Source organism: Bufo gargarizans, chromosome 5 (assembly GCF_014858855.1).
Source record: "Bufo gargarizans isolate SCDJY-AF-19 chromosome 5, ASM1485885v1, whole genome shotgun sequence".
Lineage (NCBI taxonomy): Eukaryota > Metazoa > Chordata > Amphibia > Anura > Bufonidae > Bufo > Bufo gargarizans.
Window position 1 is genome coordinate 376,903,436 of NC_058084.1, and position 144,179 is coordinate 377,047,614.

The 144,179-nt window shown below is 45.8% G+C and overlaps 1 protein-coding gene across 2 annotated transcripts; it reads right to left on the minus strand.

Annotated features, from left to right (window-relative positions):
• Positions 1 to 54,571: 54,571 nt before the first annotated feature.
• On the minus strand, positions 54,572 to 115,708 carry TCAIM (T cell activation inhibitor, mitochondrial). Of its 2 annotated transcripts, XM_044295312.1 has the most exons (13): positions 115,519 to 115,708; positions 113,880 to 113,949; positions 111,710 to 111,845; positions 105,581 to 105,734; positions 97,646 to 97,703; positions 97,152 to 97,168; positions 96,758 to 97,004; positions 94,328 to 94,450; positions 93,007 to 93,104; positions 91,959 to 92,050; positions 90,369 to 90,601; positions 74,357 to 74,488; positions 54,572 to 54,937 (listed from the first exon to the last, which is right to left on the minus strand). In XM_044295312.1, exons 2-13 carry the CDS (start codon positions 113,906 to 113,908, stop codon positions 54,712 to 54,714), a joined length of 1,545 nt encoding a protein of 514 aa, XP_044151247.1. In that variant the 5' UTR covers positions 113,909 to 113,949; positions 115,519 to 115,708; the 3' UTR covers positions 54,572 to 54,711. The 2 variants fall into 2 exon arrangements, with proteins under 2 accessions (XP_044151247.1, XP_044151248.1); XM_044295313.1 differs by lacking the exons at positions 97,152 to 97,168; positions 97,646 to 97,703.
• Positions 115,709 to 144,179: the final 28,471 nt, after the last annotated feature.

Genomic DNA, 144,179 nt, shown 5'->3' on the forward strand with positions numbered 1-144,179 from the left:
ATGGGGATCTGCACTTCCGGGTCCGCAATTCCGTTCTCGAAAAAAATAGAACATGTCCTATTCTTGTCCGCAAAATGCGTGAACACACATTGCCGGTGTCCGTGTTTTGCCTCCCCGTTGACCAGAGTGTTGGCAAAGTGGCACACGGATATTCCAAGATTAGAAAGGCATGAGAAGGAGGTTATACATAACTGGAGGAATACTGTCATATGTGCTAGAGATCAGCTGATACAAGTGAAGTGGATACACAGAGTTTATTTAACCCCAATCAGACTAGAACGGATGCGTAGACTTAAAGGGAACCTGTCACCTCACAAAACCATCCCAAGTCGCCAGCAGTACCTGCATGTAGCCAGCAGTGTGTCTGATGATGCCTTTCTTCCTGAAGGCAGATGCAGCAAAAGTACTGAAAACGTTTTATCCCCTGCCCGGCGTGCTTCTCCACACATGCTTGAAGTCACAGAGGCAGCGGCCCCCTTGCTTCAAGTCACGGTAACCACGCCCCCTTCTCTGCCCCTTCGCTGTGACTGACAGATGGCAGTTCGGCAAAGGCAGCTGAACTCTCGTGCATAAGCGCTGTCAGTCACAGCGAAGGGGCAGAGAAGGGGGCGTGGTTACCGTGACTTGAAGCAAGGGGGCCGCTGCCTCCACGACTTCAAGCATGTGCGGAGAAGCGCGCCAGGCAGGGGATAAACATTTTTTTTAGGTTCCCTTTAATAGCTCACTATGCACTAGATGTAATGGAGAAGTTGCCCGAAAATTGCGGGTTGCTGGCGGTATGCTCCTCTTAACCCCTTAAGGACATAGGACGTACCGGTACGCCCTATTTCCCGAGTCCTTAAGGACACAGGACGTACCGGTACGTCCTGACTTAAAATCGGCATTCCGGCCCGCAGGGGTTAATTTGAACAGGATGCCGGCTGAAATCATTCAGCCGGCATCCTGTTAAAACGCCAGGGGGGTCATGTGACCCCCCCGTGTCGGCGATCGCGGCAAACCGCAGGTCAATTCAGACCTGCGGTTTGCTGCGCTTTTTGCAGTTTCTGATCCCTGCGGTCCCTGACCGCAGGGATCAGAAACTTTAGAGTGCCTAAAATCAATATAGTACACCCCCCCCTGCACCCCTGCATGATTTGATGGCGGCGGGTGGTGCAGGGGGGGTGTCGCAGGCGGTGGGGGCGTTGCGGGAGGCGGGCGGTGCGGCAGGCGGGATCGCGATCCCCCGCCCGCCTCCCATTGCGTAATCATTGGTGTACAGTGGGTATACCAGGGTGCCAGCACATTGCTGGCACCCTGGTATAAACGGCTGACATCGTTGATGCGATGTCAGCCGTTTAACCCTTTCCATACAGCGGTCCGTACGGACCGCTGTATGGAAAAGGTTAACAGTAAGAGGGAGCTCCCTCCCTCTCCGATCGGGGGACTGCTGTGCCTTTGCAGCCCCCCGATGGGAGAGGGAGAGAGCCCCCAGACAGCCCCCCTGAAGCCCCGTCCTCACCCTTCCCCGTCTGCGAAGTTGTGGCAGACGGGGAAGGTCCCCATGGCAACAGGACGCCTGCTCAGGCGTCCTGCTGTCCATGGTGCTGAACAGATCTGTGCTGAAAGCATTGATCTGTTCAGTGTAAGTAAAATACAGTACAGAACCCTATATAGGGTTCTGTACTGTATTTTACAGACATCAGACCCACTGGATCTTCAAGAACCAAGTGGGTCTGGGTCAAAAAATAAAAAAAATAAGTGAAAAAAGTTAAGATAAAAAAAAACATTTATCACTGAATAAAAATAAAATAAACTACACATATTAGGTATCGCCACGTCCGTAACGACCTGATCTATAAAACGGTCATGTTACTTTCCCCGCACAGTGAACGCCATAAAAATAAAAAAATAAAAACTATGAGAAAATTGAAATTTTGCCCACCTTACTTCCCAAAAAAGGTAATAAAAGTGATCAAAAAAGTCGCATGTACGCCAAAATAGTACCAATCAAACCGTCATCTCATCCCGCAAAAAATGAGACCCTACTCAAGATAATCGCCCAAAAACTGAAAAAACTATGGCTCTTAGACTATGGAAACACTAAAACATCATTTTTTTTGTTTCAAAAATAAAATCATTGTGTAAAACCTACATAAATAGAAATAAAGTATACATATTAGGTATTGCCGCGTCCGTATCGACCGGCTCTATATAAATATCACATGACCTAACCCCTCAGCTGACCACCGTAAAAAAAAAACAAAAAAAAAACGGTGTAAAAAAAGCAATTTTTTGCCATCTTACGTCACAAAAAGTGTAATAGCAAGCGATCAAAAAGTCATATGCACCCCAAAATAGTGCCAATCAAACTGTCATCTCATCCCGCAAAAAATTAGACCCTACTCAAGATAATCGCCCAAAAACTGAAAAAACTATGGCTCTCAGACTATGGAGACACTAAACAATTTTTGGGTTTTAAAAATGAAGTTATTGTATAAAACTTACATAAATAAAAAAATTGTATACATATTAGGTATCGCTGCGTCCGTGACAACCTGCTCTATAAAGTTACCACATGATCTAACCTGTCAGATGAATGTTGTAAATAACAAAAAAAGTGCCAAAAAAGCTATTTCTTGTTACCTTGCCGCACAAAAAGTGTAATATAGAGCAACCAAAAATCATATCTACCCTGAACTAGTACCAACAATACTGCCACCCTATTCCGTACTTTCTAAAATGGGGTCACTTTTTTGGAGTTTCTACTCTAGGGGTGCATCAGGGGGGCTTCAAATGGGACATGGTGTCAAAAAACCAGTCCAGCAAAATCTGCCTTCCAAAAACCGTGTGGCATTCCTTTCCTTCTGCGCCCTGCCGTTTGCCCGTACAGCGGTCTACAACCACATATGAGGTGTTTCTGTAAACTACAGAATCAGGGCCATAAATAATGAGTTTTGTTTGGCTGTTAACCCTTGCTTTGTAACTGGAAAAAAAATATTAAAATGGAAAATCTGCCAAAAAAGTGAAATTTTGAAATTGTATCTCTATTTTCCATTAAATCTTGTGCAACACCTAAAGGGTTAACAAAGTTTGTAAAATCAGTTTTGAATACCTTGAGGGGTGTAGTTTCTTAGATGGGGTCACTTTTATGGAATTTCTACTCTAGGGGTGCATCAGGGGGCTTCAAATGGGACATGGTGTCAAAAAAACTGTCCAGCAAAATCTGGCTTCCAAAAACCATACGGCGTACCTTTCACTCTACGCCCCGCTGTGTGGCCGTACAGTAGTTTACGGCCACATATGGGGTGTTTCTGTAAACGGCAGAGTCAGGTCAATAAAGATACAGTCTTGTTTGGCTGTTAACCCTTGCTTTGTTAGTGGAAAAAATGGGTTAAAATGGAAAATTAGGCAAAAAAATGAAATTCTCAAATTTCATCCCCATTTGCCAATAACTCTTGTGCAACACCTAAAGGGTTAACGAAGTTTGTAAAATCAGTTTTGAATACCTTGAGGGGTGTAGTTTCTTAGATGGGGTCACTTTTATGGAGTTTCTACTCTAGGGGTGCATCAGGGGGCTTCAAATGGGACATGGTGTCAAAAAAACTGTCCAGCAAAATCTGGCTTCCAAAAACCATACGGCGCACCTTTCACTCTACGCCCCGCTGTGTGGCCGTACAGTAGTTTACGGCCACATATGGGGTGTTTCTGTAAACGGCAGAGTCAGTGCAATAAAGATACAGTCTTGTTTGGCTGTTAACCCTTGCTTTGTTAGTGGAAAAAATGGGTTAAAATGGAAAATTTGGCAAAAAAATGAAATTCTCAAATTTCATCCCCATTTGCCAATAACTCTTGTGCAACACCTAAAGGGTTAACGGAGTTTGTAAAATCAGTTTTGAATACCTTGAGGGGTGTAGTTTATAGAATGGGGTCATTTTTGGGCGGTTTCTATTATGTAAGCCTCGCAAAGTGACTTCAGAGCTGTAGTGGTACCTAAAAATTGGGTTTTTGTAAATTTCTGAAAAATTTCAAGATTTGCTTCTAAATTTCTAAGCCTTGTAACATCCCCAAAAAATAAAATATCATTCCCAAAATAATTCAAACATGAAGTAGACATATGGGGAATGTTAAGTCATCACAATTTTTGGGGGTATTACTATGTATTACAGAAGTAGAGAAACTGAAACTTTGAAATTTGCTAATTTTTCAAAATTTTTGGTAAATTAGGTATTTTATTATGCAAAATAATTAATTTTTTTGACTTTATTTTACCAGTGTCATGAAGTACAATATGTGACGAAAAAACAATCTCAGAATGGCCTGTATAAGTAAAAGCGTTTTAAAGTTATCAGCACTTAAAGTGACACTGGTCAGATTTGCAAAAAATGGCCTGGTCCTTAAGGTGAAAATGAGCCTGGTCCTTAAGGGGTTAAAATAGTTTGTTAGGTCTTGTAGAGAATCTGTTGCAAACCAAATACTCTAAGACGTTGTATGGACTCCTAATGTTCTATGCCACGAAGTCTATTCTGTTGAATTGGAAGCCCCCTAAAGTCCCCTTAGTCCAACATTGGGTGCAACTTATAGAAGAAGCGTTGGCAATGTATAAAAATACATATCTTGCTAGAGGTAATCCGGAGAAATTTGGGGACTGTCGCTGGCTGCCAAAACATCAGTAGCCTAAAGTAAGGTGGGGACCTTGCGGCGCTGCGGTGGAGTGTATGAGTGAGTGAATGATATCAAACTTCACAATACAATTACTAAGAGGCAACGGCGAGAACTCAGGCTTGAAAGAATCACACTGATCGTTGAATCTATTTAATGTACCAAATCTCTGTTGACATGTCTCACTAATTTGTGAGTATATGGTTCAGTGAACTGTTTAAATGTTTAGCTTGCAAAATGATAAATACAAACTTTTTTTTTTAAAGGGCTTTAGAACATATAACTGCACCGCTGAACGTCCCAATAATATATATATATTTTCCACTGATACACTCCACAAAAGGCTATAGAACATATAACTGCCCAGCAGAACGGCAAATAATAACTACAGGTGAAACGTGTAAATCTAGAATATTGCGCAAAATATCATTTATTTCAGTAATGCAACTTAAAGACTTTGTGACTTTGGGGTTTTCATAAGCTGTAAGCCATAATCATGCAAATTATAACAAATAAAGGCTTAAAATTTCTTGCTTTGCATGTAATGAGTCTCTCATTAATTAGTTTCACCTTTTAAGTTGCATTACTGAAATTTTTTGAGTTTCACCTGTATTGTTTTTCCACTAAAACATAAGGGCTTTAGAACATATAACTGCACCACTGAACGGCAAATATATATATTTTTTGCCACTAACACACGGCAAAAAGGGCTGTCATTTTCTCACTTCACCACACAACGGCTAATAAGCCCTCTTTTCCCACTAATACAAGCCAAAAAATGCTTTAGAACAGATAACTGCACCGCACAAGGGCAAATAAACCTTGGTAATGGCTGTATCAAACAGCACTTACACCTCAATAACAAGAACGGTTTGCTGGAATTACAGAGCTGTATAATAGCAATTTGGAGTGAGTGCAGCAAGGTGTAATAGGATTGCTACTATTACCCAGGCTATAAACTCCCCTACTGAACCCTGTTCTGCTTTAATACTGTGGAATGATTCCTCCTTATCCTTTCCCTAAACCTCTATACAGCAAAATAAAAGTTTTAAAGTATTTTCTACCACTGTCCCTAGCGCCTGCTAACATCTCTCCCTGCACTAAGTACACTGGAAAATGGCTGAATCCAAGATGGCTGAGGATATTTTAGGGCTGTGACATCACAGGGCTGGTTGGCTGATGATTGGCTGAATGCATGGCATTGTGGGTAATCCCTCGTTCCCAGAGTTCCTTGCATCATGTCCTAACACGTGCAGCAGCCATTTTAGGAAAAAATGTGATTCGTTACCATGAAGCGTGAGGAAATTTAGACTCGTTGCAAATCAAATTTTTCCTGAAATTCTGATCGAATTCCACTTCGTCGACTTTGAGTCACTCATCTCTACTAGCAACATAGCCAAGAGAATTTAGACATGAATAGAGAAAATCCAGGAAACTTCTATTCTCGAATTATTACGGGTGATGAAATATGGATCTACTGCCATGATCCTGAGACCAAACAAGAGTCTATGTAATGGAAGCGCAAGGGATCACCAACTCCAAAGAAATTTTGTGTGCCACAGTGAGCTGGAAAGATCATTTCAACAGTTTTTAGGGATACAGAAGATGTTTCATTACTAGAATTCATGCCACACAAGACAATTACTGGAGATACCTATGCTTCAACAATGAAGGCATTACACGAGTCAAAGAGAAACATTGTGGAAAGTAGTCGGCAGGGGTGTTGCTGTTTCACAACAATGCACCAGTGTCACGACCATGGTCATGGTCGTGACTCCTTGGGACCCGCATGCATTTGCCCGTGGTCTGGTATTGTTGTCAACCACAGGTGAGGGCTAGTATCTTGCGTCACGTATGGTTTCCGCTGGCAACTGTGTCCTTTTATGTTTGTGTGTGGACAGCCAGCACTTGTGTCCAGGGATCCAGTCAGTGTGTCTGTGGCAGGTAGAGGTGGAAGTCTTTCACTCTCCTGCCATAGCCATAGTCTGTTTATGGTTACATCCCATTGCAGCTCGGACAGTTTTAGACTCCTGTTTCTCCGCATCCAGGAGGAACAGGTGGTCTACCCAGCTTCTAGTTCAGGGATCGGGGGAGGGTGAGTAGGGATCCGAGGTTCCTGAGCATGGGCCCTCCTACCTTCAAGGTCGGCTCATGCAGCTAGGAGTTAGGGTCGGATTAGGGATGCTTTAGGAGGTGACCTGCTCCCTATTTCTGTCGTCCTGGCCGAGCAGCCACTAACATCTTCCGTCATCGCACGGCTGAGGGTTTTCCCCATCCTCAGCCGTGACAACCAGCTCACAAGTCTTGCAAATCACAAGCTGCTATCAGGGAATGTGGCTTCATGGAGCTTAACCATCCACCCTACAATCCAGACCTAGCTCTCAGTTATTACTTTCTCTTTCGGAACCTGAAGAAATTTCTGTGTGGGCAACGATTTCCTGATGATAATGCAGTCAAAGAGGCAGTACAGGGTTCCTGCAGCAGCAAGAGCTATTCTGAGGACATCCGATCACTAAAAAGGAAGTTGAGTAAGGCTAGGACTATACGACATTTGTCGCGGTACATTATGTCGCACCAATGTCACGTAACAATTTTTATAATGATAGTCTATGGTGTCGCACTGCGACATGCAACATGCTGCGACTGCGACACAACAGTCGCAAAAAAACTATCCAAAATGGATTTTTCTGCGACTGTCGCGTCACAGTCGCAGCATGTCGCAGTGTGAGACACCATAGACTATTATACAAATTGTTGGGCGACATTAGTGCGACATCAATGTCATGCAACACATGTTGCAGTGTAGTTGTGCCCTATGTGTCGCGATACTTATTGTCGCGTGACACATGTCGTCATGTAGCCCTAGCCTAAGTATCTGACAGATAACAATTGGTCTGATTGGACAGAAATTGGTCAGATAATCTGTTGGTGTAAATGCACCCTAACACAAATACATTTAATCCATAGTTCAAATACAGCATAGTCCAAATGTCTGCAAGATGCTCCCTAAAGTGCTGATAATGAACTTTCCCCCCCCCCCTTTGCTCCTTTTTCAGCTACACAATGGCTAGGTGAACATGCCTGACGTCACACACTGAACAGGAAGTTCAGGAGAGGGACGAGGCTTAACCCTTACGCCTCTTTCACACGAGCATTGCGGGTGCGTTGCGCGAAAAAATGCGGGAGCGTTGTGGGAAAAGGCACAATTTTTCAGAGCGAGTACAAAGCGTTTTAATGCGTTTTGTATGCGCGAGAGAAAAATCGCCATGTTTGGTACCCAGACCCAAACCGGACCTCTTCACAGAAGTTCGGGTTTGGGATCGGTGTTGTGTAGATTTTATTATTTTCTTGGTTATAAGGGAAAATAATAGCATTCTTAATACAGAAAGTAAATTAGGGCTGGAGGGGTTAAAAAAAAAATATTATTATTAAACTCACCTCATCCACTTGTTCGCGCAGCCCGACTTATCTTATTTCTTCTTCTTTGAGGACCTGGGAGGAAAAGGACCTTTGGTGACATCACTGCGCTCATCACATGGTCCTCTTAAGTGGATTCAAGCCAAAGAGAGGAATGCTCAGGTCACCAGGTGGTTTTTGTCTCTACAGAACTTCAAGTTTTCCGTGGAACATAGGGCAGACAGGTTACAGGGAAATGCAGATACCCTGTCCCGGTTACACTGTCTGGCGGGTGTTCACCCCCTCAGGGTTGAACAAAGGGGGAGGTATATAGGAAAGCGCAAATGGTCCGTCATTGACGGAAGATATGTGTCACAGAGGTTCCTGGCCTCGGTGAGGTAAGAGTCAGTAATTTTAAGCGTCAGCGGCAGCTAGTGCTGACTGACACTATTGGTTATTTAGTGTGGCTGTAAAGCCGATCTGGGCCGGCTCTTACTGGGAGCAGCCAAAGTGCAGGGTGGGTGGCTGTTCCCCACGTTCCAGGCCAGGTTTTGGTTAGGGATATAAAACCCAGCCAGCAGTCTCAGTTGGGTTTGGATTATCCTCCATTTCACAGTGAATATCTGTGGAATCTCTGTGGTTTGAGATCTACATGATGTGTGCCGTACTAAAGGGCTGAGAGCCGCGTTGCTGGGAAGCAGGCTCTACTAAAGCCTGTTGGGGACTTCTACTGCCAAAATTGCTGACAAGGTGAATGTTTTTTGTTCTGTGGACTTGCCATAGTGTGAATGAACATCTAGACGACAAACTGTCATTTTTGTTTGTGTGAATAAACACTGCACCGTTTAAGTCAAAGACTTTGTTTTTACCTCTGTACTGCGTCCGCTAATCTGCCTACCAGAGCGAATCCCCACAATATATATATATATATATATATATATATATATTGCTCCCCCCCATAGTTCTAGTATATAATGCTCCTTCATCCCCCCTCTTGTTTCAGTATATATAATCCTTCTCCCCATTTGCCAGTATATAATGCTGCCCCCCCTCAGTACCAGTATATCATGCTGCCCCCCTAGTGCCAGTATATAATGCTCCCCCCCCTTGGCGCCAGTATACAGTGCTGCCCCTTCTGCAGTGCCAGTATATAAAGCTGCTCCCCCCTTGCCTTGGTGCCAGTATTTAATGCTGCCCCCCCCCCCTTGGTGTCAGTATAATGCTCCCCCCTTGGTGTCAGTATAATGCTCCCCCCTAGTGCCAGTATATAAGCTGCCCCCAGTGCCTGTATATAATGCTGCCCACCCATAGTGCCAGTATATAATGCTGCCCACCCATAGTGCCAGTATATAATGCTGCCCACCCATAGTGCCAGTATATAACGCTGCCAGCCCTTAGTGCCAGTATATAATGCTGCACCCTTCCCCAGTGCTTAGTTAAAAAAAATATTATAATCCTCACTCCTGTTTCGTCTGCGCAGCAGGCCACAGACCTCTTCCAATCTGTGGGCTGTGTTGCCACGTCCTAGTGTAGGTGGTCAACATGACATCCCCACTCCTGCGCTTGATGACATCATCACACAAAACCCGGTGCAGGAGGTTGCCGTGCTGGAGCTGTGGCAGAGAAAGGAGAAGTGCATCATGGGTTTGGTTGGATACAGCAACAGGAAGTTCTACGTACAGCATGAAAGCAAACCAGAGCGATTGTCTACGTGGTGAAAAAGGGTCAGGAAAGTCCAAAATGAGAAAGAATCATGGGGATGATGTACATGTACAAGTAAGAAACTATATAACATTTCCATGATGTTTCCCCTTGTGCAGAGGTATCCCTTCATTGTGACATCATGCTGTGCATTTTTCCCTGTACTATGACATCTCTTGGAAGCATTCATGGTGGTCCTCATCCCGGCTTTTGGCCATACAGTAAATGTATTTGGGGGCAACTTACTGGACACTCACTGATAAGAAGCAATTGATAATTTTGGAGTTGCATTCTAAAAATGATTTTCTTCTATACAAACCTGAAAGCCTGTGTGTGCTTTTCTGTATTGCTAGAGCGTTACAGTTTCTTCTAATCCTGATCTAAGCATCTCATTTTACACCTCAAGAGGATGTCCTAAGTGGCCTACTGAGTCATAGACATTATACATGGGAAAACACTTCACGCCATATGGCAGCTGGCTATGAATACAAAGCATGCTATATCGTATTGATTAATATCATTACTTCATCATGCTCACTTGCAACACTGAAGGTGGGTGATAGCACTCACCTGTGAACTGAAGCTTGTCCCCATTTACAGATTTTGTCTTGACAGCCCTCCCTTAAACCAAGAGGACTGACTGAATCATTGATATTAAAGTCTCTCATACATGTGAGTGCTACAAAAAGAAATTCTAAAGACACTGTCATCTATCGCTGTCAGAGATCATGGTTTCAAGTGACTTCTGCTGATGAGTGCCACCTAGTGGCCTTTTATCCAAGACATTGATGCTTGGTTAGCAACAAGACAAGTTAGGCAGAGTTCACATCAGCGTTCAGCCTTTCCGTTCTTCAGCTCTGTTATAAGGATGGATTCGGCACATAACTGACCCAAATGGAGCATACGGGCCCCATAGACTATAATGGGGTCTATTAGGTTTCCACTCAGAAGAAGATTTTTGAAGCGGAGACAAAAGTCCTGCATGCACAACTTTTGTCTCTGCTTCAAAAGTCTTCATCTGAGCGGAAACCTAATGGACCCTATTATAGTCTGTAGGTCCCGAAGGTTCCGTTCAGCTCAGTTCTGTGCTAAGTCCGCCCTTTCCGTTCTCCTGCTCCTATAACTGAGTAGGAGAACAGAAAGGCTGAACACTGATATGAACTCAGCCTTAGGCCACTTGCATATGAACGTGTCGTGTTTTGTGGTCCGCAATTTGCGGTTCCACAAAACACAGATGCCGCCCGTGTGCCTTTAACACTAGCAGCACGGACCTCCGGCAGGATGTTCCGTCGGGTAACCAGCCTGTCGGATCAGTCCTGCGGCTAGTGACCGTGTGCCCCTGGAGTGCCACTCTGTCCCCATTGACTTTAATGGGGGCGGTGCGGAGTTCCGGCGGAATAAATGTTGGACATGTCATAGTTTTATTCCGGCAGCCTCTCGCCGTGCGCTGCCGTGCCTCTGCCAGAACTCCGCACCGCCCCTATTATAGTCACTGGGGACGGAGCGGCAGTCCGGGGGCACACGTTCACTAGTGGCAGGATGGATCCGACAGGCTGTTCACCCGACGGAACAGCCTGCCAGAGGTCCGTGCCGCTAATGTAAAAGCCTTAGGCTCCATTCATATTACATTATGCTGTATAGGCCCCAAAGTTACAAAATGTATAATATGTGTATTTTCACTGTGGCTCGTTGTATAGGGAGCAAATTGTCCTGTCTTATACAGTATAAAAAAGGTATAGTGCCACCTACCAGACTAATGGAGGCAAAAAATACACTTTCTTTTAAACGGTTTGATAAATCTTGACCAATATATGGAAAAATCAGCAGTCTGAAGAATGTCATAGGTGAAAACTGGTTTCACATTCATGTATCACATTAGACACTGTAATCAGCATCCGTGGTGGAGGCAAAGCGCTCATGTCTAAACCTAACACCAGTAGTATAAATTTAATTAAGCTTGTCTCTGTGTAGTCAGAAGAATTCATGACCCCATCTAAGAAACTACACCCCTCAAGGTATTCAAAACTGATTTTACATATGTTGTTAACCCTTTAGGTGTTGCACAAGAGTTATTGGCAAATGGGGATGAAATTTGCGAATTTTTTTTTTTTTGTCAAATTTCAATTTTAACCAATTTTTTCCACTAACAAAGCAAGGGTTAACAGTCAAAAAAGACTGTATCTTTATTGCCCTGACTCTGCCGTTTACAGAAACACCCAATATGTGGCCGTAAATTACTGTACGGCCACACAGCGGGGAGTAGAGTGAAAGGTGCGCCGTTTGGTTTTTGGAAGGCAGATTTTGCAGGACTGGTTTATTTACACCATGTCCCATTTAAAGCACCCCTGATGCACCCCTAGATTAGAAACTCCAAAAAAGTGACCCCATCTAAGAAACTACACCCCTCAAGGTATTCAAAACTGATTTTACATACGTTAACCCTTTAGGTGTTGCATAAGAGTTATTGGCAAATGTGGATGAAATTTGTGAATTATAATATTTTGCCTAATTTTCCATTTTAACCCATTTTTTCCACTAACAAAGCAAGGGTTAACAGCCAAACAAGACTGTGTCTTTATTGCCCCGACTCTGCCGTTTACAGAAACACCCAATATGTCGCCGTAAACTACTGTACGGCCACACAGCGGGGCGTAGAGGGAAAGGTGCGCCGTTTGGTTTTTGGAGGGCTGATTTTTATGGACCGGTTTATTTACACCGTGTCCTGTTTCAACCCCCCTGATGCACCCCTAGAGTAGAAACTCCCTAAAAGTGACCCCATTTTGGAAACGACGGGATAAGGTGACATTTTTTTGGGGACTATTTTTAGGGTACATATGATTTTTGGTTGTTCTATATTACATTTTTGTGAGGCAAGGTTACCAAAAAATGAAATTCTGAAATTTAATCTCCATTTGCCATTAACTGTTGAGGAACACCTAAAGGGTTAATAACGTTTGTATAATCAGTTTTGAATACCTTGAGGGGTGTAGTTTCTTAGATGGGGTCACTTTTAGGGAGTTTTTACTCTAGGGGGCATCAGGGGGGCTTCAAAAGGGACATGGTGTCAATAAAAAAGGACATCAAAATCGGCCTTCCAGAAACCACGTCGGTCCTTTCCTTTTGCGGCCTGCCTTTTACTAATACAGCAGTTTACGACCACAAATGTGGCATTTCTGTAAACTGCAGTATCAGGGTAATAAATATTAACTTTTGTTTGGTTGTTAACCCTTGTTTTGTTACCATAAAAAACGGATTGAAATGGAAAAGTGCCAAAAATAGCGGTTTTGGCACAGTTTTTTTTTACTGTGTTAATCTGGGTCATGGGATATTGTTATAAAGGAGATTCTTACGGACGCGGCGATACCTAATAAGTCTACTTTTGTTTACAATTATTTAGGTTTTTGACTATATTTTCCTTTTTGATACAATTTTTTTGGGTATCTCTAAAGTCTAAGTGTCATTTTTATTTTATTTTTATCTATTTATCTTATGTGGGGGCTCATTTTTTGCGGGATGATCGGACAGTTTTATTGGCACTAGTTTGGGGGCTATATGACTTTTTGATCGCTTGCTATTAAACTTTTTATTATGTAAGGTGACAAAAATATTTCTTTTTTTGCACCTTTTTTTTTTTTCTGGACCGTGTTAATCTGAGGGTTAGGTCATGGGGTATTTTTATAGAGGAGATTATTACCGACGCGGCGATACCTAATATGTCTATTTTTAATAAATTATTTTAGTTTTTTTGGGTGTCTCAAGTCTGAGAACCAGTTTTTTTTATCCAATGTCAGTGCTAAATTGGGATATAAATTTAGTACTCCATGGAAGTGTTATACTCCCTGAAGCAACCGTCAATGTAGAGGCCCGGATGATCGGGGCATATGTCGCACTGAGTAGTGGTGTCCTTCAGTATCCCCCTGTTAGACCAACCTATAAGAAAAAACTCACATATAATGTATAGATTACACTGGGGTCTAGTATAATATACTGAGCCAACCCAAAAACAGAACCAATAACCACAAAGAAAAGTGGGAGACACACATATAAAATCTATGTAATTTATTGAGACATGATCACATAACAAACAATATATGAAACAAAAGGCACAAGTGTACAGGAGGGGGGGGGGGGGGGGGAAGACCTCATGTAAGGAGGTCAGATACAACCTCTCTCCCAAACACCCAACTGGCAGGGAAAAAGATGTCACAGCCCTAGGTATACATCAGCATGAAAATTGTGAGAACTGTAGGTTCACTCAAAGTGACATGTACCATGATCCATTTTTATAAAGTTACAATATTACACAATATATATATATATATATATATATATATATGGTTTTGTGTTATAGCAATATAGAAGGTATTTTTTATGGGGTTGTGCATATATTGTTAATGGTGAAGGCTATAGGGGGCTCTATACTATGCTGCTCTGCCTGTATATATTACTCTGATATGCTGTACGATTGAGCTGACTATTGGCAATTTTGATCTTTGTGCCCCCCATATATTGTCCTTCACATATGGTTATCTTTCCACTGTCCTCTATACATTGTCTCCACCTGGCATATGCGCATCGCTTTGGTGAGCTGTCTGGCTGGCATTGTAGTGACGCTCCTATACCTGGCTGTCTCAGGGCCGGCCGACGTGCGTGTCATGTGATCGGACCCGGGGCGGGGAGGTGTGGCTGCGTGATGTCAGATGCGGCTCCCTCCCTCCTCCTGGTCTGGTCATGTGACACGGTGGGCGTGCCTTGCTCTGTAGGCTGGGTGGCGCGTCTTTATGATGTCATCCCTGCAACACTGGGCGGGTGCGCTAATCAGCTGCCAGCTGTGGACCACACCATTTAAGGACGAACTCAGTTTGTTACTTTACCTCCTGACGAAGCCTCTCCAGGTGAAGCGTATGTCGAGGTGCAGCCCTTGGTCACACGCTCTGGGTCCAGCATATCATGGGTAATACATGTTTTGTTGTTTTGCTCAGTTAGTTGTTACATTTCTTTTTATATCTCTATTGCCACCTGCACTTGGCACACTTGCCTCTGTCTGTATTGTACAGTTCAATGGCTATGTGCATACCTTATGCGGCCATCCCAGGTTTTTGGGTGGGCTAGTTTGCCTTGTGCTATTTGTACATTTTTTCATTTATCTTTCTGTGCATGCAACATACATACCAGTACATGTCACTTTGAGTGAACCTACAGTTCTCAGAATTTTCATGCTGATGTATACCTAGGGCTGTGACATCTTTTTCCCTGCCAGTTGGGTGTTTGGGAGAGAGGTTGTATCTGACCTCCTTACATGAGGTCTCCCCCCCTCCTGTACACTTGTGCCTTTTGTTTCATATATTGTTTGTTATGTGATCATGTCTCAATAAATTACATAGATTTTATATGTGTGTCTCCCACTTTTCTTTGGGGTTATTGGTTCTGTTTTTGGGTTGGTTCAGTCCTTCAGTATCCCCCTCCTGCGACACACTCTGCACTTTTTTTGGGGTTCGTCCCTTCTTTCCAGTATGGGGGACTGTAGTGTCCCACTAGGTAGGGGTGGGCACTACACAAGGGTCAATTGGTGTGCGCGTTCCTCCTACTCACAAGGAACAGAAGTGTTATATTTAATTGTGCATTTAATGTATGTTCTAATGTGTTTTTCTATGCAATGTACCCCTGTATGATGCAATAGCAGGCCTAGTTGGGTGTAGTTAGACATCCCAGACACTAGAGGGAGATAGGGAGCCCCTAGTATAAATGTCCAGGCCCAGACAGGGAGTGTTAGAGTGCAGTACTGTGCAGAGCAGTGTGTGCAGAGTCAGGAGTCTGAGAGGACAGAGGCAAAAAAAGCCTGCTCCTGACATGCAGCTTGATAGCCCTGGCTGCTAGTGATGTCCAGGAGGCTAGTGAGAAGCTCCAGCCTGCCTGAAACCAAGAGAGCCTTAGTTAGCTCTGAAGACACCCCAGTTGCAGGACCCAACCTCCTGGGAGAAACCCACAGTCAATCAACAGTCAAGTGAGGAACCTCCAGGGTAAGCTAAGTAACCCTGATGGGCAGATGCAAATAGAAAGGAAAGCAAGAATCTAATACCTGAGGAAGATAGTAACCAAGGATTTAAGCCACCCTTTAGGCATCCGGGCCTTGGGAGATAAAGCCAGAGCAGGAGTTCTAGAAAGGACAGTGTACATTGATTCTGAGGAAAGGTACAACCTGCTGCTGAGTGCTTGTGAATTTACCCTCTGCGTATCTTGCATAACTCATACCTGCCGTTTTGTAAATAAGCCTACTTGTGGAACTGTGATTGAAAGAATGTGTGACCACCTGCTGTACAAAGTTGAACTGTTCAGTAAAAGTAACGTTTGGTTCACCATTTTACCTGTGTACCTACATCATTCAACTACCAACCGGCGTGCCACCGTCCAAAAGCACTGGCATCACGAATCCAACAGGGACCTTGCCCCAGGCACTCAAAATACCTGTAACATCCAGGGCACCTCATCCACCATCAGGCCTGGTCCCTATATACAGAGTGTGCCCCAGAGGACACCTCTACCTCTCCTTCACTGCCACGCGCCTGCCCAGGTTTCTCCAATACAGTGAGTAACCCTCGATTGCCCATAACCGTGACCTCACTTCGCTATACTCTGCAGGTCTGGCGTGTTGCAGGGACTACACCTGGAACGTGTTGGCCAGGGACGATCCGGGCGCCTACAGTTCCCGAGGTACTCCGGCCTGCTCTTTCCCGGTCCGAAAAGATCAGTGCCTTGAGGACTGCCTCATAGAACTGGAGGAATGTCCCTGTGTTGCCAGCGCTCCGGGACAGCACAAAAGAGTTTTACATGGCAACCTGTACCAAGTAGACCGCAACTTTTTTGTACCATGCCCGAGTTTTGCGCATGGCGTTATATGGCTTGAGGACTTGATCAGAGAGATCAACTTCTCGACGATACAATCGAGCTTGAGGACCGTTGCCGCGGTACCTCGCACAGGGACAGGGGTGATGCCGTTACCATGAATTGTGGACAGCATAAGGACATCCGTCTTGTCATTATACCTGACCAGCAACAGGTTTCCACTGGTAAGGGCACAGGTCTCACCCCTGGGGATAGGTACCTGGAGGGGGTGGGCAGGGAGGCCGCGTTGATTTTTCCGCACGGTCCCACAAGCTGACGTGGATCTGGCGGCAAGGGACTGGTACAAGGGGATACTGGTATAAAAGTTATCCACGTACAGGTGGTAACCCTTATCCAGCAGTGGGTACCACCTGTACGTCCGACACAAGTTTCCCAGTAACACCCAGAGTGGGGGGACATTCTGGGGGTTGAATCCAGGAATCTCGCCCCTCGTATACACTAAATTTCTAAGTGTACCCTGAGGTACTCACAAATTTTGTATAGCTTCATGCCATACTTCGCCCGCTTGGAGGGCACATACTGGCGGAAAATGAGTCTCCCCTTGAACGCAATGAGAGACTCATCAACCGCGACCTCCCTTCCAGGTACATAAGCCTCCATGAATTTGGCCCCAAAGTGATCGATGACCGGCCGTATCTTATACAGGCGGTCATGGGCAGATTCACCTGTAAAGTGGGATCTGGTATAGGACATCCCCGCTCCAGTACAGCCTGACACTGGGTTTCTTGACCAGGCCCATATTTAGCACAAGGCCCCAAAATGTCCTCATTTCAGCGGGCCTGGCCAAAAAGGAGCCCTGGTGTTGAGCGACGAACTGTTGGGCGTACAGGTTCGTCTGCTCCACCATCAGATTTACCAGTGGGTCACTGAAAAAATGACAAAAAAAAGTCATATTCAGTGTAGCCCACTGTGGAAATCTGGATTCCTGATTGGCCTACAAAATCAGGAATTACGGGCTCGTATCGCTCTGGGCTACACCAGACTAGTTCACCGGCAGGGTGCTCCGGTGGATTTAACTGGTGGGCTGGGAAACCAGTACGAGCCCCAGAGCTGCTCGTACTAGGCTGGGCCACAGGGTCCCTAACATGGCGGTCCCCTTGATCCGCCTGGCCGCGTCTCCGCCACCTTGGGGGCTCATCATCATCGCTAGATGTTGCAAAGCTACAACTCCCAGCATGCCCAGACTGCCAACAGCTATCAGCCTACAGCAGGGCATGTAGAATTGTAGTTTTACAACAGCTGGAGAGCCACAGGTTGGCCATGCCTGCTTTAGGGAGAGCAGAGGTGGCAGTCGCTACCAGGCCCAGGAGCCTGAGGGGCTCAAAGACCCTTGTGCCGCATAAAAAGACAATGGTATAGTAGAAAGTGCATGCAGGTCAAGTTACACTTCTGGCTTGAGGGAAGGGGTTAGGTCAAGAATTTAGCATGGGGGTATAGCTGTTTTAATTTTTTTGCCACAGGCAGCATGAAAGCTATGTGCTTCTCTGCCCCTGGCCACTAAGCAAGGGAAGAGGGGCCCTAGCTGAACTCTTACACCAGGGCCAATGAGCCTTTAGCTACACCCCTGAGAACCACATTTTTGTTCTTTCCACAGTGGATAAGTCCCCCCAATTGGTAAAGGGTAATATTCTTCCGAATTTACAAACTGCAAGAAGCCTCCACTGCTATGACCTGAAATGCTATAGTTGTTACTATGAGCATTCAGACATAGATTATATTACTAAACAAATTACAGATTGCTGGTTTGTATTTCCAAACCATAATAGGCATACATTTGCTGAGGGTTCATGTGTCTGTGCTACACATGCTAGCTAATAATAGCAGGTGACGCTGCCGAGTATCTTAGAACAGACTTTACATATAGCAAAGCTTATGTGGGATTTCCTGCCAGAAAGAGCTTGTCCTGAAATGTGTACTGCAGGTTCACAAGGAACAGAAAATAAATCTCATGTATGAGGGTCACATGGCTGCTGCAGTGATGTGTCCCCCATGCGACTCGTGGCCTAATGACGAGACATATGTGGGACACGTCACTACTGCAGTCAGTCATCGGTTTCAGTGGCCACATGATCCCCATCAAACAGGAAATCTACCAGCAGAGGCCAGAGAGTGGCAGTGGGGGACCTTTAGGAGCCGGACGACAGTGGCGGGGAGCAGGTAGGTATGCTTCCCTCCAGAAACGTATAACCAGACGTGTTCATATAGAGAGCCTCCACTCCCCACAACAAGTCTAGAAAATTCACGCAAAACACGGGTCAAGCTTTAAGTCTTCTTTACCTAAGGCGCATTAACAGATATACTTATCGGCTCTGTAGCACCGAGACCGTTCACAGGGGTCAGAGAGGAAGGTCAGTGTAGCCACACGCTTGCAACGTTTCAGGAGTCACACCCCCTTTCTCAAACATGTGTGGTGCTGCTCCCATACATGTTTAAATACCAAAAAGGCCTCCTCTATAATGATATACATCACATTATTATTATTATTTATTATTAAAGCACCATTCACTCCATAGTGCTGTACATATGAGAAGAGGTATACATACATAATACAGACAATTACACTAATCATAAACAAAATGAGTTACAAACTGGTACAGAAGGAGAGAGGGCCCTGCCCGTGAGGGCTTACAATCTACATGGTATGGGAGAAGGACACAGTAGGTGCGGGGGAAGTTGGTCATGGCGGTATGGAGGAAGCAGGGTCACTGGTTGTAGGCTTGTATGAAGAGGTGGGTTTTCAGGTTTCTTTTGAAGGATTCCACCGTAGGTAAGAGTCTGATATGTTGGGGTAGTGAGTTCCAAAGTATGGGGGATGTGCGGGAGAAATCTTGGAGGCGATTGTGGGAAGAGGTGATAAGAGGAGAGGAGAGAAGGAGGTCTTGTGAGGATCAGAGAGTGAGTGTGGGGATGTATCGGGAAAGTAGCTCAGAGATGTAGGGAGGGGACAGGTTATGGACGGCCTTGTATGTATTTGTTAGTACTTTGAAATGTATTCGCTGGGCAAAGGGAAGCCAGTGAAGGGATTGGCAGAGGGGAGAGGCAGAGGAGTAATAGGATGATAGGTGAATTAGTCAGGCAGCAGAGTTGAAGATAGTTTGGAGGGGTGCGAGAGTGCTAGATGGAAGGCCACAGAGGAGCAGTAGTCTAGGCAGAAGATAATGAGGGCATGTCCAAGCATTTTCGCAGATTTAAAGTTGAGAAAGCGCGGATGCAGGAGATGTTTATGAGTTGGAGGCGGCAGGTGGTGGAAAGGGCAGAATCCAAGGTCACTCCAAGGGAGCAGACTTGATTGCCCGGGGATAGAGTGCAGCCATTGATCGTGATAGATAGGTCTGTTGGGGGGGTTGAGCAAGATGGGGGAAAGATGATGAATTCTGTTTTTGGTATACATTTGGCATACATCATAATTACACAACAGTATAATCCATTGCCCATAACTACATATATATATTGTTTACACTTCGACACTGCTAGGTAGAGGCCGGGATGCACTACACTACTAGGCGTAAGCTTCTGCCTAGCTTACCAATGGAGAGCTCGGTATGTTCTTTTTCATCACCGCGTTCCAAGAGCTGAATTTTTTTTTTTTTCTGTCTATATAGCTTTATGAGGGCTTGTTTTTCGTGGGACAAGTTGTAGTTTTTAATAGGGCCATTATGGGGTACACTTAACTTTTATTAAAGGGTTTCTACCACTTGCATATCACATATTTGGTGTTCAGACACTAGCGATCCGCTAGTGTCTGATGTAGCATACAAGCTAATTATTACATTAATCCGTTCGGCCGATACCTCAAAAAAAGCACTTATATCTTTATGCAAATGAGCCTCTAGGTGCTATGCAGGCGTTTTTCCAGCACCTAGAGGCTCCGTCTACGTTGCAGTTTGCCGCCCAGCGCCTCGCTCCAGCACGCCCATCTCTTACTGTATTCGATCCTCCCCCTGCTTCAGCCTTCAGAAATCCCGCGCCTGCACCGTTCGTCGCGGCATTCGGAGGCATTCGGCGCAGGCGCAGTCAATGTCTGACCGCTCCGTGCTCAGACATTTCCACTGCGCCTGCGCCGATGACGTCATCGGCGCAGGCGCAGTGGAAATGTCTGAGCACGGAGCGGTCAGACATTGACTGCGCCTGCGCCGAATGCCTCGACGAACGGCGCAGGCGCGGGATTTCTGAAGGCTGAAGCAGGGGGAGGATCGAATACAGTAAGAGATGGGCGTGCTGGAGCGAGGCGCTGGGCGGCAAACTGCAAGGTAGACGGAGCCTCTAGGTGCTGGAAAAACGCCTGCATAGCACCTAGAGGCTCATTTGCATAAAGATATAAGTGCTTTTTTTGAGGTATCGGCCGAACGGATTAATGTAATAATTAGCTTGTAAGCTACATCAGACACTAGCGGATCGCTAGTGTCTGAACACCAAATATGTGATATGCAAGTGGTAGAAACCCTTTAACTCTTTCTGGCAGGGAGATAGGAAAAACTGCAATACCGCCTTTGGGTTTTTACGTTATAAATTTGACGGCGTTTATTTTTGGGTATAAATAACATAATATCTTTATTCTCTGGGTCAGTACGATTACAGTGATACCAAATACATATAGTTTTATTACGTTTTACTACTTTTTTTGCAATAAAACCCCTTTTTTTTTAAAGAATAAAATGTTTTTGCATTGCCACTTCCTAAGACCCAGAACTTTTTTTATTTTTCTTTCTATGGAGTTGTGTGAGGGCTTTATTTTTGCGGGACGACTTGTATTTTTCATTGCTATCATTTTGGAGTAAATTACACTTTTTTAAATTGCTTGCTATTACGTTTTTGTTTTTTTGTTCACCGTGGGGGATAATTTACATGATATTTATGTAGTCCGGGTCGTTGCAGATGTGACAATACCAAACATATAGGGGAGATTTATTTATTTTTTTCCATTTTTTTCATTGGAAAGCGTATTTTCAGTGGAAAAAAAATGCATAATTTTTTTATGGGATTAGTTTTTTTTTATAAATGTGTTTTTTTTTCTTCATTTTTTACCACTTAACAGTCCCACAAGGGGACTATAACTGACAGCCTTTAGATTTTTTTTTATAGTGCATTGCATCTTAATGTCAGAGCTATTCCGACATTGACCAATTGACCAGCAGGCTGCGCCAGAGTGGAAAATTACTCAAGGCTGGTCTGGGGCCTACATCAGACCCCAGCCAGCCTTCACACACATCGGCACCCCGCGATTGCATTTGCGGGGTGCTGATGGGAGACAGAGGGAGTCCCCGCTCCCTCTGTCAGCACCTTACATGCGGTGGGCTCCATTGCTATCATTTTGGAGTAAATTACACTTTTTTAAATTGCTTGCTATTACGTTTTTGTTTTTTTGTTCACCGTGGGGGATAATTTACATGATATTTATGTAGTCCGGGTCGTTGCAGATGTGACAATACCAAACATATAGGGGAGATTTATTTATTTTTTCCATTTTTTTCATTGGAAAGCGTATTTTCAGTGGAAAAAAAATGCATAATTTTTTTATGGGATTAGTTTTTTTTTATAAATGTGTTTTTTTTTCTTCATTTTTTACCACTTAACAGTCCCACAAGGGGACTATAACTGACAGCCTTTAGATTTTTTTTTATAGTGCATTGCATCTTAATGTCAGAGCTATTCCGACATTGACCAATTGACCAGCAGGCTGCGCCAGAGTGGAAAATTACTCAAGGCTGGTCTGGGGCCTACATCAGACCCCAGCCAGCCTTCACACACATCGGCACCCCGCGATTGCATTTGCGGGGTGCTGATGGGAGACAGAGGGAGTCCCCGCTCCCTCTGTCAGCACCTTACATGCGGTGGGCTCCATTGCCTGTGGCATGTAAAGTGTTAAACAGTCCGGATTGGCACTCCTGCCGGTCCGGGCTGTTAGAGCAGGGCTACAGCTCTCATGTGAGAACCGGGCCCCTGATGCACGTAAAAAAAGCGTCGGCCCAGCCTAAGGCCACTTAGTGACCCATAAAATGGGTGGTCACTAAGGGGTTAAGGGATCATAAATTTGAGGCAATTTAAAGACAGGCATTTTAAATACGCCAGTGTTTTTTTATTCCTGTTAAAGCCTAGCTTAATAAATGTGCTCCAATGTGTACAGGGATGAGCAATGCCTCTAGCAATTACTTGTACTCATACATTGGAGGTGATTGCTGCATGTAAATGTAATGTAATGAGAAGGCAGTTATCAGGAAGAGTTTGTTTCCAATAATTGCATGATTTTCCTATCTTGTGACATAAAGTCATGATTTTATTAAAGACACGGAGGCGAGTATTGCTATCTCTTTCTTTACTAAAATCATATAGCAGCAAAGAACAAACGTATCAATCAAAATGGAAACCATGGCAACCAACTCCTCCCCACTGTGCCAGTATAATAATCCTGGTCTCTGTCAACTCCTCCTCTTTCTTTGATGATGATAGTCCACTGGAAAACTGAGCGTGACGACCAAAACACTCCATACAACCGAAATCAAACACGACTCTTCAACCAAAGAATGCAACTGGAAACTCAAACGCAATCAGCAGTTGGAAAACGGTAAATTCATCCTATGAAAAGAAAACAAGACAAAAGGTAGAAAACGCCCAAATAATGAAGTAAAACAATCTTCAGTAATGCATTGCAGTGTACATATAGTAACATAACAAGTGAATGCAAACATAATATAAATTCACAACAATTACGTCCCAAATCCAGGGGGGGAAAAAATTGGGTGGGGCAATACTCGCCTCCGTGTCTTTAATAAAATCATGACTTTACGTCACAAGATAGGAAAATCATGCAATTTTATTACATGACACGGAGGCTCCTATTGCGAGTTTAAAGCTGACTTACCACAGAGGAAAAAACATGAACCGTAGGCCGGAAATAGAATTCACGAAATGTAGATACTCGTGACCAATCCGCCAGTCTCATAATGTCCTCCAAACGGGCACCTGCCACAGCCATGAAGGTTGCCGAAGCCCCTCTAGTGGAATGGGCAGTGAAAACCGCAGTATCCACACCTGCCAAGGACATAACCCACTTCACCCAGCGGGCTAGAGTGATCGTTGAGACCGGTCGGAAAGGGCGCCGGTACGACAGAAAAAGCTGGGGAAAAGCAGGAGAGCGATGAGGGAGTGTACGCACCTCATATTCCCGGAGGCAGGCCACAGGGCAGAGGGCAGGAGAGTCCGGAAAACACAGATAAGAAACGGACCAGATATTAGTCTTGGTGCGTCGTGTGATGTTAAACACAACCCCATCAGGAGTGAAAGAACGAGCGTCATAATCCAAAGCGCGGACATCAGACACCCTCTTGCAGGAGATTAAGCAAAATAAAGAAACCAACTTAGCTGAAAGCTGGCGAAGAGAAAGGTCCGTATTTGATGGCCACGAGGAAAACAGGGACAGCACAGAGGAGACATCCCACGTAGAGGAGAAACGAGGTCTGGGAGGACGGGAAAGACGGGAACCTCTGAGAAGTCGGCAAACTAGAGGGTGCTGACCCGCCGGGCACCCCCCAAACCAGTGGTGAAAAGCAGAAATGGCAGAACGGTACAAGTTGATGGTACGGTAAGCCTTACCTTCCTCAAAAAGCGAAGTAAGAAACTGGAGCACATCAGTTACAGGAGCTGAAACGGGATCCAGGTGCCCAGCCAGGCACCAATCAGCCCAAGATCTCCAGGCTGACCGATAAGACCGTCTGGTCCCCGGAGCCCATGCCTCGTCCAATAGGCGTCTAGCTGAGTCCGAAATTCCAGCGACGTCCTAGGGTTCCCTGAAATTCTGCACGCCAGATGTTGGAGGGAGCCTTCGAGGACGAGAGGGTGCCCCAGACCCGATGGATCTAACAAGAGGTCCGGGAAGACCGGAAGAAGTAGAGGGCATTGGATCAGACACTCCAGAAGTTGAGGAAACCACGACTGGGTGGTCCAAAACGGGACTATAAGTACGAGATCCGCGACCTGATGGCGGGTTAGAGTTAAGACTCGGGGAATCAGCGCAAATGGAGGGAAAGCGTAAGAAATGTGGCCGGTCCAATCCTGTAGAAATGCATCTACCGCCTCTGCGTCTGGATCCAGGCGCCAGCTGTAAAACCGCGGAAGTTGGGTGTTCAGACGAGACGCGAAGAGGTCTAAACAGAAAGGACCCCAACGAGAGGATATGGACGAGAAGACCGTGCTGTCTAATCTCCAATCGCTGGAGTCCGACAGAAAACGCGAGCTCCAGTCTGCATGGGTATTGTGGAGGCCCGGTATATACTCCGCCAACACCGTGATCTCTCTGGCAAGGCAGAACGTCCAGAAATCCCATGCTAGGTGGGATAAGGTCGTAGAATGCGTGCCTCCCATGGCATTGACATACCTGACCGCAGAGATGTTGTCCATCCGCAGTCTGATGCAAGCCTTGGCCAGGCCGTTCGCAAAACTGCGAACTGCAAAAGACCCCGCCAGCAACTCCAAGGCGTTGATGTGAAGACTGGACTCCTCCACTGACCAGCGACCTCCGGTAGCCACCCCATTGCAGTAAGCTCCCCAGCCTAGAAGGCTGGCATCCGACTCTATTGTGATATCCGGATGGGGGCGAAAAATCGCCTTCCCGTTCCACACGTCCAGGTTGTGGATCCACCACGTCAACTCGTCTCTGGTGTCCTCGTCCAAGGTGATCAAATCTGCATAGGATGCTCCCGACTGGAGGTGGGCAATCTTAAGCCGCTGCATGCCCCGATAATGTAGAGGAGCTGGGAACACTGCCTGGATGGACGAAGAGAGGATGCCTATGATACGGGCCAGGTGACGTAGGGAAACTTGCGGAAGAGAGAGGGTGTGAAGGAACTCCTTGCGGATGGCACACACTTTGGAAGGTAGGAGGCTGAGAGTCTCCGTGGATGAATTGATAGTGAAGCCCAAGAATTCTATGTACTGGGCCGGAGTAAGAGACGACTTCTCCGGATTGAGAAGAAACCCCAATCGCGACAAAAGGTCCATGGAACACTGTAGATGAGTAAGCAGGACGGAAGGGCACTGGGCCATGATGAGGATATCGTCCAGATAAATAATCTGGCGAATCCCTCGACTGCGGAGACAGGAAATGACCGGCCGTAGAAGCTTGGTGAAGCACCAAGGGGCCGAGTCCGAAAGGTAGACATGTGAACCTCCACACCTCCGAACCCCAGAGGAAACGAAGGAGATCCCTGGATGACTCGGCCACCGGTACTGTCAGGTAGGCATCTTTCAGGTCCAGTTTGACCATCCAATCCCCGTGGAGTAGCAAATTCCTGAGGAGGTGTATGCCCTCCATCTTGAAGTGCCGATACTGCACGAAGGCGTTTAGAGCCCAGAGGTTGATTACGGGTCGCATCTGGCCTCCTTTTTTGGCCACTAGGAACATACTGCTTATGATACCCTCCGTGGATGCGGGAGCCCGCTCTATGGCACCCTTCTGACATAGCGCTGTCAACTCCTGGTGTAACAGCCGGCGCGATGAGGACGGGAGAACTACAGGATGTGGTGGAGGAATCTGGACCTGAGAGCAAATCAGTTCTATGTGGAACCCCCGTACAGTAGAAAGAACCCATGGGTCGGCAGTGATGGTTGACCAAACATGGGAAAAAAGACAGAGCCTGCCCCCTACCCAAGGAATCAAAGAAGACACTGGAAGTCGACTTACCGAAAGGGCGTCGGGAAGATGAACCTCTGGCTCCGCGGGAGCGCCATGAAGATCCTCGGGTGGGGAAGAAGGCGGGGGTGGCTGCCAGAACTCCTGGGTGGAGGAACGATAAGGGAAGGAGCCTTGACCCGATCCACGGGTCTGGTAGGATGAACGGCCGGACAGGCGGCCCCTAGAGCTGCCGGCCCTGTTAGAGACCCGTCCCTGGAAGACGCGTTTCATCGACGTCTGAGCCTTGTCAAGGGCAGTGAAGGCTCCTACAAATCGTGACAGGTCCTTTATGAAGGAATCCCCGAATAGTAATCCCTGGGCCTCTTTACCTGCCTCCGTCAGGGCTAAATTAGAGAGCTTGGGCTCAGTCTTGAAAAGAATTGCCTTTCGCCTCTCAATAGAGAGCGAAGTATTCACGTTGCCCGTGATACACACGGCACGCTGAACCCATCCCCGGAGCTCCTCCGGATCTACCAGTGTATTCTGGGTTCTGGCTGACTCAGCCAATTCGAAAATTTTTGTCAGTGGGCCCAATAGGTCCAAAACCTTGTCCTGACAGGACTTCAAGGCCGACTCAAGGACCTTTTTTGGGTTCCAGCCCGATTTAGACAGAAATTGACACATCTTCGGGTCAACTATAGGCGTCTCACAGTGTCATGGAACCATGAACCAGACGTACAACAAGAGATAAGTGGAAATAAGAAGGCTTTATTGAAAATAAAGCTGTAAGGCAAAAGTCCAAACGGATGGCTAAACCGAAGCAGGGTCTTGCGAAGCCAGAAATCAGGAACCAGAAGGGTAGTCAGACGAAGCCTGGATCAGGAACCAGCAGGGTAGTCAGACGAAGCCAGGATCAGGAACCAGAAGCAGCAGCAGTCTTAGAAGCATGTGAACACAGGAGGACCAAGCAAGGAACTGAAGCCACAGACCTCCTATATATATGAGCTAGGCATCCAGCTCCTCCCAGTGGGAAGGAGAAGCCGCAGGGTGGGAGGCTACAAGAAACCCAGAAACCAAGATGGCCGCCAGCACATGTCAAACGAAGGAGAACAGCAAGAAGGTAAGACCATGACAGTACCTCCCCCTCAAGGGCCCCTCCTCCGCGGAGTAAAGAACGGTTTCTGAGGGAAGCGTGCGTGGAAGGCTCGGAGCAAGGCAGGAGCATGGACATCTGCGGAGGGAACCCAGGAACGCTCCTCTGGACCATAACCACGCCAATGGACCAAAAACTGCACCCGGCCGCGGACCAGGCGTGAGTCCAGGATATTGCTCACCTCATACTCCTCACGATTGCCCACTTGGACCGGACGAGGCCGAGGAACCGAGGAAGTGAAACGATTACACACCAGTGGCTTCAGCAGGGAGACATGAAACACGTTGGAGATCCGCATGCCAGGAGGAAGCGCAAGGGCATAGGCTACCGGGTTTACCCTGCGAAGCACTCGGAAGGGACCAACAAAGCGAGGCGCCAGCTTGGGAGTGGGCACTCGAAGGTTGAGGTTGCGGGTGGACAACCATATGCGGTCTCTGACCTGGTAGGAAGGAGCGGGCGCTCGTCTGCGATCAGCCTGGAGTCTCTGGCGCTGCACAGAGACCTCAAGGGACCTCTGGATCTGTACCCAAGAAGCACGTAGGATGGAAAGGTGATCCTCCACAGCCGGAATATCCTGGGGAGAGAATACCTCCGGTAACACGGCAGGTTGGAACCCATAATTGGCCATGAAGGGAGACGTCCCAGAGGAAGAGTTCACCGCCGTGTTCCTGGCAAACTCAGCCCAAGGCAGGAGGTCAACCTAATTGTCTTGGTGATCGGAGACATAGCAACGAAGGAATTGCTCCAAGGCCTGATTGGATCGTTCTGCGGCCCCATTGGACTGAGGGTGGTAGGCCGAGGAGAAAGAGAGATGAATCCCCAACTGGGAGCAAAAGGCGCGCCAGAACCTGGACACAAACTGACTCCCCCGATCCGACACAATCTCCTTGGGCAAACCGTGCAACCGGAAGACCTCCCTGGCAAAAATCGAGGCCAACTCTTGTGCAGAGGGTAACTTCTTGAGAGGAACACAGTGGCACATTTTGGAAAACCGATCCACAATCATGAGAATGACCGTATGGCCTCGGGAAGCAGGGAGGTCCACAATGAAATCCATCCCCAGGTGTGACCATGGACGCTCCCCGGTGGCTATGAGTTGCAAAAGGCCCATCGGAAGGTGCCGAGGGGACTTACTCTGGGCACAAACGGAGCATGCCGCTACATATGCGGCGATGTCGGAACGTAGAGAAGGCCACCAGAACAGACGTGAAACAGCCCAGGACAGCTGATTCTTTCCAAGATGCCCCGCGGCCTTGGAGTTATGGTAGGTTCGCAACAACCGAGTGCGCAACTCTTCAGGCACAAAACATCTGCCGTTGGGTCTCCCAGAGGGAGCACCAGATTGAGCCGCCAAAATCTGCTCACCCAGGGGAGAGGTCAGGCTGGTGCGAATGGCGGCCAGGATCTGATTCGGAGGTATGACCGAAGTCGGAATCGGCTCCTCCCCGGACAGCTCGGAGTACTGCCGTGATAAGGCATCCGCTCTGATGTTCTTGGAACCGGGTAGGTAGGAGACCACGTAATTAAAACGTGACAAGAACAGAGCCCATCTGGCCTGACGTGGTGTCAATCTCTTGGCCTCAGAGAGGTAGGTCAGATTCTTGTGGTCCGTCAGGATGAGAACCGGAACCACCGAGCCCTCGAGCAAGTGCCTCCATTCTTTAAGGGCCTGCACGATGGCCAATAACTCCCTGTCACCAATCTGATAGTTGCACTCCGCGGAAGACAGTTTCCGGGAGTAAAACCCACAAGGAAGCAGAGGACCCTCTGGTGTTCTACGCTGAGACAGAAGGGCGCCTACTCCCGTCTCAGACGCGTCCACCTCAAGGACAAAAGGCAACCCAGGGTTGGGATGCGACAGAATCGGAGCCGACACAAAGGCGGACTTTAGAGCCTCAAAAGCTCGGATGGCCTCGAGCGGCCAGACCTGTAGATTACTGCCCTTCCTGGTCAGATCCGTGAGAGGCTTGGCTAGCATGGAAAAGTCCCTGATGAACTTCCGATAATAATTGGCGAAGCCCAAAAAGCGCTGCAGGGCACGAAGACCACTGGGCTGGGGCCACTGTAAGACAGCCGAAACCTTCTCAGGATCCATGGAGAACCCCTCAGCGGAAATGATGTAACCTAAGAAGGTTACCTGGGATCGGTGAAATTCGCATTTCTCAAGCTTACCGAACAGCTTGTTCTCTCGTAACCGTTGCAACACTCGTCTGACATCCAGAATGTGGGCCTCCATGGATTCAGAATATACCAAGATGTCATCCAAATAGACCACCACACACTGCTGCAACAGGTCACGGAAAACATCGTTGATGAATTCCTGGAAGACTGCGGGCGCATTGCACAACCCAAAGGGCATAACCAAGGATTCATAATGACCGGTCCTGGTGTTAAACGCGGTCTTCCACTCATCGCCCGCCTTGATCCTTACCAGGTTATATGCCGCCCTCAGGTCGAGTTTGGTAAAGACCGTGGCCCCTTTGAGGCGATCGAACAGCTCGGAAATCAAGGGTATCGGGTAAGCGTTCTTGATCGTGATGCGATTGAGACCCCTGTAATCGATGCAAGGCCTCAACTCACCGCCCTTCTTTTTCACAAAGAAAAATCCAGCCCCTGCCGGGGACGAGGATTTGCGAATGTGTCCGCGTGAAAGCGCCTCCCTCACGTACTCCTCCATGGCCTCATTCTCCGCTACCGACAGTGGATAGACTTTGCCACGAGGAGGAACGGCACCAGATTGTAACTCTATGGCACAATCGTATGGGCGGTGCGGAGGTAGGGCAACCGCACGCACCTTATCGAATACATCCCGGTACTCCTCGTATTCAGGAGGCAACAGAGAGTCCGAGGAAGTACACAGCAACTTGACAGGCCCATGGATGCAACTAGCCCCACACTGCGGTGACCACGAGAGGATCTCGGCCGATCTCCAATCGAAAGTCGGATTATGCTTCTGGAGCCAGGGGTACCCCAAGACCACCGAGTAGTGTGGAGACGAAATAACCTGGAGACAGACAGACTCTCTGTGAACGGCACCAATGGCCATCCCCACTGGAAGGGTCTCCTGAGTCACGTGTGGCGGCAGAAGGGGTCTGCCGTCTATCGCCTCAAGAGCCAGTGGGGAACCTCGAGGCTGCAGAGGAATGGAATTGGCGGCAGCGAACACACTATCAATGAACAAACCACCAGCACCAGAGTCCACCAACGCCTGGGTCGTCACCGAGCCCCCGACCCAGGAGAGGACAACAGTAATCAGTGGTTTGTCAACACGGGAAACCGGGGACGAGGAGACTCCACCCAAGATCTGCCCCCGACAGGATCTCAGGTGCGAGCGTTTCCCGGACGGTTCGGGCATGCCAACCGAAAATGCCCACCGAGACCACAGTACATGCATCGGCCCTCGCGTCTCCGGAGTACCCTCTCCCCCTCGGACAGGCGAGCAAACCCCAGCTGCATGGGTTCACCCCCAGACAAGTCATCCCCAGGAGGCGTGGGAGGAGAGGGAGGCACGGGTGGGACAGCAAACGTAGGCGCCAATCTGTTAGAAGACCTCCGCAGGCTCTCCTTAAAGGAAGGTCTCTCCCTGAGTCTGGTGTCAATCAAAATCAGGAAAGAAATAAGAGACTCGAGCTCCACTGGTAGGTCCTTAGCTGCAACCTCATCCTTCAAGGCTTCCGAAAGACCATGAGAGAAAGCAGCGACCAGAGCCTCATTATTCCAGCCCACCTCTGCTGCCAGGGTACGAAACTCAATGGCGTATTCAGCTACGGATCGTGAACCCTGTCTGATGGACATAAGGAGCTTCGCAGCAGAGGCAGCACGAGCCGGCACATCGAATACCTTCCGAAGAGAAGCAACAAAACCGGAAAACTCGGCAACCACCGGATTGTTGTTCTCCCATAAAGGGCTGGCCCAGGCCAAGGCCTTGTCCGAGAGCAGCGAGATCAAGAAGCCCACCTTTGATCTCTCAGTAGGAAAGGCATGTGGCAGCAACTCGAAATAAATGCCCACCTGGTTAAGGAAACCTCGGCACTGAGTTGGCTCTCCCCCAAAGCGCTGTGGAAGGGGGGCAGAACCGGTCATACCCCGAAACACCGCAGGCGCAGCAACAGGTGTCGGGGTAGACTCTGGCGCAACAACCGGAGCGGCAGTAGGAGCGGGCCCAGGAGCGACAACCGACCCATCGGCAACGGAAGCTAAATGAGCCGTGCGTTCAAGCAGGGTTTGCAACGCCACAGCGAACCGACCCAACAGGTGATCCTGCTGATCAAGTCTGGCAACCAGCGTAGGTAGCGAGGATGGCCCTGTACCGTCAGAATTCATGGCTTGGTCCTAATGTCATGGAACCATGAACCAGACGTACAACAAGAGATAAGTGGAAATAAGAAGGCTTTATTGAAAATAAAGCTGTAAGGCAAAAGTCCAAACGGATGGCTAAACCGAAGCAGGGTCTTGCGAAGCCAGAGATCAGGAACCAGAAGGGTAGTCAGACGAAGCCTGGATCAGGAACCAGCAGGGTAGTCAGACGAAGCCTGGATCAGGAACCAGCAGGGTAGTCAGACGAAGCCAGGATCAGGAACCAGAAGCAGCAGCAGTCTTAGAAGCATGTGAACACAGGAGGACCAAGCAAGGAACTGAAGCCACAGACCTCCTATATATATGAGCTAGGCATCCAGCTCCTCCCAGTGGGAAGGAGAAGCCGCAGGGTGGGAGGCTACAAGAAACCCAGAAACCAAGATGGCCGCCAGCACATGTCAAACGAAGGAGAACAGCAAGAAGGTAAGACCATGACACACAGACCTTGTTAGGGATAATAGGTCTGGGGCACTCAGCTTTCATCTTATTACGCGCCTCCTTAGAAAGGGGTTGGCGCACCCGGGCTTCCAGGTATTTTGCCACATGTGAGGACGGGAGCCACTCTGCAGACCTAGGGTGATGTAATGCATCGGGGTCAAATAGGGGCTCACCCGCAGGATCCAAAATCGCAGAGGATTCCAAAGGAACCTCAATGGAAGCAGACCGTGGCGCGACAGATCCTGAGGATGGACCCGGAAGGTCCGAATCCAAAAGATCGTCCTCCTCCAAGTCCTCAAACTCAACAGAGCGATACTGAGCCTCCTCATCTGAGTCGAGTTCAGAACCCGAAACACTATCAGGCTGCGCTCTGGCGCATTTCCATTGCCTCGCCTTTTCTGCCTGGCGGGCATAGGCTCTTTTGCGCGAACGGGGCGCGCCGTCTTGGGTGGCTACAACTCCACCAGTCATAACGGTTCTGGAGGCAGATAATACGTTTTCAGACGTTTGGTACCCTGAAGGTTTGGAGGAGGAAGGGCCAGCCATAAGGGCCCCAGAAATAGAATTAGATATGGCTGAGGACATAGACCCCATAGCAGCCTGGATTGCTGCAGCCACTGAGCGCTGAATCGCTGAAGTCTGTGCATCCACAGACATGGCACCTGACTCCTGGGCATTAGAAGGCACCTCCATAATCTCAGGGGCAGACTCACCCCCACGCATGCTGTCCTTGGACATGGTAATAAATATAGGGCAGTACTAAACTGTGCCTAATGCACCTATTAAATGAATTATACTAATAATAATCGAACCCCCAAGCAATAAATTGGACAATGTGGGACAATACCGCACAAGCGGGACGCAGGAAGACTCCGGCAGCTCTCTAAGGGGAAATGGCCGAAATCTCGCGAAATACCACGAGATCTCGCCGAGCGCAGAGAGGAGAGAGCGGAGAGACGCGCGAACAGCCGGAGACCTGACTGGGGAAAATGGCGGCCGAAATCACGCGAGATCTCGGCCGCCAAGAAGAGGAGACAAACAGAGCAGACCTGAGGGGATAGTGAGTGGCAGAAACCACAGAAGAAGCGGCGAAATGGCCGAACAAGGGGAAGGGAGGCAAAATAAGCAGCGCTAATACAAGGGTAGTAAAAGAAAATACCTAAATAAAACAACCTAAGGAAAAAATACCTGGGGAGAAAGAAATCGAATAAGACCCCCAAGAAAAAAGGGGTGGGTGAGAGAACACCCCACACACCGTAGGCAACCTACAAAGAACCGCAAACAATATAATAACAATCAATATAATAATCTAATGGAACAATACTGTAAAGCTCTGCCCACAGAAATAAGTGAGACAACTGTACTTATCTGTGAGAAGAGCAGCAAAGAAAGAGGTGGAGTTGACAGAGACCAGGACTATTATACTGGCACAGTGGGGAGGAGTTGGTTGCCATGGTTTCCATTTTGATTGATACGTTTGTTCTTTGCTGCTATATGATTTTAGTAAAGAAAGAGATAGCAATAGGAGCCTCCGTGTCATGTAATAAAATTGCCTGCTGTGTATGCCTGTGTAAAGGGCCCTCAGGATAGGGGATTGTGCAAACCTGGACTGCCACCACCACCCGGAGACCCTGAGCACATGTAGGAGGCAGGGCCTGCGTTAGGGGGGGGGCAAACTGGGCAATTGCCCAGGGCCCCTGACGTGGAAGGGGGCCCCCTGATTCAGGCTCTTACGCTGAGCGTCCGTGGAAGCCAGCGGGCGTTCAGCAGAAGAGCGCTCAGTGCAGAGACGCGGCCAGCTAGTCTGTGCAGCTGCCAGCCGCGCTCCTTGTACTCGTCAGCCGCACAGTGATGGAGGAGAGAGCGTCCCTCCCTCTCCCACTGTGATGCGGCCCGCCACTGCCGCCAATGAAATCGCTCGTCTCGGCTGCACAGTGAAGAAAGAGGGAGAGAGCGTCCCTCCCCCACTGTGATGCGGCCGCCACTGCCACCAATGAAATCAAAATGGAGGGGCCTCTGAAGCTGAAGCACCAATTAAAAAAGCTAATAATTAGAAGAGGAGGAGGGAGGAAATACAAACGAACCAGGGTCTCTGCTGGCTGTTTGTGAGGTGAGCCCGCCAGAGAGTGCCCAGTGAAGCAGCAGCATCTCCACAAGACCACCACCACCACAGTCCCAGTCATTAGCTGCCCAGGCCCCTGACCCCACAGGGTGGAGCAGAAGGACTCAATCATCAGCTATCCCAGACTGTCCATACTGTACAGCCTAAGAATAAAGGCAGGCAAAAACATAAGTACCAGATGGGCCAGCAACACTGGGGTTTATGTGACTCATTAACTGCAATCTTGCCACTGCCATGTGTTAAAACGTGATGGGGGTCACTTATTTTGAATATGAGTTTTTTTGAATACATGCTTTACTCAATTTGTCCCCATGTGCCCCACATTAAGGCCTCATGCACACGGCCATGGCATATATTGCAGACCCGCTGTTTGCACACGGATGGTGCCCACATATTGTGGACCTGCTGTTTGCGGGCCGCGGCCAGCAACAGCCGTGTGCGTGAGGCCTTAATGTGAACTACGGATGCGAACATCACACGGTGTGTGGTCCGCATCTGTGTTGTTGGTACATTATTACAAGATTTGGGGCCCCCACTTTTGATTTTGCCCAGGGCCACATATTGTCTAAAACCGGCTCTGGTAGGGGGTGCCTGTCATTATGCATACCATCTAAAGCTACTTTTACTACAGATACATAGATTATTTGTGTAGACAATTACCATATTTTCAGTGCGGTTCGGTTTGGTGTTGTCCTGTAGGCTGGCTGCCTGTGATCTCGCCTATTAGCTGCGGTTGATGTTTCCCCGTGTATGCTGGTTGCTTGTGTTGTGCGTTCTGGCTACAGACCTCTGGGTTCGTGTGAACAGTACCCTGTGACTTGTATGCTCTCTGTGTTCATGTAGGGTTAATGTTTCCTTGATTTGTGTTTCGGAACATTAGGTGGTCAGGTGAGTTTTATGCCTTGGAGGTCCATCTGTCTTCTGTCTCCCGGAAAGCTGTGTGCAGGGCGCATGTTATCCTGGCCACATTATTTGTGACTCGACCCTGGCTCATGTGGTCAGCCTGATTGTTCATCAATGTCTGATATGTCATTGTTATGTCTTTCTGTTCTGCCATGCTTCTGCATGGGTTCTGGTTTATGCCTGACCTCGATTCTGTGTCTTTGATCTGGTTTGCATGTGACCATGATTCGTGTCTGTTTGGTATGCTTGGGTTCCAGCTGTGTGAACAGGTCCGTGGGTGCTTTGACTAGGTCCCTCCACTTAGCCAGCGTAGGGACTATCGGCCAGTTGGGGGCTGTCATTTGGGACAGATCATCCAAGCAGGAAGGGACAGTGGTCGGGTAAGACTAGGTCTGCTCTTTTCCCTAACTTTATGTCCAGTTGGATTCTGATTATGTTTATGTCTTGTACCATTTGTTTAAGCCATTGTTTTTGCAGTTTTTTTTTTTGTCTGTATGTCTTGTCTGTGAACACTTGGGATATGTTTAGTGTTTCTCCTAACCCCTAAACATGACACTCTTTTTATTTATGGCTAGTACAACAGTGTCATTAGTTTTTGAAGCCCTAAACAGGGCTGGATTACATAAAGAGACAAAGTATTATGGACAGATACTACCTCTTTTTTATTTATTTTTAGTCTACTCCTAGTTTTGACTTCAAAAACTGCATAAAAAAAAAACATTTCTACAAACAATAATGGCAATAGATTTAATCTTGTGGGTAGTATTCTGTGGTCTGCATTCTGGACTGCATTAATATCTAATGGGTCAGTGAGAAAACTAATTAAAGCACAGCTCTCATTTAGAGTGATTATCTAATGAGTCCTAGATGTCATTCTCAATAAGCAGCAGGGAGGCCTCTGGTCATTATGTACCGGAGCGGGAAGGAGCCTTAGCAGGGTGTTGAGATTCCAGTAGGTATGATGAGTCACAATGAGTCACTAAGATCATAGGCTGTGAGTCAGACCTGAAGGAAGAGTATCCGCCATCTACCTGGAAATCTCAACAATCATATTGTAAATCTAGACGCTGCTTTTATTGTGTGTCACTTTGTGACTTCCATCTGCTTTGCGTTCACCTCGCTTCTGGTTACATATTGGAAACTGAGGCATCAAGCTGATTGACGGACGTATGGCCAGCCTTTGTGAAATGCTATAAATTAGTACAGGAACAGCTTTTGAGTTTTACTGTAAGTGCTATAAACCTGTGTAATTAAAACCAGCTTAACTGTTCCCTTTAAAGTGGAGTCTGGGGATTTAAAGTGATACACGTTAAAAAAAAAATAGACTGCTGTTTACTCATTGTGTGCCAAAGATGTGTAATCCGAATTTATTCTGATTTTTGGATCATACTCTGTCTTCATATCCATGCCGCGTTTTGTAGTAAACAGACTTTATATAATGCATCCAGAAGAATATGTAAATGTAGGACCTAGTCTAAAATGCAGCCTATACAGTATGCTAAGCAGGTCTATTGATAGGCTAGTCCTCAATAGCTTTCCAGAAGAAAACATCAGACTGTAAATCAAACAAGCACTCGACTGCAGCACAATCACCAGATTTGCATATTCCCAGGTCCTAAACCCTATCTGTATACTAGGCTTCTGAAATGTTACCAATTATCTTTGAGCAAAGATATGTATAGTTTATGGATGTAAAATACTATGATCCTAAAGGGTTAGCTGGGATATCTGATAACCTAAAGTACCTGTAAAGCTGGTAAAACTATCAACAATCTGTTCATTTTTTCCCCTGCACAGCACCACCCTCTACCCAATGCTGTACAGGTCCAATTCACTTGTTTGGGGTTATGCTGCAGTTTCGCTCCTGGTGCTTGGTTGGGATCAGTGATTTTCTTTCAGGTTGAGTGCTTATGCAAATGTACGAGGGGACATCCTCTGTGCCTGGAGGAAAGAAGGTTTGTACACAAACATAGAAGAGGATTCTTTACGGTAAGAGCAGTGAGACTATGGAACTCTCTGCCTGAGGAGGTGGTGATGGTGAGTTCACGAAAAGAGATCAAGAGGGGCCTGGACGTATTTCTGGAGGGTAATAATATTACAGGCTATAGCTACTAGAGATGGGTCGTTTTTGGAACTCCATGCGCCCAAACCTGAAATATCAGCAAAGGTCCAATTCTTGCCTGTATTTGCAGAGAATAGCCCTTTCTATTCAGTCTCTCACTCTACAGGTTGAAGGTTAGCTGCTTACATGTAAACTTCTGTTATTAGTGAACCATGCAGGAGGCGATTTGTGTATTGTGGTTGCATTAAACGAGTTGCACTGTGACTCCATCCATTCCTGAACCCGCCATTTTCAGCATGGTAGACCAACAGTCTAATACAGGGGGTAGGCAACCACCGGCACTCCAGCTGTCGTGAAACTACAACTCCCAGCATGCATACTTACTCTGCTCCTCACCGAACTCCTATCGAAATGAATGGAGCATGCTGGGAATTGTAGTTTCACAGCAGCTGCAGTGCCTAAGGTTGCTGATCCCTGGTCTAATATGTATGAGGATGTGCGTATAGGGGAACCCTGACTCTCCGACAGATGATGGGGGGGGGGAACAATGAACGCATTAGATTCTAGCAGTGGCTTTCTCCTCTCTACCCAATGAAGTCACATAAAGGCCTTGTTCACATTTCCGTGTCAGTGTCACGTTTGTGAAATATAAAGCGTATGTGTTTCATCCGTGAAGATGTCCGTGCAGGATCCTTGGTTGGTCCGTGTGTCCATTTTTACCATCCGTGTTTCCTCCGTAATTCATGGAAGTTGGTCAGCTGAAAATTGATTTCCAAAGAATCTCCTATTATTATTCTTCTTCAGTGAAAAACGGATGCAAGGTTGCCATTCGTATTGTGTCAGTTATTTTCACAGACCCATAGACTTCAATGGGCATGCTTGGTTCGCATCACGGATCAAAGTAGTGCATGTCCCCGTGATTTTTTTAATGACCCACGGTCAGTAAAAAAAAATACTGAAATGTGAACAGACACATTTAAAGGGAACCTGTCACCAGTTTTATGGTGTCCTAACTAAGGGCAACATAAATAAGTGACTGATTTTCTTAGCAAAATGCTGGGTCACTTTCTTTAATTGACCCAGTCAATCTGCCAACATCTTGTATTGAAAAGCTCCAGCCCATAATGATGAGTCCTGAATATTCATGAGCTCCTGACTCTTCCCACCTACCTGCTGCTGATTGACAGTTTTTCCATATGAATCAGCAGCAGGTGGGCAGGGGAGTGGCTATAGCTCTAAATTAAATAAACGCTGGACTCATTGACATCACGCTGGACTCAAATCAGCTCATTAGCATGCGGCATGTGGCATCTTTGTGTGTATATTATGAGGTAACCATCTGTCACACCAGTGAGTAAATACATCTAAGGTACTTTTTAGTCGTTTTTGAATTAAACCAAAATTAGGCCGCACTGCTGCGTGAGGTTCCCCGGATGGGGGCTCTCAGCCAACAGATTCACCCAATCTATAAGCTAAAACAATATAACAAAGAAGGGGCTGGGCACTCTCTATATCTGGAGTGAGTGGTACTTTATTGCATAAAATCTTATATAATTATAGTTAATACTCCTAAAATTGCAATACAATCAATAACAGGTCTGGCCAGACTAAAACGTAACACACAATACCTTAGACAATGCTAATATTGCAACAATCCTAAATTAAGAACAAGGTGCTCCTATAAAACTTATTGGTTAGTTTTTGATCCAATGTCCAGATTCACAAAAATAATCGCATAGTTTAAAAATGACATTAAATACTCAAGATTTTCCTATAGAACTTGTTTGTTAATATTTAATCCAATGTCCAAACTTTTACATAAATAATAATCGTGAAATATTCGAGATTTCTCCGAATTTTCTTATATAGTTTATAGTCTGTTAGTGGACAAATCGAGAAATGTCTTATAGTATATTCGAATAGGACTGTGTGTCAATTATATTCCCATCGCAAATACTTATTCCATCTCTAAATATGTTGTCTACTCACGAAACAGATCTACGTAGGCGGATCCAATGGACGGTCCGCGGCATCCCGCGTGGTGATTCAAGCCCAATCTTCCGCTGCTGCTTATTCACGCGAGTATCGACTTCAACAAGGAATAGTAATATACGACTTTGCTGAAATATCGAGAGTATCTCGACTAAAGGTGTCCTTTGCCGTTCACTTTAACAGATTAGATTTTCACTTACTGGCGCCAGTAACTCCTTTATGTGTTTCCGGTTCCATAGGTATATTCGGCATATTCTCAATAATTTTTCTTCAGAGCATTCAAAGCTGTGAAAGCTGGTAATCTTTGTGTTGAATAAGGGGGTCCAATACCAAACGTGTTTCGAGGCTCTAAGTGGCCCCTTCCTCAGTGGTTGACCTCCCCTCCATAATGCTTGTCCTTATAAAGGGGAGTTAGAGACATGCAAAATGGGAATTGGATCTGGTTTTCCTTAAACACTGTAATGGATTTTGTCTGGATCAAACATTACTCTTTTCTTTAGTATGAATACTGTATTTTTCATCAATTTTCATCACGCATATTCAACAAGTTCTATAGATTATGTTGCACCAAAAAATGCAAAATATCGAAAAAACGCATGTGCGATATTGGTGCGTTTTCATTGCGTTTTCCATAAAAACATAAATTCCAACAATATTAATACATATATACCCTATATACAGGTCCTTCTAAAAAAATTAGCATATTGTGATAAAGTTCATTATTTTCTGTAATGTACTGATAAACATTAGACTTTCATATATTTTAGATTCATTACACACCAACTGAAGTAGTTCAAGCCTTTTATTGTTTTAATATTGATGATTTTGGCATACAGCTCATGAAAACCCAAATTTCCTATCTCAAAAAATTAGCATATTTCATCCGACCAATAAAAGAAAAGTGTTTTTAATACAAAAAAAGTCAACCTTCAAATAATTATGTTCAGTTCTGCACTCAATACTTGGTCGGGAATCCTTTTGCAGAAATGACTGCTTCAATGCGGCGTGGCATGGAGGCAATCAGCCTGTGGCACTGCTGAGGTGTTATGGAGGCCCAGGAGGCTTCGATAGCGGCCTTAAGCTCATCCAGAGTGTTGGGTCTTGCGTCTCTCAACTTTCTCTTCCCAATATCCCACAGATTCTCTATGGGGTTCAGGTCAGGAGAGTTGGCAGGCCAATTGAGCACAGTAATACCATGGTCAGTAAACCATTTACCATTGGTTTTGGCACTGTGAGCAGGTGCCAGGTCGTGCTGAAAAATGAAATCTTCATCTCCATAAAGCTTTTCAGCAGATGGAAGCATGAAGTGCTCCAAAATCTCCTTATAGCTAGCTGCATTGACCCTGCCCTGAAAAAAGTACTTTGGACCACTGAGCAACAGTCCAGTGCTGCTTCTTTGTAGCCCAGGTCAGGCGCTTCTGCCGCTGTTTCTGGGGAATGCGGCAACTGTAGCCCATTTCCTGCACACGCCTGTACACGGCTGGCTCTGGATGTTTCTACTCCAGACTCAGTCCACTGCTTCCGCAGGTCCCCCAAGGTCTGGAATCGGTCCTTCTCCACAATCTTCCTCAGGGTCCGGTCACCTCTTCTCGTTGTGCAGCGTTTTCTGCCACACTTTTTCCTTCCCACAGACTTCCCACTGAGGTGCCTTGATACAGCACTCTGGGAACAGCCTATTCCTTCAGAAATTTCTTTCTGTGTCTTACCCTCTTGTTTGAGGGTGTCAATGATGGCCTTCTGGACAGCAGTCAGGTCGGCAGTCTTACCCATGATTGCGGTTTTGAGTAATGAACCAGGCTGGGAGTTTTTAAAAGCCTCAGGAATCTTTTGCAGGTGTTTAGAGTTAATTAGTTGATTCAGATGATTAGGTTAATAGCTCGTTTAGAGAACCTTTTTATGATATGCTAATTTTTTTAGATAGGAATTTTGGGTTTTCATGAGCTGTATGCCAAAATCATCAATATTAAAACAATAAAAGGCTTGAAACTACTTCAGTTGGTGTGTAATGAATCTAAAATATATGAAAGTCTAATGTTTATCAGTACATTACAGAAAATAATGAACTTTATCACAATATGCTAATTTTTTTAGAAGGACCTGTATATCACTAAAATGCATATAAAAACGTATATAAACATATAAGAATATAAAAATATCAAAGGTAGATAAATATAGAAAATATGGAAACAATCCCCAAGCTTTAAGCTAGCAGGAAGCCATTTTACGTGAATTTTTAACAGTTTTAAATAGTGTTTAACAACTTTTAAAAGAAGACCTTATTCTTAATTAAAGTAGCTTTCAACAGTGATATCTCCTCACCGGTGTACAGGATAAGACTACAGGATCTACAATTTATCGACATGAAGGTATCAATTATAAGTCATTTTTATATATTTTTAAATTCTTATATGTTTATATACGTTTTTATATACATTTTTGTGATATATATAGGGTATATATGTATTAATATTGTTGGAATTTATGTTTTTATGGAAAATGCAATGAAAACGCACCAATATCGCACATGCGTTTTTTGGTGCAACATAATCTATAGAACTTGTTGAATATGCATGATGTAAATTGATGAAAAATACAGTATTCATACTAAAGAAAAGAGTAATGTTTGATCCAGACAAAATCCATTACAATGTTTAAGGAAAACCAGATCCATTTCCCATTTTGCATGTCTCTAACTCCCCTATATAAGGACAGGTATTATGGAGGGGAGGTCAACCACTGAGGAAGGGGCCACTTAGAGCCTCGAAACGCGTTTGGTATTGGACCCCCCTATTCAACACAAAGATTACCAGCTTTCACAGCTTTGAATGCTCTGAAGAGAAATTATCGATAATATACCGCATAAGTCTGTGGAACCGGAAACACATAAAGGAGTTACTGGCGCCAGTAAGTGAAAATCTAATCTGTTAAAGTGAACGGCAAAGGACACCTTTAGTCGAGATACTCTTGATATTTCAGCAAAGTCGTATATTACTATTCCTTGTTGAAGTCGATACTCGCGTGAATAAGCAGCAGCGGAAGATTGGGCTTGAATCACCACGCGGGACGCCGCGGACTGTCCATTGGATCCGCCTACGTAGATCTGTTTCGTGAGTAGACAACATATTTAGAGATGGAATAAGTATTTGCGATGGGAATATATATCGACACACAGTCCTATTCGAATATACTATAAGACATTCCTCGATTTGTCCACTAACAGACTATAAACTATATAAGAACATTCAGAGCAATCTCGAATATTCCACGATTATTTATGTAAAAGTCTGGACATTGGATTAAATATTAACAAACAAGTTCTATAGGAAAATCTCGAGTATTTAATGTCATTTTTAAACTATGCGATTATTTTTGTGAATCTGGACATTGGATCAAAAACTAACCAATAAGTTTTATAGGAGCACCTTGTTCTTAATTTAGGATTGTTGCAATATTAGCATTGTCTAAGGTATTGTGTGTTACGTTTTAGTCTGGCCAGACCTGTTATTGATTGTATTGCAATTTTAGGAGTATTAACTACAAACCGGATTCCCAAAAAGTTGGGACACTATACAAATCGTGAATAAAAACTGAATGCAATGATGTGGAGGTGCCAACTTCTAATATTTTATCCAGAATAGAACATAAATCACGGAACAAAAGTTTAAACTGAGAAAATGTCCCATAATTTAAGGGAAAAATATGTTGAATCAGAATTTCATGGTGTCAACAAATCCCCAAAAAGTTGGGACAAGGCCATTTTCACCACTGTGTGGCATCTCCCCTTCTTCTTACAACACTCAACAGACGTCTGGGGACCGAGGAGACCAGTTTCTCAAGTTTAGAAATAGGAATGCTCTCCCATTCTTGTCTAATACAGGCCTCTAACTGTTCAATCGTCTTGGGCCTTCTTTGTTGCACCTTCCTCTTTATGATGCGCCAAATGTTCTCTATAGGTGAAAGATCTGGACTGCAGACTGGCCATTTCAGTACCCGGATCCTTCTCCTACGCAGCCATGATGTTGTGATTGATGCAGAATGTGGTCTGGCATTATCTTGTTGAAAAATGCAGGGTCTTCCCTGAAAGAGATGACGTCTGGATGGGAGCATATGTTGTTCTAGAACCTGAATATATTTTTCTGCATTGATGGTGCCTTTCCAGACATGCAAGCTGCCCATGCCACACGCACTCATGGAACCCCATACCATCAGAGATGCAGGCTTCTGAACTGAGCGTTGATAACAACTTGGGTTGTCCTTGTCCTCTTTGGTCCGGATGACATGGCGTCCCAGATTTCCAAAATGAACTTCGAATCGTGACTCGTCTGACCACAGAACAGTCTTCCATTTTGCCACACTCCATTTTAAATGATCCCTGGCCCAGTGAAAACGCCTGAGCTTGTGGCTCTTGCTTAGAAATGGCTTCTTCTTTGCACTGTAGAGTTTCAGCTGGCAACGGCGGATGGCATGGTGGATTGTGTTCACTGACAATGGTTTCTGGAAGTATTCCTGAGCCCATTCTGTGATTTCCTTTACAGTAGCATTCCTGTTTGTGGTGCAGTGTCGTTTAAGGGCCCGGAGATCACGGGCATCCAGTATGGTTTTACGGCCTTGACCCTTACGCACAGAGATTGTTCCAGATTCTCTGAATCTTCGGATGATGTTATGCACAGTTGATGATGATAGATGCAAAGTCTTTGCAATTTTTCGCTGGGTAACACCTTTCTGATATTGCTCCACTATCTTTGTGCGCAACATTGTGGGAATTGGTGATCCTCTACCCATCTTGGCTTCTGAGAGACACTGCCACTCTGAGAAGCTCTTTTTATACCCAATCATGTTGCCAATTGACCTAATTAGTGTTAATTGGTCTTCCAGCTCTTTGTTATGCTCAAATTTACTTTTTCCAGCCTCTTATTGCTACTTGTCCCAACTTTTTTGGGATTTGTTGACACCGTGAAAATTTGAATCAACGTATTTTTCCTTTAAAATGATACATTTACTTGGATTAAACGTTTGATCTGTCATCTACGTTCTATTACAAATAAAATATTGACATTTGCCATCTCCACATCATTGCATTCAGTTGTTATTCACAATTTGTTTAGTGTCCCAACTTTATTTGGAATTCGGTTTCTATAATTATAAGATTTTATGCAATAAAGTACCACTCACTCCAGATATAGAGAGTGCCCAGCCCCTTCTTTGTTATACTTTTTAGTAGTTAATGATTGTATATAATTAGTTAGATTATAATCAAATATCCACATGACAGGTTCCCTTTAAATCAATGAGTGCGTGTGCCGTCCTTACATTCTGTCACAGGTGCATGGGGAGTTGAGGAAGATAGCTGTTAGCCAAACAGACAACTGTTTCAAGGGGTATGGGCACCTTAAGAGATCACCATATTGAGGTTGATTTTATAGGGGTGGGGCTGGGATTAGGTTTACGGACACACAATAAAAATCTACTGTGACATGAGCTTCTATGCTTCCATGACTAATGCTCATTAACAGCAGCTAGTCACACTGCTACATTTTCTTTGAATTTTTAATAATTTCCTTTTTAGATCTAGTTAGAGTAATCTATAGATATGCTCTTACTATGTAAAGACGTCTGGGAGACTGTTAACAATTAGTGTCCACATATATTCCCCCACGTTCCTCCTGCTTACAGATCAGAGGGGACAGCAGTTCATCAGAGTTCTGGTGTGTATTGCATGCAATACAGTCATTATATCAAAGCGACCCACGTCATCGCTTACAGTCTGATAATTACATTACTGAATGAAAAAAAAAAGAACATAAGCATGAAGTTCAAGTGACTGCAGCAACCCCACTTTATTCCATTAAAGTAATAACTTTAAAAATACAATATCCTGCTTTATCTATACTGTACATTATGCTCATTGCTATCTGGTTCGTCCAGCACAGGGACAGCTGCTGAGTTTGTATAGTTCAAGTCTTTTCTTGACGGGGAAGTGTTATTATTTTTATTACATGGAGGAAATACTGTGCAGGAAAGTTCTGAATGTTTCAGATGTATTTACCCTCACTGCCCAAATATCTGTGATGGGAGCCGGGATCCATAAACTCTTAAATGTTCCCTGCCTTTTATTCATTGACACTTCGCATACAATATATCTAATCAACCTTATCTGGAGCTAAAACATCCTCCCGTTATGACCCGTGTATGACGTCCTTGCTGTCTCATGATAGAGCTATACTGTGGCTCAGCAGTGCCATCGTCTGGTTATATTACGTAGGTCACGCAAATTCTGATTGTAAATAATTTTTTCAGTATAAGGGCTCATGCAAACGACTGTATGTATTTTATGGTCCACAAAAAATATGCATGACATCTGTGTACATTCCCTATTTTGTGTAACGGAACAGCTGGCCCCTAACAGAACAGTCCTATCCTTGTCCGTATAGCAAACGATAATAGGACATACAGAAACGGAATGCACACTGAGTAACTTCCGTTTTTTTGCGGACCCGTTGAAATGAAAGGTTCTGCATACAGTCCGCCAAAAAAATGGAAGCGACAAGGAAAGAAAATACTTTTGTGTGCATGAGCCTTAATGCTGAGGCTACATTCACGTGACTGTCAAAACGTCGGCTTCAGTTGTATGGGGGCCGTTGGTTTGTGAAGACGGCCTAAATAGAACAAGTCCAATATTTTGTGACCATTTTTGACAGGATGTTAAAAAAACGGCCACGTGAATAGGCCAACAGACCTCAGTGGTTCTAAAAATGGCTGTGTGACATGTGAATGTAGCCAACGTAGGATTCTAACTTTTAGGCTGGGGCTATACAGTGATTACAGTGATCTTGCCTATGCCAAGAATTACACGACCAAAGATTGGTATGCAGCATTACTTGTAACTTGCAAGTTGTTGCAACCCACCTGTATAAACATCAACTTGCTTACTGCAGCCAAAGTTGCTGTAATAATATGTACCCCATGAAAAGTAAGTACCACTAAAGATCCTGCACTTTTTTTTTGCGGAACCATTGAAATGAATGGTTCCGTATACGGAACGCAAAAAAAGGCCCGTATACGGAGCGCAAAAAACGTTTGTGTGAACGAGCCCTTAGGGAGAGGTTCAATCTTTTGACATATGGTCTCACCCGCGATGCTAGGGAGGCTCATCCCCATCCCCGCCTGCCATTGGCTGACTCCCCCCCCCCCCCCCCAACACCGGATGTTTTCATCTATGTGCAGGGAGAAGCAGCATAGGCGGTGCGGGGACCAGGAGCGGCAAGCGGGGTAAGTATATTACTGGCGAGGGGCCCGGAACATATGGGGGGGAGTGTTTGAGTAATTGGATAACCCCTTTAATTTACATGGTGAAGCTGGGAGCCTTCTGCTCACTGCTTCACCATTCCGCTGAGCTGCAGCGCTCCCCAGCAGTCCACACATCGTGATGCTGGGCTGTGTGGGAGGAGCGGTCAAGGCCCAGGAATCAGCCTCCTACACAGCCCAGCAGTGCAATGTGTGTGTGTGACTGCATCGAGCTGCTGCTGGAAACACCGGATGTGACCAATCAGCTGGGAAACAAGTGAATATACAGTGTTTTTTTATTTTATTAATTTACTTATTTTTATTTTATTAGTGGAGCTGTAGAGGGCACTACTAAAAAGGGGCAAAATGTTGGCATTACTGCTGTTAGAGGGCACAAGGTGGGCATAACTACTGTAAGAAGGATACAAGATGAGCATAACTACTGTGAAGGGGGCACAATGTGGGCATTAATACTGGAAGTAATGCCCTAGATTACCCTGTTATACATTGGATTGCCTAGGTCTCGCAGAGCCAGCACAGCACCCCCTGCTAGGGATTTAACAGGTACAGTCACCATCCCTTCCTTTTAAAAAAAATCAAAAACAATAGGGGGCTCTCCCTTGTGAAACACCTTAGGGTTCCCAGATAAGGACTCAAGGTGAGAATACCTTACCGCAGGCATGCTTAATCTGCGGCCCTCCAGCTGTTGCAAAACTACAACTCCCATATTTCCCGGCAGCCTACAGAAGGGCATGGTGGGAGTTGTAGTTTTACAACAGCTGGAGGGCCGCAGGTTCAGAATCCCTGCCTTACCGAATAATGTTCTGCAAATTCAGGCACAACACTAGGAAATGGCGTGGTCTTTCCTGTAAAGCGGGTAGGTCAGGCTGCTGCGCTTGTTCGCCGGGATCCTCTAGACGGGGTCCTTAATACACATAGGAACATGTTTGCTGTCAGGTCAGAAGAAAATACATACATTTAAATAGGGCTAACCACAACAACCACAACAGATGGTAATTAGGCCAATCAAAATACAAAGACATCCAGAATGCATGGAGTGGACACAAATGGATTGAACCAGAAGAAAATACAAAGGCATCCAAAATACATGAAGTGGATTCAAATAAATTGGGGAAAAAATAAAACTTTTTTTTTAGAGAAAAAGCATGATCCAAAATAATCAAAACATAATTTAATATAATTCATGTGGATATCCAAATGATGCTTCATGTGAATGCAGATATATAATTTGTGTGGATCCAAATATCCACGTGCATGAGATGCGCCTGTACATCTGTGCATAAATATATTCTCTTCAATAATAGATCTAGACATAGTGGAACACTATTTATGTGTAAAGAATAGTAATGTGCACCCATAAAATGGATATTATATAAATTATATTATATTAAATTATGATCCGATTATGTTTTGATTATTTTGGATCATGCTTTTTCGCCCCAAATTATTATTTTTAATTTTTTTCCCAATTTATTTGAATCCACTTCATGTATTTTGGATGTCTTTGTAGTTTCTTCTGGTTCAATCCATTTGTGTCCACTCCATGTATTTTGGATGTCTTTGTATTTTGATTGGCCTAATTACCGTCTGTTGTGGTTAGCCCTATTTAAATGTATGTATTTTCTTCTTACCTTACAGCCTGATGAAGGTGGCGGCCCGCCACTGAAACGGGTAGCTAGCCTTTTATTTATAGTGTTTTATGTATGTTTTTTTTTTTTTTATTCAAAGTTTATTTATCATTTTCTTCTTCTCATTAAAACAAAAAAAACATAGATAAGAAAATAGCCATTACAAAAAGCACAGATATACATCCTCATATTTAACAAGAGCATACCCTAACAGCTTTTCCCCTTTCTTATTAATTATACCGTAATCCTAAAAAAAGAAAGAAAGCTTTCCCCCTCCCCTCCCCTCCCTCCTCCCCCCTACCCACTTGGTTGTCTTGGGAGTGTCCTCAAGGTATTTTGTTTCAATGGCCTCTTTTCTAATAACTTATATCTATATTTCCCCCTCCTTACTCCTCATTTAATTACCCATCAGTTTCACCTGCCTGGCTTTCTCATAGCTCGTCACTCTTTCATATAGATTTTTCCATTCTACCACTCTTGGCGGGCGGTCCGCTCCCCATCCTCTGGCCAACACAACACGTGCCAGCATTAGCCCTTTTTCCCATTTCCTTTTGCTTTCTCTATCTCCCCCCATTATTCTAATGTCTCCCAGGACTGCCGTACTGATCCCCAGAGGTACAGGTCTCCCTGTTTCTCTCTCAAGGTCCTCAAAAACTTTAACCCAATACCCCTGTACAGTCGGGCAGGACCAAATCAGATGCACAAAATCAGCCCTTTCCTCTCCACATTTCAAACATTTTGCCTCTCCTGTTCTGTACATCTTACTCAATACCATGGGGGTAATATAGGTCCGGTGAAGGATAAAAAACTGCGTCAGTCGGAAGCCACTGGAGATTGTACTCCTTTTAACATTTTTATATATACTTCTCCAATCTAAAGTTGCGGGTTCGACCTCTCGTGCCCATTTTTTTTCACTATTAAATCTAATCACCCCTCCCAGTCCCTTTTATGTATGTTTTTAATAAATAATTTCATAGATAGCAGAGCAGTATGCTTTTTTCTGTCCTTGTTGAGCGAACATGTTCCATCCCTTCCTTTTGTGATTATTCTTTTTTGCTCTAACACCACAGGGACCTTGTTCTGGTTTCAGCGAACATCATGCTAACATGCCAGCGACTGGAGTAGTTTTTACTTCTCTTTTACACATGTTTTCAGGCGTAAGAGTTAGTAAATTTTTCGGCCCGATTCACACCCTCGCCATTCCTAAATTGTTGCAAAAAGGGGTCTTGCCACTATTTTTACTCCTGAAACAGGCATAAAAATATTTGTAAGGATACTATTAAAAGTTATGTTTTGCCTTCTCGCAGTGGATGCTGAGAAGGCATATGATAGAGTTAATTGGTGTTTTTTGGAAAAATTCATATTGGTCTAGGGGCTAAGATGCTACATAGAATTTTTGCGCTATATTCCTCCCCTTCGGCCTGCGTGCGGGTTAATGGATTGTTATCTACTCCCTTTATGATTCAAAATGGAACACGCCAGGGGTGTCCCTTGTCACCCTTTATATATATTTTTGTGATGGAATCCCTTGCAAACTCTATTAGAGCTAACTCCTCCATACAAGGATTTAAACTAGGTAAGACCGAACATAAACTATCCCTTTTTGCAGATGATTTGCTTATATACTTGACATCCCTGAGAATTGGCCTACCATCTGTTCTCAAAGAATTCAAGCTCTTCGGCCGCCTTAGCAACTTTAAAGTTAATATTCAGAAGTCAGAAATACTGAATATCACACTCCCACAACGGGAGGCCGCTTCTCTTAAGGACTCATTTTCCTTCCAGTGGGCCACTCAGTCTGTCAAACACCTGGGTGTTCGTATTCCAGCAAATCTCTCTCTCCTTTTTAAATTGAATTACCAACCCATGATTAGATCTATAGAAGCAGACCTTCAAAAATGGTCACCACTTTACATATCATGTTTGGTAAAATCAATGCCATCAAGATGGACATTTTGCCTAGTCTTTTATATATATTCAATCCCCTGTGGTGTACCCCTCAATTACTTCAGCCGACTCAAAAGTCTAATATCACGCTTCATCTGGTAAAACTCCAGGGCTAGACTTAACTACAAGTTATTGACACAACCTAAAAATGCAGAGGGAACAGGCCTACCTAATCTCCTCACATACTACAGAGCCACGATCATGACCTGTATCTTAGACCTACATCACCACTGCTCCTCAAAATTATGGGTGGAAATTGAACACAAATTAACCCCTCATCTGGCAAAAGGTATATTTTGGCTGCCGTGGACTGTCATGAACCAGTTGCCTCACTCACAATCAGACTAACTTTTATTTTCGCTAGCTAGAACGTGGAACAGATTTGCCACAAAACTCCACCTTGCAAATTTACCAGGCACCAGGCTCCCTCACTATCCTAACTGATCATCCAGGTTTACCATCAGGCCTTAAATAAATACCAGCCCTCAGACCTAAGTGTGAGCTCTCAATATGTCCCAAGAGAGAGCAATTCCCGCCGGGGGTCGCGTAACTAGTTAGCACGGAGAAGTCTCGTTCGTTATCGGAATTAACCAGACAAATCGCTCCACCAACTAAGAGCGGCCATGCACCACCACCCACAGAATCGAGAAAGAGCCATCAATCTGTCAATCCTTCCCGTGTCCGGGCCGGGTGAGGTTTCCCGTGCTGGAAATGTTCTTCAGATGTGGGTACATTGTCTCACATTTGGTGGGACTGTCCGGGAGTTGCCCCCTACTGGCGTGAAGTCTTTTCTCTCCATAATCACATTTACAGATCTAATGCACAAGCATCTCCTGCTATAGCTCTTTTGTCAATTTTCCCTGGCCAAATCTCCCTAGTTAAAAAGGGCTCATTAAGATTGTTTGTCCTGGCCATGAAACAAATCATTCCCCGCAGATGGAGATCGACCGAGAGTTTACAGAGGGTCCATTGGGTCACGGCGCTTGATTTCCTGGTTCACATGGAGGAACTGGGCGCTACTGAACGTAATATACTTCCGGCCTTTTTGTGGGTTTGGGAACCTTGGTATCAGTTTTGCTCCTCAACAGCATTCTCAGGTTGGTTAACTACAGGCAATGTATCGTCCGGTGCCTTGTAACAATACCTGGTTGAAGCTCTAGCTTCCCCCCCCCCCCTTTTTCCCCTTTGTTCATGTCTATCCACTCTCACCCCCCTCCCCTTTTTCTTTTTTTTCCCTCAAGTATATTCTTGGTCTCTTAGGTTTTCTACAGTGACAATATATCAGGCTTGAGACCACTTATGTAGATTTCAGAAAACTGGTCTAATTATTGTTACATGCTTTGCAATTTGTTTACCATGGAGGATTTTTTCCTCATACATGTCGAAGTTGTCATTCTCATGAAGCATTCTTTCGATTTATGCTACTACGTATCTTATATCTCAATAAAAAGATATTGAACCATAAAAGTTATGGTTTAAGCTATTCACCTATAACCCTAAGGGGACTGGGTGGGATTGGGTAGAGTATACCTATGCATTGAGCGGAGATAGAAGAGTTGTGTAGTAGGGATCGACCGATTATTGGAGTTACCGATATTATCGGCCGATATTCATGATTTTTAAAGTTATCGGTATCGGCATCTAACCTTGCCGATAATGCGTCCAGCGCGCTATCACAGAACATGAGCGCGCTGCTGTCAGCGCACTCATGTTTCCTCAGCAGCACAGGGGAGAAGCAATCACTCTCTCCCTCCCCCAGTGCCGCGCTGCCAATGAGGAGAGACGGGAGGAGGAGGGGCGGGCGCACTGCGCCACCAATGATAATTAACGTCTAATACAAATACAGGAGGCAGTGCCCAGCCTATCTGACAGGAAGCTGTGATCAGCAGCAGTTAACCCCTCAGGTTCCGCACCTGAGGGGTTAACTGCTGCCGCTGATCGCAGCTCCCTGTCAGAGGCAGGGTGCCGGCCATGTGATTCTGCGCCGACACACCCGCCACCTGTATTAAACGTTAATCATCATTGGTGGCGCACTGCACCCCCCTCCACCGCCCAGTATTAAAATCATTGGTGGCGCAGTGTAACCCCCCAGTATTAAAGTCATTGGTGGCAGTGGCAACAGGGTCCCATCCTCTCCTCTTCATTGGTAGTGCAGTGGCAGCTTCTGATCGGAGCCCCAACAGTATAATCCTGGGGCTCCGATCGGTTAACATGACAGCCAGGACGCTACTGAAGCCCTTGCTGCCATGGTAATATGCACAGGGCAGCAGGGAGAGTGTGAAGTCCTATTTGCCCTAATAGAGCTCTATTCTGAATCCTTGCCCTGGGTGGTGCAAAACCTAGCTACACCTCAGCCTGTGAACACCTCAAAAGAGCTCCTTGCATCTATGCATAGTGATGCCACATACTTCAACAACTAAGAGCAGTATTACACATGTGTAGCCAAGCCACACAAACCACACTAAGGTCTGATTCATGTGACCACGCTCGGTCCGTGAAACATGAGCCGTGTCTTAACTACCTCTTCCTAACAAACCGCAGCTCCCTTGAACTGACTGCAACATAGTGATTTATGATACAGCCACTCTCTATCCGATCGCGGGGCTATTGCAGTGTACTCACACCATCATGTCTACACAGTACAATAGACTTGTGATCAGATGGGAACTGACCATATCATAAATCACTATGATGCAGTCAGTTTGGGTCAGGGTAGTTGTGGTCTGCTCGGGAGAGGCAGCCGACACACGGCCAGCGTTTCCGACACTGACTGAGGTTATGTTAGGCTGAGTTCACACGGGCGTGTCCGGATTAGGTCCGGATGCGTCCCGGTGTATTGCGGCAAACCCGCGCGATTGGGTACGCAATTGCAGTCAGTTTTGACTGCGATTGCGTTCCGATGTTCAGTGTTTATCACGCGGGTGCAATGTGTTTTGCACTCGCGTGATAAAAAACCGACTGTGGTACCCAGACCCGAACTTCTTCACAGAAGTTCAGGTTTGGGTTAGTTGTAGTGTAGATTGTATTATTTTCCCTTATAACATGGTTATAAGGGAAAATAATAGCATTCTGAATACAGAATGCTTAGTACAAGGGCAATTGAGGGTTAAAAAAATAAAAAATAAATTAACTCACCTTGTCCTCTTCATCGCGCAGTTCCCGGTCTCTTCTGATGAGCTGTCGGCTAAAGGACCTTTGGTGACGTCAGATCACATGCTCCAATCACATGGTACATCACCGTGGTGATGTACCATGTGATTGGAGCATGTGATCTGACGTCACCAAAGGTCCTTTAGCCGACAGCTCATCAGAAGAGACCGGGAACTGCGCGATGAAGAGGACAAGGTGAGTTAATTTATTTTTTATTTTTTTAACCCTCAATTGCCCTTGTACTAAGCATTCTGTATTCAGAATGCTATTATTTTCCCTTATAACCATGTTATAAGAGAAAATAATACAGTGAATAGACTGTCACCTAGCAACCATGAGTGAAAATCGCACCGCATCCGCACTTGCTTGCGGATGCTTGCGATTTTCACTCAGCCCCATTCATTTCTATGGGGCCTGTCCTGCGTTACAAACGCAGAATATAGAGCATGCTGCGATTTTAAAGCATTGCAGAAGTGATGCGTGAAAAAAATCGCTCATGTGCACAGCCCCATAGAAATGAATGGTGCCGGATTCAGTGCGGGTGCAATACGTTCACCTACCGCATTGCACCCGCGCGGAAATCTCGCCCGTGTGAACTCAGCCTTAATTAGTCCTATTTGCTGGGATACACCTTTACTTGCTTTGATTTCCAGTTGCAGAGTACAATACATCACTGAAAAAGGTCAATGCTACCAGTATAAGGTGAAAACACTAGTTCACTCCAGAATGCAAACAGCCCAAATGATACATGATGGAGGCTGCACAGGTTCACTCACACACCTGTCATTCATGGGGGGGGGGGGGGGGGGGGGATGCTTATCCCTTTGTAAAAGAGTAGGAAAAAGGTATTTCATGTGTGATTATTAAAATGGGATTTCCATTAACAGCATTAATTACTTACCCACAGGATAGGTGATAACTGTATGATCACTTGGGGTTCACATTCTAGGGACTGGTGGGGCCCCCAGCAATGATATATTTATAACCTATCCTGAGGATAGGTGATAAATGTTCTTAAGAAGGAAAAGCCCTTTAATGCTCGATTTGTAACTGTTATATGACAGCTAGCCTGAAATCATCTCAAAACTTACAGAATTATACTTCAGTTTGCGGAAAAGTTTCCTAGAAGGATAAACCAAATTTGCTATCAAAAATAGTCACCGGGCCACCACTGCACAGAACCAACTGTTCGACCAACATTTAGTGCTCCAAATGCTGTAGTATAAAGCGTGAGAGCAACTGCAGGAATTGAGACAAAGTGTGACCACCATTAAAATAAAAATAAATATATTTTAATTAACGTATCTGCCCAGACTTGAATCCAGGGTACCTGTTCTCATATATTTTAACTTTGTAGAAATATATAGAAACAGTCATATTGCTGTTGCCAAGCACATAATGTGCTATGTTTCAGCTCTTCCAGTTCCAGGGAATACATAAGTCTCCATCTTGCAACACAGAGTAGTAATGAGAGACACACAGATGCATCCCCATCAAGTTGGGCAATGGTTCCTCAATCAGCCGTTGACAACAGTTAATCATCTGCTCACAGGATATGCTGGGCTCCTTATACAGTCTACTTAGTGATGCACTGGCTTTGCATGCTTTGGTTAACTCTTGTTCTTCAATTTTCAACCTGATTAAATTTGAGAAAAAATAAATAAATAAAAAACATTTAGTGAGAATTGAAACAGCCAGCTCATTGTACAAAAGACAAAAAAACAACGATGCAGAATTCACAAAGCCATTTGGAGGGATTGTTCAGGAGTATAATAAAAATGAGAAATGTTGTACTATGATGAAAGATTGCTATTTCTGGTGCCATTTCTCTTTGTGGAGAGTGTTTAGCAGGTGTAAGGGTCTTAAAGGCCATGCAGTGCTTCCGGTATGCAAATTTGCTCTCTTTGCAAAAAAAAGAAAAGAAAAAGAAATAAAAGACAGCAGTTCCTTTGTGCAACCTGTTGGAAGGTGGCTATCCTATAAGTCAATGTTCAATCTTTTAAACAGCCCTTGAGACATTTACGATGAAAGGGGTTGTGTCGCTTCAGTAAGTGGCATTTATCATGTAGAGAAAGTTAATACAAGACACTTACTAATGTATTGTGATTGTCCATATTGTGTCCTTTGCTGGCTGGATTAATTTCTCCATCAAATTATACACTGCTTGTTTCCATGGTTACAACCACCCTGCAATGCAGCAGCAGTGGCCGTACTTGCACACTATAGGAAAAAGTGTCGGCCTATCTGGTGGCCGAGACCGTGTGAGTGCACATAGGCAGGTGCTTTTTCCTATGGTGTATAAGCACGGCCACCGATGCTAGATTAGAGGGTAGTCGTAACCATGGAAACAAGCAGTGTATAATAGGATGGGAAAATGAATCCAGCCAGCAAAGGAAGCAATATGAATAATGACGAACCACTCCTCCTGAGGAAGCGAGACGGCGAAACGTGCGTCGAGGAGCCAACGACCACCCACCCAGCCATTACCCTGGTATGATATGCTTCACAACTAGATTAGAAGTTCTTTTATTTCTGTCAAATAGCGGTCACTAAATCTGGGAATGTATTTAGACTAATGCAGGTTCATATTTATTAGGGAGAAAACTGGCTTTAGCTGGGTGAGAGGTCTTTGTCACAGATCCAGGGGATACTATTTCTCCTTGTGTAGAGTGCGTAGTAGGCGTAAGGAGTTTTATAGCCCATGCAATGCTCCTCTGGGAAAAAATGTATGTGTTCCTAATGTTTATAATGTGGGCGTTTGAAACTGGATTGACCGCAGTGTGATTGACAGCTCTTCTTACTAGGGATCGACCGATATAGATTTTTTAGTTTCAAAGTGTTTTATTTATTCACAATGATAGAAATCATGAATACGTTACTGCATACATAAATGATACAAAATCAGTAAGCGTCATACAAATCAGTTTGCGCATTTGAAGTGAATATCATTATATCCATAAGAATTAGGATAGAACATAAACAGTGAACAGAAAAGAATAAAATAAAATTAACATAGGGAGATCATGTCGAGAAACTATGGTTAGCGGATTTAGTGCCTACAAATCTTAATACACACACATTGTCCCTTAATTAAGTACTTTCAAGGAACGTACCCCAAGATCCGTAACATCTATAACGTCAAACCACGTTGTACATTCAGCGAAAATGAGGAGGACATCCAGGGCTCCCAAAGCTTCTCAAAGGACTCATAAGTGTCCTGGCGGATAGCTGTAAGTCTCTCATAAAGCAATATTTTGTTATTTCTGTCTACTACCGCTTGAAAGCTAAGTTCCGCCGTTCTCCATTTATAAGCAATATGGATCCTGGCAGCTAATAGCATGTGCTGAGACAATTTAAATTTAGAATATGATAGCCCTGAAGATTTGTCGCCAAGAAGGCATAAGGTAGGTGACACCGGGAAGGCACAGTCCAGCACAGAGGAAATCAAGTCACAAATCCTACTCCAAAATCTCTGTACTACTGGACAGGACCACCAAATGTGATAGACCGTGCCATCCACCCCACATGCCCTAAAACATAAAGGAGAGACTTCTGGATATATGCGGTGGAGTATATATGGTACTAAATATGCCCTGTGAAGAACCTTGATTGAGGTTTCTGCTAGAGTAATTTGCCAAGAGGTCTTAGTCAAGGTCTGAGAACATTGATGCCATTTAGCTATAGAGAGGTCTTCCTGGATGTCCCCCTCCCACTCCAACATGTATGGCAGCTTAATCCCCTCCGGCATGGTATTCAATAACCCATAAATCCTGGAAAGTAACCCCTGCTTATACAATGAGTAAGTAGTAAATCTCTCAAAGGGGGTAAAATCCAATGTCATGTTACTAATCTTCAGGGAATGGAGGCATGAGAAAATTCGAATAGTATTAAATGACTCGCTATCCGGGAGGGCATATTTATCTTTAAAGTCGGCTAGGGACAGATGTTTCCCCCTAATCAGGAATCTGTAAAGGGTAGTAAACTTATTGGAGATCCACCACTGAAATGCCCCTATATGGAGACCAGGGGGGAACACTGGGTTACCAAATAAATGAAAAAGCGGTGAATGTTTAGATTGAAACTAAGCCTGCTTTGAATCTAACAGACCGCCATAAAATCAGTGAGTGATGTGACAATGGTGAATCTGCTCGAATGGTTGATGGTAAGGAAGTAGTGTTCCAGAGCAAGGCTCTCCAAGTCCAGGGTGCAAAAAGAGTTTGTTCCAGGGACACCCACAGGGGGAAGACCTCTGGTTTTAAGTGGGTCAAGAGTAATTGAGCCAAACCTGCTGCTTTATAGTACTTAATTAAATCTGGAACAGAGAGGCCTCCCTGAGATTTGTGTCTGCACATTGTGGACTTGGAGATTCTGGCCCGCTTACCAGCCCATATAAATTTCATTGTATCAGCCTGTAAGTAGCAAAGATCTTTGATAGGGACTTGAACCGGAAGGGTCCGAAATAAATAAAGAAGGCGGGGTAAGACTACCATCCTGACTATATGTATTCTCCCAATCCATGAAAACGGCAGCTAGCCCCAATTTTTGTAATCTTCTCTAATTCTGCGATAAAGCGGGAGGTAATTGAGTTTGTATGTCATGCACAACTTCGCATGTATTAAGGTCCCCAAATACTGAATATGCGTGGTTAGTTGGGAGAAAGAAAAGTTTTGTGAAAGTAGAGATTGAAGGGATGGGGGAGAGTTACACAACAAGAGTTCAGATTTCTCTGAGCCCAGAGTCTATGGAAAAGGTCTTTAACAGCTTCAGCATATTTGGAAGCGAGATAAGAGGATTAGACAGGGATAGTAGGAGGTCATCGGCAAACAAACTCAGTTTATATTCGGTGTTTCCTATCTTAAGACCTGATATGTTAGGGTCATTCCTAATGGAGATAGCGAGGGGTTCCATGGCCAGGGCGAATAAGGCAGGGGAGAGAGGGCAACCTTGTCGGATGCCTCTGAGGATTTGGATTGGAGCGCGATGAGTTGTTGGGAGTTTAAGGTATGCAACAGGCGCTGAATATATAGCCTGTACCGCCTGTAAAAAAGGACCCTTGATACTCATGTTGAGTAACACTTTATACAGGTATTCCCAGCTAACAGAATCAAAGGCCTTTTCTATATCCAAGGCCAAAATAGCCAGGGGGGGGGGGGGGGGGGGTTCTTATGTTAGCCACCTGAATCACGTTAAGAACCTTTCTGATATTGTCCGGAGCTTCTCTGTCAGGGATGAATCCTACCTGGTCTTTATGTATAAGACCAGGGAGGATAATATTAACGCATCTTGCTAGAATAGATGTAAATATTTTGGTGTCTAAATTTAACAGAGATATCGGTCTGTAGTTTGTAGGCGATAAGGGGTCCTTTTTAGGTTTGGGAAGTACAGTAATGTTAGCAAAAAGAAAGTCAGGGTGAGGGGTATGGCCATTCAGTAAATGTTTGCAGAATTGCGCAATATGTGGCGTTAAAATTGGAGAGAACTTTTTGTAATACAGGGCTGATAATCCGTCTCGCCCCGGAGCTTTGCCTAGTTTCAAAGAATTAATCGCATAGACTACCTCCTCGGAACTAATGGCTCTACCCAAATCACGCAGTGCATCAGAGGTCGCCTGGGGGAGTGTGATCGAAGACAGGAAGTCGTCTCTGACTGAGTCACGTCCATCACCCGTTCCCGTATAAAGCTGTTGAAAAAAAGCATGGAATGTATCGTAAATGGTGTTTGGGTTAGAAGTTATATGGCCGGAGCGTGAGCGGATTTGGAAAACCTGGTTAATTTTCTGTTTGGCCTTCAGTTGGCGGGCTAACATTTTATCGGGCTTATTAGCATACTCGTAGAAATACGATGCAGTTCACCGTAGGGCTTTTTCCGTATCATTTGACAAAATTAGGTTTATTTGCATTTTGGTGTCCTTGACTGCTTTAACCGCCTCCGGACCGCCTAACGCAGATGTGCGGTACGGAGGCGGCAGCCCTGCGCACGACGACGCATATACGCGTCATCTCGCGAGGGCCGGGATTTCCTGTGAACGCGCGCACACAGGAACGGAAGGTAAGCGAGTGGACCTCCAGCCTGCCAGATCGCTCGCTGGCAGGCTGGAGATCTGAATTTTTTAACCCCTAACAGGTATATTAGAGGCTGTTTTGATAACAGCGTCTAATATACCTGCTACCTGGTCCTCTGGTGGTCCCTTTTGTTAGGATCGACCACCAGAGGACACAGGCAGCTCAGTACAGTCGCACCTAACACCACACTACACTACACTACACCCCCCCCCCCCCCCGGTCACTTATTAACCCCTTATAAACCCCTGATCACCCATGATCACCCCATATAAACTCCCTGATCACCCCCCTGTCATTGATCACCCCCCTGTCATTGATCACCCATGATTTTTACGGATCCACGGATACATGGATCGGATCCGCAAAACACATGCGGACGTCTGAATGGAGCCTTACAGGGGGGTGATCAATGACAGGCGGGTGATCACCCATATACACTCCCTGATCACCCCCTGTCATTGATCACCCCCCTGTAAGGCTCCATTCAGACGTCCGCATGTGTTTTGCGGATCCGATCCATGTATCCGTAAAAATCATACGGACGTCTGAATAGAGCCTTACAGGGGGGTGATCAATGACAGGGGGGTGATCACCCATATACACTCCCTGATCACCCCCTGTCATTGATCACCCCCCTGTAAGGCTCCATTCAGACGTCCGTATGATTTTTACGGATCCATGGATACATGGATCGGATCCGCAAAACACATGCGGACGTCTGAATGGAGCCTTACAGGGGGGTGATCAATGACAGGCGGGTGATCACCCATATACACTCCCTGATCACCCCCTGTCATTGATCACCCCCCTGTAAGGCTCCATTCAGACGTCCGCATGTGTTTTGCGGATCCGATCCATGTATCCATGGATCCGCAAAAATCATACGGACGTCTGAATGGAGCCTTACAGGGGGGGGTGATCACCCTGATCACCCCCTGTCATTGATCACCCCCCTGTAAGGCTCCATTCAGACGGCCGCATGTGTTTTGCGGATCCGATCCATGTATCAGTGGATCCGTAAAAATCATACGGACGTCTGAATGGAGCCTTACCAGGGGGGTGATCAATGACAGGGGGGTGATCACCCTGATCACCCCCTGTCATTGATCACCCCCCTGTAAGGCTCCATTCAGACGTCCGCATGTGTTTTGCGGATCCGATCCATGTATCAGTGGATCCGTAAAAATCATACGGACGTCTGAATGGAGCCTTACCAGGGGGGTGATCAATGACAGGGGGGTGATCACCCTGATCACCCCCTGTCATTGATCACCCCCCTGTAAGGCTCCATTCAGACGTCCGCATGTGTTTTGCGGATCCGATCCATGTATCAGTGGATCCGTAAAAATCATACGGACGTCTGAATGGAGCCTTACCAGGGGGGTGATCAATGACAGGGGGGTGATCACCCTGATCACCCCCTGTCATTGATCACCCCCCTGTAAGGCTCCATTCAGACGTCCGCATGTGTTTTGCGGATCCGATCCATGTATCCATGGATCCGTAAAAATCATACGGACGTCTGAATGGAGCCTTACAGGGGGGGTGATCAATGACAGGGGGGTGATCACCCTGATCACCCCCTGTCATTGATCACTCCCCTGTAAGGCTCCATTCAGACGTCCGCATGTGTTTTGCGGATCCGATCCATGTATCAGTGGATCCGTAAAAATCATACGGACGTCTGAATGGAGCCTTACCAGGGGGGTGATCAATGACAGGGGGGTGATCAGGGAGTCTATATGGGTGATCACCCCCCTGTCATTGATCACCCCCCCCCCCCCCTGTAAGGCTCCATTCAGACATTTTTTTGGCCCAAGTTAGCGGAAATATATATTTTTTTTTGTTTGTTTTTTCTTACAAAGTCTCATATTCCACTAACTTGTGTCAAAAAATAAAATCTCACATGAACTCACCATACCCCTCACGGAATCCAAATAAATAAACATTTTTAGACATTTATATTCAAGACTTCTTCTCACGCTTTAGGGCCCCTAAAAAGCCAGGGCAGTATAAATACCCCACATGTGACCCCATTTCGGAAAGAAGACACCCCAAGGTATTCCGTGAGGGGCATATTGAGTCCATGAAAGATTGAAATTTTTGTCCTAAGTTAGCGGAAAGTGAGACTTTGTGAGAAAAAAAAAAAAAATCAATTTCCGCTAACTTATGCAAAAAAAATACAAAATTTCTATGAACTCGCCATGCCCCTCATTGAATACCTTGGGGTGTCTTCTTTCCAAAGTGGGGTCACAAGTGGGGTATTTATACTGCCCTGGCTTTTTAGGGGCCCGAAAGTGTGAGAAGAAGTCTGGGATCCAAATGTCTAAAAATGCCCTCCTAAAAGGAATTTGGGCACCTTTGCGCATCTAGGCTGCAAAAAAGTGTCACACATCTGGTATCGCCGTACTCAGGAGAAGTTGGGCAATGTGTTTTGGGGTGTCATTTTAAATATACCCATGCTGGGTGAGAAAAATATCTTGGTCAAATGCCAACTTTGTATAAAAAAATGGGAAAAGTTATTTTTTGCCAAGATATTTCTCTCACCCAGGATGGGTATATGTAAAATGACACTCCAAAACACATTCCCCAACTTCTCCTGAGTACGGCGATACCAGATGTGTGACACTTTTTTGCAGCCAAGGTGGGCAAAGGGGCACACATTCCAAAGAGCACCTTTCGGATTTCACAGGCCATTTTTTACAGATTTTGATTGCAAGGTACTTCTCACATATTTGGGCCCCTAAATTGCCAGGGCAGTATAACTACGCCACAAGTGACCCCATTTTGGAAAGAAGACACCCCAAGGTATTCCGTGAGGGGCACGGCGAGTTCCTCGAATTTTTTATTTTTTGTCACAAGTTAGCGGAAAATGATGATTTTTCTTTTTTTTTCTTTTTTCCTTACAAAGTCTCATATTCCACTAACTTGCGACAAAAAATAAAAACTTCTAGGAACTCGCCATGCCCCTCACGGAATACCTTGGGGTGTCTTCTTTCCAAAATGGGGTCACTTGTGGCGTAGTTATACTGCCCTGGCATTTTAGGGGCCCAAATATATGAGAAGAACTTTGCAATCAAAATGTGTAAAAAAAATGGCCGGCGAAATCCGAAAGGTGCACTTTGGAATATGTGCCCCTTTGCCCACCTTGGCTGCAAAAAAGTGTCACACATGTGGTATCGCCGTACTCAGGAGAAGTTGGGGAATGTGTTTTGGGGTGTCATTTTACATATACCCATGCTGGGTGAGAAAAATATCTTGGTCAAATGCCAACTTTGTATAAAAAAATTGGAAAAGTTGTCTTTTGCCAAGATATTTCTCTCACCCAGCATGGGTATATGTAAAATGACACCCCAAAACACATTCCCCAACTTCTCCTGAGTACGGCGATACCACATGTGTGACACTTTTTTGCAGCCAAGGTGGGCAAAGGGGCACATATTCCAAAGTGCACCTTTCGGATTTCGCAGGCCATTTTTTACACATTTTGATTGCAAAGTACTTCTCACACATTTGGGCCCCTAAATTGCCAGGGCAGTATAACTACCCCACAAGTGACCCCATTTTGGAAAGAAGACACCCCAAGGTATTCCGTGAGGGGCCTGGTGAGTTCCTAGAATTTTTTTTTTTTTGTCGCAAGTTAGTGGAATATGAGACTTTGTAAGAAATTTTTTTTTTTTTTATAAAAATCATCATTTTCCGCTAACTTGTGACAAAAAATAAAAAGTTCTATGAACTCACTATGCCCATCAGCGAATACCTTAGGGTGTCTACTTTCCGAAATGGGGTCATTTGTGGGGTTTTTCTACTGTCTGGGCATTGTAGAACCTCAGGAAACATGACAGGTGCTCAGAAAGTCAGAGCTGCTTCAAAAAGCGGAAATTCACATTTTTGTACCATAGTTTGTAAACGCTATAACTTTTACCCAAACCATTTTCTTTTTTTTGCCCAAACATTTTTTTTTAATCAAAGACATGTAGAACAATAAATTTAGCGAAAAATTTATATATGGATGTCGTTTGTTTTGCAAAATTTTACAGCTGAAAGTGAAAAATGTCATTTTTTTGCAAAAAAATCGTTACATTTCGATTAATAACAAAAAAAAGTAAAAATGTCAGCAGCAATGAAATACCACCAAATGAAAGCTCTATTAGTGAGAAGAAAAGGAGGTAAAATTCATTTGGGTGGTAAGTTGCATGACCGAGCGATAAACGGTGAAAGTAGTGTAGTGCCGAAGTGTAAAAAGTGCTCTGGTCATGAAGGGGGTTTTAGCTAGCGGGGCTGAAGTGGTTAAGTAGATATAGTGAGGGTGACCTCTGATGCGCCTGTACTAGCCTACCCAATTTAGACTCAAGAGCCAGGAGAGCCGCATGCCTCCCCTTCTTTAGATGAGATGCTTCTCTAATCAGCCTGCCCCGCATGCAAGCCTTATGTGTAAGCCAGTCTACATCTGGGTTCACGTTTTCCGCAAAAAAACACTTTATGTCCTCCTGAAGCCTATCACGAACGGCTGGCCGTGTCAAAAGTGATTCATTAAGCCTCCAAGAGAATAATCGGCTTGTGGGAGTGTTTGGGGTCATATCAATAATTACCATGTCGTGATCGGACCAGGAGGACACGATATGTCTGCTATATGCCAAAAAGGGGAGTAGAGTAGACAACAAAATAAGGTCAATACGAGTATATAAATTATGAGCCGGTGAATAATAAGTATATCCTCTTTGCGTACCGTTATGCTCCCTCCACGAATCTGCTACAGAGAGAGATTCTAAAACCTTCCTGATAGTAACCTTACATGAGGTTGGACGTGGTATAGTGGGTGGAGCAGAACGATCCAGCACAGGATCCATTACAAAATTGAAATCTCCACACCAAATTATTTTGTCATAGGTAAGAGACTCAAGCTTGCGCTGTATATGGGAGAAGAACACAAGGGATTCATCATTAGGGGCATACACGCTGACTAGACACCACACTTCACCGCAAAAATCACCCAATAAGATGACATAACGCCCATTCTGATCCACTATGGAGCGGGAAACCTGGAGTGGGAAGTAATTTTTAAGTAGGATCATGGTCCCTCTGCTCTTGGATTGAAAAGTGGAGGAGTAGAACCTAGTGTACTGAGGGTGGAAGTACTTAGGGTGGGAGGTCGCGGTGAAATGGGTCTCCTGCAAACATATGATATCAGGTTTATGCCTGCTGTAGGATGAAAAAGCTGTTTTACGTTTTCTTGGGGAATTAAAACCCTGCACATTATGTGTTAAAAACCTTATACATGTCTTAATAAAACACAAGGTATTGTTAGGACAGGCCATAATGAATAGTATCACATATCTCACTTGACACAACATATGATCTCCAACAGAAATAAAAAAAATTATAACGGTTATAAGAACTAATGCACTAGGGAGTGCAACATAGCACAGTACAAATGGGTTAATTGTGGTCATCAGAATAATAAAAAACAATCCTGACCCCACAAAAAACAAGAGTCCCATAAGGACGGGCAACAAGCAAGTCCGATCCACCGCATCCCTTCATAAAAATATGTGGACCATAAAGGGGGACATTAGAGAAAAAAATTGCGCGTTACCCAGACACAGCGAGTCCCTGCAGTTCTAGCATAACGGTGACAATCTGAGGTGTGGCACTCAGGGTGCTGGTGATCTGGTTCCCAACGGAGCTGCCGAGGTGACCTTCGTCCACACCCGCGCCGGGCGTTGGGGCCTAGGGCGTGCAGAGGGGCCCTCCGGACGATCCACATCAATGCCGGCCTTCTGCAGTACCTCGAATCCTTCGTGCGAATGGTATGGCTACGTGCATTCAGCTGAAAGGAGAGGGCGAAAGGAAATCCCCATCGATATTTCACTTGCACTTGCTGAAGAGCCTGTGTCACAGATATCATCTCCCTACGTTTCCGTAGCGTGGACGGCGCCAAATACGCGTAGAGATGTACTGAAGAAGGAAGACCAGGTAGGTTGGTCAGGTTCCATGCAGCATTCAGGATTTTATCCCTCAGCTCGGGGTGGTGCAATCTGAGGACCACGTCCCTCGGCATGTCCGGTATTCTCGGTTTCCCCAAGGACCTATGAACTCTGTCCATCTTCAATTGGTCAGAGTGAGCATCTGGCAGCAGTTCTGCAAACAGGGACCCCATCGTCACGGGTAAATCTAGATAAAGTTCAGGTAGGCCTCGAACTCTGAGGTTAACTCTTCTGGACCTATTTTCTAGGTCCTCGATTTTAAGTTCGAGCTCCTGCAGTTGGGCCGAATGCGAATCAATATCCGCTCTATCCGCTCCAATGGCGTCTGCAAGTTCGTCAGCTCTGGTTTCTATGTCAGAGACCCTATTGCCCAGGTCTTGTATCTGCCGGGAAAATTCTGCCACCGCCTGAGTCAGCTCGGTACGAAAAAGAGCTGCAATATTGTTGTAGAGGTCAGTAGGAGCTGGCCGTTGTCCACTATCAGTGGAGGAGGCAGGGCTTGCCGGGTATGCGGCCTGGTCCGCCATGATGGATTGGCGCGTAGTCCTGAAGATCTCCGGGATTGTCTGCGATGGTACGGGTGTAGTGGGCAATCGAGGTTTCCCTTTGCAGCGGGATGTTTTCTGTGTCCCCTGTATGTGAACACTTTTGCAGTGGAGCCGCGATGACGGCGATTATAGAGGGAATAAGACGACGGTCGGTGCGGAGCTCACAAAGACATGTCCTCCCAGCGAGCTGCGCGCATGCGCCCCCCGATATTGATTTTTTAGAGCTGATATCGATAACGATAATCTGTGAACTTTCAGGCCGATGGCCGATAATCTATACCGATATTTTATATCTCATAATATATATTATATTAGTTGGAAGTCACTGAGGTGGTGGAAATTTGCAGTTGGCACTAGTATATTATAAATGTAAATTATAAATTAATAAAGCTCTTAGTTAGTAGTCAATTTATAATTTACATTTATAATACTAGTGCCAAATGACAATTTCCACACCATCACTGACTTTATTAACCCCTTTCAGACCTCAGATCAGCCCTGTATTAACCCCTATCAGACCTCAGATCAGACCATTATTAACCCCTATCAGACCTTAGATCAGACCTTTATTAACCCCTATCAGACCTCAGATCAGACCTTTATTAACCCCTATCAGACCTCAGATCAGACCTTTATTAACCACCTCAGCCCCCCTAGCTGAAACACCCTTAATGACCAGGCCACTTTTTACACTTCTGCACTACACTACTTTCACCGTTTATTGCTCGGTCATGCAACTTACCACCCAAATGAATTTTACCTCCTTTTCTTCTCACTAATAGAGCTTTCATTTGGTGGTATTTCATTGCTGCTGTCATTTTTTTGTTATTAATCGAAATTTAACGATTTTTTTTCAAAAAAATGACATTTTTCACTTTCAGTTGTAAAATTTTGCAAAAAAAACAACATCCATATATACATTTTTCGCTAAATTTATTGTTCTACATGTCTTTGATTAAAAAAAATGGTTTGGATAAAAGTTATAGCGTTTCCAAACTATGGTACAAAAATTTGAATTTCCGCTTTTTGAAGCAGCTCTGACTTTCTGAGCACCTGTCATGTTTCCTGAGGTTCTACAATGCCCAGACAGTAGAAACCCCCCACAAATGACCACATTTCGGAAAGTAGACACCCTAAGGTATTCACTGATGGGCATAGTGAGTTCATAGAACTTTTTATTTTTTGTCACAAGTTAGCGGAAAATGATGATTTTTTTATTATTTTTTTTCTTACAAAGTGTCATATTCCACTAACTTGTGACAAAAAATAAAAACTTCCATGGACTCACTATGCCCATCACAAAATACCTTGGGGTGTCTTCTTTCCAAAATGGGGTCACTTGTGGGGTAGTTATACTGCCCTGGCATTTTAGGGGCCCAGATGCGTGAGAAGAAGTTTGAAATCAAAATCTGTAAAAAATGACCGGTGAAATCTGAAAGGTGCTCTTCGGAATGTGTGCCCCTTTGTCCACCTAGGCTGCAAAAAAGTGTCACACATCTGGTAGCGCCGTACTCAGGAGAAGTTGGGGAATGTGTTTTCGGGTGTCATTTTACATATACCCATGCTGGGTGAGAGAAATATCTTGGCAAAAGACAACATTTCCCATTTTTTCATACAAAGTTGGCATTTGACCAAGATATTTATCTCACCCAGCATGGGTATATGTAAAATGACACCCCAAAACACATTCCCCAACTTCTCCTGAGTACGGCGATACCACATGTGTGACACTTTTTTGCAGCCAAGGTGGGCAAAGGGGCACACATTCCAAAGAGCACCTTTCGGATTTCACAGGCCATTTTTTTTTTTACACATTTTGATTGCAAACTACTTCTCACGCATATGGGCCCCTAAAATGCCAGGGCAGTATAACTACCCCACATGTGACCCCATTTTGGAAAGAAGACACCCCAAGGTATTCAATGAGGGGCATGCCGAGTTCATAGAAAAAAAAAATTTTGGGCACAAGTTAGCGGAAATTGATTATTTCAAGTTTTTTCTCACAAAATCTCCCTTTCCGCTAACTTGAGACCAAAATTTCAATGTGGGGTGTTTGTACTGCCCTGGCATTTGAGGGTCTCCGCAATCATTACATGTATAGCCAGCATTAGGAGTTTCTGCTATTCTCCTTATATTGAGCATACAGGCTATTCTCCTTATATTGAGCATACATAATGAGATATTTTTTTTCCGTTCAGCCTCTGGGCTGAAAGAAAAAATGAACGGCACAGATTTCTTCATTCGCATCGATCAATGTGGATGAAAAAATCTCTGCCAAAAAAAAAAAAGGGGGGGAAAGGCGTCTGCCAGGACATAGGAGCTCCGCCCAACATCCATACCCACTTAGCTCGTATGCCCTGGCAAACCCGATTTCTCCATTCACATCAATCGATGTGGATGAATAAATCATTGCCGGGATTATTTTTTTTTTATATATACAAAGTGTTTGCCAAAGCATATGAACACCGCCACCTCCTCAGCTCATATGCCTCGGCAAACGTATCTTTTACTGCAGAGGAGAAATCTCGTTTTGCAGCGCCGCATACACCGACTTGTGTGTAATCTGACAGCAGCGCAATGCTTCTGTCAGATTGCACATCAGTGCTGCAGCTGGTCGATCGGTTGGTCCACCTGGAAGGTAAAAAAAAAAAAAAAAAAAAAACAGGCCGCAACGCAATAAGCTTTATTAACTTTATAATAACTTTAGAACAGAACATATAAACTTTATTTAACTTTTGAAACTGAATGTTAACTTTTTTGCTTACTGGTGATTTTTTTTTTGTTTTTGTTTTTTTACCTTTATAGGACAAACCTCTCCTTCCCCATGGGACAATGTGCAAAGCGCAAATCGCCCAAAGATGTGGCGAAGTACATTATGCACTTTATCCCAGGTGAAAGGAAAGGTTTGCAGCAGCTGTGAGTGAAAGGGCCCTAATAGCCCTGTGTGCCTGTCCTGTGAGATGCAATCCCTATGCTAGGTGTACCTGTGTGTGGTACTTCCGGAAACACTCTCCAAAGCATAGGGCAGGGTGGTCAGGGCAGTCAGGACAGAAATAGCGGGTGTTACGCCTTATTCCACTCCTGCTACAGACACAACATTTTTTTCGGGGTGGCGGTCGGTTTGAGGTACCAGCAACGACACTGGGGAAATGTCGCTCGTGTAGACGGCTAACTACACTGGTGGATGGGGCCACGGAACCTTCTGGATACAGGAGGTTCTCGATGATCTCTTCCTGAAATTTGAGGAAGGATCCTGTTCTCCCAGCCTTACTGTAGAGAACAAAACTATTATATGCAGCCAATTGAATTAAATATATAGACACCTTCTTATACCAGCGTCTGGTGCGTCGGGAAACTAAATAGGGAGCCAACATCTGGTCATTGAAGTCCACCCCTCCCATGAGCAAATTATAGCCGTGGACACAGAGGGGCTTTTCAATGACACTGGTTGCCCGTTCAATTTGGATTGTCGTGTCTGCGTGAATGGAGGAAAGCATGTAAACGTCACGCTTGTCTCTCCATTTCACCGTGAGCAGTTCTTCGTTACACAAGGCAGCCCTCTCCCCCCTTGCAAGACGGGTGGTAACGAGCCGTTGGGGGAAGCCCGCGCGACTAGTTCACGCGGTTCCACAGCAGCCAATCTGTTCTAGAAACAAATGCCTGAAGAGGGCCACACTTGTGTAGAAATTGTCCACATAAAGATGGTACCCCTTGCCAAATAAGGGTGACACCAAGTCCCAGACTGTCTTCCCACTGCTCCCCAGGTAATCAGGGCAACTGACCGGCTCCAGGGTCTGATCTTTTCTCTCATAGATCCGAAATTTGTGGGTATAGCCTGTGGCCCTTTCACAGAGCTTATACAATTTGACCCCATACCGGGCGCGCTTGCTTGGGATGTATTGTTTATCGCCAAGGCGCCCGGTAAAATGTATAAGGGACTCGTCTACACAGATGTTTTGCTCAGGGGTATACAAATCTGCAAATTTCTGGTTGAAGTGGTCTATGAGGGGCCGAATTTTGTGGAGCCGGTCAAAAGCTGGGTGGCCTCTGGGACGAGAGGTGCTGTTGTCGCTAAAGTGCATGAAACGCAGGATGGTTTCAAAACGTGTCCTGGACATAGCAGCAGAGAACATGGGCATGTGATGAATCGGGTTCGTGGACCAATATGACCGCAATTCATGCTTTTTGGTTAGACCCATGTTCAGGAGAAGGCCCAGAAAAAATTTAAATTCGGAAACTTGGACTGGTTTCCACCGGAAAGACTGGGCATAAGAGCTTCCCAGGTTGGCGGCTATAAATTGAGTGGCATACCGATTTGTTTCTGCCACGACTAAGTCCAAGAGCTCCGCAGTCAAGAACAGCTCAAAAAATCCCAGGGCCGAAGAGATCTGAGCTGTCTGAACCCGAACTCCAGACTGGGCGGTGAAAGGGGGAACTACAGGTGCGGCTGAAGTTGGCGACTGCCAATCAGGGTTTGCCAGCACCTCAGGGGTCTACGGGCCCGTCTGTGCGGTGGCTGCGACGGGGTAACTATTGCACGTGCCACCGTACCAGCTTCAACTGCCCTTCTGGTGCTCGCCATTTCACCATGTTGTACGGCAGTGCTGGTACTAGGTCCAGGATGGGCTGCGCTGCTGGTGTATGCCTCACCACGTAATCCGACAGCACCAGCCCCACTCTGCTGCTCTTGAAGCGGATCCTGCGCAACCTGTGGTCTAGCGACACGGGGCCGGGTACGCCTGGTGCTATCAGGGACCTCAACCTCCTCGTCCGAACTTTGGGTCAGACTGCCACTGCTTTCTACAGGTTCATATTCTGACCCACTAGATTCATCAGATGAGGGTTCCCATTCCTCATCCGACTGGGTCAGAAGCCTGTAGGCCTCTTCAGAAGAATACCCCCTGTTTGACATTTGGGCAACTAAATTTAGGGGTATTCCCTGAGACTACCCAAGAAAAAAAGCAAGCCTGTCTTACAAATGGGAGGCTAGCGAAGTACCGGAGGCCGCTGTGATTGATCAAAAATATTAAAACAGATTTTTTTTATCGCCACAGCGCTTGTAAAGTCAATGTGCAGTGATCAAAAAAAATATTTTTTTTGTCACTGCGGTGGGGCGGGCGTGGGTGAACGCACGTGTGGGCGACCGATCAGGCCTGATCAGGCAAACACTGCGTTTTGGGTGAAGGGCGAGCTAAGGAGACACTAATACAATTATAGATCTGACTGTGATCAGTTTTGATCACTTACAGATACTATAAAAATACAAATGCTGATTAGCGATACGCTGATCAGCGAATAAGTGACTGCGGTGCGGTGGGCTGGGCGCTAAACGATCGCTAACTACCTAACCAAGGGGCCTAAACTATCCTAAAACTGTAAGTCAATACCAGTGAAAAAAAAAAAGTGACAGTTTACACTGATCACTTTTTTCCCTTTCACTAGTGATTGACAGGGGCAAGAAGGGGTGATCAAGGGGTTAATTGGGGTGATGGAGGGTGATCTGGGGGCTAAGTGTGCTGTTGGTGGGTACTCACAGTGATGTGTGCTCCTCTGCTAGAACCAACCGACCAAAAGGACGAGCAGAGGAGCACAGCAGCCATTTAACACATCATATTTACAAATATAATGTGTTAGATGGCTTCTGATTCGTTTTTTTTTAAATCCTCAACCTGCCAGCGACGATCATTGGCTGGCAGGTTGATGACGAACTTGTCTTTTAAACTTTTCCGGCCCACGATGCGCATGCGCAGCCGGCTTTGCCCGAAATCTCGCGTCTCGCGAGAGGACGTACTGGCGCGTCCACCCAGAGTAACAGGACCGCCGCAAAGACGCAATCCTGCGTACGGCGGTCCTGGAGAGGTTAAGCCCTATCAGACCTCAGATGAATAAAATAAAAAAGTCCTCACCTCTCCTGCGTCGCGTCTCCTCTTCATCTCCGGGTCCAGTGTATCGCTCCCCTGTGTTCTCCAGCCCGCGCTGCACTACGTCCTGATGCTGTACGGGGTCAGGACAGTGCAGTGCGGGCCCCATAAAAGAAGACCAGGGAGGGTGAGTATCGGAAGCGCTTGCTGCGCTTCTTTCCCGCTCCCAGCACCCGATGCATACTAGTGCACGCTTCCATAATGGAAACGCTCACTAGTATTCGCTTTATACGCATTATCGGTATATCGGCAAGGTTAGATGCTGATACCGATAATGTACAAAATCCTGAATATCGGCCAATAATATTGGTATTTCCGATAATCGTCGATCCCTACTTCTTACAAGTCCCGTTTTACAACAGTCCTGTGTAGATGGAGATCACTGCACACAGTAATCAGAATTGTAAAATGTAGTTTCTTTTAAACAAATTTATTTGTATTTTATAGTCAAATACATATTATTACTTATCTGCTTGTGGCAGGTTATGATAATGGAAGCAATATATATTTTAGCAAGTCTCTTTTTTCCGACTGCTGTCTAGTTAAACCAATTCACTCGACTCGATCTGCATTTTTGGAGGTTCAGATGTGGACCCATTCATTTCTATGGAACTGCATTTCTGGGTCCGCTTGTAAATTTGGGATTTTTTTAATAAATAAAGATGAAATACCGTATTTTTCGCTTTATAAGACCTAGGTTTTTGAGGAGGAAAATAAGAAAAAATATATTTTGACCCAAAAGGTGTGCTTTTGGTGGATTTTGAACTAATGGTGGTCTGGGGATGACATTGTTATGGGGGATCTGTGGCTGACGCACAATTATGGGGGATCTGTGGCTGACACACTGTTATGGGGGATCTGTGGCTGACACACTGTTATGGGGGATCTGGGGCTGACACACTGTTATGGGGGATCTGGGGCTGACACACTGTTATGGGGGATCTGTGTCTGACACACTGTTATGGGGGATCTGTGGCTGACACACTGTTATGGGGAACTGTGGCTGACACTGTTATGGGGGAACTGTGGCTGACACACTGTTATGGGGGAACTGTGGCTGACACACTGTTATGGGGGATCTGTGGCTGACACACTGTTATGGGGGATCTGTGGCTGACACACTGTTATGGGGGATCTGTGGATGACGCACTGTTATGGGGGATCTGTGGATGACGCACTGTTATGGGGGATCTGTGGATGACGCACTGTTATGGGGGATCTGTGGCTGACACACTGTTATGGGGGATCTGTGGCTGAAACACTGTTATGGGGGATCTGTGGCTGACACACTGTTATGGGCGATCTGTGGCTGACACATTGTTATGGGGGACTTGTGGCTGACGCACTGTTATGGGCGATCTGTGGCTGAAACACTGTTATGGGGGATCTGTGGCTAATACACTGTTATGGGCGATCTGTGGCTGACACATTGTTATGGGGGACCTGTGGCTGACGCACTGTTATGGGGGACCTGTGGATGACGCACTGTTATGGGGGACCTGTGGATGACGCACTGTTATGGGGGACCTGTGGATGACGCACTGTTATGGGGGACCCGTGGATGACGCACTGTTATGGGGGACCTGTGGCTGATGCACTGTTATGGGGGACCTGTGGATGACGCACTGTTATGGGGGACCTGTGGATGACACACTGTTATGGGGATCTGTGGATGACGCACATATAGCATCTTATGCTGGTCACCCTCATGGCCCTATGTTTCACAGCATTACTTTATTAATATGTGTCCCATTACACTCTGCGCACAGCAGTCTCTTTGTATGTAAAGTCTATTTCTTTATTGCTGAAGCAATCGCTCTCCTTTGATAAACTAGCCTAATCGTCTGAAACAGTACTCACTATGAATGCAGCAGTTCGGCCGGCGCGTGACGTCACTCAGTCAGTCCCGCTCCTCCCACCTAATTAATGAAGCAGGTGCGCGACTGACTGACTGACTGACATCACGCGCCGGCCGGACCGATGCATTCATAGAGTGAGTACTGTTTCAGGCGATTAGGCTAGTTTATCAAAGGAGAGGGTTTGCTTCAGCATTAAAGAAATATACTTTACATACAAAAAGACTGCTGTGCGCGGGGCCTGGTGTAATACAGTGACTGCATCGGGCCCCGCCACGAGTTGCCAGCCTCCAGCCCCTCCTCCCACCCCGCATAACTGTAACTGATGTATTGCCGGCCGCTCTGTGCAGCATACCGGCCCATGATACATCAGTGTCAGCCATGTAAAAATGACACCATCGCTTTATAAGACGCACTGCTATTGCCCCCCCCCCTTTTTTGGGGGGGAAAAAATGTGTCTTATAAAGCGAAAAATACAGGATATCGACTGAAATTTACCACTGTCATGAAGTACAATGTGTCACAAGAAAACAATTTCAGAATGGTTTGAATAAGTAAAAGCAGTTCAAAGTTATAACCACAGATTTGCAGAAAATGGCCTGGGCAGGAAGGTGAAAACAGGCCTGTGGTAGAAGGGGTTAAAGAAAAACAATCACTTATATATAAAATATCATAACTTACTCTTCTTTTCTTTTTAACTTTTCTCTTGCTTGTTGAGTATTAGCCAGAAGAAACCACTGTAAAGATGGAGGGTCACACACGGTTGGTATGATGAAATGTCCCATCTCATGTAAACGTGGCACAAAATGATCACTGTTTTTATGGAAAGTAAAAAGAATATGTTTTATAACAGCATCCTGAACGTCTTCAATACTAAGTAAGGCGATGCTCCAAATATCTTGTATAAAGTGATTCTCCTTTATTCTAGATGAAACGTTTTAGCTGACATAGCCTATATCAAGCTTGATAAAGATAATGAAAACCAAAACATTGCATCTGGATTAAAGGAGAACCACCTTATACAAGATATTTGGAGTGCCGCCTCTATACTTTGTTTTCGATTTTCCATCTTTAGGGGTGAGTTGGAGTGAGTTTAGGGGTGAGTTGAGGGTCCATTCGCACGTCCGTAGAATCGGTCCGCATCCGTTCCGCAATTATGCGGAACGGGTGCAGACCCATTCATTCTCTATGGGGCCGGAAGAGATGCGGAAAGCACACAGTGTGCTGTCCGCATCCGCATTTCTGGAGCGCGCCCCCGATCTTCGGGTCCACAGCTCTGGAAAAAAACAGAGCATATCCTATTCTTGTCCGCAATTGCGGACAAGAATAGGCATTTCTATGGGGGTGCTGGCCGGGTGTATTGCGGATCCACAATGCACTACGGACGTCTGAATGGAGCCTTAGGGGCACACACCCTCACATCTTGAGTACTAGGAGTACTGTCCATTTTGATTCCCTGATTTTCTTCACTAGTCATGTGCTTCTGACATTGTAATTTCAGCAGCTGGAAATGTGATCGGTTACTTCATTCTGGAGAAAAAGTACTTTTAATCCACATGTAAATGAGCAGTTAAGTGCACTGAGGGCAGGCCCGAGCCACTCTGTGCACCCTTGCCTCCTGCTTTCTTTGCCAGCCCCTCCAATTTCTTCTTGAATGACAGGGCTAGGTTCGTGCACTGTTATCTCTCATCAATTTTGTGAGACAGACAAAAAAATAAGGAAAAGAACAAGGAGCAGGCGGCGCTATACAGATACATTTTATTGAATAGCTCACTGGCTATACTAAAATTATAATTACATGCAATTATAAAGGTGTTTAGATCCAGGTGCTGGTTTGAAAAAAACTGTAGAATATGCTTTGTGACACAACCTCTTTAATATTGTGTAGGGACAGGGATGTTAACCATTTTTGTAATATACTTTAATAAGGAAAGTGTTTATTTTTACTAGAAAAAGGAGATTTTTGTATAACTTACCAGTAAACTCTCTTTCTCGCGGGACACAGGAACCGTGGGTATAGCTATGTCCTCTAGTCCCTCACTATTGCTAAATTGCTAAATTTTTTCTTGGAAGTGCTGCAGAATTCATTATTTTATGTCCTCTGGGAGGCGTTGACACTAGATAAAGCTGTTAGCTCCTCCCCTGGCAGCTATACCCCCTCCAGCCTGGAGAGAGAGCTTCAGTTTGTGCACAAGCAGTAGGAGAAGCAAGCTAACCAAAGAAAAAACATGGAACACCAACATGCCAAAAGACCCAACGGGGTTCAAAGCAGCAACTGCCACAACTGTGGTCGAACAACAATACTAGGGGGGTGCTGTGTCCCCCAATGAAGAGCGAGAAAGAGATTTTATTGGTAAGTTATACAAAAATCTCCTTTTCTCGCCCATATTCATTGAGGGACACAGAACCGTGGGACGTCCAAAAGCAGTCCACAAGGAGCAGTCCACAGGGAGGGAAAAAAAACACAGACCCATGGAAGCAAGCGCCCCTGCCGCCTGCAAGACCATGCGGCCCAAGGCAGCGTCCGCTGATGCATAAGTATGCACCTGGTAAAATTTTGTGAGTGTGTGTAAGGAGGACCAAGTAGCCGATTTACACAACCGTGCAGCCGAAGTGCAATTCCTCTGAGCCAAAGATGCGACCACCGCTCTGGTGGAGGGAGCCGTGACACCTAAGGGCGGAACCCTGCCCCGTGCGAGGTAAGCCTCCGCAATTGCAGCCCGAATCCAACGTGCGATTGCCACCTTGGAGGCCGCCAATCCCTTGCGAGGACCCTCCGGAATGACAAAAAGGGAGTCCGTACAGCGGAAGGGACCGGAGGCTGCTAAATAGATCTTCAGAGCTCTAACAACGTCCAAATGGTGTAACTCCTTTTCCTTAGGGTGTGAAGGAGATGGACACAGTGAGGGAAGGACAATTTCCTCGTTAATATGGAAGTCAGAGACCACCTTCGGAAGAAAGGAAGGGATGGGCCGGAGAACCACTTTGTCCTTATGAATAACCAGGAAGGGTTCTCTGCAGGAGAGCGCCACCAACTCGGACACCCGTCTGATGGAAGTGATCGCTACAAGGAAAACTACCTTCCAGGACAGGAGCCGTAGAGAAATCTCCCGCAAGGGCTCAAAGGGGGAAGTCTGGAGCGCTTAGAGGACTAAATTCTGATCCCAAGATGGTAAAGGAGGACGGTACGGAGGAACCGTATGTGCCACTCCATGAAGAAAGGTCCTTACAGACCCCAGGGGGGCAAGAGGGCGCTGGAAAAGAATAGAAAGCGCCGACACCTGACCCTTCAGAGAACTAAGGGCTAGACCAAGGTCCAACCCTGATTGAAGAAAAGGACAGGACCGTGGGGAGAGAAAAACAAAGTGGTGGAATATTTCAGCTTTCACAGAAACCCAGGAAGGACCTCCAGGTCCTGCAATAGATCCTGGACGACGCAGGCTTCCTGGCCTCAATCATAGTGCGGATGACATCCGTCGAAAACCCTCTGCGCATTAGAATGGTGGTTTCAATGGCCACCCCGTAATCGAAGAGACCTTAAATGCTGATGGAAGACCAGTCCCTGCGAAAGAAGGTCGTCTCTGAGAGGTAGTGACCAAGGGACGTCTCCTAGAAGGAGAACGAGGTCAGCGTACCACGTGCGACGAGGCCAATCTGGGGCGACTAGGATCATCGGAATGCCCTCCATCCTTATTTTCCGTAGAACCCTGTGTAGGAGGGGGAAGGGGGGAAACACGCAAAGGGGGGAGAACCCTTGCCAAGGGGAGATCAGGGCGTCCACGCCGCAAGCTTCCCGATCCCTTGCTCGGGAGAGGAAGGTGGGAAGTTTCTGATTGAGCCTTTAGGCCATCAAGTCCACGTCGGGGGCGACCCCAACGTAGACAGATTGCCTCGATTACCTCCGGGTGGAGGGACCACTCGCCCGGATCTATCGTGGTCCTGCTGAGGAAGTCCGCAGTCCAGTTCTCCACACCCGGGATTTAGATTGCTGAAATTGCCAGTACATGGGCCTCCGCCTACACCGCAAGATCTTGGCAGATTCCAGTGTTCCCCACTGGTGGTTGATGTACGCCACCACCGTGGCGTTGTCCGACTGGACTCTGACGGGGCGACCCTTTAGGAGGTGGGTCCAATGCCGGAGGGATAGAAGAATCACTCTGAGTCCAGATAAGGCATAAGGAAGATGCCTCTGGAACGGAGTAGGGCGAGAAGGGGGGCCAGAATTTTTGTGAAGACCCGGCGTAGTTGCCAGCTCGAACGGCAGGGCGACAAACTGGTAATGATAAGTCTCCTTATGCAAACCTCAGGAAGCGCTAGTGACTCCGCGCGATGGGAACGTCGAGGTATGTGTCCTGGATATCTACGGCCGAAAAGGAATTCCCCCTGCTCCAGAGAAGCAATTACGGAACGAAGTGATTCCATCCGAAACCGCTGGAGACGGAGGAACTTGTTCAGTAGTTTGAGGTCCAGGATTGGGCGCACAGAGCCCTCCTTTTTGGGGACCACGAAAAGGTTCGAATAGAACCTCTTGAACCTCTTTGCTGGGGGAACAGAGGAGGTGACTCCCTGGTCCAGGAGAGACTGAATGGCCTGGGAGAAGGTGACCGTCCCCTCGGGGTCCTGTGGAGGAAGGGATTTAAAAAACCTGTCTGGGGGAAGAGACAGGAACTCGATCACGTATCCCGAGGATACAATCTCGAGTGCCCAAGCGTCGGAGACGTGGGCCCGCTAGACGTCCTGGAAGAGGAGGAGGCGGCCCCCCACCCTGTTGGGTGGGGGCACATCTTCAGGCTGAGGACTGCTTAGCCGACAAACAAAGAGACGGGTGCCGGCAAAGAGGAGTCCGACTAAAGAACGCTTGGAAGTCGCTTCCGCTGCCCACACCTTCAGCCAAAGCTTGCTGTGTAAGGTGACCGCAAGCGCCGAAGAGTGCGTGATGATCGGAGATCCTGAGCAGGGACCTCGAATACCAAGTCCTGGTCCAGCTGACTGCCCCACTCAGAGATCGCCTTTGCCACCCACGCGGAGGCGAACACGGGCCTAAGGGCTGACCCAGTAGCTGCAAAGAGGGACTTTGTCAAGGATTCCATCCGACGATCTTCTGCGGACTGAAGGGAGGATCCATCGGCTATAGGAATAGCCGTATTTTGGGCTAGCCGTGCCACTGGTGGGTCCCCATTAGGAGGGGATGTCCACGTGGAAACGCAATCCGGTGGGAAAGGATATAGGATGACCAGCTTTTTTGGGGCGGAAAAACGCATGTCTGGATGATCCCAAGCCTTGGAAACGACACGACGGCCTGGAGCAGGCATCACTTATCTGTCCAGTCGCCATCTTAACCCTTCCTCTTCTACAGCAGGGTCACCCCTTCAACTACTGGCACCATAGTGGCAGGAAGCTGGAAGAGGGACTTGGATGGGTGACCTTTCAGCTGGCGGGATGCAGGGGAGCGAGGCTGCCCTGGTCCCCTTGTGGGGGAGGAGGACAAGGCGTGGTTCCCCGGGAGAACAGGGAGGCTAGGCTACCACTGTTTCCCACCTGAAAAAGAGGAAAAAAGGGAGGTCTTGCCTCCTATTGACACTATAAAAAACTGAAGCTCTCTCATCAGGCTGGAGGGGGTACAGCTGCCAGGGGAGGAGCTAACAGCTTTATCTAGTGTCAACGCCTCCTAGAGGACATAGTTATACCCACGGTTTCTGTGTCCCCCAATGAATATGGGCGAGAAACATGCTGTAAAGGAAGACTAACTTAGCATTGCTAAGACGAGTCCGTCTTAAGCATCTACTGAACGTAGAACATTCTTAGTTTACCTCTTATCTCAGTGCGCAGAAAATTAGCCCACATTTTTTCACTGATAGTGACACCAGCAAAAAAGAAAAAAGTGCTTGGTTGAGGCACAAGGGCACATTTAAATGCGGTCACCGCATCTGTACATGTTGCAACTACATTAAAAGGAGATTTTTTGTGAAACTCATCTGTAAAATCTTTTTCTCGTCTTTTCCATTGGGGGACACAGACCATGGGTATAGCTTAGGCTACCACTAGGAGGAGACACTATGCAAATAAGAAAAAACAGCTCCTCCTCCACTGGCTATACCCCCATGCTCCAACAGGAGGACCTCCGTGCGTGCAAAAGCAGTAGGAGAAGGAGACCAAAACCAAATATTAATAAAAAAAACAGAACCGAGGAACACCGCCATCAGGCCGTTAATCATAAGGTCCCAATAGATAGAACCAAACCCTCCTGTAACAGACAAGAATGGGTGGGAGCTGTGTCCCCCAATGGAAAAGACGAGAAAAAAGATTTTACAGGCGAGTTTCACAAAAAATCTTGTTTTCTCGCCCATTCCATTGGGGGACACAGACCATTGGACGTCCTAGAGCAGTCCATGGGGTGGGAGACCAACACCTCCAGAGGGAAACGTCCAACGGTTAAACAGGAACCACAGCCTGCAATACCTTGCGCCCTAGGGCAGCATCAGCCGACGCCAGACAGTGCGGCTGGTAGAACTTGGTAAAAGGTATGTAAGGACGACCAGGTGGCCGCATTGCAAAGTTGTGATGTAGAGGCTCGATTGCACTTAGCCCAGGAGGCCCCCACCTTCCTGTTGGAGTGCGCGGTAACCCCCGCTGGGGGAACCCTACCCCGGGACCGATAGGCCATGGCAATAGTCGACCAAATCCACCGAGCCACAGTGACCTTGGAGGCCGCCAGACCCTTATGAGGCCCCTCGGGAATCACAAAAAGGGAGTCCGAGCAGCGAAATGGGGCAGTAACCGACAGGTACACACGCAAAGCACGGACAACATCGAGAGAATGGAGAGCGCGCTCCTTGGGGTTCGCCGGCGCGGGGCAAAAAGAGGGCAGAATTATGTCCTCATTAAGGTGGAAGGCGGAGACCACCTTGGGCAAAAAAGAAGGGACTTGACGCAGTACCACTTTATCCTTGCGGAAGACCAAAAAGGGTTCCTTGGAGGAAAGGGCGGCCAGCTCCGATACCCTCCTGATAGAGGTGATGGCCACCAAAAAGACCACCTTCCAGGTGAGAAGACTCATGGAAATGTCCCTCAGGGGCTCAAAAGGAGCCGTCTGGAGAGAAGACGAAGGGACCGAATGCGCCACCCCCTGTAGGAAGGTCCTCACCTGACCGAGCAGAGCTAGAGACCGCTGAAAGAAAATGGCCAGAGCAGAGACCTGACCCTTCAGAGATCTCAGGGACATTCCCATCTTGAGACCCGACTGGAGAAAGAAGAGGACCACCGGAACAGAGAAGCGAAGGGGGAAAAACACCTAACTTCTTGCAAAAGGCAAGAAAGGCCTTCCAGGTACGATAGTATATCCGGGAGGAAGCTGGTTTCCTGGCTCTTATCATGGTCCTCACGACAGAGTCTGAGAAGCCCCTCTTCTTCAAGATGGAGGTCTCAACAGCCACGCCGTTAAACGAAGCAGCTGTAAATTCTGGTGGAAGAGCGGTCCTTGAGACAGCAGGTCCTCCCTGAGAGGAAGAGGCCATGGAACGTCTGCCAGCATCCAAGTGACCTCCGAGAACCAGGCGCGGCGAGGCCAATCGGGGGCGATGAGTATGGTTGGGATCCCTTCCGCTGCGACCCTGCGAAGAACCTTTGGGAGTAGAGGCAGTGGTGGGAAGACAGAGGTGCGCAAAGTCTTGCCACGGATACACCAGAGCGTCCACCCCGGACGCCTCCGGATCCCGAGCTCGGGCCAGGAACGTGGGAACCTTGTTGTTGAGCCTGGACGCCATCAGGTCCACGTCCGGGCGGCCCCAACGGCGTCAGACGTCCTCAAATACGTCCGGATGCAGAGACCACTCTCTCGGATCCACCCTGTTGCGGCTGAGTAAGTCTGCCGTCCAGTTTTCGATCCCTGGGATGTACACTGCAGACAATATTGGAACATGAGTTTCCGCCCACTGGAGGGTCCTTTTCACCTCTTGCATCACCGTCCGGCTGCAGGTTCCGCCCTGATGATTGATGTAGGCCACAGCTGTGGCATTGTCCGACTGGACCCTTACCGGGAGACCCGCTAGGAGGAGGGTCCAATGAGACAGAGAGAGGAAAATTGCTCTTAGCTCCAGTATGTTGATCGGAAGGCGGGCTTCCACCTCTGACCACACCCCCTGAACTGTCCGAGCCCGGAGAATGCCACCCCAACCCAGGAGACTGGCATCGGTGGTGACGACTGTCCAGGAGATTGGGAGGAAGGATCTCCCTGAAGCCAGATTCTGAGGGGACAGCCACCATGGGAGTTCCATGCGAACCCAAGGAGGTAGGCGGATCTGAGAGTCCAGACCCCTCAATGTCCTGTCCCAGAAGGACAGGATCGCCTGTTGCAGAGGCCGAGTGTGAAACTGGGCAAAGGGGACAGCCTCGAAGGAGGCCACCATAAGCCCCAGAACCTGCATGCACTCCCTGATGGAGATACTTGGGGAATGCAGAAGGCGAGACACCGACTCCCGTATCCGTGAGAACTTGCAATCCGGAAGGAATACCCGGGCTGCAGTGGTGTCCAGAATCATCCCCAGGAAGGTCACCCTCTGGGAAGGTTGGAGAGAGGACTTCGGGAAGTTGATCAGCCAGCCGAACTGTTGCAGAGTCTGAAAAGTGATCCTGACACTGTCTTCGGCCTGGGGACGAGAGGGAGCCTTTATCAGTATGTCGTCCAGGTAAGGCAACAGACATATGCCCCTGGTGCGAAGAAGCGCCATGAGCGGCGCCAAGATCTTTGTGAATACCTGCGGGGCTGTCGCCAGCCCAAAGGGAAGGGCGACGAACTGATGATGATGGCAGCCAATGACGAAGCGCAGGAATCTGAGGTGAGATTCTGCGATAGGGACATGCACATAGGCGTCCCGGATGTCCAGACCCGAGGAACTCCCCTGGAAGAAGAGAAGCAATAACTGAGCGGAGGGATTCCAACCGGAGCCTTCGCACCCGCAGGGACTTAAGAGCTTCAGGTCTAGGACCGGACGCACTGATCCCTCCTTCTTTGGCACTACAAAGAGATTTGAGTAGAACCCTGTACCCTGTTCCTCCAGAGGAACTGGGGCAACTACACCCCCGGAACAGAAGGGAAGAGAACGCTTGTAAAAGGGCCGAGGCTCGGGCCGGATCACCCGGAACCCGAGAAGGGAAGAAACGTTCCGGAGGTCTGGAAGCGAATTCTATATTGTAACCGGACGTTACAATTTCCAGGGCCCAGGAGTCTTGAACGTGAGCTCTCCAGACCTGCTGAAAGGAGAGCAGACGGCCCCCCACCGCAGGCGGTGGGGGCGCCCCTTCAGGCGGAGGACTGCTTGGGAGCCGTGGGGCAGGCAGAACTCCCCTGAAATTGTGCCCGCGGGCGCCAGGAAGGTTGAGGCCTAAAGGTAGGCTTCTTGCGGGAGTCCTGAGAGCCGCCGGAGGAGGGGGCTGTCGCAGACGTGGAGGAGGAGCGCCGAAAGGACTGGTTTTGAGAGCCAAAGGGGCGAGCTCTGAAGGCGCACTTGGATCTAGATTGGGGCAGGAGATAATCTCGTCCTGATTAGCACCGAAGAGCCTGGAGCCTGCAAAAGGGAGGTTAGTGAGGGAGCGCTTGGAGGAAGCATCGGTGTCCCAGACCTTCAGCCAGACCTCCCTGCGCTGAGTGACCGAGAGGGCCGAAACCCGCGCAAAAAGAGTGCTGACGTCCAATGAGGCCTCACAGAGGAATGTTGTCGCTTGGGACATCTGGAGGACGAAGTTCAGGGTGTCCGCAGAGGCATCCTGCTCCGCGAGGTCCTGATGATGGCGCTGCAACCACACCGAAAGCGCCCTGGCTACCCAGGCCGAGGCGAACGTGGGCCGCAGACCTGTGCCCGCCAGAGTAAAGATGGCCTTGGAAAGAGAGTCCAAACGCCTGTCAACTGAGTCCTGTAGGGAGGACCCGTCCAGGACTGGTATTGCCGTATTCTTAGCCAATCTGGCCACTGGTGGGTCGACCTTAGGAGGAGAAGACCACTGCTGCACATTATCTGCCGGGAAAGGATACAGAGTATCCATGCGCCTTGTGGCAGAAAAACTGTGATTAGGGCGCTCCCAAGCCTTTGAAAGGACCTTGGCGAACTCGCCATGAATGGGGAATGTGACTGCCTCTGGTGCGCCACCCCTTCTGGAGTGGAAAAGTGGTATTTCCTGGCTACTAGCAGAAGGAGGTTCCCCCTGGATGTCAAAGGTATCACGGACCGCCGTGACCAAGTCTGCCACCATGGTGGAGAGCTTAGGCGAGGGTTCCGATTCAGTGTCCTCGTCCTCGGCCGGACCTTTCCCCTTCAGACCTGTAGTCCCTGCGAGGGGGAGAGGCTGAACACGCCTCCAGGCGAGGGGGAGAAGCAGAGTCATCCGAGGAGGGATGCTGCTGCGTACGCTGCCTCTTAACGGTCGAGCGTCCTCTGTGGGGGGCAGCGGGAGGTGGAGCGGTGCTTACCACAGGCATCGCAGGTGGTGGATCCGAGGTCGCCATGCGTTCCATAAAGGCCATGGCCGCGCGCGAGATTGGGCCAAGTCTGCGGCCGCCTTAGCTATGGCAGAGGCAGGAGGGCTCTAAAGGGGCGGAGGAGGGACTGGGCTGGTTTGGTGGAGGAGGAGGTGGATGATCCTGTTCCAAGGCAAGGCAAGAGTCACAGGAGCCTGTAACCAATAGTGGCAAGCAGCAAACCATACAGGATCCCAGTGGGACCTGAGGAGTCGCTTTAGATTTTTTGGGGGCCCCAGGTCTTGGCATGACGGCGGCAATCCCAGAGTCAGGGTCTCCTACAGTTTTGTGGAACACTATCTGTCCTACCGTGACCTGTGAGGAACTGGAGTAGCAGCCAAGCGTGGATGAAGCGCTGAGGCAAAGCGGAAGCGCCGGAGCTGACGCGATAGGCTCCGCCCCCCCAGTCGCGTCACAAAGCGCGCAAAAAAACGTGCGCGTGGGAAAACATGAAAAAAGGCAGACCCCGGCTCCGAAAATGGCGCCCGCCGTGCAGGGGGCGCTGAAAATAGCCACTGCCCCAAGAAGGAACCTCCTCCCTCTCACCCAGCAGGCCCACCCAGATCCACAGGTAAGCCCTAAAGAGCCGTGTCACAGTGTGAGCACAGGGGGAGAAGGAGTTTGCAGGACAGCCGCTGTACTTATCTGAGTCCTGCAGTCTTCATCCTCTGTTCCGGACCAGCAGGGGTTCACCTCTTCAGTCACCTGGTGCAAGGAGTGGCAGTGCACTGGAAAGAGGGCAGGACTAGGTGACCCCGGATCTGTAGGCCACCGGAGCTGCAGGTCGGTTCCACTTATCTTCTGGGGGGAAAGGGAGATAGCCTGGGACGGTCATTCGACCCCGGCGCTCGCTACGCTGAGAGACCAGGGACGCACCATGCGTCCTCTGATTAGAAAAACAACAAACAGGAGAGGAAAAACTACAGGGACAACCCTGCAGGAGCAGGAGTGTCACCTCCTTATCCGACACTAAGCTAAAACTGAGGTCCTCCTGTTGGAGCATGGGGGTATAGCCAGTGGAAGAGGAGCTGTTTTTTCTTATTTGCATAGTGGCTCCTCCTAGTGGTAGCCTAAGCTATACCCATGGTCTGTGTCCCCCAATGCAATGGGCGAGAAAACAGGCTCTACAGTTTTTTCAACAGCCACTCACAACTCTTTTAATAACAAACAATATGTGAATTGCAACACTAACTATGTGGTGTATTGCATTACCTGCTCTATATGCAGTTTGCAATATGTTGGATGTACAACCAATAGTCTAAAAGTAAGAATTTGCAAACACCTTTCAGACATTCCATATACCAGAGTGAGAAATGTTTCAGCAGCCAGTCTACATTTCGCGGTTTCTCACCAAGGTGATACCACAGGTTTCCAAGTTCAGGGCCCTAGAAAGGGTCAATCCTCCTGCAAGAGGTGGTGACTACAAGCGAAAGCTCCCAAATAGGGAGTCCTATTGGATCTTTTGCATGGGTTCCCGAGTTCCAGCAGGGTTGAATCGCAAACATGATCTAATCCATGATCTTTGCTCATATATATTTTTAAAACAGTTTATGGTTTTTTTTGACATATCCAACTTTTTATGTGTATCTTTGCTTTCATACTCACCTGGCATTTGGATAATAGGCGTAACCCAATTTGTGTGTTCATTCCTGCTAATCTGAATCATCTGTGAGTGCCAGGAAGTTCAGCTATTTAACCACTCCAGGACCGCCGTACGCAGGATTGCGTCCTGCCGGCGGCCCTGCTCTTCTGGGTGGACGCATATACGCGTCCTCCCGCGAGAGCCGAGATTTCCTGTGAACGCGCGCACACAGGCGCGCGCGCTCACAGGAACGGAAGGTAAGCGAGTGGATCTCCAGCCTGCCAGCGGCGATCGTTCGCTGGCAGGCTGGAGATGTGATTTTTTTAACCCCTAACAGGTATATTAGACGCTGTTTTGATAACAGCGTCTAATATACCTGCTACCTGGTCCTCTGGTGGTCTCTTTTGTTTGAATCGACCACAAGAGGACTCAGGCAGCTCACTAAAGTAGCACCAAACACCACTACACTACACTACACCCCCCCCCCCTGTCACTTATTAACCCTTTATGAACCACTGATCACCCCATATAGACTCCCTGATCACCCCCCTGTCATTGATCACCCCCCTGTAAGGCTCCATTCAGACGTCCGTATGATCTTTACGGATCCACGGATACATGGATCGGATCCGCAAAACGCATACGGACGTCTGAATGGAGCCTTACAGGGGGGTGATCAATGACAAGGGCGTGATCACCCATATAGACTTCCTGATCACTTCCCTGTCATTGATCACCCCCCTGTCATTGATCACCCCCTGTCATTGATCATCCCCTGTAAGGCTCCATTCAGACGTCCGCATGATTTTTACGGATCCGTGGATACACGGATCGGATCCGCAAAACACATGCGGATGTCTGAATGGAGCCTTACAGGGGGGTGATCAATGACAGAGGGGTGATCACCCATATACACACCCTGATCACCCCCTGTCATTGATCATCCCCTGTAAGGCTCCATTCAGACGTCCGCATGATTTTTACGGATCCATGGATACATGGATCGGAACCGCAAAACACATGCGGACGTCTGAATGGAGCCTTACAGGGGGGTGATCAATGACAGAGGGGTGATCACCCATATACACTCCCTGATCACCCCCTGTCATTGATCACCCCCTGTAAGGCTCCATTCAGACGTCCGCATGATTTTTACGGATCCATGGATACAATGATCGGATCCGCAAAACACATGCGGACGTCTGAATGGAGCCTTACAGGGGGGTGATCAATGACAGAGGGGTGATCACCCATATACACTCCCTGATCACCCCCTGTAAGGCTCCATTCAGACGTCCGCATGATTTTTACGGATCCATGGATACATGGATCGGATCCGCAAAACACATGCAGACGTCTGAATGGAGCCTTACAGGGGGGTGATCAATGACAGAGGGGTGATCACCCATATACACTCCCTGATCACCCCCTGTCATTGATCACCCCCCTGTCATTGATCACCCCCCTGTAAGGCTCCATTCAGACGTCCGCATGTGTTTTGCGGATCCGATCCATGTATCCGTAAAAATCATACGGACGTCTGAATGGAGCCTTACAGGGGGGTGATCAATGACAGGGGGTGATCAGGGAGTGTATATGGGTGATCACCCCTCTGTCATGGATCACCCCCCTGTCATTGATCACCCCCTGTCATTGATCACCCCCCTGTCATTGATCACCCCCCCCCCTGTAAGGCTCCATTCAGAAATTTTTTAGGCCCAAGTTAGCGGAAATATATATATATTTTTTTGTTTGTTTTTTCTTACAAAGTCTCATATTCCACTAACTTGTGTCAAAAAATAAAATCTCACATGAACTCACCATACCCCTCACGGAATCCAAATGCGTAAAAATTTTTAGACATTTATATTCCAGACTTCTTCTCACGCTTTAGGGCCCCTAAAAAGCCAGGGCAGTATAAATACCCCACATGTGACCCCATTTTGGAAAGAAGACACCCCAAGGTATTCGCTGTGGGGCATATTGAGTCCATGAAATATTGAAATGTTTGTCCTAAGTTAGCGGAAAGTGAGACTTTGTGAGAAAAAAAAAATAAATTCTGCTAACTTATGCAAAAAAAAATAATTCTATGAACTCGCCATGCCCCTCATTGAATACCTTGGGGTGTCTTCTTTCCAAAATGGGGTCACATGTGGGGTATTTATACTGCCCTGGCATGTTAGGGGCCCTAAAGCGTGAGAAGAAGTCTGGGATCCAAATGTCAAAAAATGCCCTCCTAAAAGGAATATGTGCCCCTTTGCGCATCTAGGCTGCAAAAAAGTGTCACACATCTGGTATCGCCGTACTCAGGAGAAGTTGGGGAATGTGTTTTGGGGTGTCATTTTACATATACCCATGCTGGGTGAGAGAAATATCTTGGTCAAATGCCAACTTTGTATAAAAAAATGGGAAAAGTTGTCTTTTGCCAAGATATTTCTCTCACCCAGCATGGGTATATGTAAAATGACACCCCAAAACACATTCCCCAACTTCTCCTGAGTACGGCGATACCAGATGTGTGACACTTTTTTGCAGCCAAGGTGGGCAAAGGGGCACATATTCCAAAGTGCACCTTTCGGATTTCGCAGGCCATTTTTTACACATTTTGATTGCAAAGTACTTCTCACACATTTGGGCCCCTAAATTGCCAGGGCAGTATAACTACGCCACAAGTGACCCCATTTTAGAAAGAAGACACCCCAAGGTATTCCGTGAGGGGCACGGCGAGTTCCTAGAATTTTTTATTTTTGTCACAAGTTAGCGGAAAATGATGATTTTTTATTTTTTATTTTTTTTCCTTACAAAGTCTCATATTCCACTAACTTGCGACAAAAAATAAAAAATTCTAGGAACTCGCCATGCCCCTCACGGAATACCTTGGGGTGTCTTCTTTCCAAAATGGGGTCACTTGTGGAGTAGTTATACTGCCCTGGCAATTTAGGGGCCCAAATGTGTGAGAAGAACTTTGCAATCAAAATGTGTAAAAAATGGCCTGCGAAATCCGAAAGGTGCACTTTGGAATATGTGCCCCTTTGCCCACCTTGGCTGCAAAAAATTGTCACACGTCTGGTATCGCCGTACTCAGGAGAAGTTGGGGAATGTGTTTTGGGGTGTCATTTTACATATATCCATGCTGGGTGAGAGAAATATCTTGGTCAAATGCCAACTTTGTATAAAAAAATTGGAAAAGTTGTCTTTTGCCAAGATATTTCTCTCACCCAGCATGGTTATATGTAAAATGACACCCCAAAACACATTCCCCAACTTCTTCTGAGTACGGCGATACCAGATGTGTGACACTTTTTTGCAGCCAAGGTGGGCAAAGGGGCACATATTCCAAAGTGCATCTTTCGGATTTCGCAGGCCATTTTTTACACATTTTGATTGCAAAGTACTTCTCACACATTTGGGCCCCTAGAATGCCAGGGCAGTATAACTACCCCACAAGTGACCCCATTTTGGAAAGAAGACACCCCAAGGTATTCCGTGAGGGGCATGGCGAGTTCCTAGAATTTTTTATTTTTTGTCGCAAGTTAGTGGAATATGAGACTTTGTAAGAAAAAAAAATAATAAATAAAAAATCATCATTTTCCGCTAACTTGTGACAAAAAATTAAAAGTTCTATGAACTCACTATGCCTATCAGCGAATACCTTAGGGTGTCTACTTTCCAAAATGGGGTCATTTGTGGGTTTTTTCTACTGTTTGGGGATTGTAGAGCCTCAGGAAACATGACAGGTGCTCAGAAAGTCAGAGCTGCTTCAAAAAGCGGAAATTCACATTTTTGTACCATAGTTTGTAAACGCTATAACTTTTACCCAAACCATTATTTTTTTGCCCAAACATTTTTTTTTTTATCAAAGACATGTAGAACAATAAATTTAGTGAAAAATTTATATATGGATGTCGTTTTTTTTGCAAAATTTTACAGCTGAAAGTGAAAAATTTCATTTTTTTGCAAAAAAAACCGTTAAATTTCGATTAATAACAAAAAAAGTTAAAATGTCAGCAGCAATAAAATACCACCAAATGAAAGCTCTATTAGTGAGAAGAAAAGGAGGTAAAATTCATTTGGGTGGTAAGTTGCATGACCGAGCGATAAACGGTGAAAGTAGTGTAGTGCAGAAGTGTAAAAAGTGGCCTGGTCATGAAGGGGGTTTCAGCTAGCGGGGTTGAAGTGGTTAAGTATGTAGCCGTTCAGCAACTAACTTGTCATGAATAAGGATCAGTATTAGCACATCCGAAACATGTAGACTTGTTTGCCGTTTTGGATTTTTTATTCTGTGTTATTTTGGAATAAAGAACTACGTCTTTTTTTGGAAGCTGGACATCCCGTCTTATCTTTATATACCTCTTATCTTACTATGATCTGTGCCTGTGTTCCCTGCCTATGTGACTAGGTGTAGAACTGCTACCGAACCGTGATGGCCTTTTTCTCTATTCAGGGAAGTGAGAGGAGTACAGGACTGCCAGCGATTAGCTCTAACAGTAAGTTTACTATGTTCCTGTTCTCCTCTCTTTCCTGCAATCAGTAACAGAGACGTGCAAGAAACAGAAAATAAATGTAAAAATAAAGTACATATTACATCCTCCATCACTTACTATTCCAGCGTCATCTGCAGTCCACGTAAACTGCGTGGGTGAATGGGTACTCTCCGGTTTAGCAGCTTTTTGCAGAATGCATGAAGGACAGAGTAATGCTCCTCCATTGTCAACAATGGCTGCAGTTCCTCAATGTGCACTATTTCAATGCCCCCAAGGAGATGGCTTATCCTATCCTGTAGCTGCAGCAACTTTCCCTGAAGTACACAGAAGCTGGGTAACCTTTCAAAGAGCTTGATAAAAAAAAATGTTAAAAAAATTGTTATTTGAAAATCCTGCGAAGTGAAGGTAATAAACATTTTATAATAATATAAATATATAATAATAGTAATAATCTGATCATGGCGGTGGAGGTCCAACATCTGGCACTCCCACCGATCCGATGTTTTTGGGAGCCGTTGGCGCCGGGGACTAAACAGTGGACAGAATTGGAAGCAGAAGTCTCCACTTAACATGTAATAGCCGTATCTGCGGACTGCATCTCAGCTCCCATTCAAATGAACTTTGCATAAAAACGCGTGCAAGTCAGTAATGAATGCGATGCTTCTTCTGGTTCAGGAACTTCAGACAATACACTGTTTAGAAACAGATGTCAATTTTTATGACGCTTTCAGGAACCGTCATTCTAGTTATCTAACCAAATGGATCATTTCCCTAGAGAAGAGAATTATGTCGATGAATCCAATGACCAGTGCCTGTAGCAGGTACACAGGCAAACAATCCACTTCAAGAATTTTCTTATGGACAAACATTCTTTTTCCAAGGCATCCATGAAATAAAACCATAACTGTCTATGCAGAAAAAAAAGACATGACTACTAAGTATATGAGCACAGACGGAACCTGATTGCTGAAGTCTCCTGTATGCCATAAAACTAAGCTCCAGCCCACAATATGCTTATAAATCAAGCACTAAAACATTTCAGCAGCAGATCACATGCAGCCGTTCTCCACTTGCCAGACTGATTTTCTCTAAAGCTATTTGAAGCAGTTTTCCTTTCATCCTGCACAGGAAGGTAGAGCCATTAAACTGATTATTTGGGGACTATATCAGAACACACAGGGGTGGAGGAGGTAGTCAGGCTGCTTAGATCAGTGTTGGCATACACAGAAATAGAAGGAGCATGCAGCACAGGTCTGATCAAAAGGTTTGGACAAAGCAATCGGTTTCACTGCCCGACTGTACGGTGGAAATGTAGTGGCAGTTTTTTCTAGCTCAGAACCATTCATTTCATCATGATTTATTTACAGAGGATCTGTCAGCTCTATTGCCTCCATACTGACACCGGTGCCATAGGCTCTATTCTCCCCTCATTACCTCTGTAATATGGCACTTCATTGAACTTTTTTTTATTTTATTTTTTGAAAATCCATGGGAAAAAAAGTATCTGTATAAATTTGAACACATAATATTGGGCCCATAGATTTTTATTTATACCATATTAATGCAGCATACAACTTGGATCTTGTATGATGCTGTAAGACTAACAGTATAACACTATACTAACTACTACTGTGAGGCAGATAAGTCTTACTACAGCAATTATTTTATGTGTCACAAAACAGATGGAGCAATCATTTTCAGTATCACCTTGGTCCAGTGGTGATGAACGTCCATTGTCCCCAACATGACGTGTCCAGCTGCACTCATGCCCGTCTGGTCTGTGAATATGACTGTGTGTCCTAGGAAGGAAAACAAGGTTTAGTACATAACACATTTCTAAAGAATAAAAAGAAGACTATTTTTTTAAGCAAATATAGGTGCTTAACCACAGGAGTATTAGACCTGTGTTTGTCCCTTGAGAGACTACTCTTGGGCTCCGTGCAGATGATTGAAACAGTTGTTAGAGCAACCCTTTTATTCTCTGGATGGAGGTTCAGTGCCACAAAAAAAGGAATTTGTAGCAGTATGCAAATGAAGCACAAAGTGCCCAGTGGGCAGTCCCTAACATGGCAAATGCCCATGCCATGATCACTAAACCAAGCCCTGCTCCTTCCCCTTGTTACAGGCTGAAATCTTCTAAAACCCCAGACAGTACATTACCTTCTGGGTCCACCACTATAATTTGTTGTGCTGCACATGCACCATCAACGTGTGCGGTACACCTAGAAGGGGAGGTAGAAAGGCGTTAGGCGCAGGACTATAGCCTGGAAGGGAGGGGTCAATAATGGTGGATGGCAGAAGGTAGTGTATGGCACATGCCTGGCCTGGGGTTAACACAGAGCCTGCATGAGATTTTACTGCAGGGCTGTGAGACGCCAGAAGAAGATGTCAATCATGGGCTAGAGAGACAAACAGTCCTTAGTTTAGAGATGATAGCATGGTCACGTCCACTGCTAGGTACTGCCCACTGTGCACTTTGCGCTCAATGGCATATCAGTTTAAACTTCTTTATCTGTGGCACCGATCCTCCATCCAGGGAACAAATGGCATGCTCTAACAAAGGTTTTAGTTATCTGCACAGTGCTGGGAGTTGTTAGACACGTTAGATCAAAAACCCATTAAAAGAACTATGACATCCAGAATTTTAATAACAGTCTAAAGAAGAATTCATAGAATTGTTTCATGGGTAGGAAAAAATATGTAAGGCATGAAAATGTGATAATATTACAAGAAGGCAGAAGGGAGAGGGATTTACCTTTTGCCATCTTCAGGGACTCAGAATTATGTTTCATAAGACGTCCTAAACTGTGCAGCTGGCCGCAGCGATGAGCTATACCCCAGCTTCTCTGCCATCTAAAAAAGGAGGGAAGAGTGGACTTTTAAAAACCTGTCCATTTGGAATCCTATAAAATTGGCCTTAGTGTATATGTGTATGCTTCTGTGTATGGTCCTGGGAATTTAGACTGGTTTTAGACCTAGGATTTAGGTCAGGGAGTGATAACTCTGCACAGTGCTGTGGATTATGATGGCGCCATACAAGTAAGAGGACATAAATGAGTAACTGAAGTTTAGTCTTTGGTCTTTTTTTTGTTATATATTAACAATTACTTAAAAATCCTGAAATGGTCATTCATAAAGGGAGCTGTGCATAACTTATTGTACCCTTGAGGTCAGAAACACACATTACTAGGAATGTGTGGCCAGTGTTTGCCCTCTGGGAGGATTTGTGAAACACAGTTCTTATTACTTAAAAGCTCGAGAAAATAAAGTCCTCTACTAGTCCCTACGCCAATTCTTAGGCTATTTTCATATCTGCAGTTTTGTTTCCAGATTTGAGATCTAGCAGAGGTTCAGTTTTGATTTACACATTATTATGCATCCGTTCTGTTAGGATTAGGCTGTGTTAAATCGAAAGGGAACAAACCGGACCCGTCACTAAATACATTGTAAGTCACTGGGTGACGGATCCGTTTTTTCAGGGAACAAACTGGATCTGTCACCATTGACTTACGTGGTTTTTAGTGCCGTAACTGGTTTGTTCTGTTTCGCAGCTTGCAGCGGTTTCGGGCCCGGTTACAAAATAGAATGCCGACGTAACGGAAGGCATCCTGCACGGAGCATACTCCATTCAGAATGAATTGGCCAAAAACAGAACCGTTTATGGCCCGGTTTTGAGATCCTTTGCCTGATCTCAAAATGAGAATGCCAAAATGCAGGTGTGAAAGTAGCCTTACTCAGGAAGTCTGGAATGGGAAACCTTTTCTTTTCTTCTTACAAAAAACAAACAAGCAGAAACTTGAAGCTCCTAGATCCCACGTAAAACAGTAAAAGGGGCTGTATACAATTATAAAACCACAGCAGAAGAAAGAGCACCACACCTGTTCATGGGTTGTTTCTGGTATTGCAGTTAAGTTCCATTGAAGTAATTGAAAATGTAGCACTGTTTTTTTGGCAGTGGTGTTTTTTTGGCAGTGGTTTTTTTAAACTGTCACACAAATTCTGCGTACTAGGTTTTTTAGGCCTCTACATATGAAGAACTGTGATCTAAGCTCATGTTTCCTTATGTGGGAATTTACCGGATACCAGAAAGTTGAAGCTGGTCGGACAGCTCTGTTTTCAGACGTTCCAGTTCTTCCCTTAGAGGAATACTATTGCTCAGCTTTTTCTGCGCTACTTCTTGGTTACTTTGTATCCAGGAACTAGTATAAAAATAAAAAATATAAAACAATTAAGAAAACCAATTCTATAGCAGGCCTTACGTCACTGGGAACTATGCAAGTAAGTGACTGTGTCAATACGATAGTTCAGTAGCAGTACAAATAGCTGCTGTAATTGAGCTTCCAACTACAAGAGGAAGAAAATGTCAGAAAGTGGAGAAAAGGCTCTGCACACATCAATAGATGACATGTCCTCAGCACAGCAAGCAGGTGAGCTTATGCATGATGAAAGAGTAGAATGGATATGTACAAACTATAATAATAATAATAACCTTACTCTTAAGCCTCATGCACACGACCAGTGTTTTGGTCCGCATCCCAGCCGCAGTTTTGCGGCTTGGATGCGGACCCATTCACTTCAATGGGGCCGCAAAAGATGCGGACAGCACTCCTGTCCGCATCCGTTGCTCCGTTCCGTGGTCCACAAAAAAAAATATAACCTGTCATATTCTTGTCTTTCTTGTCCACAGCGCAATATATGGAACATAACTACCAACAGCCATAAATTGTTACATTTGCAAACTACACTTTGAAAAGGCGCACCATTGATCTTCTGCTGAGCGGCAATTTGTTATCTACACTATATCCCATAAACGGAGATACAATTGTACAAAGGGGCAATATTGGACAAAAATCCTCTCTAGAGCGATTATGAATGACTATCCCATACATCTTCCACTTGATTTTATCTCTGATCAGTGACCACTATATGTAAACTGTTTATGAAAGACTTTATGAACATTTTTTCTAGGAACATTTTTCTAGGTATTTTTATCTGTTTTTGAAAGACTATAAATATTCTTTCTTCAAGGATTTTTATCTAGATATTTTTACTTTTCATCTAGGTATTCTATACATTTTCTTATACATTTTTATATTTTTTTATCCACCAGTTTTCCTAGGACAACTTTTCCAGGATACCCATCACCTCTCATCCAGTGGTGATCATTTATCACTCTAATACTCCTTCATTTTTTATTTATTAAAAGGGACTACTTTTTACATCTATCCACCAGACCTCACAAACACTAGAATATAAATAAATCATTACCTTGTACCCAAATAAGAGTGTGCCTGCTTATCCTTTATCCATTTGTAATCTCATGCCTCTGACTGGGTGAGTCAGATCAAGCAGCTTTGCACCTCTACCATTTACCTGAGCAGTAGAGCCGTCTATTCCACTTCTTTACTTTTATATTACTATGATATTTTACTATGACAGCTGAGAACATCCTAATATGGACACTGTATTTTTCATTTTTTTTATTCATTTATAGCATAACCCCTTTAATGTTTGGATGGTTGAAGAAAATGAGGGAGGGAAGTTTTATATATAGGAGTGTGAGGAGGCGATTAGAGTTGTTGACAAGAGGTTACTATTAGCACAATGAGGGTTGCACATATGGGGAGACCACAAATTACTAATCAGAAATACGCCTATATTAGGCATATTTCAGCACACAGGTTATTTGCGCCATAATTTGGAACTTTTCCCCGCTCATGCCAGGTCTAAAAAAGTGGGCATGGCGTGAGCGGGGAAGGGCCGGCAGGCTCGTCTCATCATTTTCTGTGCTATTTTAGCTGTAGAAAATGGTCTAAATTTAAGCCAAGAAGGAAGCAGTCTTACATTTAGACCGGCAGTGGATACGTCAACGTTACATAGAGGCCGACACCTCTTCATAACTTCAGTGGATCCACCAACATCTAAAACGCAGGTCTTAATAAATGACCCTCTAAATGTCATGTCAGACAGACTGGAACAGATACAAGAAATAGCTGGACTTTTGAAGAGTGCTGATAAGGGCCATTTCAGCCACAGTTTTCTACCAAAAATAAATGTTTTGGCTAAATAAAGTCTATTGCAAAATTGTTACCCATCACTTGCAAAAAATAAAATAAAAAATATGACAGTTATCCTTTAAGAAGTTAATGGGAGCAGCAAGTAGATGTAGTTGTCTGCTTCTGGCGCCAGGGTTATAGCGAAACACCTGATTGGTGGGGGTGAAGATCAGGCAGTGATGGCCTATACTAAGGATAGGCCATCACTTAATAAAAGGTAGACATTCAGATGATCACTACAGATGCAAATATCATCATTGCCAGAGAGATATTAGACAGTGAGAACCTGAAAACTGCTCCTGCTTGTCTCCAATATCAGCCATTTACTCCTGCTCAGGTAAGGACGTAATCAGGATAACAGGAGCATCTATATATGTTATTCTAATATACAACCGAAGAGTCATCAAAAGGTTTCCAGCTAACCAAACTGCTGATTTGGGTGCTACTTACATAATGGTTATTTCCGTTTTCTGTGCTTGCTTCAGCTCCTCTTCAGGGTTCTTGTATCCAGTGAAGGAATAAAACGTCTTGTCCCATTTTATGGGCCTGTAGAAAGATGATGTGGCTGTCTTTGTAGAGGCCATACTATCTGCTGAGCTTTGTACATGGTCAGTGGACAAGCTGCAGGAATTTAGAATGCCCACAACGGTGCTCAAAAGGTCCCTGGAATCTAAAGTGAAGCTAACTGATCGAAAGCCTGTAAATGTAAATATAAAACAGAAAAGTTACATTCATGATGAGAATAATGTACAACCATTACAATACTAGCGCATCTAATTAAATTACAATATCATCGAAAATTTAATTTCTTTTAGTACCGTATTTTTCGCTTTATAAGACTCACCCGATGATAAGATGCACCTAGGACAATAAGAAAAAATATTTTTCATTAGACCTCAGATCAGGCCAGCAATCAGACACCCAATGTTAATCAGACCTCATCTGACAGCCCCAATCAGACCTCATCTGACAGCCCCAATCAGACCCCCAATGTTAATAAGACCCTCAATCAGATCTCTAATGTAAATAAGACCCCAGTAAGACCTCAGATCAGCCTCCCCATGCCATTTATAAGTCCCCCATGCCATTTATCAGCCCCCACTATGAGCCCCCATGCCATCTATGAGCCTCAATTATGAGCCCCCATGCCATTTGTCAGCCCCAGTGCCATTTATTAGCCCCCATGCCATTTATTAGCCCCATTCCCATTTATTTGCCCCAATGCCATTTTTAGACCCCATTATGAGCCCCTAATGCCATTTATTAGCCCCCATTATGAGCCCCCAGTGCCATTTACTAGCCCCTATGCCACAGATAAAATAAAATAGAAACACTTACCTCTCTTGCTCCTGGATGCCGCCGCTCCTCACCTCCAGCGCGCTCTGTCTTCTTCCTGCTATAGCCGAGGACCAGAAAGCGGTGAGTACAAAGCCTTCACCGCTTCCCAGTTCTCTGGTACATAATGGAAGCGCCCATTAGTATTCACTTTATAAGACGGAGGGCCATTCCCCCCCCCCACACACTTTTTTTTTGGGGGGGGGGGGGGGAGTGCGTCTTATAAAGAAAAAAATACGGTCATTCAATTCAAAAAGTGAAACACATATATTCTATAGATTCATTACACACAGAGTGATCTTGGTCTAGGGCTGCAACGATTAATCGATGTAATCGATTATATTCGATAACTGGATTCGTTGTCGACGAATCCAGTTATCGAATAATCGCCGATTCGTTGGTATTCGGGCGGGCGGGCGGTCGCTGCATCTTTATTTTACCTTTTGACAATGACGCTCCCGCTCCTGTAACAGCCAGGCAGAGCGGACGGCGGCGTAACGTCACTCACTCACTCACGTGACACGCCTGCTCCGCCTCCTTCATTCATGAAGTGGGCGGAGCAGGCGCGTCACGTGATTGAGTGACGTTACGCCGCCGTCCGCTCTGCCTGGCTGTTACAGGAGCGGGAGCGTCATTGTCAAAAGGTAAAATAAAGATGCAAGCGCCGGGGCTGTTAGGGGGAAGGGGGGTCTGTGTATAGCACTGCTATGGGGAGGGGGGGAGGATCTGTGTATGGCACTGCTATGGGAAGGGGGGTCTGTGCACTGTTATGAGGAAAGGGATCTGTGCACTGTTATGCCCATAACAGTGCACATATCCCCCCTCTCCATAACTACGCCGTCCACAGATCCCCCATAATAGTGTCGTCCACAGATCCCCCATAAGTGTCGTCCACAGATCCCCCATAAGTGTCGTCCACAGATCCCCCATAAGTGTCGTCCACAGATCCCCCATAAGTGTCGTCCACAGATCCCCCATAAGTGTCGTCCACAGATCCCCCATAAGTGTCGTCCACAGATCCCCCATAAGTGTCGTCCACAGATCCCCCATAAGTGTCGTCCACAGATCCCCCATAAGTGTCGTCCACAATTTGTTTTAATATGGCCTTTGAACATAATTTTTCAAGTAAGATCATATAAACCTCTGTTTTGTAATTTTGTCGTTTTTCCCGATTAATCGATTAATCGGCAACTAATCGATTATTCAAATAATCGTTAGCTGCAGCCCTATCTTGGTCAAACGGTTATTTCTTTTAATGTCGATGATTATGGCTTACAGCTAATAAAAACCCAAATGTCAGTATCTCAGAAATATTGAATATTGTGAAAAAGTTCAATATTGTAGACTGAGGGTGTCACACTCTAATCAGCTAATCACACACAACACCTGCAAAGGTTTCCTAAGGCTTTAAATGGTCCCCCAGTCTGGTTTAGTAGGCTACACAATTATGGGGAGGACTGCTGACCTGACAGTTGTCCAGAAGACAGTCACTGACCTCCTCCACTAGGAGGGTAAGCCACAAAAGGTCATTGCTAAAGAAGCTGGCTGTTCACAGAGTGCTGTATCCAAGCATATTAATGGAAAGTTGGGTGGAAGGAAAAAGTGTGGTAGAAAAAGGTGCACAAGCAACAGGGTTAATCACATCAAGAAAAGGCCATTCAAGAATTTAGGAGAGAATCACAAGGAGTGGACTGTGGATGGAGTTAGTGCTTCAAGAGCCACCACATACAGACATATCCAAGACTTGGGCTACAACTGTTACATTCCTTGTGTCATGCATGACCCAGAGACGTCAGAAGTGTCTTACCTGGGCTAAGGAGAAAAACTAGATTTTTGTACTTACAGTAACATCTGTTTCTCTTCTGTTCATTAGGGGACACAGGCTTGACAATGGGTATAGCTGTTGCCACTAGAAGGTGGACACTAAGCACAAAGGTGTGAGCTCCTCCCCTCCAGCTATACCCTTCCTACAGGGACTAAGTTAAATCAGTTAGTGCAAAAGCAGTAAAAATAGGAAAACAGCACAGGCCAGAAGAGGCCCGTAAAAGAGAGAACAGGTTGTGTCCCCCAATGAACGGAAGAGAAACAGATTTTACGGTAAGTACAAAAATCTAGTTTTCTCTGTGGGGGACACAGGCTTGACTATGGGACTTTACAGAGCAGTCCCAAGGGTGGGCATAAACAAGAACCCTACGGCCAATCAGAGAACCACCGTCTGCAAAACTCTACGCCCCAGAGAAGCGTCAAAAGACGCAAAGTGTGTTCTCTGTAAAATTAGAAAAAGGTGTGCAAAGACGACCAGGTAGACGCCTTGCATACCTGAAGGTCTGAAACCCCATGATGCACTGCCCAAGATGCCCACACTGCCCGAGAAGAATGAGTAGTAACCCGGAAAGGTGGGGCCCGGTCACTGATGCGGTACGCTTCCACAATGGCCAAACAAATCCATTGGGAAATGGAAATTTTAGATGCAGTAAGCCCTCGTGTCGGCCCCTCTGGAATGACAAACAGGGAATCTGTCCGCCGGAAAGATGACGTCTGGGACAGATAGATGCGAACGGCTCGTACCAAATCCAGAGTGTGGAGCGACTGCTCACAAGTGTGAGATGGGCAGGACAAAATGAAGGAAGAATGATCTCTTCATTGAGATGGAATGCCGACACAACCTTCGGAAGGAAGGATTGAACGGGGCGAAGGACTACTTTGTCCTAATGGAGGATCAGAAAAGGCGACCGATAGGAAAGGGACGTGAGTTCTGACACCCTACAAATGGAAGTAATTGCCACCAAAAAGGCCACCTTGTAGGACAAGAAGCGAAGCGACACCTGCTACAAAGTCTCAAACGGTAAAGACTGGAGAGCGCTGAGCACTAGATTAAGATCCCAAGGCGGACGGAAATGGAGCGCAACCCCCTGCAGAAAGGTCCGAACCGCCGAAAGCGAAGCCAAGTTCCGCTGAAAAAGAATGGAAAGAGACAAAACTTGCCCATTGAGGGAACTGAGAGCCAGCCCTAAGTCCATACCCGATTGCAGGAAAGACAAGAGTTGCGGCAACGAGAAACAAATGGGAGACAGTTGGTGGTGCTCGCACCAACTAAAGTAGGACTTCCAGGTCCGGTGGTAGATTCAGGAAGACGACGGCTTTCTGGCACGAATCATGGTCTGGACAACAGCATCCGACAAAACCTGAGCCCTTAGTAGGGCGGCTTTAACAGCCATGCCGTTAAATGTAGAGAACCTAAATTCAGGTGGAAGATCGGTCCCTGAGGAGAGAACACGTAAGAAAACGTAGGAGTCGTATGCCAGGGCCATGGGATCTCTGGAAAGCGCAACAAAGTTCTCGACCTTGTGGTTGAAGCGGGAGGCCATGAGATCCACGTCCGGCCGGCTCCATCGCTCGCAGATGGCTAGAAAAACTTGCGGATGAAGAGCCCATTCGCGGGGATCGAGACGCTCTTGGTTGAGGAAGTTGGCGATCCAGTTCTTGACGCCGGGGATGTAAACTGCCTCTCTGCCCAGCAGAGAATCAGAGCTGTTTTCCGCCATGGCTGCCGGGCTCTGAGTGCCGCCCTGGTGGACGTCCCCAGAGATGGTCGGTCCAATGAAGCAGAGAGAGCCGAATCGCTCTCAATTCCAAAATGTTGATTGGGAGGGAGCGCTACTCGCGTGACCACACACCTTGAATGGACAGATTTCCGAACACCCCCCCCCAACCCCGGAGGCTTGCGTCCGTTGTCAGCACCGTCCAATGGGGAGGAAGGAAAGAGCGGCCTGACGTCAGTATCAGGGAAACCAACCACCACCTCAAGGCCCGGCTGGTCGGGGCAGAGAGAAGTATGGGCCAATCCAGGGAGGCTGGGGAACAGTCCCAATTGGTTAGAATGGCTCGCTGAAGAGTCCTGGTATGGAACTTAGCAAAGGGAACTACTTCGAAGGCAGAGACCATGTGACCCAGAGCATGCAGTGACGAATGAGAAGAGGTCAGGTCCGCAACAAGGGGAGAATCTGAAGACGGAGAGTGAATAGCTTCTCCGGGGGCAAGATTACATTGACCTGAAAGGCGTCGAGTAACATGCCCAGAAAGGGTTAGCCGCTGAGATGGATAAAGACATGACTTCTGCCTGTTCACGATCCATCCGAAGCGTTCCAGGGTGTCCAGGACTATGAGCAGGCTGTTCGTCGTTGCCCAGAATGACGGACCCTTTATCAGGATATCGTCTACGTAAGGGATCGCCACTATACCCCTGGCATGGAGCAGGGCTATGACCACTGCCAGAACCTTCGTAAAGACTCTGGGAGCTGTGGCCAGGCCGAACGGGAGGGCCACAAACTGGTAATGAAAGGGACCCACTGCGAACCGGAGAAATTTTTGTTGACTGACACAGATTGGAACATGAAGGCGGCGGAGCCAAAGAAAGGGGTTGAGTGACTTGAGGTCCAGAACGGGACGGAACGCCCCCTCCTTTTTGGGGACCACAAAGAGATTGGAGTAGAACCCGCGAAAACGGTCTTGCGCAGTAACCAGGACGATCACTCGCTGCCGCAGAAGTGTGTGAATAGCCTGAATAAAGGAATTTGCGGCAGAGGGAGAGGTCGGAGGAGACAACAAAAAAAATCGTGACTGAGGGGAGGACCTGAATTCCAGCTTGTAACCCTCTGCGATGACCTCTCTAACCCAGGCATCTGAGACGTGAGCCAGCCAAATACGACGAAACAGATGAAGCCGGCCGCCCACCCGATCGGAGGGCGCTGGAAGCTGCACGTCATGCACAGGAGGTCTTGGGGTTATAGGACTTGGAGCCCTGCTGACGGGGACACCAGGAAGTGCGAGGTTTGAAGGAAGGCTTGCGCTTCTGATCTGGGGCAGACTTGTCGGTTGGCCACTTGGAGCTGGAAAAACTCTGAAAGGGGCAAAAAAAGGTTTACACTTTTTTGACTTGTTGAAACGAACCCTGTTCTGTGGTAAATGAGTGCTCTTACCACCTGTAGCATCAGAAATAATCTCGTCCAGGCGTTTGCCAAAAAGCTTGCTGCCGGTAAAGGGGAGGGCCGTCAGGGTCCGCTTTGAAGCATTATCTGACGCACAGGCTACAGCAAATAGCCACCAAAAGGGCTGACGAGGGGGCCATAAGCCTGGCTGCGTCCAGAGAGGCTTCCCAAATATAAGCACTGGCATTGGAGAGCTGCAGGACAATATCGGAAAGTTCCCCCGAGGAGACACCCTGACGTAGATTATTTGCTCACTCACCCATAGCTTTGCTCACCCATGTAGAGGCAAACGGCCGCAGTGCTGTGCCCACTGCTTCAAAGGAAGATTTTGCGAAAGAATCCAATTTTTTCATCCCTGATATCAGAGAAAGAAGCCCCATCCGCCATCGGCAAAGTGGTATGCTTTGCCAAGCGGGATACTGGTGGGTCAACTATAGATGAGGACGACCACTTCTTAGTCAAATCCTCTGGAAATGGATAAAGGTTTAAGCGTTTTAGCAAGGCACAATGTCTATGAAGAAAATTCCTCTCCTTGGAAAAAGAGGAAGTCAAAATCCTGGTGGTTGGGGAAACATTTGGACGAGCCGGCCGATGAGGGTGCGGGGTCCTCAACCTGTAAGGTCTCTATAACGGCTTTAATGAGATTGTCCACCACAGAGGACAGCTTTGAAGACTGACTCTCAGGAGAGACAAAATCCTCATCTGAAAACCTCTCCTCAGAACATGCCTCTTCCAAAGAGGACACGTCGCAGTGAGACTCTTTGGGAGGTGGCGGAGAGGCAGGGGAGGATGGTATGCCAGTTTAGCGGGACGACCGCGATGGGAATGAGCCCCAGGATCCCCAGAGTCGGACTGGTCAGAGAACAGACTTGCGGACAAACACCCCAGTATTTCCACAATGGCTTTGTTGGTATGGGAGACGTCCTGTACCATCTTTGACAGGGAGCGCGCCGACTCCGGCTTTACCATAGGCTGGACAGTAGGGGAGACTGGGTTAGGGGCAAAGCCACTTGGCGGTAGAGCAGAGGGGATCTAACTGACCGGATGGAAATTTTGAGCGACAAGAAGCACAAGCAAACATGGTGCACAGAAGTGACCGCCTGCTTTGGGGCCTGGAGTCTGGCCTCGGACATAATCAGTACCCTGTAGTGAAAAGTAGGAGGGTGAGGGGGGTAGGTTAAACCCTGTAGGAATGGGAGACAGAGCTTACCCGGGCTGTGTCCCTCAATGCAGCATGTCCGGAGGTGCCTTGAGCCAGAGTCCCGCCGAGGAGCATTTGAAACAGGAGGTGGGCGGAGGCAGAAAAGGCTGCAAGATTCACGCCAGTATACAGCTGAAGGAGGGGGAGCGGGAAAACTTCATGCCCCGCTCCCCAAAATGAAACTGCGGGGAAGCGCAGGCCCAACACTTCTGCATCCCCTGCTAAAGGGGCCTCCACCCCTCCCACCCCCACTTGCGGGATAACGGAGCTGTCGCTATGGCCCTGGCCGAACGGCGATGCCGACCGGGAGAGAAGAACTCACGGGGAGCCAATGCGGGAGTAGGCCGCAGAGAAGACAATTAGTAGCGGCCCTGGCGGAGCACAGGACCGGAAATGCCGAGAAGGAGAAAGGGCATCGCGCATTGGAGGCTTCTCCAGCCCACCCCACCCCCGACAGGAGAAAGGCGCATAGAGAAGGCAAGGCCTCAGTGGGGGAAATCACTCCAGGTAACCTGAGAAGGGGAGGGAGGAGGGGAGCACTCTGGGGGCCAGAAATACTCATGCGTCCGGCGTCTTCTGCCCCCCTGGCTCCAGCCGGATCACCACCTTCGGTGTGCGGCCCCTTGGGGAGGGCTGCTACACCGGAACAGAGGGTGCTTGCAATGGGCGGCCGTGGTGGTCCGATGCAGAGGCTTTAGGAACCTCTGGTCCTCCTTGACTTCTGAAGACCGGGATGGAGCAGCGGGCTTGGGGACCCCCTGGTCTCCCGTCTCCTGGGTGGAGTGCAGGCAGCTATGACTGCCTGAAATCCTGCTGGAAGAGAATAAAAAATAAAAAAAGCTAAATAAAAAAAAAAATGATTTAGCTTAGTCCCTGTAGGAAGGGTATAGCTGAAGGGAGGAGCTCACACCTTTGTGCTTAGTGTCCGCCTCCTAGTGGCAACAGCTTTACCCATGGTCAAGCCTGTGTCCCCCAATCATAGGGATGAGAAAAGGACTGGAGTGTGGCTCAGTGGTCAAAAGTCCTGTTTTCAGATGAAAATAAATTTTGCATTTCATTTGGAAATCAAGGTCCCAGAGTCTGGAGGAAGAGTAGAGAGGCACACAATCCAAGTCGCTTGAGGCCCAGTGTTAAGTTTCCATCATCAGTGATGGTTTGTGTAGCCATGTCATCTGCTGGTGTTGGTCCACTGTATTATATCAAGGTCAAAGTCAGCGCAGCCGTCTACCAGGGAATTTTAGAGGTCTTCCATCTGCTGGCAAGCTTTGTGCTTCCCTCTCCTGCCCACTCTGCCAAAAGTACCAATACCTGGTTTGATAATGACGGTATCACTGTGTTTAATTGGCCAGCAAACTCGCCTGACCTAAACCCCATAGATAATCTATGGGATATTGTCAAGAGGATGAGGAGAGACACCAGACCCAACAATGCAGATGATTGGTCTTATATAATATTCTGACATATTAACTTTTGGATTTTCATTAGCTGTAAGCCATAATTATCAACATTAAAATTAATAAATGCATGAAATAGAGCAATCTGTGTGTAATGAAGCTATATGATACAAAATAAATTAATTTTTCAATGATATTCTGTACATAAATCAGGCAGGGTGGCATATTACCAGTTTTTAGCTATATTTTCTCCCGGGTACTAGCTCTGAAGTCTGTTTGTCGATCATTAGCAGCACTGATAGGGTTTACTACCACCCTGCATTCGGCCTCAGATATTCCATGACAATTAATTTACCTGGATCCCGTGTTGAGTCGTGATCACTCTCAGAGTTCTGTACCGTTTCTCGAACATAAAATGTAAGTTGAGCAGGTTTGTGTTTCCTAAGACCTGGTTTTTGAAGATTTTCCAGATATCCATTCAACCTCTTTAGTGAGTTTTCATTGATCTCCTAGAAATCATAAATAGGAGGAAAAATGTCCCATTATATGTGAATTATGCTACACTTATATAATGTACTTTCCTGCTACCTTAGTTCTTGCAAAGCTTATTCCAGCTGGAATATGCTGGTGTATTTCAGGGTATGTTCACCTTTCCATGCATCTGAATGGTGTGTCCATGGATTTTTATAATCCCCATTCAGGTGTATGGGACAGTCACATACATGACACTGCTTACTATATCTACAGGAAACTGTCTTGGATTCAGGGTGGATAAAAATCAATGATTTAAAAAAAAAAAATTAAAAAAATCTAAAAAAATTATTTTTGAGGAAAATCCAAAGGTTATTCCATCATGAAATAAAGATTAGTTTTTTAATTATGTAGAATAAGGCTGTATATGTTTATTTTTTTGGGTAAATAAATTCCATTAATCCATTCACAATAAGAGGGAAGAAATGCAAATGAGCTCTTAACGAGCTTTGCCTCTAATGCCACCAGATGTAAGGCAGCTATCCTATAAGTCAATATTCAGATCTTAACCACTTAAGGACCACAGGTTTATACCCCCCTAGTGACCAGGCCCTTTTTTACAAATCGGCACTCCACAACTTTAGCGGTTTATTGCTCGGTCATGCAACTTACCACCCAAATGAATTTTACCTCCTTTTCTTCTCACTAATAGAGCTTTCATTTGGTGGTATTTTATTGCTGCTGACATTTTTACTTTTTTTGTTATTAATCGAAATTTAACGATTTTTTTGCAAAAAAATGACATTTTTCACTTTCAGCTGTAAAATTTTGCAAAAAAAACGACATCCATATATACATTTTTCGCCAAATTTATTGTTCTACATGTCTTTGATAAAAAAAAAATGTTTGGGCAAAAAAAAAAATGGTTTGGGTAAAAGTTATAGCATTTACAAACTATGGTACAAAAATGTGAATTTCCGCTTTTTGAAACAGCTCTGACTTTCTGAGCACCTGTCATGATTCCTGAGGTTCTACAATGCCCAAACAGTAGAAAACCCCCACAAATGACCCCATTTCGGAAAGTAGACACCCTAAGGTATTCGCTGATGGGCATAGTGAGTTCATAGAACTTTTTATTTTTTGTCACAAGTTAGCGGAAAATGATGATGATTTTATTTTTTTTATTTTTTCTTACAAAGTCTCATATTCCACTAACTTGCGACAAAAAATAAAAAATTCTAAAAACTTGCCATGCCCCTCACGGAATACCTTGGGGTGTCTTCTTTCCAAAATGGGGTCACTTGTGGGGTAGTTATACTGCCCTGGCAATTTAGGGGCCCAAATGTGTGAGAAGAACTTTGCAATCAAAATGTGTAAAAAATGACCGGTGAAATCCGAAAGGTGCACTTTGGAATATGTGCCCCTTTGCCCACCTTGGCAGCAAAAAAGTGTGACACATCTGGTATCGCCGTACTCAGGAGAAGTTGGGGAATGTGTTTTGGGGTGTCATTTTACATATACCCATGCTGGGTGAGAAAAATATCTTGGTCAAATGCCAACTTTGTATAAAAAAATGGGAAAAGTTGTCTTTTGCCAAGATATTTCTCTCACCCAGCATGGGTATATGTAAAATGACACCCCAAAACACATTCCCCAACTTCTCCTGAGTACGGCGATACCAGATGTGTCACACTTTTTTGCTGCCAAGGTGGGCAAAGGGGCACATATTCCAAAGTGCACCTTTCAGATTTTGCAGGCCATTTTTTACACATTTTGATTGCAAGGTACTTCTCACACATTTGGGCCCCTAAATTGCCAGGGCAGTATAACTACGCCACAAGTGACCCCATTTTGGAAAGAAGACACCCCAAGGTATTCCGTGAGGGGCATGGCGAGTTCCTAGAATTTTTAATTTTTTGTCACAAGTTAGCGGAAAATGATGATTTTTTTTTTTTTCTCTTTTTTCCTTACAAAGTCTCATATTCCACTAACTTGCGACAAAAAATAAAAAATTCTAGGAACTCGCCATGCCCCTCACGGAATACCTTGGGGTGTCTTCTTTCCAAAATGGGGTCACTTGTGGCGTAGTTATACTGCCCTGGCAATTTAGGGGCCCAAATGTGTGAGAAGTACTTTGCAATCAAAATCTGTAAAAAAATGACCGGTGAAATCCGAAAGGTGCACTTTGGAATATGTGCCCCTTTGCCCACCTTGGCATCAAAAAAGTGTCACACATCTGGTATCGCCGTACTCAGGAGAAGTTGGGGAATGTGTTTTGGGGTGTCATTTTACATATACCCATGCTGGGTGAGAGAAATATCTTGGCAAAAGACAACTTTTCCCATTTTTTTATACAAAGTTGGCATTTGACCAAGATATTTTTCTCACCCAGCATGGGTATATGTAAAATGACACCCCAAAACACATTCCCCAACTTCTCCTGAGTACGGCGATACCAGATGTGTCACACTTTTTTGCTGCCAAGGTGGGCAAAGGGGCACATATTCCAAAGTGCACCTTTCGGATTTTGCAGGGCATTTTTTACAGATTTTGATTGCAAAGTACTTCTCACACATTTGGGCCCCTAAATTGCCAGGGCAGTATAACTACGCCACAAGTGACCCCATTTTGGAAAGAAGACACCCCAAGGTATTCCGTGAGGGGCATGGCGAGTTCCTAGAATTTTTTATTTTTTGTCGCAAGTTAGTGGAATATGAGACTTTGTAAGGAAAAAAGAAAAAAAAAGAAAAATCATCATTTTCCGCTAACTTGTGACAAAAAATAAAACATTCTAGGAACTCGCCGTGCCCCTCACGGAATACCTTGGGGTGTCTTCTTTCCAAAATGGGGTCACTTGTGGCGTAGTTATACTGCCCTGGCAATTTAGGGGCCCAAATGTGTAAGAAGTACTTTGCAATCAAAATGTGTAAAAAATGGCCGGGGAAATCCGAAAGGTGCACTTTGGAATATGTGCCCCTTTGCCCACCTTGGCTGCAAAAAAGTGTCACACATCTGGTATCGCCGTACTCAGGAGAAGTTGGGGAATGTGTTTTGGGGTGTCATTTTACATATACCCATGCTGGGTGAGAGAAATATCTTGGCAAAAGACAACTTTTCCCATTTTTTTATACAAAGTTGGCATTTGACCAAGATATTTCTCTCACCCAGCATGGGTATATGTAAAATGACACCCCAAAACACATTCCCCAACTTCTCCTGAGTACGGCGATACCAGATGTGTGACACTTTTTTGCAGCCTAGATGCGCAAAGGGGCCCAAATTCCTTTTAGGAGGGCATTTTTAGACATTTGGATCCCAGACTTCTTCTCACACTTTCGGGCCCCTAAAAAGCCAGGGCAGTATAAATACCCCACATGTGACCCCACTTTGGAAAGAAGACACCCCAAGGTATTCAATGAGGGGCCTGGCAAGTTCCTAGAATTTTTTATTTTTTTTGCATAAGTTAGCGGATATTGATTTTTTTTTGTTTTTTTCTCACAAAGTCTCACTTTCCGCTAACTTAGGACAAAAATTTCAATCTTTCATGGACTCAATATGCCCCTCACGGAATACCTTGGGGTGTCTTCTTTCCGAAATGGGGTCACATGTGGGGTATTTATACTGCCCTGGCTTTTTAGGGGCCCTAAAGCGTGAGAAGAAGTCTGGAATATAAATGTCTAAAAATGTTTACGCATTTGGATTCCGTGAGGGGTATGGTGCGTCCATGTGAGATTTTATTTTTTGACACAAGTTAGTGGAATATGAGACTTAGTAAGAAAAAACAAAAACAAAAACAAACAAAAAATTTCCGCTAACTTGTGCCAAAAAAAATGTCTGAATGGAGCCTTACCAGGGGGGGGGGGGGGGGGGTGATCAATGACAGGGGGGTGATCAATGACAGGGGGGTGATCACCCATATAGACTCCCTGATCACCCCCCTGTCATTGATCACCCCCCCTGTAAGGCTCCATTCAGACATCCGCATGATTTTTTACGGATCCATGGATCGGATCCACAGAACGCATGCGGACGTCTGAATGGAGCCTTACAGGGGGGTTATCAATGACAGGGGGTGATCAGGGTAATCAGGGTGATCACCCCCCTGTCACTGATCACCCCCCCTGTAAGGCTCCATTCAGACATCCGCATGATTTTTTACGGATCCATGGATACATGTATCGGATCCACAAAACGCATGCGGACGTCTGAATGGAGCCTTACAGGGGGGTTATCAATGACAGGGGGTGATCAGGGTAATCACCCCCCTGTCACTGATCACCCCCCCTGTAAGGCTCCATTCAGACATCCGCATGATTTTTTACGGATCCATGGATACATGGATCGGATCCACAAAACGCATGCGGACGTCTGAATGGAGCCTTACAGGGGGGTTATCAATGACAGGGGTGATCAGGGTGATCACCCCCCTGTCACTGATCACCCCCCCTGTAAGGCTCCATTCAGACATCCGCATGATTTTTTACGGATCCATGGATACATGGATCGGATCCACAAAACGCATGCGGACGTCTGAATGGAGCCTTACAGGGGGGTTATCAATGACAGGGGGTGATCAGGGTAATCAGGGTGATCACCCCCCTGTCACTGATCACCCCCCCTGTAAGGCTCCATTCAGACATCCGCATGATTTTTTACGGATCCATGGATACATGGATCGGATCCACAAAACGCATGCGGATGTCTGAATGGAGCCTTACAGGGGGGTTATCAATGACAGGGGTGATCAGGGTAATCAGGGTGATCACCCCCCTGTCACTGATCACCCCCCCTGTAAGGCTCCATTCAGACATCCGCATGATTTTTTACGGATCCATGGATACATGGATCGGATCCACAAAACGCATGCTGACGTCTGAATGGAGCCTTACAGGGGGGTTATCAATGACAGGGGGGTGATCAGGGAGTGTATATGGGTGATCACCCGCCTGTCATTGATCACCCCCCTGTAAGGCTCCATTCAGACGTCCGTATGCTTTTTGCGGATCCGATCCATGTATCCGTGGATCCGTAAAAATCATACGGACATCTGAACGGAGCCTGACAGGGGGGTGATCAATGACAGGGCGGTGATCAATGACAGGGGGGTGATCAGGGAGTTTATATGGGGTGATCATGGGTGATCAGGGGTTTATAAGGGGTTAATAAGTGACGGGGGGGGGGGGTGTAGTGTAGTGTTTGGTGCTACTGTACTGACCTACCTGAGTCCTCTGGTGGTCGATCCTAACAAAAGGGACCACCAGAGGACCAGGTAGGAGGTATATTAGACGCTGTTATGAAAACAGCGTCTAATATACCTGTTAGGGGTTAAAAAATTCGGATCTCCAGCCTGCCAGCGAGCGATCGCCGCTGGCAGGCTGGAGATCCACTCGCTTACCTTCCGTTCCTGTGAGCGCGCGCGCCTGTGTGCGCGCGTTCACAGGAAATCTCGGCTCACGCGAGATGACGCCAATCGGCGTTAGCGTAGCCTGGGAGCGCCGCGGAGATGACGCCTTTCGGCGTTAGCGTGGCGCCAAGTGGTTAAAATAAGCCTTGTTATTTAGGCCTTTATAACTAATACAGAATTGAAGGAAGTGCACTTTTTCCAATGTCTCTAAGGCTCCTTTCAGACGAGCGAGTTCCACGCATCGGACTTGCAGCGTGAGTATTCAGCAGCTCCTGTCCTGACATCCCAGCACTTACTGGGTTGCATAGCATTATACTGATTTTAATGCTATGTAGCTTTTAGAGGTCCGGAATGTATTGGATAACAGTGACATAATGCTTTTAGTGTTAACTGCGAGTCCAGAGTGTGGAACTCGTTCGTCTGAAAGGAGCCTAAAGGATCTGCATTAAAAATAAGGAAACATCCCTGAACATTTCCTCTTTCAGAGATTTAATTCACATTTTAATTTAAAAAAAAGACATATGGAAAAGCAGGTCTTCAGATGATAAGATGGCAGACAAAAACTTTATAACTGCTTATGTATAACTGTGTGGAAAAAATAACACTTACTCTCTCTCTTGGGTGCTGTCCAAAGAAATCAGGGTGCACAGCAAAATAGAATGGTCTTAAAGCATTGACAGCATCAGCCCCAGACAGGGACCTGGTTTGGACCAGATGAATATAAAGAAGCTTGCACCAACAAAGCCTAGAGAAATGAATAACACACACTGATTACATAATCACTAGATAAAATAAACACACAAATCACCAGTAAAAAGAAAAAAAGATGGGAAAGTAGATAAAAGTGGACCGGGCAACCATTTACCAGCAGTCCTCCATGGCCAATGCACAGGAGTAACTATTATGCCCATGGAGCTCCTTATGTGCAGAGGTATGGAACAGAGCTTGTAGTCTCTCAAAAAGGTGCTGCTGGCTCTGCCATAAAGTGTTCAGCAGGCTATGCCAGCAAAACGACTAGCCAGTAAGAATCTATCTTGCAAATTAAACTTAAGAAACTCTTAGGATCTATTAAAGGGGATGTCTGCTTGATTGACAGCGCTAGATCCAAGTCTTACTCTAGCGCTGTCAATCATGAAAGGGGGGTTCAGTATTCATCGCATAGCGGTGCTCGTACTGAAAAAGCTGACTCCTGGTGCTCAAAATTGCCTGTCAGCACAGGAATAAAAGTACGATTTTATCAACCGCCACTACTGCTTCTCACTGTACACAGATGACAACGTCCGGTGTCGGAGGGGCACAGTCAATGGTAGGCGGGGACGAGCCTCCCTAGCATCGCAGGTGACTCTAGGTAGGCTCATCCTCGTCCCTGCCTGCCATTGGCTGCTCTGCCCTGACACCGGATGTCTTCATCCGTGTACAGGGAGAAGCCACAGCGGCGGTGAGGGGTCCAGGAGCGGCACAGGGAGCGGGGTGTCACACCGGTGACAGGTTTTAGAAGGTCTGAAAGATTATCTGCACATTAGTGATCTGACAGCCTCTTTTGGTTTTGGTTTCACTTTGTCTGTGTGTTGCTTATATGTCCACACCTCCTGTTCAGGTGTGGATCATGTGACCTTTACCTCCCCCTATTTAGTCGGACTTTACCCATCACTCCTTGCTCTGGATAGCTTCATTTGGTTTTTGGAAGAGCTGGAGTGTGGTTCTAGTTGAAGTCCTGTTCATCCATCATTTATTATCCACCATCCATCAGCCTCAGAAGTTAAGTGTTCCGCTTGTTGTATTTTGTATCCCCCCCACCTTTGTTGTTTACTAGGCCTCAGCGAGACGCTGGTTCCTTCACCAGGGAAGGAGCGGGTTGTCTCTGTCCTGTCATTACCATTAGGGCATCCGAGGGCCACCAGGGTTTTTTAGGTTCCTGTGTATGGGCATCTCTACCATCAAGAGGTGCCCATACGGATAGGCGTTAGGGCCAGGAGCAGGGTTTTGTAGGTGGTGACCCTTTTGCTTCCCTATCGGTGAGGCCTAGTGTCTTTTCCCTTCCTTCTTGTTGTCTTTTGGTGTTCTCCCCTACTACATCCGTGACACGGGCTAAGTATATTCCCTCTGAGGTGCCCGGCACATGGAGGGGGCTGTTGTATAACCCCTTTAAACTGCAGGATCATCCCTACCAGGCTATGTGCCTGGTTTAATAGGGCTGCTTTGGTGACAGCGCTGCTTTAAGATCACAGTTACTGGTGGCATGATTAGTAATGCTTGTACTTGATAAAAGCAGTCTGTTAAGTGCAAGTTTACAAAGACTGAAAAGTAAAGCTCTGTTCACACTGTCATAGAAGCAGAACCACTAAAATTAGTGTTGGATCCATCCTAGGAAGGACACCAACTGTACCTGACGGCCGCCACTGACTTATAATGCCACAATGGAGGCAGTGCGGAAGACCAGTGCGGAAGGGAGCAGGTAAGTACGAATCTTCTGCTTAGAGAGGCAGGCTGTGGGCACGTGCTAAAAACTCAGTATTTCCGGAGAACCCCTTTAAATGGTTTAATGTTCCATCTTGGTGTCCATCTATTCGATGGGAAGAATACTGCATCATGCTGTGCTCATTTACCCCTTCAAATATGGTACTTCTGATTAACACTCCGGATGAAGCCTCAATGGCAAAAATCATCTGGACAAATACTGAGATTGTGATTATTGATTCCTGGAGTTGCCTTCGGGGCAGAGATGTGACACTTGATGTGACAAGGCTGTATGAAATGTGAACGACTGAGGTCAGCCTACCTCTTTGCAGCGCTGCAGCCGGCAAACATGTCAGTCTTGGCGTGAAAACCAGTAGATGTCAAATGAGAACCTAAAACAGAAAGATACATAAATGATAAGGCACAGTTCACACTTTGATGCAGGTTTTATTCCTAAAAGCAAAAATTAGGCAGGATCCAAAAAAAGAAAAGTATGAAGCTTTAAATCGTGGTATACCTCTCCCTTTAGGCTCGCTTCTTTTGAAGGATAAAAAAACTAAACATTACATTTAGGGCTGTGTTCACACATGCGTTGAGCTTTCCAGTCTTCTGCTCCTACAGAAGAATAGGAAAATGATAAATGACCGATCTGCTTTATTATGAGCATCGCTTGTGCTCAGTTTGTGTCCGACAGAACTGACACATCTCATGTCCATTAAAACAAATAGGGATTAGAATTGATCTTTTATGTTTCCCTTCTGACAGATCAGAAGACCGGAACGTTCAATGCATGTGTGAACACAGCCTTAGGGGGGTTCTCCGGGAATACTGAGCCTGGCTCTCTAAACAGAAGACTCCTATTTACCTGCTCCCTGCAGCTCCAGTCCCCCGCACTGCCTCCACTGTGCCACCCCCAGTTGACGTATACTAGAGCGGAAGACACTCTTGGCAGATCATACAGGGGGTTACTGGGTACGGATCTACCCTCTATTACATATTGGTGGCATATTGCTAGGATATGCCACCAATGACAGATGCGGGTCCCACCTCTGGGACTCACACCTATTTCTAGAATTGGGCCACCAAGGTGAAGGAGAGTGCACTGCGCATGCACGGCATGCCCTCCATTGGCTTCTATGGGAAATACTAAAGCAAGCGCGCTTGGCTATTTCCAGAACTCCCAAACAAATTAATGGTGAGCGCACTGCTATGGGAGTTCAGGAAATAGCCGAGCCAGTGCTTAGTTATTTTCAGCATTCCCATAGAAGTGAATGGGGATTGTGCGGTATGCCTTCGCTCACTTTGTGGGCTCCGTTCTAGAGATAGGAGGGACCTGCACCTATCTGACATTGGTGGCACATCCATAGATATGCCACCGGTGTATGAGATGGGCCAGCCCTGATGCGGGGTAGGACCAGGAGCTGCTGTCCAGACGAACACATTAATGAGTGCAGATTGTGGGACGGGGCACAGCGTACCCCCCTTCTTCTCCATAGATGTAAAATACATACATTGATGCCGATAGTCATAGTCTATATCTAGGGGAAGAAATAGTGGCCTCCTGTGCAGTCCCTGTAATCAGTACTGGGGCCCTCGGGGGCCACCTTCAGTATTGCGCAGTGTCGGTAGTACTCCAGTTCCGAGAATCTGATGTCTTTCTGGATAAACAGTAGGTGGCAGTCTATACCTGTGGCAAAACTACAAATCCCATCACAGATTGTCAGGGTATGATGGGAGTTGTAGTTTTGCAACAGCTGGAGATTCACAGGTTGGAGGGCACTGCTGTACACGGTGTGACCCGTGCAGCGCCTGCACCTAGGTGCTCTCCCAGTCACCCAGTACCAGGTCCCCGCGCACTGGGAGGGGACACACGCGAGCTCCCTTAGGCTTCTGGGGCAGACGGCTGTCCTCCTCCCCCTGTCAGTGAAATCCCTCCCTCTCCAGCCTGTGAGTGCGCTCACCTTACGTGCTTCACGCATGGCAGACATAACAGGTTCTCCTCCGTGCGCATTGGACGCGTTTATTCTGCACCACAGAGGAGCGTTATTTGTGCTCCCAAAACCGCAAGGCGCGGTGGGCCGCAACCTGCCCTTCACACAAGGAGGTGGCGCTGTGTGACGGAAAGCGCAGGCCTGTAGTCAGCCGCGGCCTCACGCTGCACCGCCCCCCCTAGTGAGCCACTTGGGAAGTGCAGGTTACAGCCCACCACCAGCTCGTCACCACAGAGGCTCTCTTGTCCTATTTCTCTGAGGAGGAAAGTAGCAGACATGTCGCCTCACAGGGGAAGGCTGCACCCAGCTTCCCTCAGCCGCTGGGTGGCATGCAGCAGTAGTCCTCTTTCACACGAACCTTGCATCATTTCCAAGCAAGTTCAGTCAGTTTTGTCTGCAGTCGTGTTCAGTGTTTCCGTTTTTTCCCGCGCGGGTGAAATAAGTTTTGATGCGTTTTTTTTACACGCGTGAAAAAAAACCCCTGAAGAATTACAAAACAACATCTCCTAGCAACTATCAGTGAAAAACACATTGCACCCATCCCAATGCGTTTTTCACTGGAGCCCCATTCACTTCTATGGGGCCGGGGCTGTGTGAATATAGAACAGGCTGCCATTCTCAAGTGATGCTCATGTGCACAGACCCATTGAAATGAATGGGTCAGGATTCCGTGCGGGTGATAGACGTTCACGCATTGCAACCGCGCGGAAAACTCCCTCGTGTGAAAGGGGCCTTATTAGTGAAGGTGCAAAAAGATTATGCTTTTTTTTTTTTTTTGCGTTTATTTGGCATGTTTTTCACTAGCTTTTATCATGCGTTTTGTGAAGTATTTTTTTAAAGTGAAATGTTCTATAGTGAGACCTATGAGAAAACACCTGAAAAAACACCATATCAACAGCACCCCTGAGGCCTCATTCACATTGACGTTTTTCACTGACGTGTTCTGTCCACATTTTCCACGGACAACACGGATGTACTCATTGATTTTAATGTGTCTGTTTACATATCAGTATTTTTATTTTATTTTTTACTTTGGTCCATGATGCGACCAAATAGGCCCATTATAGTCTATGGGTCTGTGAAAAAACACAGACACAACACGGATGGCACAGAATTGCATCCATGTTTGGTCCGTTTTTTCACTGACCACTAATATCAGATGATCTCCCAGCCTTCTCCCTCCTCCCATTGCAAGCATGGCTGCATGCTGGAGGTAACTGGTAGTTTCCTGTGAGTCAGACCTCACACTTCTGTAATTTGCCCAGTGGCTCCTGGTATTGCCCATATGGCACAGGTAGCTTAGCGTTAGGTCCCGAGCTACTTGAGATACATTGGTGCGGTGCTCGGGCTCAGATATGTCCTTAATATAAGGATATATTGGCTAGGGGTACTTTCACACTGGTGTTTTTCTTTTCCGGCATTGAGTTCCATCACAGGCTCAATACCGGAAAAAACTTATCAGTTTCTCCTAATGCATTCTGAATGGAGAGCAATCCGTTCAGGATGCATCAGGATTTCTTCAGTTCAGTCCCTCTTACGTTTTTTGGCCAGAGAAAATACCGCAGCATGCTGCAGTTTTCTCTACGGCCAAAAATCCTGAACACTTGCCAGATCCGGCATTAATGTCGGATCCGGCTCCAAGTGTTCCTGCAAAACGGATCCGGTTTTGTGGTCTGTGCATGTGCAGACCTTTAAAAATGAGAAAAAAATAAATACCCGATCCGTTTTTCCAGATGACAACCGGAAAGACAGATCCGGTATTGCAATGCATTTGTGGGACGGATCCGTCTCACAAATGCATCCATTTGCGTCCGGATTGCCTGCCGGAATCCTCTGCCGCAAGTGTGAAAGTACCCTAAATTCTCAATTTTAACACCAGCTTGAGGGTTTAGTCAGATTTGGTTGTTTGCATCCACAGTAGTGCACCTTCCTTATTAATGTTTTTTTATTTTTCAGCAGAACAGTATCTGTGGAATACGGATGACATGCGGAGGGCAAAACACGGACACACGGATCCTTCACGGACATCTTTACAGTTGAAACACGGACTGATTTTTTTTTTAACGGACATCAAAAAAAGCACCAAAATTGAAGAAAATCAGCCCCCCAAAAGCATTAGGGGTCATTTATGAATACCGCAATGCCTATTTTTGGCATAAAAAAGCCTTAAGTGCTGTTTTTGCGACATTTTAAATGCCTGTTTGACAATATTTTGTAGCACAGGCAATTTTGGGCCGCATTCAGCACTTCAGAGTGTTGAGGATGTGTCCAGATTAATCATCATTTATGCTTAACCCGTTCAGAACCCTGCCAGTTTTCACCTTAAAGGGAACCTGTCACCTAGAAAATGCATATTAAACCGCCAGCAGGACCTTATTGCAGCCTGTAGTATGATTATAAAGGTGTCTGTGTCTTTTCTGTGCAATGCAGCAAAAGTCAGAAAAAATACTTTTTCAATGGGCCACGCTATGTAAACCATAGTCTTGAAGTCAAGGGGGAAGCGGCTTTCTCGCCTAAAGTCAAGCGTGCCCCGCCCCTTTACCTCCCCATAGCGTTTGATTGATAGGATGCCCGATTCCTTCACTGCTAGTTGCTTGTATGTAGTTTTGTGCACGCGCGGGCTCTCGTGTACGAGTGCCTGAGCATTGAGCTTTTGAACAATACCTCATAGCAAAATGGAACAGTGCGCAGGCACCGGTATTGCAGGGACAGAGCGCACGCGCAAGACTTAATTTAAGCGTTCAGTAGTGAAGGAAATCCTATCAATCAAACGCTATGGGGAGGTAAAGGGGGCGGGGGGCGCTTGACTTCAGGTGAGAAAGCCTCTGCCCCCTTGACTTCAAGACTATCGTTTACATAGCGTGGCCCGTTGAATAAGTATTTTTACAGACTTTTGCCGCATTGCACAGAAAAGACACAGACACCTTTGTAATCATACTACAGGCTGCAATAAGGTCCTGCTGGCGGTTTATTATGCATTTTCTAGGTGACAGGTTCCCTTTAAGGACCAGACCATTTTTTGCAAATCTGACCAGTGTCACTTTATGTGGTGATAACGTTAAAACGCTTTTACTTATCCAGGCCATTCGGAGATTGTTTTCTGGTCACACATTGTACTTCACGACAGTCGTAAATTTGAGTCAAAATATTTCATTTTTATTTATCAAAAAATACCAAATTTAACAAAAATGTGGAAAAATTCACAATTTCAATTTCTCTGCTTTTAAAACAGATAGTGATACCTCCTAAAATAGTTATGTTTACTCTCATTTTATTAAGCAGTATTGTAATTAGGAACAAAGCTTTCAATAAGGCCTCATGCACACGACAGTATTTTTTTGCGGTCCGCAAAAAGGGGTTCCGTTGTTCCGTGATCCGTGTCCGCTTTTGTTTCCGTGTGTCTTCCTTTATTTTTGGAGGATCTCCGGACATGAAGGAAAGTAAAAACAAAAACTAAGTCAAGTTTGCCTTGACAATCTTGTGTGCCTCCGTGTTTTTTCACGGACCCATTGACTTGAATGGGTCCGCAAACCGTTGTCCATGAAAAAAATAGGACAGGTCATATTTTTTTCACAGACTGGAAACACTGATCATGGACGCGGATGACAAACGGTGCATTAGCCGAGTTTTCCACGGACCCATTGAAAGTCAGTGGGTCCGCAGAAAGTCACGGAAAACGGAACAACGGACACGGGACACCACAACATGGTTGTGTGCATGAGGCCTTAACTGGTGTACAAGAACAAATTCTTGGTGTCTGATGTCACATAGCATATTTGTATGACTTGTTGAGCCGAGGCTCACATCAGAGCCATTGTTAGCACGCCGTCTCTAACACTAGAGGAGAGCGGCTTAGGCAGGCGCTTTAGTATTAATCTTTGGTGCTCAATACATGTGCTCCTGAGGAAGTGCGCAAACAGAACGCACAGAAATGCGTTGAGCACTTTGAAGTTATACACTCTCGCCTGTTAGTGCTGGTGTTTGCCTGTATATGAGCCATATCAGCGTGTCATCAGACAGGCTTGAGTGAATGCACTAATAATTAGGGGTCCTCAGCTATTGGCAAAGTGCACGGCCATAGTCTGAGTGAGGACTTGTTCACACAAATGTGTGCAGCCCGTTGCCGTATTGCGGACCGCATTTGTGGATCCGCAATACACGGGCAACGTTCCGTCTGCATTCCGCATTCACTTAAATGGGTCCGCAAATCCGGAGATGCGGAACAGAAGCACGGAACGGAACACTACGGAAGCACTATGAAGTGCTTCCTGGGGTTCAATTCCGTGCCTCCGCACCACAAAAAGATAGAGCATGTTCTATCTTTTTGCGGAACAGAGGGATCGCAGACCTATTTAAGTGAATGGGTCCACGATCCCCAAGCGGCTGCCCCACGAATGGTGCCCGTGCATTGTGGACTCCAATTTGCGGTCCACAGCATGGACATGGGCTTCACACGTTCGTGTGAACGAGCCCTGACTCTAATTGTATCTACCTGCAATCCTGTTGCTCTGACTGAGCCTGTTTGTGGATACTAGCGTTGCTGGAAGATTGATTGTATTTGATTGACAATCATCAATAGATGCGCAGTACAAGCTTATGCGACATCTATGCAGTGTAGTGTGGGCTCACACTATCAATCATCACCTCCAGCAATGTATTGTGTATCTATTTGCAGATACACTGCAAATAGACACCTAGAGGATTAGTTCACTTTACTGATACGTTTACAAGTGGTGTGCAGCACGAGGCTGTGCGACATCTAGAAAGTCACACGTGAATAAGTGTATATTACATATCCACCCCTATAGCTGGGCCTACAGCACATTATGATTTTGGGTTATACACCCTTTACTATTTGAAATAGAAACAACAAATACAGCTTTTTTGTTTTTGAGTTTTTAACGTCCTTAGGCTACTTTCACACTTGTGGAAGTCCAGCAATACAAATAACAAGCTTATACTAAGACGGGGTATCAGCGTGTAAAAACATTCAGTCCAGAATGGGTACCCTGTTCATTCATTAAATAACTAAATTTAATAGGAAGTTTAAGAATTTAATATACACAGACATAAACAGTTCTATGCAATTGGTCCACGCAGAGGCCAGAGTATGAGTTAATACCTAGGGTGAAGGTATATAGAGCGGGAGGCCGGGGAAGAGTATCCCTAGCACTGATTCCCTAAACTGGTCCTCTGCCCAGGGACGTCTCCTGGTGGTGGGGGCGCCCTGTCCACGTGCCTAATCTCCAGCTCCTAACTATCCCTGGTGAGGTGAATGGTGGAGTGAGAAGATATGTGTGGTATCTGAATGGAAAACTAGCACAGATAGGAAGGATTAGTTACAGAGGTGTCCACTGTATACAGCCCTCGTGGCATAACCAGGAGGTACAGGGCACACCTAGAGGATAAAATTTACAAATAAATAAACGCACAATTGAGTATAGATATATTAGGATAGATGACCTAAAAGCCCCGACGCGTTTCACCCATACAGAGGGTTCATCAGGGGGTTACGTGTGGTAGGTATGTAGAGATCCTGGGACCCTTGCCAATGGTTATGGCCGCCCCAGTTCAATGATACGTGCATACATAAATAATAAACAATCCTAATTGACACAACAGACCCAAAGTAATTAGACGATTGCCAGATGGCAGTTTACATACGGTTTTTTGACGGCATGGTTAGTAAACTCGACTGCCTACGTACACACTGAAAAAGTAGACATATAGGACCCAAGTTAGTACAGATGAGATAACCAAGGGTGAATGCCCATAACGCTGAGTATTATATGTGAATAGGTTGGCAATAAAAGATTGCGAATAGATCATTCCTGAGGAAGCTCATACATAAGAGCATATGTCTGACTGGCTGAAGTGCACCACAAGGGATACAGGTGCCCCAGTTTAATCACCCAGGATGCCGGGCTAACCACCCAGAAGATACCTAAAAGATAAATGTACCTAAACATAAACTCAGGGCTAAAGACCAAATGTAGATAATGAAGAGATATTGTCTAATACTTACATAGTGTGGTCAGTAGTGTGGAGGAATGGGTCTGAGGTGGTAATCCTCGGTTTAGCCCTCCCTTAAATATCCCCAACGCCCAATCACAGGTGAAGGCACTTACATGACTAAAGTGTGGCCATAAACAACAGAGCGTTCCGAAGGGGGGCGTCCTCTATATTGAAACCATGTAGGTGGTCTAGACCGGCGGACGCATGGTGGAGATGCTCCAGGCCGTCCTGTGTCGTTTGTGTTCCGGCCTGCGTGTATGCTTGGGCCGCACGCCGGTATGCGTGTCAGCGTGGACCGCACGCCGGAAGTGACGTACATGCAGTCACTATCAAACCGGAAGTGCGGTGTGTGCGTGTCAGCTTGACACGCACCCCGCAGCTGATGCCTCCCAGAGGGTGATGCGCCGGAACCAGGCTGTCCTGATAGAAGGAGACAGAAGGAGTCATGGTTAAGCAGTGCATTATAATGATAAGGGATAGTCTGTGGTCCGGTTGGGCCAGGCCACAAATGAAATAATGACCATAAAGTTACGAATAATGGGCATATTTAGGGGACATATATAGGATGGGGCATAAGGAAATACCGTGCCAGGGAAGATGAACATAGGACTGTTAATATACATGTATATAAATACTAGGATATATAAAGATGTATAGACGGAGCTCCCTTGAGGATAACAAGGAAGCCCAATTAGGGGTCTATCACTCTGCATAGACACCCCATAAATGTAACATTCGGGTACTTTACGTACCCAGGCTATATGTCATGGAACTAGAAATCTTACTGAGGCCAGAAATGCAGAGGGGATAGCCACCTGACAAGGGAGACCCCACTACGAGGCCAGAGCAGTGAAACAAAAGGAAGTTTATGACAGAATGGATGTTGTTATTCATGTCGTTGGGCATGTAGAGAGCATGAGCAGTTATAGAAAACAAGAAAAGGTCAAGCGCTCGTTAAGTCCTCGGGGTGATTGGGAGCGAAATCTATAAATCCACTCGCTCTCCTTCTGTAAGATACGTCTGTCCAAGTCACCACCTCGTGGAGAGGGGGATATCAATTCGAGGACAGAGAACCGGAGGCAAGAGGGGTCACCCCCATGACAGTCATTCACATGAATGGCCACGGGTGTGGGCTCCTTTTTGATAACATCGTTCACGTGTTCTAGGATTCTTCTCCTGAACTTACGTATCGTTTTGCCAACGTAATCCATGGGGCATGGGCACTGGCACAGGTAGACCAGCCCACTGGATAGACAATTGACAAAATCCCGGACCTGGAACGAATGACCAGTGACCGAGCAGGTGACTGACTTGGTGGTTAGAACATATTGGCAGGCCTTGCACCGACCGCATTTAAATATACCCATAGGTTTCCGGTTAAGCCAGGAGCCAGCCTTCTGAGGTGGTGAGAAATGGCTATGAACCAGACGGTCCCTAAGACTCCTACCCCGCCTATAAGAGACCGATGGGTATTTGCTTATAATATCTGAAATGTCAGCATCCATTTGTAGGATCGGCCAATATTTCTGTAGGATCTCTCTGGTTTCACGGTTGGCGGTATCGAAATTAGCGATGATACGTGCCGGTTGAGGGTCGTCAAAGGTACGTCTTCTTGGTACTAGGAGTTCAGTCCGCGGTCTAGTGGATGCTTTCTGAAAGGCCTCCCGAAGTATTCCTTTCGGATACCCCCTTGCCAGAAATCTGCCCTGGAGCTTACCGGCCTCCTGAAAAAAGGAGGAATCATTGGAACAGTTTCTCCTCACTCTTAAGTATTGCCCCTTGGGTATACCTCGTCTAAGAGGGGCAGGGTGATAGCTGCTCCAATGGAGAAGGGAGTTGGTGGCCGTGCTCTTACGATAAATGTTGGTTGATAAGCTGTCACCCACCTTAGTGACCCTTACATCAAGGAAGGTAATGGATTCATAATCCCATTCACAAGTGAACTTGAGACCCACAGCATTGGTGTTAAGGTCCGCAACGAACAGTTTGAAGCTGAGAGGATCACCCACCAGCCCAGGAAGAGGTTGGCATATGACGGGGCACAGGGACTGCCCATCGCCGTCCCCCTGAGCTGGTGGTAAAACCATGCATTGAACAGAAAGAAATTGTGGTTAAGAGTGAACGTCAAGAGTTCGCGGATAAAGACATTATGCAAGAAACAATGGGTCCCTCTGGTTTTCAGATAATGGTCCACAGCCCTTAAACCATGCTCATGTGGTATGGAGCTATACAGGGCCTCGACGTCTATACTGCCGAGGATGCATGCTGGATCCAGATTCAAGGTATTAATTTTATTGAGGAAGTCCATCGTGTCCCTCGTGTATGCGGGGAGGGACACGACGAACTCCCTCAGAATCTGGTCCAGATAAATACCACTGTTCTGTGTCAGGCAGTTGACGCCTGACACAATTGGACGGCCTTTTAGAGGGGAGGTGCCCTTGTGTACTTTGGGTAGGCCATAGAAAGTAGCTACCAAGGGCTTCACTGGTAATAGGAATGCATATTCCGTGGTGCTGATGACCTTATTTTGTAAACCCGTATTCAAGATGTTTTTAAGTTCACCCAAGTACATAGCAGTCGGATTGTTCTGCAGCACCTCATACCCCTCCCTGTCTTTAAGGAGGTCAAGGCACATATTTTTATATATCAGGGAGTCAAGGATGACAAGGTTGCCACCCTTGTCAGATGGCTTGATCACGATCGTGTTATCCCTCTCAAGTGACCTAAGTGCCTCCATCTCCGACATTGATAGATTAAAGGACCTGGGTCTCACATGTCCCAGCTGGTCAAGATCTCGTGTGACCAGCTGGAGGAAGATGTCAATATGTTCTGAACTCAATGGAGGTGGCATTCTGCTGCTTTTGGGCCGCAGCTTGGTAAACGGGCCTGTGCCCGGGATACTATTGTGCTCACTATTAAGTTCCACAAGGTCCTGCAGACCCCCATAGTCAGTCTCTTCCAAACCCAGTCTACGGCATGTGTCCCTGTTGGAATTCTTAAAGAATTTGTGCCATTTAAGCCTTCTGCAGAAGAGATGGAGGTCCTTTGTCCAGGCGAAGGTACTGAAGTCCGTGGTGGGTACGAACGACAGTCCCCGCCTGAGGACCCCCATCTCTTCAGCACAAAGTATCCGGGCAGAGAGATTAATGATTTGGAGATCATCTGCAGGCGCTTTACTTAACGATTCCGAAGTGAATAAGTGATCACCCCTTTCTCTAAAAAAGAGGATGAGGTAGAGGTAGAGGCAACGAGAGCTGGCGGCTGCTGAGATGGGATGTTTTGAGAAGAGCCAGGAGGAGGGGGCGGCTGGTATTCGGGGGGAGGATGTTGATGCCCATACCCCCGATAGCTTCCGCCCCTGCCTCGATAGTTGCCTTGTCCTGACCATCGCCGACCACCCTGTCGTCTGGGGTCTGGGCGACCGCGATTCGAGGGTGCGTATCGTGGTTTTGGTCGGGAATCGATGTCGGAAGTATCTACGTCTGAAGAAGAAAGTTCAGATTCAGACGGCTGACTCTGTGTGGCAGTATATGCCCGATTTTTTCTAAAGTCGCCTAAATCCCGCACAAATTGTCTGTGCTTACGTTCCTTTATGAGTGCTTGGAACCTAACGACAGCTGATTGTAAGGATGCTTCCCTTCTGGAAAAGTCTGGGTCTTCCTTGAGTTTAAGGGCCGTGTCAATTTGTTCCTTCAATTTCTTGGATGTGTTTTCAAACAGTACTCTCTCTTCATCCAATAGTAACTTCATAAGTGACAGAGAATTATGAGTCAGGGTCTCTTCCCATCTAATCAAAAATCCTGGTGAGGAGATTCTGTCGGCGGGCTGTATACGGATACGGAGTCCCCGTGGTACAATTTTTTGCTCAAGATAGCTCTCAAGCGACTTTATCTCCCACCAGGATTTGATATTGTCTTTATAATAGGTGTATAGATCACTAAACACCTGTTTGCTTGATGCTGACTGGTCCAGTGTGGGAACGCCCCTATCCGAAAAGACATCCCTTGCTTCATTCAACAGATCATCAGTAAAGATAGTTCCCGTTAGGAATGTAGCCATAGCAAAAACAAAAATGTGGAAGTCCAGCAATACAAATAACAAGCTTATACTAAGACGTGGTATCAGCGTGTAAAAACATTTAGTCCAGCATGGGTACCCTGTTCATTCATTAAATAACTAAATTTAATAGGAAGTTTAAGAATTTAATATACACAGACATAAACAGTTCTATGCAATTGGTCCACGCAGAGGCCAGAGTATGAGTTAATACCTAGGGTGAAGGTATATAGAGCGGGAGGCCGGGGAAGAGTATCCCTAGCACTGATTCCCTAAACTGGTCCTCTGCCCAGGGACGTCTCCTGGTGGTGGGGGCGCCATGTCCACGTGCCTAATCTCCAGCTCCTAACTATCCCTGGTGAGGTGAATGGTGGAGTGAGAAGATATGCGTGGTATCTGAATGGAAAACTAGCACAGATAGGAAGGATTAGTTACAGAGGTGTCCACTGTATACAGCCCTTGTGGCATAACCAGGAGGTACAGGGCACACCTAGAGGATAAGATTTACAAATAAATAAACGCACAATTGAGTATAGATATATTAGGATAGATGACCTACAAGCCCCGACGCGTTTCACCCATACAGAGGGTTCATCAGGGGGTTACGTGTGGTAGGTATGTAGAGATCCTGGGACCCTTGCCAATGGTTATGGCCGCCCCAGTTCAATGATACGTGCGTACATAAATAACAGGAATAAACAATCCTAATTGACACAACAGACCCAAAGTAATTAGACGATTGCCAGATGGCAGTTTACATACGGTTTTTTGACGGCATGGTTAGTAAACTCGACTGCCTATGTACACACTGAAAAAGTAGACATATAGGACCCAAGTTAGTACAGATGAGATAACCAAGGGTGAATGCCCATAACGCTGAGTATTATATGTGAATAGGTACCTGAGGTTGGCAATAAAAGATTGCGAATAGATCATTCCTGAGAAAGCTCATACATAAGAGCATATGTCTGACTGGCTGAAGTGCACCACAAGGGATACAGGTGCCCCAGTTTAATCACCCAGGATGCCGGGCTAACCACCCAGAAGATACCTAAAAGATAAATGTACCTAAACATAAACTCAGGGCTAAAGACCAAATGTAGATAATGAAGAGATATTGTCTAATACTTACATAGTGTGGTCAGTAGTGTGGAGGAATGGGTCTGAGGTGGTAATCCTCGGTTTAGCCCTCCCTTAAATATCCCCAACGCCCAATCACAGGTGAAGGCACTTACATGACTAAAGTGTGGCCATAAACAACCGAGCGTTCCGAAGGGGGGCGTCCTCTATATTGAAACCATGTAGGTGGTCTAGACCGGCGGACGCATGGTGGAGATGCTCCAGGCCGTCCTGTGTCGTTTGTGTTCCGGCCTGCGTGTATGCTTGGGCCGCACGCCGGTATGCGTGTCAGCGTGGACCGCACGCCGGAAGTGACGTACATGCAGTCACTATCAAACCGGAAGTGCGGTGTGTGCGTGTCAGCTTGACACGCACCCCGCAGCTGATGCCTCCCAGAGGGTGATGCGCCGGAACCAGGCTGTCCTGATAGAAGGAGACAGTGGGCTGCACAAATAGTCATGGTTAAGCAGTGCATTATAATGATAAGGGATAGTCTGTGGTCCGGTTGGGCCAGGCCACAAATGAAATAATGACCATAAAGTTATGAATAATGGGCATATTTAGGGGACATATATAGGATGGGGCATAAGGAAATACCGTGCCAGGGAAGATGAACATAGGACTGTTAATATACAGTGTATATAAATACTAGGATATATAAAGATGTATAGACGGAGCTCCCTTGAGGATAACAAGGAAGCCCAATTAGGGGTCTATCACTCTGCATAGACACCCCATAAATGTAACATTCGGGTACTTTACGTACCCAGGCTATATGTCATGGAACTAGAAATCTTACTGAGGCCAGAAATGCAGAGGGGATAGCCACCTGACAAGGGAGACCCCACTACGAGGCCAGAGCAGTGAAACAAAAGGAAGTTTATGACAGAATGGATGTTGTTATTCATGTCGTTGGGCATGTAGAGAGCATGAGCAGTTATAGAAAACAAGAAAAGGTCAAGCGCTCGTTAAGTCCTCGGGGTGATTGGGAGCGAAATCTATAAATCCACTCGCTCTCCTTCTGTAAGATACGTCTGTCCAAGTCACCACCTCGTGGAGAGGGGGATATCAATTCGAGGACAGAGAACCGGAGGCAAGAGGGGTCACCCCCATGACAGTCATTCCCTTATTCACTTCGGAATCGTTAAGTAAAGCGCCTGCAGATGATCTCCAAATCATTAATCTCTCTGCCCGGATACTTTGTGCTGAAGAGATGGGGGTCCTCAGGCGGGGACTGTCGTTCGTACCCACCACGGACTTCAGTACCTTCGCCTGGACAAAGGACCTCCATCTCTTCTGCAGAAGGCTTAAATGGCACAAATTCTTTAAGAATTCCAACAGGGACACATGCCGTAGACTGGGTTTGGAAGAGACTGACTATGGGGGTCTGCAGGACCATTTGAAACTTAATAGTGAGCACAATAGTATCCCGGGCACAGGCCCGTTTACCAAGCTGCGGCCCAAAAGCAGCAGAATGCCACCTCCATTGAGTTCAGAACATATTGACATCTTCCTCCAGCTGGTCACACGAGATCTTGACCAGCTGGGACATGTGAGACCCAGGTCCTTTAATCTATCAATGTCGGAGATGGAGGCACTTAGGTCACTTGAGAGGGATAACACGATCGTGATCAAGCCATCTGACAAGGGTGGCAACCTTGTCATCCTTGACTCCCTGATATATAAAAATATGTGCCTTGACCTCCTTAAAGACAGGGAGGGGTATGAGGTGCTGCAGAACAATCCGACTGCTATGTACTTGGGTGAACTTAAAAACATCTTGAATACGGGTTTACAAAATAAGGTCATCAGCACCACGGAATATGCATTCCTATTACCAGTGAAGCCCTTGGTAGCTACTTTCTATGGCCTACCCAAAGTACACAAGGGCACCTCCCCTCTAAAAGGCCGTCCAATTGTGTCAGGCGTCAACTGCCTGACACAGAACAGTGGTATACACGAGGGACACGATGGACTTCCTCAATAAAATTAATACCTTGAATCTGGATCCAGCATGCATCCTCGGCAGTATAGACGTCGAGGCCCTGTATAGCTCCATACCACATGAGCATGGTTTAAGGGCTGTGGACCATTATCTGAAAACCAGAGGGACCCATTGTTTCATGCATAATGTCTTTATCCGCGAACTCTTGACGTTCACTCTTAACCACAATTTCTTTCTGTTCAATGCACGGTTTTACCACCAGCTCAGGGGGACGGCGATGGGCAGTCCCTGTGCCCCGTCATATGCCAACCTCTTCCTGGGCTGGTGGGAGGACACTCATGTTTTCCCGGACCACATCGTCTGGTGGGCTGATTACATCCAATTTTGGACCAGATTTATAGACGATGTGTTTATAGTCTGGAAGGGTGATCCTCTCAGCTTCAAACGGTTCGTTGCGGACCTTAACACCAATGCTGTGGGTCTCAAGTTCACTTGTGAATGGGATTATGAATCCATTACCTTCCTTGATGTAAGGGTCACTAAGGTGGGTGACAGCTTATCAACCAACATTTATCGTAAGAGCACGGCCACCAACTCCCTTCTCCATTGGAGCAGCTATCACCCTGCCCCTCTTAGACGAGGTATACCCAAGGGGCAATACTTAAGAGTGAGGAGAAACTGTTCCAATGATTCCTCCTTTTTTCAGGAGGCCGGTAAGCTCCAGGGCAGATTTCTGGCAAGGGGGTATCCGAAAGGAATACTTCGGGAGGCCTTTCAGAAAGCATCCACTAGACCGCGGACTGAACTCCTAGTACCAAGAAGACGTACCTTTGACGACCCTCAACCGGCACGTATCATCGCTAATTTCGATACCGCCAACCGTGAAACCAGAGAGATCCTACAGAAATATTGGCCGATCCTACAAATGGATGCTGACATTTCAGATATTATAAGCAAATACCCATCGGTCTCTTATAGGCGGGGTAGGAGTCTTAGGGACCGTCTGGTTCATAGCCATTTCTCACCACCTCAGAAGGCTGGCTCCTGGCTTAACCGGAAACCTATGGGTATATTTAAATGCGGTCGGTGCAAGGCCTGCCAATATGTTCTAACCACCAAGTCAGTCACCTGCTCGGTCACTGGTCATTCGTTCCAGGTCCGGGATTTTGTCAATTGTCTATCCAGTGGGCTGGTCTACCTGTGCCAGTGCCCATGCCCCATGGATTACGTTGGCAAAACGATACGTGAGTTCAGGAGAAGAATCCTAGAACACGTGAACGATGTTATCAAAAAGGAGCCCACACCCGTGGCCATTCATGTGAATGACTGTCATGGGGGTGACCCCTCTTGCCTCCGGTTCTCTGTCCTCGAATTGATATCCCCCTCTCCACGAGGTGGTGACTTGAACAGACGTATCTTACAGAAGGAGAGCGAGTGGATTTATAGATTTCGCTCCCAATCACCCCGAGGACTTAACGAGCGCTTGACCTTTTCTTGTTTTCTATAACTGCTCATGCTCTCTACATGCCCAACGACATGAATAACAACATCCATTCTGTCATAAACTTCCTTTTGTTTCACTGCTCTGGCCTCGTAGTGGGGTCTCCCTTGTCAGGTGGCTATCCCCTCTGCATTTCTGGCCTCAGTAAGATTTCTAGTTCCATGACATATAGCCTGGGTACGTAAAGTACCCGAATGTTACATTTATGGGGTGTCTATGCAGAGTGATAGACCCCTAATTGGGCTTCCTTGTTATCCTCAAGGGAGCTCCGTCTATACATCTTTATATATCCTAGTATTTATATACATGTATATTAACAGTCCTATGTTCATCTTCCCTGGCACGGTATTTCCTTATGCCCCATCCTATATATGTCCCCTAAATATGCCCATTATTCGTAACTTTATGGTCATTATTTCATTTGTGGCCTGGCCCAACCGGACCACAGACTATCCCTTATCATTATAATGCACTGCTTAACCATGACTCCTTCTGTCTCCTTCTATCAGGACAGCCTGGTTCCGGCGCATCACCCTCTGGGAGGCATCAGCTGCGGGGTGCGTGTCAAGCTGACACGCACACACCGCACTTCCGGTTTGATAGTGACTGCATGTACGTCACTTCCGGCGTGCGGTCCACGCTGACACGCATACCGGCGTGCGGCCCAAGCATACACGCAGGCCGGAACACAAACGACACAGGACGGCCTGGAGCATCTCCACCATGCGTCCGCCGGTCTAGACCACCTACATGGTTTCAATATAGAGGACGCCCCCCTTCGGAACGCTCGGTTGTTTATGGCCACACTTTAGTCATGTAAGTGCCTTCACCTGTGATTGGGCGTTGGGGATATTTAAGGGAGGGCTAAACCGAGGATTACCACCTCAGACCCATTCCTCCACACTACTGACCACACTATGTAAGTATTAGACAATATCTCTTCATTATCTACATTTGGTCTTTAGCCCTGAGTTTATGTTTAGGTACATTTATCTTTTAGGTATCTTCTGGGTGGTTAGCCCGGCATCCTGGGTGATTAAACTGGGGCACCTGTATCCCTTGTGGTGCACTTCAGCCAGTCAGACATATGCTCTTATGTATGAGCTTCCTCAGGAATGATCTATTCGCAATCTTTTATTGCCAACCTCAGGTACCTATTCACATATAATACTCAGCGTTATGGGCATTCACCCTTGGTTATCTCATCTGTACTAACTTGGGTCCTATATGTCTACTTTTTCAGTGTGTACGTAGGCAGTCGAGTTTACTAACCATGCCGTCAAAAAACCGTATGTAAACTGCCATCTGGCAATCGTCTAATTACTTTGGGTCTGTTGTGTCAATTAGGATTGTTTATTCCTGTTATTTATGTACGCACGTATCATTGAACTGGGGCGGCCATAACCATTGGCAAGGGTCCCAGGATCTCTACATACCTACCACACGTAACCCCCTGATGAACCCTCTGTATGGGTGAAACGCGTCGGGGCTTGTAGGTCATCTATCCTAATATATCTATACTCAATTGTGCGTTTATTTATTTGTAAATTTTATCCTCTAGGTGTGCCCTGTACCTCCTGGTTATGCCACGAGGGCTGTATACAGTGGACACCTCTGTAACTAATCCTTCCTATCTGTGCTAGTTTTCCATTCAGATACCACGCATATCTTCTCACTCCACCATTCACCTCACCAGGGATAGTTAGGAGCTGGAGATTAGGCACGTGGACAGGGCGCCCCCACCACCAGGAGACGTCCCTGGGCAGAGGACCAGTTTAGGGAATCAGTGCTAGGGATACTCTTCCCCGGCCTCCCGCTCTATATACCTTCACCCTAGGTATTAACTCATACTCTGGCCTCTGCGTGGACCAATTGCATAGAACTGTTTATGTCTGTGTATATTAAATTCTTAAACTTCCTATTAAATTTAGTTATTTAATGAATGAACAGGGTACCCATGCTGGACTGAATACTTTCACACTTGCTTTCGGGGTTCCGCTTGTGAGTTCCGTTTGAAGGCTCTCACAAGCGTCCCCGAACGCATCCGTACGGCCCCAATGCATTCTGAGTGGATGCAGATCCGCTCAGAATGCATCAGTATGGTACCGTTTGGCCTCCGCTCCGCTTGCAGCGTTCGGGTGTCCGCTTGGTCGTGCGGAGCCAAACGAGTCCGTCCAGACTTACAATGTAAGTCAATGGGGACGGATCCGTTTGAAGTTGACACAATATGGCTCAATTTCAAACGGATCCGTCCCCCATTGACTTTCAATGTAAAGTCTGGACGGATCCGTCTGACTAACTTTCACACTTAGAATTTTTTCTGAAATACAATGCAGATGGATCCGTTCTGAACGGATCCCATCGTCTGCATTATAGGAGCGGATCCGTCTGTGCAGACACCAAACGGATCCGCTCCGAACGCAAGTGTGAAAGTAGCCTTAGACATATTCGTTTGATGTATTTATAATTCGGAAGTATAGCTCAGCAATCCTTTTTATTTTTGATAGTGAAGTCCTATTCACCCTAATAGATCTCTATGAACTGCTTGGTTCTGGTACTGTATCTATGCATGCAACTTGGTTTTGGTACTGTATCTTTACACACAGCTTGGTTCTGTTACTGTATCTATACACACAGCTTGGTTCTGGTACTGTATCTATGCACACAGCTTGGTTCTGTTACTGTATCTATACACACAGATTGGTTCTGTTACTGTATCTATACACACAGCTTGGTTCTGTTACTATATCTATACACACAGCTTGGTTCTGTTACTGTATCTATACACACAGCTTGGTTCTGGTACTGTATCTATACACACAGCTTGGTTCTGGTACTGTATCTATACACACAGATTGGTTCTATTACTATATCTATACACACAGCTTGGTTCTGTTACTGTATCTATGCACACAGCTTGGTTCTGTTACTGTATCTATACACACAGTTTGGTTCTGTTGCTTTATCTATGCACACAGCTTGGTTCTGTTACTGTATCTATGCACACAGCTTGGTTCTGTTACTGTATCTATACACACAGATTGGTTCTGTTACTGTATCTATACACACAGCTTGGTTCTGTTACTGTATCTATGCACACAGCTTGGTTCTGTTACTATATCTCTACACACGGCTTGGTTCTGTTACTGTATCTATACACACAGCTTGGTTCTGGTATTGTATCTATGCATGCAACTTGGTTTTGTTACTGTATCTATACACACAGCTTAGGACCACTTGAAAAATGGCAAAAAATCATATTTAGCATGGCTGGATCTTAACAAGGTTCCAAGTAGAGCTTCAACATGCAACAAAAAGAAATGGGAGCATTCAATTTAATGAAAACAATAAATAAACTGAAACAGGATGGTTTTCAGCTGATCAAAAGTTTAGGACCACATGCCTTTAAAAGGCCAAATCTGTGCAAAGATGTGGATTTATTGTCATTTTCTGAAAGATGTCACATGTTGTGATGGCAAAGGCAAAAAAACCTCCCTTTTTGAACATGGTCGGGTTGTTGAACTGCATAAGCAGGGTCTCTCACAGCGCGCCATTGCTGCTGAGGTGGGACGCAGTAAGACAGTCATTTGGAATTTCTTAAATTCTTAAATGATCCTGAGAGTTATGGAACAAAAAAGTCAAGTGGAAGACCCAAACAAATTTCATCAGCACTGAGCCGGAGGATCCAATTGGCTGTCCGTCAAGACACTGGACGATCCTCGACCCAAATTAAGGCCCTTACTAGTGCTGACTGCAGCCCCATAACCATCAGACGGCATCTGAGACTGAAGGGCTTCAAAAGCAAAAAACGTCTTCAAAGACCGAGTCTCCTTGAACGCCACAGAACTGCTTGTTTGGACTTTGCAAGAGAGCACCAAACATGGGACATTCAAAAGTGGAAGAAAGTTTTATTCTCTGATGAGAAAAATGTTAACCTTGATGGTCCTGATGGTTTCCAACGTTACTGGCATGACAAGCAGATCCCACCTGAGATGTTTTCTAGGCGCCACAGTGGAGGGGGCGCCATAATGGTCTGGGGTGCTTTTTCCTTTAGTGGAACACTGGAGCTTTAGGATGTGCAGGGGCGTCAAACGGCCGCTGGCTATGTCCAGATGTTGCAGAGAGCATTCCTCATGACTGAGGGCCCTCGTCTGTGTGGTAAGGACTGGATTTTTCAACAGGACAACGCTACAGTACACAATGCCCGCAGGACAAGGGACTTCTTCCAGGAGAATAGCATCACTCTTTTGGCCCATCCTGCGTGTTCCCCTGATCTAAATCCAATTGAGAACCTTTGGGGATGGATGGCAAGGGAAGTTTACAAAAAATGGACAACAGTTCCAGACAGTAGATGGCCTTTGTGCGGCCGTCTTTACCACTTGGAGAAATGTTCCCACTCACCTCATGGAAAAGCTTGCATCAAGCATGCCAAACTCATTACTGAGTTCATGTTTGGAAGTTGGATTTCTGTTTCAGCGGGGGTTTATTTATTTTTTTGATCAGCTGAAAAACAGCCTGTTTCAGTTTATTCGTTTTTATTATATAGAATGCTCAAAAAATGTTTTGTTTCACTCCCATTTCTTCTTGTTGCATGTTGAAGCTCTACTTGGAACCTTGTTAAGATCCAGCCATGCTAAATATGATTGTTTGCCATTTTTGAAGTGGTCTTAAACTTTTGATCAGGACTCTAAGTCTTATGGATCGATACTTCAATAATATGGGGAGCAAAACAAAGAATAAAACGCAGGCAAGATGAGGTAAACCTGACAAGATAGCAGATCAAGAAACAGAATAGACGGGAGCACCGTCCACCGTAACAAACAGCCAAGAACAATCACCTCAGATCGAAGGTGATGACCACACATTCGTGGACTATAAAAGGCTGGCTCTGCAAGTAGCTAACCGAATTCTACCTGATCTGCAAGATTCTCTTACCGCCACGTTGACATCTTCCTTCACATCATTACAAGGAGAAGTGGCACGAAACATAGAGCGCATAGAAGATATGGAAAATAAATTGCAATCGACTAAAGTGGATCCTAGTACAACACAATCACAACTCTGAGTGATACAAGCAGAAAATAAAAAACTCTAGGATAAAATAGAAGACCTAGAAAACCGCTTGAGGAGAAATAATTTGCGGATAGTGGGTCTCCCAGAAACTATCATTACCTACCAAGACTACCAAGATCTTTATAGGATATGTGAACAGGACATACCAAAGGCCCTGGGTCTTACGATCTTGTGCAAAGTAGAACGTAGGCCCTCAGAGACAACCCGCAGAAATAGCTACCAATGCGGGAGATTCACGTGGCATAACACGACCAAGACAAGTTATTGTCAAGATTATTCAGAAAAAGCAGACATACTGCGACAATATAAGGCTACTTTCACATTAGCGTTCGGCGCTCCGCTTGTGAGTTCCGTTTAAAGGCTCTCACAAGCGGCCCCGAACGCATCCGTACAGCCCTAATGCATTCTGAGTGGATGCGGATCCGCTCAGAATGCATCAGTCTGGCAGCGTTTGGCCTCCGCTCCGCTCAGCAGGCGGACACCTCAACGCTGCTTGCAGCGTTCGGGTGTCCACCTGGCCGTGCGGAGGCAAGCGGATCCGTCCAGACTTACAATGTAAGTCAATGGGGACAGATCCGTTTGAAGTTGACATAATATGGCTCAATTTTCAAACGGATCCGTCCCCCATTGACTTTCAATGTAAAGTCTGGACGGATCCGTCCAAGCTACTTTCACACTTAGAATTTTTTTAAAAATATAATGCAGACGGATCCATTCTGAACGGATCCCATCGTCTGCATTATATGAGCGGATCCGTCTGTGCAGACCCCAGATAGATCCGCTCTGAACGCAAGTGTGAAAGTAGCCTAAGAGGATCAAGGGACATAAAGTTTTACTGTTCAGAGATTTCTCGGCAGTTGTGACCAGACGCCGCAAGGCATTTTTCCAAGTATGTTCAGCTGTATTCAAACAGAACAGAAAATTTGCCTTGATGTACCCGGCGACATTAAAAATATTTCATGCTGATGGATCTTTCGAGACCTTTATTAATTCGGAGGAGGCAATGACTTTCCAAGAATCTCTAAAAAGTGATCATAGCAAAGAGAACCCAAGTAGCAGAAACAGCCCGCCAAAATGGACTGCGTCGGAGTCAGAGTTTCCTCAATGAGACACACACAGATAACGGAGGCATCAATCAACCAAACACCAGACGACTTGACCGTCAGATCTTCAGAGGGCAAGTAAGAGACATAAGTAGAGACTTTGGATGAAGTACACTTATCATCTAAACAATGCCACATTTCATATAAGGGTGGTGAAGGTGGGGTGGGATATAAATGTCTTGTATAATTCCTTTGTGTTAGAGTTTTCCTATTATGTTGGGAAGAAGTGAAGTCCAGAGAACACTTTTACAGCGGATTATGTTAGATACTGCGATTTTACTATTTTACTCTGTTTATGTTTTTTATGTTACAGTTTATTCTTTAAGTGGGAAAGGGAGGGGGTATTTACAACACTGTTGGGCACAAATGTGATAGATGCTAGTGGTCGTATAACCATCCTCTACCGGACGATGTACATACATTCGTGATACCATGGTTAAATTAGTCTCATGGAATGTTAAGGGGCTTCGTTCCCCGCAGAAAAGGATGATGACACAACGTCATCTTAAAAGATTGAAGGCGGACATCGCTATACTCCAGGAAACCCATTTGGAGGAGAGGGACTTATTTTGCATGGAAAAATTGTGGGTAGGAGCTGTTTATGGTTCCCCATCACTGGCAAGAAAGGCAGAGGTACTCATTCTATTGAGAAAAAATATACCTTATACTGTGGTTTCCCATTTTGCAGATGAAGAGGGGCGAATAACGCAAGTTAGCCTAAAGTCTTCCGTGGGTCAGTTCAGCATATACAACATAAATGGCCCCAATGATAAGAATGAACAGTTTTTTAAAACAGTAATCACTAAAATCCTGAGCGACCAAAATTCGGAGAAGGTGGTAGCGGGAGACATGAATTCAGTAGTGGAATGGAATGAAGACAGAAAATCCGGTAGAGGGAGTTCACCTCCTTCCTAACGCAGTACAAGGGTGCTGAAAGAGCTGATGACATCAACTGAGCTGGTAGACACATGGAAAGTGCTACATCCAGATTATCGTGAATATACCCACTATTCCTCAGCACATCTATCCTGGTCACGTATTGACTATATAATGATGTTGTCAGCTTTTTTTAGCAGGTGTCTATCAACTAGCATTGAGGAATTGGTGATATCAGATCACGCCCCTATGGCGGTAGAACTCAGGGACTTTGTTCCTAGAGAGACAGATTACATCTGGCGATTTCCCTCGGACCTACAGTACAGACCAAAAGTTTGGACACATCTTCTCATTCAAAGAGTTTTCTTTATTTTCATGACTATGAAAATTGTAGATTCACACTGAAGGCATCAAAAACTATGAATTAACACATGTGGAATTATATACATAACAAAAAAGTGTGAAACAACTGAAAATATGTCACATTCTAGGTTCTTCAAAGTAGCCACCTTTTGCTTTGATTACTGCTTTGCACACTCTTGGCATTCTCTTGATGAGCTTCAAGAGGTAGTCACCTGAAATGGTCTTCCAACAGTCTTGAAGGAGTTCACAGAGATGCTTAGCACTTGTTGGCCCTTTTGCCTTCACTCTGCGGTCCAACTCACCCCAAACCATCTCGATTGGGTTCAGGTCCGGTGACTGTGGAGGCCAAGTCATCTGGCGCAGCACCCCATCACTCTCCTTCATGGTCAAATGGCCCTTACACAGCCTGGAGGTGTGTTTGGGGTCATTGTCCTGTTGAAAAATAAATGATGGTCCAACTAAACGCAAACCGGATGGAATAGCATGCAAGATGCTGTGGTAGCCATGCTGGTTCAGTATGCCTTCAATTTTGAATAAATCCCCAACAGTGTCACAAATTACTCGCAGGATGGTGGGATGAATATATAGAAGTTAATGCAAATCCGGATAATGATCAGTTGACATGGGATGCAGGGAAAGCTGTGCTAAGAGGTAGACTGATGTCATACGTCGCAGGCTTGAGAAAAAAAAACATAGAAATACAATCAGGAAAACATAGTGAAAAGCTTAGAGTTAAATACACAGCTTTCAAAACACAACCCACATTTGAATCGGAGGAACAATGGAAAAAAGACAAACTAGAATTTGATTATTGGCTGCAGAGAAAAGAGCAAATGTTCCAATCTCAGACAGATGCTAAACTATATAGATGCGGTAACAAGGAGGGTAAGCTACTGGCCAGATTAGCAAAAGGGTTTAAACCATCTGCACCCATTATGTCCCTGAAAGACTCGAAGGGCACTCTGAAAAATGACTCAAAATAAATAAAAGCAATTCTGAGGGACTTCTATAAAAATCTCTACAGAGCAGATGAGGAAAATGGAGATAAATGGCTGAACGGCATTCAGATGCCAAGGCTCTCCCCCCGAAGACCTAGATATTCTGAACGCCCCGATTACACAATTAGAGGTTCAGAAGGTTATAATGAATCTAACGTTGGGGAAGGCTCCAGGCCCTGATGGTTACTCAGGAGAATTTTACAAAATACTAAGAGATAGAATATTTCCACTATTAACATCCTTATTTAACAGATACTTGGACGGTACTGCCATACCCCGAGAAATAAACACAGCACATATCAAACTGCTGCCGAAACCTGGTAGGGATTTATATTTGGTTGCCTCTTACAGACCCATATCATTAATAAATGCAGATATTAAAATCGTGTCTAAAATCCTGGCGGAGAGATTAGGTGACATATTGCCCAAGTTAATATCTACATCACAAGTGGGCTTTGTCAAAGGACGGTCAGCTGTCACAAACTTACGACGAGTGATAACGGTCTTAGGCGAGGATAAAATGAGGCCGACAGCTCATCCCTCACTAGCCTTACTGGCTATTGACGCAGAAAAAGCGTTTGATAATGTGAGCTGGGGATGGATGGGAAAAGTGTTGGATGCAGTAGGTATGAGGGGTTCATTTAGGAACTACCTGACATCACTATACGCAAACCCTCAGGCTAGAATAAACACTCCAGATTTTCTTTCTCCCACGTTTACATACACAAGGGAACACGGCAAGGTTGCCCCTTGTCACCGCTTCTATTTAATCTGACACTCTAACCACTTTCACGCTTTTTACATTCAACGCAGGACATAAGAGGGATAAAGATAGGGTCGGCGGCAATTAAACATGCACTTTTTGCAGATGACTTATTGGTCTTCCTAGAAGATCCGCGAAAATATTTAAACACATTACTGCAACATCTAAAGGAATTTGGATATGTATCAGGCTTTAAAATAAATGAGGATAAAAGCGAACTACTATTACTGGGGCAGAAGCAAAACTCTTCTAACCTGACCGCGCTTTTAGGTAAGATGCCAGTCAAAATTGCAACATCATTTAAAAAATACTTGGGTCTAAAGGTGGGACGAACTCCAGAATCATTGTACAACCTTAAAGGGAACCTGTCACCGGTATTGTGTAAAAAAAACAAGCTCTGACTCATCTCAGGTTAATTTGCATTTGTATCAAATCAATTTTTATACACAATAAAAGCACACAGAGCTATGGGGACTGGGTATTGCGGATGTGATAGTAGCCATCTAGCAACCCATGTCCTTAGCTCTATTCCGGTGATAGGTTCCCTTTAACTATCCACCCCTAATACAAAAAATATTACAAGAAATAGACAATTGGATGCATCTGCCTTTGTCACTATTGGGAAGGTGTCACTTACTAAAGATGATTAGCTTTGGCAGGCTACTATATCCCATGCAGACAATACCGCTGTTACTAAAACATGCAGACATAAACACTCTCGAAAAGGCTTTTAGGTACTTAATTTGGAGGGGTAAAAGGCCCAGAATATCAATCCAGAAATTACAGTTAGCTAGAGAAGAAGGGGGGATTAATTTCCCAAATATACGGAGACATAATTTAGCGAGTAGCTTGCAACATTGTATGGGCTGGAGAGGAAAGGAAAGGGTATTACCATAGTGAATGATCTATGGCACATCTCAGAAAACAGATACCTTTTATTCCAAGATGTTTGTTCTACGTTTGAACTGACCTCAAAACACTTTCTAGCATATCGGCAAGTTATAAACTTCCTTAAAACAAGATTGAGGGACCTCCCTCGGGAGTTTCCGACAAACCAGTTTGTTTTTTTAAGGACAACTAATTTAAATGTCCTATCGCTATCGGATATAGCACTAAAACTACGTACACAGCAGTCGGATAGCAATCCCATGAGAGTTTTTAAATCTTGGGAAAAGGAACTGAAAACCTCAAATTTACAAGGTATAATCCTTCGGGGTTGGTTAGATATGAGAACAGGTGAAGGGATGTATGAGGTTGGAATTCCTGGCTGCGGAACAAACTAAAGAGAAAATGATTAAGGGGCTCATGAAACGGTGGAGGCATTTTAGGAGATGAAGAAATTCAATCTGTGATAAAACCGTTTAAATTAACCTCATGGTATCTAACGGAACAGTTAAAGGGTACACTGGGAAAATTGGATCAGAGATAGGGATTGGAGCGTAATATTCAAATCCGATACACAGTTAACTTACTTGAGAGTTACACGTCGAAGAGATGGGATGATGACTAGCATCAGTAGTTAATGTTCGGGTAGTAGGGGGGTAAGTTGGTTAAATAATAAAGACACTATTTTTATTTTATTTTTTTCAATTGTAGTACAAGAAATCAATATGATAATATAACAAGACATAAACATTGTGCCAATAAAACGGTGCTAAATTGACTTTCAAATGCAATTTTATTATATGATGTAAAACAATGTGCTTTACATAAATGTATATGTACAATGAGTTAATTGGGGTTAAAAAAATATATATATATTTAACTCCCCCCATCCACTTGTTCGCGCAGCTTGGCTTCTCTTCTGTCTTCTTCTTTGCTGTCCAGGAGGAAAAGGACCTGTGGTGACATCACTGCGCTCATCACATGGTCCATCACATGATCCATCACCAGTAACCATGTTATAAGGCTAAATAATAAAATCTACAGAACACCTAACCCTTCTTCTGTGAAGAAGTCCGGGTTCGGGTCTGGGTACCAAACATGCCGATTTTTCTCACGCGCGTGGAAAACGCATTAAAATGCTTTGCATTTGCGGGGAAAAATCACGCATGATCCCACAACGCACCTGCATCTTTTCCCGCAACGCACCCGCAACGGCCGTGTGAACCCAGCCTAAGTGTCATTATTTGCATGAAACTATAGGGTGGGCCCCTAGAGTCACTTCTACTGGTAGGCCCTTGGCTTCCCAGTCCGACACTAGCCGGGCACCCCTTCCCTGAGCTGCTTAGAATTTGCAGTGTTTACTATTGACAAGGCTGTGATGGAGAGTTTCGGGAGAAAATTACTATTAAAATCTGTGGCTCAACGAATGCGAATACACAGAAATAGGTGCACTCTCCCATGGCAACACCCTTGCCAAGTTGCAATATAAGAAAAGAAGGAAAAGATCTGGTGTTTGCATGGAAACGTATCCCATATATAAGGTTAAAAAAATATATATTTTATTCAAATATAACATATCTACATAAAAAATTAATAAATTATATATTCAAAAAATAAAATGAATAAATAAAAATCAATGACGTAAAATGAATAATTTTGTCTGCATACTCCACATCACATTACATTCCTATTGCTAATGTGATTAATTAATATTCCACTGCTTTTGTTAAATCCCGTTAAGTTATTAACACCACATAGGTAAGTATAATAATGCAAGGTTTACGCATTGGTTACGTTACCACTTCCTTTGCATGACCGGAGGAGCTCTGCGCTTATAAAGCAGATGTATCGCTGCAGCTCAAATGCCTTTTGGTTGCTTGGATATCCTCGGCATCCCATGTGGCGTCCCATGTGATGTAGTGATACCGGTACTCTCAGTTCTCAATTACCGGTCAGTAAGGGATACGGAGCTCTCCTGTTGTTATAAAGTGGTTCAGTGAATAATGTAATTCCTGCAAGTACTGTCTCCTCACAATCCAGACGCATTTCGGAGCTTCGTACTCCATCAGTGGTAGACAGTACTCTGCATTTATCAGGATCCTTTTAAAGATGGATCCTTAATTAAGGAGGAGGTGTTTATAATTGTGGCAGGAAACATTGTACAGAGTGGATCATGCTTATTCCCATGTTCTCATATATTTTCATCTTGTCTTTACATATGTAGAGAGACATTGCTTATTCCAATTGAAATTTTCAGTTATACATAAGTATATGCGCAGACCTTTAGTGCATATAGCAAAAAAAAACGCAACTGCATTTCATGTTTTTCATGCATTTTTACATTTCAATATAATGTAACACATTGGATATATACTAGGTCATGTTTAACCCGTAGAGGACCCACGCCGTATATGTACGGTGCAGATGCCCGTGACTTAAGGACCAGCGCTGTACATGTACGGCGCGGTGATCGGGTGGGCGCAGCTCCGTGGCAGGGGTCCGGCAGTCACTGATTGCCAGACCCCTGCTGCATGCAGCTGCATTGATGAACACACAGATGCCGGCACATTAACCCTTGATGTGCCGCTGTCCGCGGCACGTGCGCGGTCCATGTCGGGATCGGAGCTGCCATCGGGTCCCCGCGCTGCTGTGACAGGGACCTGATGGCATGGAAGCCCGATGCCTTACTTTGTGGATGCCTTCCGGGAGATCCTGTGAGATCCAGCCCCCTGCCCCCTGTAATACTCTTACAGCCAATGCTTTACAATACAGAAGTATTGTAAAGCATTGTCAAGGGGATCAGACCCCCCAAAAGTTGAAGTCCCAGAGTGCGACAATTTTTTTTTAGTTTTAAGTAAAAAAACATTCTTTTCCCAAAATAAAGTTAAAAAAATGTGTACAAAATAGGGATTTTTTTAAAAAGTTGACATATTAGGTATCAGCGCGTCCGTATCAACCTGCTCTATAAAAAAATCACATGACCTAACCCCTCAGATGAACACTGTCAAAAAATTTAACAAAAACTGTGCTAAAAAAACACTTTTTGGGTCACCTTACATCACTAAAAGTGCAACACCAAGCAATCAAAAAGGCGTATGCCCCCCAAAATAGTACCAATGTAACCGTCACCTCATCCTGCAAAAAATGAGCCCCTACCTAATATGGAGACACTAAAACATCTCTTTTTTTGTTAAAAAAAATGCTGTTATTTTGTAAAACTTAAGTAAATAAAAAAAGTATACGTATTAGGTATTGCCGTGTCTGTAACAACCTTCTCTATTCTCTATAAAAAATACCACATGACCTAACCCCCCAGGTGGACACCATAAAAAAATGTGTCAAAAAAGCAATTTTTTGTCACCTTAAATCACAAAAAGTGTAATAGCAAACAATCAAAAAGTCATATGCACCCCAAAATCAAACCTCTCATGCACCCCAAAATCTCATCCTGCAAAAATGATACACTACCTAAGACAATCGGCCAAAAACTGAAAAACTATGGCTCTCAGAATATGGAGACACTAAAACATAATCTTTTTTTTCTTTCAAAAATATTATTGTGTAAAACTTAGATAAATAAAAAAAAAGTATACATATTAGGTATTTCCATGGCCGTAACGACCTGCTCTATAAAAATATCACATGATCTAACCCCTCAGGTGAACACCGTAAAAAAGATAAAATAATAACAGTGTCAAAAAAGCTATTTTTTCACCTTATATCACAAAAAGTGTAATAGCAAGTGATCAAAAAGTCATATGCACCCCAAAATAGTGCCAATCAAACCGTCATCTCTTCCAGCAAAAATGATATACTACCTAAGACAATCGCCCCAAAAAATGAAAAAACTATTGCTCTAATAAAAAAAACTAATAAAAATAAAAACTGTGTCAAAAAAGCCATTTTTTGTCACCTTACATCACTAAGCACCAAG

Excerpts from the sequence above, each read along its gene's own strand:
- TCAIM (XM_044295312.1), bottom strand. The coding sequence starts at position 113,908 with ATGTTTGCCGGCTGCAGCGCTGCAAAGAG. Across the intron at positions 94,451-96,757 it reads AAAACGGAAATAACCATTAT|TTCCTGGATACAAAGTAACC; the intron begins GTAAGTAGCACC and ends TTTTTATACTAG. Across the intron at positions 90,602-91,958 it reads TTCATCACCACTGGACCAAG|CTCTTTGAAAGGTTACCCAG; the intron begins GTGATACTGAAA and ends TTTTTTATCAAG.